At 41.9% G+C, this 125,682-nt stretch overlaps 2 protein-coding genes across 10 annotated transcripts; both read right to left on the reverse strand.

Annotated features, from left to right (window-relative positions):
• Positions 1–1,034: 1,034 nt before the first annotated feature.
• On the reverse strand, positions 1,035–59,992 carry cntn3a.1 (contactin 3a, tandem duplicate 1). 2 transcript variants are annotated; one of them, XM_037481058.2, is made up of 23 exons: positions 59,482–59,992; positions 53,380–53,523; positions 45,470–45,602; positions 42,133–42,308; positions 35,175–35,270; positions 28,020–28,223; positions 27,215–27,317; positions 26,793–26,977; positions 23,758–23,897; positions 20,042–20,171; positions 19,145–19,295; positions 14,227–14,354; positions 12,187–12,362; positions 9,624–9,741; positions 8,757–8,915; positions 8,406–8,555; positions 7,864–7,934; positions 7,373–7,607; positions 6,676–6,791; positions 6,254–6,440; positions 5,468–5,580; positions 4,173–4,341; positions 1,035–2,478 (listed from the first exon to the last, which is right to left on the reverse strand). In XM_037481058.2, exons 2-23 carry the CDS (start codon positions 53,432–53,434, stop codon positions 2,387–2,389), a joined length of 3,087 nt encoding a protein of 1,028 aa, XP_037336955.1. In that variant the 5' UTR covers positions 53,435–53,523; positions 59,482–59,992; the 3' UTR covers positions 1,035–2,386. The 2 variants fall into 2 exon arrangements, with proteins under 2 accessions (XP_037336955.1, XP_037336954.1); XM_037481057.2 differs by having other exon boundaries at positions 20,042–20,174.
• A 38,273-nt stretch (positions 59,993–98,265) lies between these two features.
• Positions 98,266–125,450, reverse strand: LOC119203346 (neural cell adhesion molecule L1-like protein). 8 transcript variants are annotated; one of them, XM_062564092.1, is made up of 30 exons: positions 125,194–125,450; positions 123,278–123,447; positions 122,608–122,716; positions 122,326–122,504; positions 122,066–122,188; positions 120,575–120,745; positions 120,359–120,397; positions 120,093–120,204; positions 119,809–119,990; positions 119,550–119,684; positions 119,128–119,268; positions 117,639–117,750; positions 116,978–117,141; positions 116,553–116,718; positions 115,953–116,077; positions 115,666–115,770; positions 114,408–114,605; positions 114,057–114,127; positions 113,735–113,957; positions 112,729–112,844; positions 112,036–112,240; positions 111,489–111,611; positions 109,629–109,814; positions 105,029–105,067; positions 104,076–104,189; positions 103,638–103,799; positions 103,115–103,300; positions 101,994–102,066; positions 101,743–101,812; positions 98,661–98,783 (listed from the first exon to the last, which is right to left on the reverse strand). In XM_062564092.1, the coding sequence occupies exons 2-29, from the start codon at positions 123,357–123,359 to the stop codon at positions 101,743–101,745; spliced, it is 3,711 nt and encodes a 1,236-aa protein (XP_062420076.1). In that variant the 5' UTR covers positions 123,360–123,447; positions 125,194–125,450; the 3' UTR covers positions 98,661–98,783. The 8 variants fall into 8 exon arrangements, with proteins under 8 accessions (XP_062420070.1, XP_062420074.1, XP_062420071.1 ...); XM_062564094.1 differs by having other exon boundaries at positions 103,169–103,300; positions 125,194–125,448; XM_062564086.1 differs by lacking the exon at positions 101,743–101,812 and having other exon boundaries at positions 98,266–98,783; positions 125,194–125,446.
• Positions 125,451–125,682: the final 232 nt, after the last annotated feature.

Genomic DNA, 125,682 nt, shown 5'->3' on the forward strand with positions numbered 1-125,682 from the left:
TATACCTTTCTTTTGACATTTCTTTATTTTTCTCATTAAACAAATGACAGGGCTTTCAATCACAGCTAGCATGAGGTCATCTTCTCTCCTATTGGTTGATCGATAGAGTGCATAGATTGTACATTCTAGCTGGCTAACGCTGCCTCACCTCACGGGTTGGTCTTGTATTCTCCGACCAGCACAGGTATGATGATAAGCTGAACTGCTTCACAAACCATTGTTGGTCTCCTCCTCGATGTTGAGCTTGATCAAAGTTTGAAATTCCCTAATAGTTTCTCAGAGATATTCTCTCCAAGGATTTTTTGAGACCATTGTGTTTGGACCGAGAGCCTTTTAAAGAGGTCAGGGGGCTTTTCTCTCCTGGAAGACAAAGGTTTTTGGAAATATAGTATATAATGAGATTTGCGGGTTCAATATGTCACAATACGTTTTAAAAAGTCTGATTTTAGTAGATGGTGGAAGGTCAAAAGAGGTCATAGTAAAATATGTCCAAATATCTTAGTTTAGTATGTTGAAAAAGTGAAATGAAAACATAATATATCAAAGACATTCATTAAAAAAGTTATTGTTTGTATGTTTAAAATAATGAGAAGTCATAGCAAAGTATTAGGAAAATTATAAAAATGTCACACTATGTAAACATTTTATTATTATAATAATATAGCAAAAGGTTTTGGTATTTCTTGCTAAAAATGTCATTAACAAATATCATAGTATGGTATATCCATAATATAACCAGACCCTGTGGTTATTCTAAGGGTTTCAATTGTGTAGAAGTTGCAGTAAGTTTAAATTCAATAATAAAAGCTAAATAACTAGTTTACATGTTCATTCATGTTCATTTTCAGCACCAACCTTTTTTACTCTTCTAAAGTATTATCCGTCACCACTAATTCTCTAAATAATCTTACCTCAAAGTCCACTGACTGGCATTGTGTTAAGATCAAACTCCATCTGCTAAGTAAGACCAAAAAAGTCGCCACAGCCTTTCGGTTTTCTTGTGGCTTCTTCTGACAGCAAATAAAGGAATGAGGAAAATGGCATTATGTTTATTAAAAGCAGCTTGATCCATTCAGACACCCTAAGCAACGTAGGTACGTACACTGACCAATCTCATGCCAAACAGCAGCTAAACAGTATCTCACTGGTAAAATACCATCCCTACTTTGTAATAAGCTACGTAAGAAAAGTCAGTTATCACTGCCACTTGTACTGTATTACAATGCGCATCATGATGACTTAGGAAAAAGGCATGTTGTTTCTGAGCCCAAAATGCCCATAAATACGATCTAAAAAGTAACAAAAGCACTGAAAACTCAACATAGCAAATAGTAAGTCAGTTTTTCATAAAGTATATCATGAGTGAGCCAAAATACAATGCAAAAATAAACAGAGGAAGAAAATAAATTAAACTCTCTTGAATTATAATGATGTGGATAATAATCATAAGGCTCATTTGGGACCTGAGGATTTCATACATACGTGTACAACAATGTGGCTCGAAATGCTCAGCGTGACGGACTTATCATGGATGAGCGAGGAAGGTAAGACATCAATTAATCAACACAAGGCTGCTGTTTACAATGGAAGCCATTTTGGGAGTGTAGGCGCAGCATTTTCTCACAATGATACAACAGGTGGCATCGATCCAAGTTGGCTTCAATACCTTTGGTTACAGTTTCAGTTTCACGGCAACTCTGAAGTTCCAATGTAATGTGGTAGAACACAAAAGCACGAATACAATCCAGGTAGAGTTACAAAGGTCCCAAATTCTGATTTGTCATCAAATAATGAGGCTTAGCCCCCTGTATTTGGCAGGGATTGGTAACAGTTGGTTATCTTGCTTGGACAGATCAGGACGCTCTCAAAGACTACAGTCTACAGAGAGCTGGGACGTTGCTTCTTCCATTGCTGGTCTTAAACCGAGCATGAATACAACTTCACTCACATAGATGTGAGCTACGTAAGGTCTCGTCCCACCTCAGCTTTAGATCCAATCCAAGCGTCCAAGAAAGGTCCAGAGGTACAAACGATATCTGCTCAAAAGAACCTGCACAGTAAAAAAAAAAACACGTTCACATCCTATTGTGCTCCACACACAACGCCTGGGCCTCCAAGGTTAAAACCGTATGAGAAACATCTTCAAAGAAACCGCAGTCAAGTCACGGTGTCCTTTCACTGCCATAAAAGCAACTTCTGAAAGCGGCAGCTCCTTTCAACAGCTCAGAGAGGTGGAGGGAAGGATTCTTCCTCACAAAGAGATCTTTGTAGAAAAAAACAGGAAAGACCGTAGGACGGGGAAGGGAGCAGGTGGAAAGTCTCCAACCTGCTGTTTTGCCTCTTACTGCAGTGAGCAGCTGTGGTGCCTGGTGGATGCAGATGTTTGTCATAGTGCAGTCCTTGCTGTGAGGATTAACGCTGCAAGGTTGACCAAGGGATACGCAGAAGACTCTGGGGCTGCTCCGGTGGCTACGGGGCCTGGAATACAACAAACACATCAAAATGTCTTGTGTTTGCTAATCTGGTGTGCTAATGTTGCTCTTTAAACATGGATTTGCTGTGAACTCTTCTTGTGAAGGTCTCAGTAATTATCACAGTAAGAGAAATGCAGCAAGCTAAACAAAAAATGTATTCAGTGACATAGACTTTGGTATTTTGTGAGTACACACATATGCCAATAGATGGCACTGGTGCGCCACACTCGATGATGGCTCCCGGAGCAATGGCTGTAGAAATGTGCATCGGGCAAAGCATCAGACATACACTCACCGGCCACTTTATTAGGTACACCTGTCCAACTGCTCGTTAACACTTAATTTCTAAGCAGCCAATCACATGGCGGCAACTCAGTGCATTTAGGCATGTAGACATTGTCAAGACAATCTCCTGCAGTTCAAACCGAGCATCAGTATGGGGAAGAAAGGTGATTTGAGTGACTTTGAACGTGGCATGATTGTTGGTGCCAGAAGGGCTGGTCTGAGTATTTCAGAAACTGCTAATCTACTGGGATTTTCACGCACAACCATCTCTAGGGTTTACAGAGAATGGTCCGAAAAAGAAAAAACATCCAGTGAGCGGCAGTTCTGTGGGCGGAAATGCCTTGTTGATGCCAGAGGTCAGAGGAGAATGGCCAGACTGGTTCGAGCTGATAGAAGGGCAACAGTGACTCAAATAACCACCCGTTACAACCAAGGTGGGCATAAGAGCAGCTCTGAACGCACAGTACGTCCAACTTTGAGGCAGATGGGCTACAGCAGCAGAAGACCACACCGGGTGCCACTCCTTTCAGCTAAGAACAGGAAACTGAGGCTACAATTTGCACAAGCTCATCGAAATTGGACAATAGAAGATTGGAAAAACGTTGCCTGGTCTGATGAGTCTCGATTTCTGCTGCGACATTCGGATGGTAGGGTCAGAATTTGGCGTCTACAACATGAAAGCATGGATCCATCCTGCCTTGTATCAACGGTTCAGGCTGGTGGTGGTGGTGTCATGGTGTGGGGAATATTTTCTTGGCACTCTTTGGGCCCCTTGGTACCAATTGAGCATCGTTGCAACGCCACAGCCTACCTGAGTATTGTTGCTGACCATGTCCATCCCTTTATGACCACAATGTACCCAACTTCTGATGGCTACTTTCAGCAGGATAATGCGCCATGTCATAAAGCTGGAATCATCTCAGACTGGTTTCTTGAACATGACAATGAGTTGGCTGTACTCAAATGGCCTCCACAATCACCAGATCTCAATCCAATAGAGCATCTTTGGGATGTGGTGGAACGGGAGATTCGCATCATGGATGTGCAGCCGACAAATCTGCGGCAACTGTGTGATGCCATCATGTCAATATGGACCAAACTCCCTGAGGAATGCTTCCAGCACCTTGTTGAATCTATGCCACGAAGAATTGAGGCAGTTCTGAAGGCAAAAGGGGGTCCAACCCGTTACTAGCATGGGGTACCTAATAAAGTGGCCGGTGAGTGTAGATTGTCAGTTAGTAGACAAGAGGCTGTTACTTTACCGCGGAGACATCTGCAATAAACAAAACGTTCATACTAAAAACACAAGTTTACCAGAGTTGGCAGTTAGATCTCTCATGAAAACTCACTCTGAGGTCTAACGCACGGACACAGCGATCATTGTCATGTTTCATGTCAGAGCGATTTCCCAACCTGCTATCTTGGGGATGGTGATCTGGCGGCTGCTGCTGCCTTCACCTCCCTCGCTGAAAGGTTTGATCTGGATTACGTAGTCCTGGTTGACCGGTAGTGACAACTCCAATGAGGTGGTGTTGGTCTCCACCACACTGGGAAAACTGTGTTTGTCCTGGCTGTACATCACCTGCAGGAGGCAGAGAGGCACAGATGAGGGCAGTATGAGGCACGGCATGAAAGCACTCCAGCTACGATGAATCACACGGGGGGGGGGGGGTCTCGGTGTCCTTGTTGATGCACTGACAAGAACATCTAAGTTCTAGCTTGTGTTTCTTTTAGACAGCTCCCTGAGATGTAACGTGCTACTACTGAAACCAACCAGATGAATCTTACTGTAGACAGCTGCACGTGGCTGTGATGGACCACCAGCGCGGAGGGTGCAGCAGAGATAAAGGGAATGTGAAGGTGCATCAATCCAGTCAGCTGCAGAGGAACTCACCCACTTCACTGTACACTAAGCCCCATTCTCAGGAGACCCCTTCATGTAGCAAGATAATATATATTCTTTATTTACTCGTTATTTACTCTTTATTCTGCATATCTAGATAATAACAACCTCAACATCTTAGTTTGAAATGCTCAACCCGTGAGCCTGCAAATTTATGTCTGAACTTTTATTTTTAATGACATGCTAAATAGCCCTTTGGGATAATTCATAACCTTTAAATGCAATTTCTAAAGCGATCCTTCAATATGTGTAATGCTACTGCTGATACTGCCATGCCAAGTCAAATGTTGAAATCTTTGCACGTCAGTCAATCTACTGGTAACATGTATGCAGAACATTTCCTGCAGTATCTCATACAATCACACAAATTGTGGCTCTTCTGTCTGTCGCTGAAATCCACTGGAAGGAAATAATAGGATACGGGCACTGTGGTCGTAAAGAGATTATTATTCTAGGAGAGTAGGCAATTTGTGGAGATCTTCGAAATGAAATGAATACGCAGGGACACATCACACCATCTCAACAGACTTTGTTGTAAAACAATTGGGGGGCCCACTGCACGTTTAAATGAAACCGTTATCTTTACGGTGAGAAGGTTAGGCGCCTCCTTACTTGACAGCAAAATGGTATTTCTACATGAGCGCAGTTAAGAATGGCAGTGGAAAATAAAATAGTTGACTGATATTTAAATGATTTGACGGGTCATCGTCTGATATGTTACAGTCTATAACACCGATTCACCCGCCGGAGAGAGTTGAGTTGAAGCACTCTTGAGTGGAGGGGTGTAAAACTCTCCACTCCTCACCTTGTACCCTGTGACTTCTGACTCGTTCTCCAGAGCGTGCACTTGGTCCCACTTCAGGATAACCTTGGAGTTGGAAGTGTTCCACATAATTTTGACCGGGGCTTGACTGGGCGCTGGAGGAGGACAGAGGGAAGGGAGTAAAACAACAAGCCCCCCGTCGGAAAACAGTTAAGCCCAGAATCAACTCAGCATGAAGGGATTTTCTCATTATCAGTTCGTCCTCCCACTGTTAGTAGTGAGCAGTGACTCACTAACAATACGTGAGTGGGAGCGTGTGAAAGGAGTTAGTTCTGGAGAGTGAAAAGGAGACAAGTGTGAAACAAATAATATTCTAATATAATATCATCCAGCTATTTGAACACAATGCATGTGTACTCATCTGTCAGACCCTGTGGAAAGGAAAGAGTGGGAAATATAAAGAGGAGTCAACTAATGTTTATATAGCAAACCTCTCGATAGGAAGAGAGGGCAATTTAGTCATTTAAGTGCTTATATCATAGACATGCTATTTCTATCAAATGACAGGTGAGTGCTACACGACGTACCTCAGCTTCACACTATTGTTTGTAAAATGTGCGGGGAGGGATAAAAAGGGGGGGCGACATGTAGCAACAGTCCCTCGTCCCCAATTACGGGGATCTTGTGTATTGCCTCTTGCCTGCTTTCACTCTAATTGGTGAAAACCGTATTGCTGAAATGAAGTATGTACCAGACGGACCACAGGAAAAAAGAAAAAAAACATAAAGCACAAAAAGTCGGTCCCCACACTGTGCCGAGTGCCCTTACGTGGTTTCTTGGTTGTGACGTTGACTATGATGCTCTGAGGACCCACTCCAGCGCTGTTATAGGCCCGCAGGGACATGTAATACGTGCTGCTGCCCTCCAGATCCCTGAGCAGCACGGACGTTTTGTTCCCCACTGTCCTAATCACAGTGGCTGTGTCCTGCTTCTTCTTCTCACCCCAGTACTGCAACTAAAACCACACAACCATACACAGATTATAGTGGGCATCAGATATGTTACTCAATACAACCTGTAACTGCACTCCCCCCCCGTAGGCGCAAATCCCGGGGGGCTTCGCCCTGCTCTGTGGTCGACTTAATGCTCAAACATAGAGGAGATGTTTGTATTGTTATCCAAGATTGGCCACTAGCCGTTGGCAGTGTCCACTACATTTATACGATTGTGTGGGCGTGTGCTGGTTTGACCTCATAGCCCAGGATGCGTCTCCGGTTGTTGCTCCAGGCCAGTGGCTTCCAGGTGACCTCTGCCTCGGACGCAGATACACTCTTCGCCCTCAGCCTCGCTGGAGCTCTGCTGGGCTCTGAAAGGCACACAGGACGGTCAGGATAAAGGACTCAAGATTCACTACCCCCACAAGGAATGACTTATTGAATAAACTGTAGCTCTATTCAATCTATCAATATCGCTCGGTGAGGAGGAATTAGTGTTACAACTTAATTAAGTATTAAGTATAGGAAAGTCCACTGAATGCAACATCACAGCCACTAAAGGCCTAGGTAAATATTTCTCTGTACAAATTCCTGAACAAATGTGCATCCAACTTCAAGTTGAGAAAAGCCTCTTTTGTTGTGAGCCAGCCTCTAAACTATTGAATCTACTTCATCAGACTTGGGTGGGTGTTGTTTGATTAGATTCGATTCAAGGTTAGTTAGTAACTATAAGAGAACTATCTTTTCTTCATTTGAGTCCAGCCAACGTCTTACTAGTGAAAAGAGCTCAAAGAAAAACATGAGGTAACCCCAACTTTGGCAGAAATGTGTGGGACCACATCTACAATCACATGAGACTATATGAGAACATATTTTATTCTGATTCAGTTCATTTAAAATAAAGTAAAATAAAGGTCAAAATCTGTTTGTAGTAGTTTGTAATAGAACACACCTTCCTCCGCTGAGTAGATAGTGGTCACTGGACTAAAAGGGCCTTCTCCCTTGTTGTTGTAAACCCCGACTTTGACTTGGTAAGGGGAAAAGGGAGGGATGCTCTCATTCTTGAAGACATATCTGGAGGAGTCGGGAGACGTGACAGCCGCCTGCATCCAGCCCTGCGCCGCAAGTGGGCGGAAAGCCACCACGTAGCCGAAGCCCGGACCACTCTGCTGCTCCTCTGGAACAGGCTAAGGAGGTATGAGTCAGAGGGATGACTCAAGATGACTGACCTTACAGATATTAACATTAATACCTAAATGAAATGCAGCTATGCACGCATCAGTGCAGGAATACTGCTGAGGGTGCTACTGTGCTCGCAAGCCTTAGATGGAAAAAGAAAATAATGTCTGTAGGTTTTCATTTCACAAATTAAGATAAGAAATACATATGTACATTAAGTCCATTATCGTAATGTTAAAAACGTGTGTGTTTTTGTGTGTCTACCTCCCAAGTGATGACAAGCTCTGAATGTCCCCCACCGCCGCCATTCACCCTGGACGGAGCCGCCCTGGGAACTAACAGGTCAAACACAATGTTAGGAGGAACAATCTGGATATTCAATTACCTGCAATTAGAAACCACAAGATCAGTAATATGCTGCTCCCTATTTAATAACATGAGTTAGAGATATTGAGCGTGTATATTTTTAAACCTTCCCTATTTTTTATTATGAAGTAATATATTAATATACTGTAAGTTTTTATATTTTCCTATATTAGTGTTTTGTGTACTTGTCTATGCATCTGTATGTTGGTGCATACGCCTGCAGTTATGTATAAAAACATTCAGTATTGTTACTAATTCATAAGTTGTAAATTGAGAGGCAGATAAAATACGTTGGGCACAAAATAATATCTTGTGTGCTAGAAATACAAGTAATTTTTTCTTTCTTTTTGTTTAACTGGATTTGGATCTTGGTTCGTTCTTAACTAAAGAAATTCTATCCATTAGTATTTCGGCAGCAGAGGAAATGTAAGGATACGTACGCATTTCTTTGGTGCGGGCCTTTTTGGAGGGTTTGCTGGGTTCTCCTGTTCCGATGCTGTTTGTTGCCAGGACTCTGAATTCGTACTCCACCCATGGACTCAAGTCAATGACAGAGGATGACAGCTGCTTCCCCCCGAGCAGCTCAGGTACTGAGAGATCACAGAAAGAACCTCGCATCAAATCATGAAAGATCTGCCTCTGAAAGTATGCCAAGCTGACGATGTGTTATTTACTGTCACTTCATGTGTGCTGCTTGAAAAGGATACCAGTCACATCCAGTTCCCTCTTTTTGATCTAATAACTTCACATTCACTCAACCTACAGTGGGACTGTCAGATGAAACCGCCTACCGGTGGTAACGGCTTGCCACCCGAGGGAGAAGGGCGTTCTGGCCTGGATGGCGTAGCTGTGGATGGGGCTGTGACTGTCCACGCCGGGTCCCCAGGACAGAGATGCTGTGGTCTCTGTCATCTCAGTCACCTGACAGTCAACGGGAGGCCCCGGAGGACCTGGGAGAAAATGAGTCAATATGTACTTTCGAGACTAATGAGGGCAAGAGGCAGAATGGGCCGAGTACAAGGACGGCTGTGAGTTTGATATGAACAATCCAAACCTTCATTTTTTTACAGCAGTTCATTGTAATACAATTAAATTAATCAAAAAAAGTTCATAACATGCCCTGTAACAGGAGTTGTCCACATGGCTTATTGCAAACTTAATCAGGATTTTTAGGATGTGAAGAAAGAAAACAACCAAACACAATTTACTGTTACAAAAAAACTATTCTCTAGTCTTGTTATATATTTTAATCTTTATAATGTTTTATGTATTAAAAACACTCTGAGAATAATGTAAGAGAAAACCTTAAAATCACAATTCCTGAACATTTGTAAAGAATGAGTTTATTAGTGATTGTGTTTTTGTGGGCTATTACTGTGCATCTGCAGACTTTGTTCACATTGTTTTGTTCACTTTGCCAATAACGGTGTTGGGTAGCAATGGAACTTGCTTTTAAGCGTTGATATTTGCTATAACAGATAGTGATTTCTTAGGTGGCAGAGGGTTTGCCGTAGAAATGGCTTTGCAAAACGAGCTACAGTGGCGATGATGTATTTAAACTCCTTTCTGTGCCATGACTCCCTAACGCAGAAAAACAAATGAGGCTTTAAGGTTTGACTCTTTTTTTTAAGATGTTTATGTTTGGAGGACATCTTTACCTCTGACAACCACATCAGTGGCAATGGATACACTGTCCACCTTGGTTTGAACAGCACACGTATATTTCCCAGCATGCCTCAGTTGTATATTCCGGATCATGATGTCGCCAGCCGAGCGCTGTCAGTGTCCGAGAAAAGACAAAAGATGGAAGAAAGTGAGAGTAGAAAAACAGTGAAATGTTGCAAAATGAACTAAAAGTACTGCAGAAACAAAGACAATGTCACAGTGATTTCTTTTGGCATTCAAAATATTACATTAAGGAAGAGAAAAGCAAAACCATCTAAAGGCGCACCAAGTGACCGAGTGAAGGTTTTTGTGGTCATTCACAAGGACAGCTTTTTGTGGGAAATTAAAAAGCTCTTCTATCTTCTTTCAGCTGTATCCCTTTTATTCCTTCTGATTCAATTGAATCTACAGAAAACCATTCAATGCCAAACAAATTATTAGCTTTGAACTTTAAAATATAGAGCTAATGATACATTGATGGCTTATCTATGAAAGAAAGGTACTGCAAAACAATATGAGACTCGATAATTACTTTGATGTATAATCAGATACATTTTATATAGAGAAAAATGTGGTAGCTGCAGGTCTTTCCCTCTTTGAAACTCCCTGCCATCATTAAAATAATATAACTAGCGATGGAGCAGGTCACAGCTCTCCACTATGGCCAACTTTATATAAAGCATAAAGAAATGACCTCTAAGCCTGCTTATTAAATCAAGTGAGACTGTACGAAGTCCTGCAAAATAGACTAATGTGTGGCTTCTGGACCCAGAATAAAGAGGTAGAAAAATGTGTTCTCCTTCTACTGCAGGTATAGTCTGCAAGGCAGTGCTATTGCTTTATGTTAATGCTGACGTGTCGTATTTGGTTGGATGGGAAAATTACACAGATATACGGCAACATTCAGTTCTCTTAATATTTCCCACTCAACACTGAACTTGCTGACTGGGCGTCACTGGGTTTGCCAATGCGTCTCTCAGTTTCACCTCCCTTTTATCCGATGTAATATAATTCACATCAGACAAAATGTTATTAGGTTCTTATTTCTGCTGTAATGTATATTTCAGTTAGTTCTATACTGTTGTTCTTAAAAGTGGAAACTGTGAGTTCCAGCCCTGATTCTGGCAGAAAGCTCCCCAGCCGGCAAGGAGCAGATCTCTATTTGTAGCTGCACAATGCTGCGGGCATTTCTTTTCATATTGTTCAACACTTGCAGAATACAGTATACTCTCTAGCAAACTGAGGTTGTCGCAGGGTTTTGTCATTGTTTTAATAGTAAAAATGACATAAGCCACTCGTGTATAATTGTTCCAAATCGGTTTTGATTTCTAAACCATCACGTTTTTATATTTGTATTTGTATGGTGTGATGTTTACTAAAGTTCTAAAATTACAATATTAAAAGGTATACTTGTAATCACTCAGCTTCTTAAAATTGAGATTATTTGTGTTGGATAGAGAAGGAATATTTCATCTCTACTTGCAGCGGGTCTCTTGACATTTACAAAAGTGTTATAAATGGTGCAAAAAGTCAACACTAAGATTCATACATTTAGGGAGCATGCACTTAGATCTAACATTCACTCCACTTACATATAAGCCAATGACTCACCGCTGTTGGATGTTCTTTAATCTCTTTGAGTTCACAGCGGACTCTATTTACAGTGAAAGTATTGTATACACTGCTTCCATTAAAGAAATACTTGAACAATTTCTCACCAAACTCCACATGTCGCCGTGGGTTTGAAGCAAAGGAGTCAAGACCACGGCTGAATGCAATTATGAAGCTCTCATTGTTGCTATCGTGCCGAATGCAAAAAAACAGGAGGTGATAAAGAAGCAGAGACCTCATAATTGCTTTTACTAATTAAAAGAAAAGAACATTTGCTGTTTGATAATCAAATGTAATGCATGGCTGGGCATTGCACAATGAACTGTTGGTTCCTGCTTTCCTCAGTAGTGGAAGTGTTTTTTAACAAGCAAACCAGGCAAACGGAGACTTCTGGCTCATTCAAAAAGCCAAATCTCCTCTGTACGATCCATCTTGAACTAGGGTTCGTGATCAAAAAGCCGGGTCTGACCCATTGAATGACTTTGCAACAACCGCAGAAGTCATTAATAACATATCCGATATTTTTCCACAGGAAACACTATTTTAGATCCAACGTGCTTACATACAGTCTAGGAAAGAAAAATCATACTGTACTACTCTACTACTCTTAGAAAAGTTGAGTTTTTAAGGAAAAATTATTATTAATTGTAAACATTATATAAATTTATCTGCACTTTTTAAAACAAAGAGAAAGGGAAAACTTTGGATTGGTTGTTATTCATAAGTCCATATTGAATAGTTTTACTACTGTGGCCCACTTAAGATGGCCCTGGGCTGTATTTGGCCAGAAAGATTGTTAAGAGGTTAAACAAGAATGTGTTTTTTTTTTCATCTCATAAATAAATCTTATTTGGAAAACACAAGAAACTTGAGCTGGAAAAAATATTCTTTAGTTCTGCCATAATGAAGAACTCTTCTTCAACACAAAGACAATACTGCACTTACGCCACCGATTTTTTCGAAATAGGCCCAGTGGCTTCCAAAGTGGATGAGCTGCTCGTTGAAGAACCAGGTAAATTTGAGGTCCAGCGAGGTGTCGTGAGAGACCTGGCACGGCAGCACGATGCTCTCCCCCACCGTCACGTCCAGATGACCTGCTGGACTGGTGATCACCGTTGCATCTGTAAAAAGAGATGTCGAAAGGTGGCCATGTAAACAGTGTCCAGACTGTGTAGTATTACACAATTGCAATAACTGCAATAACATGCTACACTCAAAAGGAAATCTGCCCTTTGTCAAATCCTGTCCTGGATGTTAAAATAAACAAAATAAATTTAATCTGAGTCCACCAGTGATCTTATATTGCATCTCATTCTTTGAGTTTAATAAATCATGGTATGATGTGACATATAACTGCACAACATGATAAAAAAATAAACAAATAAGAGGAAAAACTCGACCATTACGGCTATAATTTGCCTTGGAGACAGAAAAGCCATCCTGGTTCATCCTCAGCGTGGTGCGCATCAACATAATCTTGGCTCTATGTCTCATTCACCAGCAGTGTAGTACACAGAGTTTAGCGCAGGCTGAGAGCCCCAAACACTAGTTTGCCGTGAATTATGCATGCACGTCATAAGCAACTAATGGACAGGGAAGCCAATGCAGCATGTCAGAGGGAGGTCTATATTCAGCTCTGTCAAAACAGGCCAGCCTGTTTAGGAGAACCGACCGGTCATGGCAGTGCATTCCAGGTGAGTCTTAGGCAAGTTTGGCACCAGATGCAACATGGGCGAGGGGGGGGTGGGGTAAAACTTTCTGCTTCCGATTGCTCAGCTGTCACGCTCATCTCCTGTTATGACTGGAGGGAAAAATCACAAATTGGCTCCCTCATTCCCTTCGGTGTATTCCGGACATGAGCATGGTTTAAATTGTATGGATAAATGCAGGATTTTAATGTTTCCAATTCTATTAGCATTGGAAATGCCAGTGTTGTTGTGGCCTTATACCTGAAATAAATTATATATTTGACTTAAATTAAATTTGAAAAGTAAATGTACAAAAGATTTAATTGACATTCAATGTTTGATTAAAAATCAACTGCTTTATGTAACATGTCATTTTTTATTTCAAAAGCCTTCCTGCTCCCTGCTTATGAAAGTCACACGTTGCTATTAGTGTGGGGCTGTTTGATACACGGATGTGTAGGTGGTAATTATCAACTTTGTCCAATACTAATAACAGACACACATACAACAATGCACAACACTGTATAAATGTACAGCAGTAAAGCCTCTTTAGCTAAACTGTGCTTCTATTGCAAACCAATTTGCAATTCAAAAAACTTGTGACGATGAATTACCAAAAGGTGGTTTTAATAGAACGCTGCTGTTGACTCTGCTCTTTAGAAAGACCCAGAAAAGTGCACTGCTCTGCAGAAGCATGTTATTTTAATGGATTGAAACCTTAAACAAACCGAGCATAGCTGCGAGCCACTGTCCAAAAAATATGAATTAACCATAAAGGTGTGTGTCTGGCTTCCTCCAGCCACGGCCAATCAACTAATTGGACTGTATATCTGCCAGGTAAGAAGGGGGTAGCCTTCATAGCAACACTGCTTCACCGTGTTTGTTCATCAGTTGTGCAGTGACGCTTAGTGTTGCCTAATCTTGAACGCAGCGCCGGTCGGACTGCTGCATCTTTAGTTCTGTGCCCCTCCAAAACACTGACGGATGTAAATGATGTGTTGTTTTATCTGGAGGGCTGGGTAATAGATATACATTTTACAATATACAACAACCAATCCCATTCCTCACAGACATGGCAAAGAGCTAGCTGTTAATGTTTAACACATTACATGTTTGGTGTGGATGTAATTGTATTTTTTTTTATCATTTTCCTCTATCCTCTAAGAATAAGCATTATAGAAGAAGACTGACTCGATAAAAATTGTTGCTGTATAATACACTGTGTAGTGTAGGAGCAGTTTTTACCAAGGAAACAGCTATTAGGGATATCATTTGATGTCAAAATCATCACATTTACCTTTAACTACAAGGGTACCAGCACTGCTCGCTACTCCAAACTGGTTTCTGGCTACACATGTGTAGAGTCCAGCATCCACTTTAGTAACGTTGGAAATCCGCAGGCTGCCGTTATCCAACACAGTGACCCTGTGGGTGAAGAAAAACAAGAATACATATTACAGTATTAGACCAACCGAGTGCACTAGTGTCTTTTGAGATATTCAAAATGCTTTGAACATCTATTCTAAATGAGAGTCCACTGCTTTAAAGCATGAGGAGAAAGTCAGTGTGAAATAGTTACAGTTTGATTTTTCAGCACTAGTTGAAAAGCACAGTGCGGGTTCACTTCATGGGAGGAAGGTGTCTTTTTGAGTTCAAAGGGATGTCGCGATGGATTCTTAACTAAACTTACTTGTTATAAATCTACATGTTTGAAAGTATTGCTTTAGGAGACATGAATATAACTAGAATGCAGTTTAAACATTTCAACTCTTTTATCTAAAAACTGGTTGTCACACATCCGTACAGCTGATCTGGGTTTCCCACATATGGTGATAGTTTTGACACTTTACCCTAAATACATCGTTAGGAAATGAAGCATCTCAGGCTAAAAACTCTAAACATTTAACACAGTTGTAGCTCAAAATAAGACAATTACATGAACGGGAGAAAAAGAAAACAAGGTGCAAACAACAACAACATGCCCAACTACGAAGATCCAACACAAACAGTTAGTGGATTTAATCCAGTAGAATCTTGCAGTAAAATTATCCAGTACAATCTTGTCAGTAAAATTTCAGAGGAACAAACTCGACTAACCTTGTTCCCAAATATAAAAGATCAGATCAGCAAAAAGGCACCACTTAAATAGTGTGTGTTCATACTTTCAGTTTTCCGTGTTTACATTTCATTAAAGGATTTCATCTCAGAGAAACAATCAATTTTTTGTACAGAGTGTAAAAAAAACACATGCACAAAGAACACGTTAAAAATGCATGACATTATTTTTGCACCTTCTTCGGCACAATTCGAGTCAAGGATTGAGCATGAAAGAAAGAAATCACTTAAGTGAAAGTTGTTTGGCGAGATCCAACCACCCAGTTTATAAAAGTGAATTGAATGGCAGGGTCGTAGATAAATGTGGCGGCAAAAAAAAAAAAATAAAGTGTTTGATTTATTCTATTTACTGTAATAAGACAATAGCATTCCCTCTCTTAAGTGAAAAAACGGTCGTTAAACACTAAAGGCTGCTCAGATTAATAGCTAAAAGGATTTATTCAAGCAACAAATCCATTAACTTTATTGTTCCATCAAGCAACAATCAGATATAAATAATATTAGTGTAATGAAATGTATCACAAAATGATTCATCTTGATCATGATACCTGCTCCTGTTAGATCCTTTTGTCTTCCTCGTTATCAAAGTATTTCTAGTAGTTTAGAAAACACATGTTCTTTATCTTTTGTCTCTGTAATTGCTGGAAGAAATCAATCTCATCCCTTTAAACTTTTGCCTACATCCGAGTATCTCATCCTGCTTTTCGGCATCCCGGGTACTTACTCCTGGCTTTGTGGTGGCAGTAATAATTGTTTTTCCCCTATGTTGTTAACTTGTTAAAGTTAACCGTCCCCTAAATCCCTAGATCCCCTAAATACGTTTAGTTCAGGTGCAAAATATCAAAACCTGTAAACATTAAAGAATAAAAATCGATTTGACTTCAGTACAAGCTTAAGTGTACGTTCATCAGTGCCTTAACAACAAATTGAAACCAACCCCCCTTGTTGATTATCACTGAATATCAGTCATACATCTCTAGAAGACAGAACAAGAGAGGCAGGAGAAGCCGTAGTTGTTACGGAGCTCATCCTTCAGTGGTCACAATGAAGTCCTAAAGCAGCTCTGAGCCCTCACCAGAGGTGGCATGCGTGCAGCAAAGTCCCAGCAGGGATCGTGGAATATCACAGTGTTCAAAATGAATGCCCTGGAGCTGACAGGACAGCCACTGCTTGTTGAGCTGATAATTAATTTGGCCTTGGTTTATCTAAGTTATTACAAACCAGCAGTAGGCATTAAGCCTCATGTGCATATATATTTCATGATGGCAAACAGTTGTTAGAGACTTGCATTGAGATGCCATTGTTTAACAGATAAAGGATCAATACCATGTGATTTCTATCTTCACGGTTATTAAAATAAACTACTACATTTTATGCGTGTGGAAGGAATGAGTTAATTACTTTTTGGTGGACGCAAAGCACAAAGAGCTTTGCCTCTTCTACAAAGTCGAGCCATGGTAAAAACTATATTTACAGTTAATTTCTTTGCACAGAATTGTCATTCCATCTGGTCGAAATTTCGTCCGACCATCTTTTACACCTCCTGTAAATCGTTGCTGTACAGAACATGTTCCTGACCACATTGAACTCCTAAGAAATAATTACCTCCTTGATAAATGCTTTGCCCTGCAAATCCTCACTAAAAGATCCCATCTCATCTTCCTCAAGAGCACTTTAATGAAATGGGGTTTAGCCGCTGTTTCTAACATCACTGGTTTGAAAGGAGAACTTGAATCCTTTTTCTTGAAAATCCCTTAATGGCCACCCATGGACCTCCCAAAATGATCAGAAAGGACCTACATTGCCTCAAAGCTGAAAGAATGAACTCCCCCGTGGAGCCGGGGGGCATATTCTCCTAACTGAACTGAGGGCCATCCTTTGTAATGGGCTCTAAAAAAAGAGTTATGCATATAAGATGTCACGGGGATAGGACTTGCTATTAAACTGTGCATTGGCATGTCAGGCTTCCTCCAAAGCAAAGCAAAAAGGGGACAAAGCAAGATTCAGGTTTGAACTAGACTTTGTTGCATTTCAATGGTCAATGGTCGCCCTGGAGCAATTAGGATATTGGGGAAATTTGTGGGGTACATTAAACCTGATGAGTGTGATATAGTAAACTAGCACTTTACCTCAGCGTTATTGGTCAGTGTTAAAGTGAGTTGTAGCTGTAATCTAAAAGTCTTCTCTGCCTCCCTGTGGTCTAACAAAAAACGAGGCCAGGCTGTAAAAGAAAAAACATTATTTTAAGCAACATATCCAGGAAGCTCATGCCGTTTCAGGAGCCAGATTATAAAGGGATTCACATGATGAAGCAATACATATTGTTTAGTGTAACACTCTTAAACCCAGTAGTACTATCTAAAGGTAATATTCCTAAGAGATATCTTCTATATGCGTTTTGTAATTGCTGGCATCGGTTAGCGCGGTGAAATTAAATTAGGGTATGAGCTTCATCGTTAACCTTATAGCTCCCTACGCAAGTGCACAGTCACCCTTTTATGAAGCAATCTTGTTACACATGCCTGGGACGTGAGCTGAGGCATGATTTCATTAACTAATCAGATCCTGCTTTGTTCTTAGTTGATTTGTTCTCCCCTGCTCCAGATCCTTGAAAACATTATCCCTGGAAGATTAGAAGGAATTAGGGGCATTTTAGTTGAGCCAGTGGGAAGGATTAGTGTTGTCCCGTCATTTTAATAGCATTGGTAGCGGCCCCATTTCGATATGGACGAAGGTAAATGCTAACGGGCAGGGAACAGGGAAATAGGTTTGTGAGAGAAGCTGCAATAATTTCTAACATTGTGTACGCGGCTCACCCACTTCGGGGTTAGGGCTGTAACGCTAAATCTCAAATGGGATATATTCCACCTTTATGAGCGCAATTGATTGCACTGGGGTTTCCTTTCAATGCTTAAGAGGATGATACATCTGAACCATGAGCGCAACATTTAGCAGCCGCTTGCAATACAGTCTTAAAAATAAAAAAAACATCTCTCTGAGGTCACAAAATAGTCCTGGCCTTGTATCTTTACTAACAATAAGGATGCACATTTAGTTTCCAAAGGACATGCTGTCTGAGAGGGGGGGGTTGAGACAAAACTAAAGCTACACTAGATCACCTCATGTGCCCGTAGAGGAGGGGGGGGGGGGGGGGGGGGATGCATCAATGAGTGCTTTGTGAAGACAAAGCAGAGTTAAATACAATGACGGATTACCAAAACACACCACAAAATGAGAACTACAAATATAGAATTTGCAAATGTAGAATTTAATTTTAGACATGGAGACACAGAGGAGCCTATTTCCTGTAATTGATTCATTTGTGCATTTCAAGCTGAGCAAACATATATGTTCAATGCACGTCTACTGATGCTATATATACGCCGGACATGTCTGATGCCTGACTGAAGTATGATTCCTGATCAATCACTGACACCATACAGGTGCTTTGACCAGCATTGTACCCCGAGAAAGGGGGCGAGAGTGCTCCTTGTCTGATTGACATGTGTTTTTCCTCTGCAGCACACAGAGGTAGGCCACTGCAGCCATGTGCACCTAAACCAGATTTCTAAATAAACCTGGCGTCCGGCTCGTTCCCCTGGTGTCCCCACTGCCATCACACGAGAACGTATGTTCATCAGCGGCCAGTCATTGATTGGTCCCTTTGGGGATTTCACCTGCTTCTACCTCGTCTCAATGGTGGCCAGGATTAGTGTCTGCCTTGTGCTCTAATGACCCTCCAGGCCCTACACGTTGCTAATGAGCCGATGGATCAGCGCATTGATCCAAGAGTCGATGTCTACGAAGGCCCAATTACCTCAAGTAAACAGTGCCGCTACCAGCTCTGAGCACAGCCAGGACGGAAAAGGACAATGTAGTTAAGGGGAAGCAATGTAGATAGCGGGAGGAAAGTGGCGGAGTGTGGAACGTGTTATGAAATTCAAATTGTATTGTGTCACATTGTGATTCTGTTCTTTGCAGTTTGGCGCCATGAATACAAAGTAAGGAGAGAAAAAAAATAACAAGTAAAGCAGACACAACTAAACCAATGTGGTGGCACACACACTTTGCCCTTACTGCTCTAAACAAAGAGATAGTACCTGTGGCTCTCTCTCAGGGATTCTTTCCCTTTCCTCCAAGAAATGACACCCCGAGGAGACATCCTGGGCCTGCATTCGATGAGAACGTCGCCACCCTGTCGGGCCAGAGTTTGGGCCTTCAACAGGGTCCGGGAGAAGTCTGGAGCAATGGCTGATAGGAAGAGTGGAAAGAGATGAATGTCAGCACAGTGAGGGAAAAACAAAGCTAAGGCTTTAAGTTTCTGTCGGGCGAGACAGAGGAGCAAAGAGGCTGCAGCTGCAGACATTAGCCTGGAAGAGCTTCCTAAAAACATGCAGGTCACTCCATCCATTAGGCAGGTCGGCTCTCACATACTTTTCTTTGCACACACGCATACATCAACAAAGGATTTCAGGAGAAAAACACGGTACATCATTTTATTTGAAAGACAACGGTTTATTTTCAATCACATGAATTTTCCTTAGCAGGACATTATGCATTAAGAATTTAGACGTGAGGCTTCAAGGCAGAAATGAGAGAATGTAAAACAAGACGGAGGCTTTGTTGTTGCTCCTCAAGGCCTTAATTACTAAGGCGCCGCCGTCTGGAGCTGCTTTGTATGCGTACCGACTCAGCAGAAAGCTCTTTAAAGTGAACAGAGCCCGGCGCCCGTGACATGGCCCAGGACCTGCATTCAAGTCCACGGCAATACACGGCAACACGAAGCCGGATACATACGTCATCTTACACACATGGCTTCTCACAATTACTTCGTGACACTGAGTGTGGAACGCCAGTGTTTTTCCTCTAACGACATCTGACTCAACTCACAACTCTTCCTGCACAGAGAGTTGTTGTGTCCTCATCTTACCTGTACCTGTACTACATGGGGATGTGAATGAATCTAAAAAAATGTAAAGGCGCTTGCTTGGTCTTACCTATTACTCGGAGCTCAGCGTTGGTGAAGATTCGGCCGTGCTTGTTCTCCGCCACACACTGGTACATACCGATGTCAGCCAGATTCAAGCTACTGATGGTCAGCACTCCATTATTCGCCTGAACCCTGTCCTGCTGAGGACACATCAACACACATCACACACACACACACAAAGAGAGACACACATTTAGCAGCACGATTAAAAGTGGAGTCTGCTGTGCTAACCTGTCAACAAACACTAAACAGGCTTAGACAAGCTGAAGAGTCAGCAGGACCCTTGAGTGGTTGTTACCAAGTATAGCCCAAGGTTTACGTCCAATACGAAAGAGGAACACGCATCTACACACACACACACACACACACAATATTTTGTGACGAATGACATAAAAATCAGTTCTATGTATAATGTGTTTGTGAAAAACGCCTATTTGTACATGAACCAAACATAGAGTGTTACGCCCTCCTCTAAAGTGAGGATACCGTAACTCGCCGTCACACGTGAGCTGGTCACAGGGAGGGTGAGGTGAAAATAAAAACAGTGGGCGCACAATCAGGACAACCAAAAACACCGTACCGTTCAAACCAGGTTTATTGGGCCTATAATACGGTAGTGGGGGAAAAGGGGCTGAGCGGAACCAAAGCAAAGAAATGAATGAAAAAGACCCCTAACCTAAAAAAATTAAAACATACACACACCCCCTCCCACCAACAGGCCGAGGCACGTAACATAGAGCAACTAGCAATAGTTTGGAGTCCACCTGGCTTCAACTTTTATCCTATTATACCTTAGAAAGCCATCACCAGATAGACGGCAAATGTGTCTTTCTGTTGCTGCGCAGGTACAGAGGATGAAAAATCCCTGTGGTTCTGTCACAGCAGTAATCCACCTGACATGCAGTCCTTGGATCCATTGCAATCGTAACAAAAAATGATTAGTTGAGCAGAGATTTATCATCTTCTTTGGAAAATGTAAGATCAAATCCTCAGAGTCTGTATTCAAACTGCATGTTAACAGATTAAAGTATCCAGCTTTGGATTCCCACGAGCCACGGTGGCCTCAGAAAGTGCCGTGTGAGAGACCTCAGGGGATGAGCCTTTTGCAAAGCCAACATTCACTAAAAGGACTGACAACTGCTCTCATAACATTTTCATTAAATAAACAGATCTTGTGATATACAAGATCATATAAATTCCACAAGCCAGTTATCTGTACTTAAATCTAGGAAATCTAGAAATGAAACACTCATTATAATGAAATAAACAGTTAGATGTTGAGATTTCTTACTTATAAACAATTTCATCTTGACTTTGAAAACTTACTTATCGGCTGGAAGGAAAGCTGATAAACACTGCAATTAGCGATATGACGACATCATATACCAGGTGTAATATGAGAATGCTGGACTAAAAAACCTTCGATGTGCATAATTAGGGCTAAGAATAGACATGTTAAGCACCACAATGCCAGCTGCGTTCATTCTGAGAAATGACCTGATCTAATTCAAGCTTTAGCCACACTTTTTCTCTCATCAGGGGGGTTGATAATTGAAACACTGCTAATTTTGTGTGGTCTTAATAGCCCCGCAGTGACTAGACGTAACCCCCTCTGCTTAACATAGCACTAAGACATGATCAAACTGTGGCTGAAATTTAAACCTCGGAGGAAGTAGTTAAGAATAAGCTGCAGCAAGCTGCTCGGTTTCACTCGATCCACCAAGTCTGAAGGAATTTTAGGTGGAAGAGAAAAAAGAATATCCAGCAAGAGCAAGAGTTTGTTTGAAAAGGAATACATGGACTAACAAAAAATACAAATAATAATTCGACCCGAAACAAAATACTTTTCTCTCCACTGCTTCTTTTGACCTTTACAAGGATTGGCACTACTTTCTGCTCCCTTTTATAGTTGTGTCAATTTAAGTGTGGCAGCACTCATTGTTCTTGCCCTTGATCTTTTCCATTGAGTGTAGCCAGACCTTTTAATGTCACTGACAAAGTAGTCCAGAGGGTCCTGTCGCCAGTCTGTGTGTCGCCTGGAATCATTACAGCACTGCCACTTGAAAAGACAAGGACTGTCCCTTAACATCAGTCAGAGACACTGCTGAGGATCTTCAAATAGGGCTCTCTCTGAGGCCCAAAGACACGATGGACACATGGCTGACCGGGTGCCAAACTAATCGCCAGAGGGGGTCCTGTGTGAGCATATATGTATGCAGTAGTTTCCAAGTGGAACACCAGAAGTCCCTGGGTTTTCACTCCATGCCTATTGTGTTCAATGGGATGATGGAGAAGAAGACAGAAAGAGACGTAGGGACTTTGAATAAATAATGGATGTTCCTTTTTAGGGCCCAGGGGGGGGGGTGGGGAGATGAAAGAGATCAGTGTAAGTGCATGGGTTGTCCCACTACTCTATTCAGCACCCAGTGCCCTGTCAAAAGACCCTCACAGACTCAGTGGCGGCACTATCACAATCTCTTTATTACCAGAGAGAAAACTGAGACATTTTGTCTGCTTTATGGCATCATTAATTATTCTGGAAGTTTCTCTGATACCAGTGCTGTTTCAAGTTGAGCTGTGAAAAGGCAAATCATTTCTCTCTGACGTTTGAGGTGAAAAAATTTCAAAAACACACAGTTGTATGAGACTGACAGGCGAGCGGGTGGTAGAGTGGAAAAACACAAGCGTGAGTAGGTCCTTGTTTCACCGATGTGACCTTTTGAAGTGACAGTCCTCCTCTGCGCCATTTAACTCCCTTTGAGGTGGCCCAAAATGAGTTGGAGAGAGGAAAAACAAAACTCTTTTTTGAAAGGGAAGGTAAGAAAGAGAAAGAGATGGGATAAAGAGAAGGAGGACTGATCCATTCTAATGAGGAATAACACATGGCCCCCTTGGCCTTTCTCTCTTTCTCCCTCTTTCTCTCTACATCGCTGACCTTTGGGTTTAGAAATTGATTTAGTGTTGCCGCTGTTGAGGGTGGCATTTTGAAAATGGTAACACCCCACCTCATTAATATAGCCACATGTACAGAGAAAATGTTACCTTGGCCAAAAGCCAAAGGAATTTTTACAACGTTATCTACAAATCCATGCACAGGTGGAGTGAAACATCGAGGAAGTGACCGTTGTCACTCAACGGCCACAAACGACAGAGAGTTGCTGCATGTACGGGATTTGAAGGGAGAACTACTTCTGTGCCATGATGGCAAAGCGCAAAACTGTGCAATCTCCTGTACTGTGTGAATCTCGATTCAGCTCTTTAAATTTAAGTGCGTCAAATTTCAAATACCATCAAAGCTTTCAATTCAACAGAACAGAAAAAGAAACTCGGTTTCCCCCTTGAAAAATGCTCCAATGCTCTGGTTTTGGGCTTATTGCCCAATCCAGACACTGAAAATATCAGATCCACAAGAGCCGTTCATTTTAGGAAAGACGTATGGTCACTTTAGCAGCACAATAACAGAAAACAAGGCAATTGGCCCAAATGTGAAATGCATTTTGGATGATAAGGCACTTCACCCTCCCCAGAGAGAAAATTGAGAAAAGCAGAAAGAAAGGATGAATTAAGTGTTAAATTGTTGAGCCTCTTTGCTAAACAGGGCTATATAATTATCAACTAATATTGATAATTGGTTAACAATACAATATAAGTAAGGCTCATTCTCTTTGCGTGATTTATATTTGAGTTGTTGTCATTAAAAGAGAAAAGAGAAACATGACTAACCTCCATGGGGTCCAGAGGCTCTCCGTTCTTCATCCAGCGGTAAGAGGGTTTGGGCTTGGCGTTGGCTTTGCATTCCCACACCAGAGTATCATCAATAGTCTTCTGAACATCTTGAGGCTTCTCAGTCAGGTTAGGTGCAGCTGTGAGGTCACATGCCACACAGTGTAAATGAACACTTCATTGCTACACCTATGCTTGAGTATTTCTGGTATGCAGCAGTTTAAGAATAAATCAATAAAGCAACCAAGCGGGCGATTAGTTCATTAAAGAGGCATCCAGGGGGAAAAGTCATAAATCCACTTCCAATTAACCCAAAGCTCACCTTCAGTTGAAAAATATATAAATTAAAACAGTTGTGAAAATTGAACATGTGGAAAGATCAATAGGTTAGTTGAAATCCTTCACTGTAAGGTTAAATGCATGTATAAATCTAGTGAGTCTACTGCAATTATCCTTAAAAATTACATTGATGAAGATTCTTTTGACGAGGATCTTTTTTACATTTTACAAGAGTTTGTTTGCATGTAATATATGCAATACATACAACTAAAGGGTTGTATTGATTTAGCAGTGCTGTAAATAACATATTATATTTTAATTTATGTCTATTGAAACATCTGAAATCGATAGATTTCATGTTACTTATGCTGGTGATCATGTGGCGACAGAGTCAGAAGATTTATGACCCTTGTGAATGATACATATAAATACAGGATGCTTTGCCAGGGTAAAGGGGAATGAGGAGGTTTCCCTGTGTTGCTTTCATAATAATAATTATTTTTATTATGCAAAAACATGTTTTCTTCTCATCTCTCTCCAGTTATAAAATAGCTAAGTTACAGCTGTAAACAGTATTTTTGGTATATTCAACGTTAGGGACTTTTTAGCAGGGAAAATACTGACCGACAATAGGGGGCATGGGGGTTGTTCTTAAACGTGGTTTGAAAGGGGCATCTAATACTTAAAAGTTATGTTAAGCACAACATAAAACATAAAAGTTTGGATTTATAGAATCCAACTTAACGGTAGGAATTGTACACTTGTGCCAAAAACACGGTAGCCTTAGTTTTAAATCTACATTATAATACTGATAGAAATTTACGTCCCTTTGTTGAGATTTCTTACTGATAAACAATTTATCTTGATTAAAAAAAAAAAACTGTTGGTATAATACTGTTAATTTATTAAAAAGAAAAATGTCCATTTTCATATAGTTTTTTTTCATAGTTCCTGGTTGTATTCTGGAGCTGGATAGGTTTTTTGCTGTGAACCAGCTGGGCTCGAACGCACCAAACCAAGGTCAGACCCAACCTGCCCCACATAAAGGCAACTTTAGTCATGTGTCCGGGGCATGTCACAGATTAACTCAAATTGAGAACAGCAAAGATATCGATCGTAAACTCCTGGCTTCTATTTTTGGTGTGGCTCATGACAAGATGTATTGTGTATATATAATACTCCAAACTTGAGCACCTTGAGCACTGAGGGCTCTTCCTGAAAGTTCTTCAAGGTTTGCCAGCAATTTCTTTGTCATTTTGCACACAAACATAGTATTTGAATAATAAAAGCTGACATAGTGTTTGGCCGTCTCATGTGAAAAGTGAGATAACATTTTGTCCAAAAACCCCACATAATACGTTTGGAAATGAGCAAGCTGTACTGAATTGAAAATACACCAATACACAGAAACAAGCACTATTGTGCATGACACCCAGTTAACAATATTACAAATGAGACTGTCAGAGATAACATAATGGAAGGGAAGACATGATGCAAGCGGCTTCTATACAAAGTCAATCTGATCATGTCCAAACTCATTCAAAGGCAGTCATCTGCTAAACCATGATCTAATTTCATAAATCCCCTGGAACTACAGAAGGACAATTAAGTGGGAAATCGAAAAAGAGGCCACCCCTTATTGTTCCTGTGCCCGCATTGGTTGGGTGTCGCAAACACCACATCCCCGTATTGATTCTCCTTTTCTTCTATAGAGTTGATGGATGTCCCACCAAGCTCTTGTCTATGGGAGTTTAAAATGAGATTACAGATTTTTATCACCTGGCGCCGGGCCAATCTGCGAGGCTTTGCGATAAGACAGGCCTTAAATCATACAAGGAGAAACATGACTTGCACACAAGTACAGCAAAGAAAATGTGCAGATGCAATGCAACACGGTACCAAAACAGAGATAGTACAGGTTGTTGAAAAAGTAAATGCCATTTTCATTTTTTTTAGGGCCTCTAAAGTCAGCCAGTTGTGTGACACTACACTTTTCTATTAATACGCATTTCCTTTTAAAGCAAAACATGATTTATTCTGAGCCCACCTACAGGTACCCGGGGCATTTCATCTTACCCACAGGTGCCGCAGAAAACTTTATACTACCGCATTATCATATCAAAGGCACCCTTCTTCACAGGAAAGAAAAATCCGTATTTGATGGTTTCACTCAAACACATCCCTACAGGGGTTTATGGGCAGACATCATCACTGCAACATAATGGAGGGAGAAATCATAAAAATCCTTCATCAAGAGCCATTAAAAGCTTTCTCAGAATATGGACGGTAAGTCCAGTGTTGGTGAGGGGGGGGGGGGGGGAAATCACCTCTCCTCTCCTCTGAAAGGTGGTATAAATCTGTGTGCACAACAGGCTTGTGTTTGTCACTAGCACAATAAAGAGCCTGTCAGAAATTAACTACTGGCAATGGTTTAATTTATTACCACAATCCACAATATGATGCGGTTATATATGGGTCCTAATAAAAGCTACAGATTGCATGACAACAAGAAAAAGTTTTTTGTGAGACTCACACCAAAGCTACACTATAATTCTGCAAGGTTTTCAATCACACTCAGTTGCAGTGAAATTTTGGGGGTATGAATCAAAAGATTGAGTAAAAGTCTATAAATGCACATGATATGTTGGGAAGATGACTGAGAGGTTGAAGGCCTAAGATATTATTTATTTCCAAGACGAGGGCTGTGAAGTTAAATCAATTTTAGATAAAGGACAGCAAATCCTCCTCCTACTCACCGTAGAAAGAAAGCTTTCCTTTTGCAGAGTTTCTTCCTCTACTGTTTTCAGCCACACATTCATAGACTCCCGCATCCTCCTGCTGGAAGTAAGGGATTTCTAATACTCCGCTGGCTTTATTTATGTCCACCTTCCTGCCAAAAGAGGCCCCGTCCGCTCTTCTCCAGCTGATGGTTGGCACTGGACTAAAGGCACATAAATGTAACACACAGCAACAGGCCACAACATTAAAAATGCTTCTAGAGATAGTTGTCTAAAAATGTCTGTGTATTCTTGGTGTACAGCACACGAAGAAATCATTAAAATGCTAAATCTTTTACTCTCAATATGACTTCTGAGGGTCCTCACACATTAGCATGCATTGTAGAACGATAAAGTAAACAAAAACAGGTTGTGGTATAATGACACACAGTGGGACATACTTTCCAAGTGCAAAACATTCCAGTTTGACAGTTGAGCTCTTAGAAACAGGAACAACTTCAGGGAACTGCACTTCGATCTTTGGCTCGTATTCACCCATCACACCTGCAGTTACAAATAAAAACAGAAATAATGATATGCATGTCTGAAAAGAATTAGCTCAGCTCGAGGCTTTGAGATGCTCACAAACAAACATAGTTTGGGTTACTCATGACTGTCATAGCATAATATGAGCGTAACACAAATTAAAACTCTTTCTTTGGACACTAAGTCCAACGGATCAGGAAAGTGTATCTAATTTGCAGTGGTGACATCTATTGCAATGCTATGCCCTTTGTTATTTTTCTATAAATCCCTCCCCATTCCTAGAATGGTGGTCTACACATCATAATTACAAACCTATCTTGTTTCAAAATAAAAATAATCCAATGAAATGATGCAGTCGCTTCACAAGGTCGACACCTGCCCTCTTTTCCAAACCAGTCTGTCAGATAAAAGTCAACTTGAAAGAAAGCTTTAAAGATGGGATCGTCTTGATTTTATAACAAAGACACTCACTACTCTTTCAGATCTAATGAACAGAACCCCGACATTGTTCCTTTTACTCAACAAGTTGTCCAGCAACCAGCAAAAGCATTTTGCCAGCTAAACCTTTAAACCTTTTGCCGAGCTAAAGCTAATGTAAGCAACCGCGCCAGCAATTTGAAAGCAGTACTGCTTCAAATGAACAGTTAGTAACCAAACAAATGCATCACTCTTTTCCAACTCCTTCCTCTGTGTTTGGCGCGCGTGGTAAAACGTTCATACCGTCAACCCGCAGCACCAGAGGAGTCGGTGGTCCTTGAACACTGCTTTTGGTGACCGTGTTGGTGACTACACACGTGTAGTTGCCCACATCAGAGGTTTCCACTTTGGCGATGTAGAGGTTGCCTGTCTTCTGGGACACAAAGCGGCGCGTGTCCTGGATGACAAACGACGGGTACTCATTGAAGATCCACGTGAAGGTAAGTTCTGAGGAGAAAGTCAGAGGCGGATGGCACACGTTTAAAATACACAGTGAATTTGTGTGTCATCTATACCCGTCTAAAGATAACGTCCACCGCATCAGTAGTCGCATCACTCCGGTGCCCTGAAGGATAAAGCAATTAGTGGATTGGACTCAGGGCCAAGCTTCCATGATTAAAAACACAATGTATAATTGAAGAGCAATTACTCTTACTCACTGTCAGATTGATGTCCTTAATATGATAAAAGTTTAACAGGCTCACTATGTTGAAGTGATGAACCGATTAAGTACAGAGTACTTATTTACTCTCACTGCAGGGATGCTGACGTATTTGTGAGATGCGGAGTGTGTTGGTGAACACTTAAGAAGGAAATAAATGCGTAATCAAAGAAAAACACCAGGCTGTCTTCAATAGTTGTGACACAATGCAGCATTATGCAGCAATTACACTGCAACCATCACTAACATGATGCATCTACAATTATTTTTTTACATTTTTCGTTGCTATGGTGATAACTTTGTAGTTGTAAGCAGAGTGATGTATAATCAAAATATCTGAATCATATTTCATCAAAGGCTGTGGTTGAGCAGAGCGTTATATGTGTACTAAAGAAACTCAACCAGCGTAAATTAAACTTTACCTTGCTGTAAATGTATTACCATTGGCCATTAAATAATGCCCTGTTTCATCTACTTTATTCAGAACAGAAACTGTAGTTGTACATAAGAACGAGCATATCTCTTTGAGACTGTCATGTAGCATCAGAGGACCTCAAATCAACGAGAAACTATACGATGCACCATAGAATCAATGTATTACAAATCATGTCATTCAGTATGGTTCCACCTGGTCAATCAATCAACATCCTTGATAACAAACTTCCGGCAAAGACTCACAGTACTACAAATGTAATGCAGTCAGAGAGTCTTTGTACTGACAACAAGCTGCATTTTTTGAAAATGAATGATGATGTTTTGACGTATTGACACAAGGATAGATTGCTCTGGACCATATTGTATCCCTGTCCCAAAAGCAATCTTGGCCGTTGGTAAAAACTTGTTTAAGTGATGACTCAGCACCCCAGTAGAGGGAATAATTGGGACACGAGTTGGACACTCATCTACTGACTCAGAGTACTTCACTTGTGCTCTTTAGGGGGCAAGAGACTGTATGGGCTTTGACATAATCGCAACATGCCACAGATTTGCGTGATACAAATGGTTAAAAATCCTCTTTTTCACCAAGTACAAGTACAGAGTGGGTGTTTGTATGTGGGTTGGGCTGGTAGAGGTGACCTTGTGATCGTCCCAAGAACGCGACATGAAATTGAAACACACTGTGTAATAACATCTGCCAGTCTGTTTTGTGCCAATGTTGTTTTTTTGCTCTCCAATGCGGCCCATTTTGAAATTTCTAATGTAGAACTCCTTCAAAATTGAATGAATGAGTTCTTGGTTTATTGCATTAGCCATTTTACAAATTTAAAAAAAGAAAGAAATTCATTAATTTGTTGCTTTCTGAGGTTTCTTGACAGAACCAGTGTCGCAGTCATCAGTCCCCGTTTTATGCTTAACTTTCAACAGATTTAGAGTGCTATTGATCTTTTACTCAAATAGTCTGCAATGAGGCAAATATGATGCTTTCCGAAAAGCTCCCTTTAATGAGGTGAACATTCTGATATGAGACAGGCTTTGAAGTCCGTCCTAGCCACCGTCATTTGTATCAACCCTAACTTCTTGGTTTGATTAGACCCAGAGAGAGAACAGCAGTAATATCCCCTCTGATAAATTATATATCCTAGCCGGCTCTCATCCTCACAAGGTCATGCACATCCAATGTGTGTTTATGAAACAATATCTTCCAAAAGGGCCACGGCACGACAAACCGAAACAACAGCAAATAAGAGATTACTGATTGGTTAGTTAAAGATGCATGATGTGAAACAGGAAGCAGGAAATGGGAAGTTGAAAGTACCAATGGTTGTATCGGATGATTTGACTTGATTTGATGGGCGGTAATGGAATAATGCAATCATGACTGACAGTGACTGGCAGATTTTCATCGTGGTTCCATTTAGCCTTTGTATAATGAACAGGCAGCATCAATTTCCCCTTAATGATCGTAGGGAAGAGGGAAGAGAAATACAACATGACAGGCCAAGGACATACTGAATCCTGAGTCGCTTTTTGTTCAAGTGTGTATGGTCTCAAAAAATAATTTATTTATTTGAAAGTCTTACTGGCAAGTCTGCTCCCTAGACAGCAACAACCATTAACCAGGGCTACCTATCTGTATTCATAACACACAACACGTTCACTCTATAAAATGGCCTAGGTCACGCACATTGGAAAAATCCCTGCAAGCTAAATGTGTTACCGGCCAGTGAGCAGCCTTTGTTTTGAGGTACATGCTCTGCAAGTAGAGAACAAGTGATTTCAGCCTTGAGTAAAGCTAAAAGGCCAGTTTCCATTAGTGAAAGGAGGTCAGATGCATTAGGTCCTGGACTAACAACTGCCATTCAGACCCTCCCAAAGCAGATCGTGACACAGACTGACATCTAATGCAAATACACAACGTTTCAGTGAAACAGCCACACTGCAGCTCCTCTTGGCACACACCAAACAGTTTCAAAGCATCCTGGCTGCACCCAACTACTTCCTGCTGCTGTCTTGAGGGTTTTGAGGCATCGTTAAAATGAAATAATGGCCTGCTGAATCATGCATGGGATACTGATATCTGTTAAATGTGAGATGAGGCCGATCCTTGGCAAAGGCAGCGTGAGACTGAACACGAATTTTACCACACTTTACTCCATGGGAGCAATTATTTTGCAATTTGCTTACATAGGAAATGGCTCATTGCATGCAGCGTGCAGAGTCTCCAGAGAAGAGCTGCAATCCACAAGAAGGAACTGAGGGGTGCTCTGTATAAACAAAGGGAGTTTGTACAGTACTGGTCGCTCAGACAAAACTATAAACGCTGAATGTGGGTTTTTTTTTGTTATTAGTAAAGCAGCAGGGGAGCACTAACCTAGTTTGAAAGATTAGCAATTAATCAAAGAACTGTTGACACTAATAGTATTGATAATCTATATCTAAGTATCTTTTCCTTACATGGTGTGGTTTCAGAGGTCTTGAAATGTTTTAATTCACAATGCACATTTAGTAGTCCTGTTGTCTATTAACTAACTTTTTAATTAGACAGTATATTCAAATAAATGTATTTTTGAATCATCAGCTTGACTTTGCCAGAAGCCAGATCTAAAATGTAATTCCAAAAACCTTTTAATGGTCTTTTGCAACTACCAGTTCCTGTAAAAAGACAGAAGCATGAATCTGGCTTGCTCATGAAACTTCTAATTTGGGTTAAAAACTAGTCTTATTGTACAGTCTCGCATGCAGACTGCACCTATTTCCCTGCACTCTTTTAATTGAGGATTATTTTAAGAGCTACATTATGTCTTTGAGAAAGAGGGTCAAGCCAAATCATTTGTCACATTTTCACTGTAAAGACCTAATGACTTACAGTTTTATCGCAAGTTAGTTGGCTTGTAGCATTATTGATGGTTTCTGTTGAGTTTTCCACTGTACGGTTTTGTTAGAATGTGTAAATATAGCTTCTTCAGTCATGGTTGCTGCCTCCTACTGCACAGTAGCCTCACAATAAGACTCACTTGAAATTCAGACCCGCTGGTCGGGCCTGTCAGTGTGGAGTTTGCATATTCTCCCCGTGTTAGCGGAGGTTTCTCCAGGTTCTCCGGCTCGCTCCCACAGTCCATCGCTATGCAGGCTATGTGAATTGATGATTGCAGACTGCCCTTGGTGTGAATGCGAGGGTGGCTGGTTGTCTCTATGCGTTGGATGTGATGTGTGTGCACGCTGTCTTCGGCCAATGTCAGCCAAGATCATCTCAAAATCATGGTGGCAAAACAATTGACAGTTCTACAGATTTTACATTAGTAACGATGGCGTTATCATACCATTTAAAGAGCAAGTAAAGGCTTCGTATGAGAGTCAGTGGGAGTGACTGATATGGGCCAGGTGCAATGTATACGTGTTGGTTACTGACAAAAAACCCTCCAGTATTTTAGTCCCAAACGATCAGTGTCATGTTGGAGGGAGGTCCAAAGGGAGTTTCTGGTATAAATAAAAAGTAGCCCCCATTTTCAGAACAAATGACAGACAAGATGAATTATTGAAAGGAAATATTGAATGAGTCTATCATCATTTCCCCAGACCCAGATAACATATGTAGCTCCAATGATTTAGTCAAATTCTCACCCAAACACTCTGGTATACATCTAAATAAACATCTGTGGAGTTTGATGTTGTCAAAATTGCAACGAGAGCAAAGCAGCAGGATTACAATTAGATGCACCTGAATGTGTTTATAAAGAGATTTTCTACATTTGTAATGCCAATATAAATGAAATAGTGTTTACATCCCTGAAAAAAAGATAGAAACTCCTTGTGGTTGAAACATCTGTTAGTTGAAAGGTCAAACAATACATTTCATTGCCAATGCCAGAGAAAAGAGGACCTGTGCCATTCCTAACATACAAAATGTGTGAAAGAAACATGAAGAAGATTCACATGATTCAAGGAGCTACGGTTCAAAGGTTTTATGCTTCTCACAGGAATGAAGCTCCCACCTAGCTACTGGTAACATGAACAAAATGAGATCCATCATCAGTTGTACTTCTATGCTATAAAATAAAGGTGTGATTTTTACTCATCCGAGCCGCAGTCCTCCTGAATAATTTTTGAGGTTTGGAAATGTGAGAGTCTCTTGGCCCAGTTCTTCAATTCAATGTGTTATACCTGCGCCATAAATACTGGATATATGTTGTTAGAATTGTCATCATGTCTGGTTCTGACACAATAGGAATCAGAAAATAACAAATCTATGTATTTTTTGCCCAGAATTTAAACAATTACCAGCAGTAGATATTGAAAAGTCAACCTTGTCCTACACCTTTGATTCCACTTTGCTTGACATGCTCTACTTTGCTTGTAGGTTAGGTATTATATATATTTATATGTAACATACTATGTGCTTTTGTATCAATACAAATTGCCCAGAACCTTTTGGAACATATAATGTTTCCAAGGAGAAGTCAGTGGACGTTGAATCATTTCTGCACTCAGAATGTTGGCCAGAGAGCACCGTACTCAATGCAGTCACGTAAAGAGAGCAATCTTCCTTCTCCAAATTATGAACATTAGTCGGGTGCGTGCAGGATTGCCTTCACAACAAACGAGTTTCCCCCCCCAAAAAATGAGATGGAATTTAGTGCATGCCACTTTGCAACGACTGAACCTGTGATGTTTCCCTACAAATAATGAAATGTGAACTGAATGGAAACAATTTTTGGAAACCGTCATGATTCTGCTACTACAGCCAAACACTTCTGTCAATGCTGCTGTTTTGTTGTTAGCTGGCTGGAGTGCGCGTTGGCATTTGCAAACCTTCCGCCAGGGAATGTGACTAACAAAAGTAACCATTAGGCCTACACTACAAGGTCGCCAAAGTAAGCATGTGGCTCCTTGTCCCACCTCTTCTTTGTCACATCAAGGTGAGATGTCTCATTATAGTACACAACAAAGTACTGCAAGTGAATATGATAAAAACGTGCAAAGGTAAACCCTATAAGTTTCCCTAAATGACACCAGCAACAGCAAAAGCTTTAAGGGGTTGTTTATCAGTTTGTATAGTTTAAGGCACATCTTTATTGGGATGAGGAACATGCAAAGATCAACATCACCGCTTTAACTGTGTGATACATTTAAAAAGATCATAGAACAAACATGTATGTGTCTTTACTATGTAAAGACAAAATGAAGTAATGTCTACTTCTAGAATGAAGTCGCTCACCCTCGGTTTGTGTTTTTAACCAAGCTTCTATGTGTTTTTTGAGTGCACGTGAGCCCCATTAGAGGCCCTACCAGCTCGCTAAGTGCCGCCATTCTGCACTGCACTCGTATGGCGGTTACCATCCTGAATACGGACGTATAAAAATAACTGACTGCCGTGTTGGACAGAACTGCTGTTCATTAAGGTTGCTCAGTAGCAAACCATCAAACACAAAAAGTTTGACTTGTAAGTTTTATATTTAGAAAAATTAACATGGATATAGTAGTATAGCGTTAGCCCTGTTAGCTTCCCCAATACTCATCATGGTTGTTGTTTAATTTAAGAGATTTTCAAAAATACATTTAAACTATACAATTTAAATACAAATTAAACTTTGTTCCAAGATAATATTGAATGGTTCTCGAGCTTCTTATATTATAGAAATAATAGTAACCACAGCGAAATGATCAAAGTAGTCACCTGTACATATCACTATGTTGAGTTACTTAATTTAAACATCCCATAAGAGATTGCTACAAAATATATATGAGTCACTGCTTTTTGGACTAAGCCAGTATGAAACACTATCACCAACTATATTTAGAAATAATTGCTGAACTCAACCCACAATCCGAATTTCACAGTAGCGGAGAATTTCATTCATCCTTGCTGGCTGGTAGGATAAAGCCCCATCTCCAGACCTCTGCGTGGGAGTTAATAGCAGTGGGCGCTAACTCCCAATGTTAATGTCATGGATGCAAAGGGCTAATTTGAAGCGCACCAAGCACCTTCAGAGAGAAGCTCTATTACTCAGCCTGGCAGGACCCCAGCTGCAGACAGCCTTTCCAGTCTGCATGCCAAAGTTTTTCCTCGCCCCATTGAAAATCAGGCTGACAGGTCAGAGAGTCCCAGAGTAAAAATGACTCACACCACTGAGCCCGACAAACACAAACGAACAACCAGAAGATCCGACCCGGACTGTGTCCAGATTAACAGTAGATCAGTCCTCAGTCATGAGCAGCAGGGCCCTAATGTGTAAGGTAGGAAATAAAAATGAAATTCTTGACATGATGGAAGCTCTTTAAAGATAAGGCTGTCTTACCTCCGGAGTGCTGTGGTGGGCCGCACAGTAGTACCACTCCTTGGCCTTCACGAACTCTCACTGGACTTCTTCTCTGTGTCTTGAAGTTCTCCAGATCTGTTGACCAAGACACAAAAGCAATAGAGCAAAATATCATAACAGGCTCTCCGTTGGGCGTACCTGGAAAACGTCCAGTGGGAGGCCCCCAGGAGGCCACAAGCACTCAAGGCAATGCCAAATTACTAAAAGTAAAAAAAGCACTACAGGTCACATCTATGGCCGCTGAAAAACGTCTTACCTGGTCAGCACACAGCTACAGACCAACCAGTTCAACAGGGACGTATGATGCAGAACTTTGCATATTTCAATAGCAAACGCTATATGTCTGCACAAATGCAGACAAAGTGCTGTAAAGAGCCAAACACTTCTGACTGGACCAGAGAGCAATTCCTCAAGTATAAGTCACACATGAGTGAATTTAATTGGAACTGCGAATTGTTATCACTTTCGGTGTTTCATCCACTGCACACAGACCAGTAACAATTAAATGACTAAGACTGAAACATCATTTTATGGAGACCAATTACTTGTTGACAACCGACTGAGGAAAAGCTAAGAGATACAGCAAACCTTGAACCGTCTGCCTATTCTTGCCTGCTGGGGTTCTTGGAGATATTGCATGCAGCACAGCAAAATATGTGGCCGCCATTTAATGACATAATCAGGACGGAATTCAAAAACAGGGAGAAAGAATGCAAAACTCACACCTCCTGTGTACGAGCACAGCAGGACGAGCCGCCGCATAATAGATACAGAGCGTGATCTTTGCAGACCTTCTGAGTAATTGAAAACTGCCCCCGGCAGAACAGCATGTACTTTATCGGAATTGAAAGCTGTTCACAAACGATTCAGCAAAAGCGTATACTTTTATTAAATTAACAATTAGATCATTAAGTTCTTTTAATATTTGGTGCGGACAGATTGTGCGGAAGCTTCTGTGGCCAGTTCTAAATTCACGGCTGATCCGTGGATAACGGCAGCACAAAGCCTCTCAGCGCGTGAACAGATTGAGCACAGTTAGGGTCCCTCCGGACCAGTAACCCATCTTGACTGTAGATGCTTCAGATAAACTCCAAAGTGAAAGTGAGTCATTTATTATTTACTCATTTAATATTCATTTATAAAAAATAAAAAAGTCAATTCAAAATCGAATGCTTGGTATGTGGGTTATGTTAGTAAAAGCCAAATATCTCAGATTTTCATGAATTAATAACATTAGCAATTTTACCAATTAAATTCATTTTCTTTTCCTTTTTAAACTCACAGTAATTGAATCTTGCAAACCTCAAACTGAAATTTAAAAAAGCTGATAATATGCAGCCCCAAGGCCATTACTTGCAGATATTAACAACCAGCAAAAGAATCCCACAGCGGCAGAAGGAACATTTTTCTTTTGAATGATTCAAACATTTAAATTGAATCTTATGTTATCAAGTGACAAACCAAGTGAATGAAAACGTTGTACTAGCTGGCTGCTATTCGAATGCTTTGTGATGATTATTTAGTGGGTCATTGTTGTGGTGCTGACCCCTGTCCTATAGGAGCAGGTTGAAAACTACTGAGAAACATTCAGCAGTAAAATAGTTCCATAGTACTGGTTATGTTATTACCTAATAATTATTAAGTTATTTCAGTTAATATAATTATATATAATTCATTAAATGTCATGTCAATTAGTCAATTATTATGAAAAAAAGTCTGGAGTTAAGTCAGAACGACCCGTCCTTTGGGGAGCCTGAATATCTGTAAATGTAACAGCAATCCATTCAATAGTTGAACAGCCCAAAGGAATCTTTGAATTCTTTTTACCTTTAGCTCCATTTTTCATTGCCTTGACATGTGATAACATATTAAACTCTAGTTGCTCTGGCAGGGCCACTAACTGCTGAGTCAGACGGGATGTCTCAGCGGATGCAGTAACACAGCCTCTGAATGGTCTGGATGTCGTGAATGGTTTGGTTTTAGTTTATATTCTGCACCCTGTTGTCATCTGAACGCTGATACAAAATTACACACCGGGTCGTTTGTGGTTTCAGATTTGCCGCAAATACTGTTGAATTTTGTGTTTACACTGTGTGTGGTTGCTTATGAATAAAATGGTGTGTCCTCAGGCTTCAAGAGGTTATGGATTTTATTAGAAATGTAAATGTGTTAAATTAACAAGAAAAAGCAACAAAAAAGTGTAAAATATGCATACATACATTCCAATTCCTGAACCACACCACTGGTAGTGGAAGATTGGAAACCACGTAAAACATACCTATTTTTTCAGATTTGAAAAAAAATGAACAACCTGAGATGAAACTGTCTTCTCTGATTTAACTGCTTGTACAATTACCATTTAGCAACTACTCTTATTCACTCTTTACCACTAAGTGAAAAAGCTTACATGAGCCATCTGCTGCGAACAAACATCTGTGTGTGTCTGTGTGTGTGTGCCTGTTTGCATGGTTGCTGTAGGAAGCACAACATTCGGTTAAACAAGCTGTATTCAAACCAAATATTCTACCAGAAATACAGATATTAGGGGCCTTTAACTCACCGTGCCCGGTCCATCAGGAGGCACAACATACATTACCAGGTTTAAATCCTTTCTAAAAATCCTTCCTTTCGAAATCATAAGGAAATAGTTGCTGAACTCACACGGAGAGCGAAGCTCTCCTGATCAATATTCCTTTGGAGTATGGTGGAGCACAAATGAGTTCGACACACTAAAAGCCAACAATGCCTGACAACCCAAGCTGTTCTGCACCCCGTGGATCATCTTATCAAGCCCATCACGGCTCTGCCCCTCTATGGGCTTCTCCACGCCAGGGTCCAGGCTATTTTGAGTGCTTTTAGATCCATGAAATTGGATGTGAATTTGCATTTTTGTGCTAGCTTCATCAATGTGAACCATTGTAATGAATGAGGGGTGATTGGAGAGGAGAAAAATGGAAGCCATTCTGTTAGAATGTGGGCTCAAGGGAAATTGTAATATGCTTTAGATTTGTCACATAAGCATTGTACAAAAGGCTTAAAAAGTGTTTCTTCTCTACCTCCATTCGGAGCTTATTCCGTATTTATGGCGCGAGCTGCTCAGTTTGTACAGTAATATACACAAAGCTAAATCATAGTCTTGAATAACAGATCCTTAGGCTTTCACCCATAGAATGGAATATGTTTATTTTAGATCAATTCAAAATAGCTGGACGAGGGTGTCTCTGTCACGCCTGTAATAAAACCAGATATGAATCTGGTCATCGGTTTCGAATGCATTTTGTGATTTAGTAGAAATGCAACCAACTGAGGGCTCGAGATGAAATATCAGGATATTATTAAAAAAGAGAATCATATTTTTATTTTAAAGTATTGGATTGGAAGGCCAACTCAAATTGCCTAACAGTAATGAATAAAACGAAATTGCATCAAAATAGAAAAAAAACAGGAAAAACCGTGGCGATGAAGGACTCAAAAGAGCAACCTCCCTTTTCTTACCAGACCACAGGTGTTGCTTTTTGAAACACCCAAGGCTGTCTCTGAGTTGGCACTAGTCGCTGCGCTCAGACAGCCACCTTCCACCGAGAGAAAATGGGAAAAGCCTTGGACACAACTTGAGTGGGATGCATTTATGGATTTTTCATCTTATTTCATAACAAACTACTTTTCCCAAATTACTTAAAAAGAGACAAAAGTGAATATGAATCACTGTAAAACTGAGGATTAAAAAAATGCTAAAGGTGTGGGCATGATGTGGTGTTCTGCCATCTGCTAAGGACATCCCTGTCCAACTTATTTACAGCAGCTCTATCTCGCTAAAACCATATTCAATGTTGGAATTTAAATCACAGTCAAATGGTTTTTATTTGTGTGAGTGTTTTTGGATTTAATGTCGCTGTACTGGAAAGCTATTTATGCAACACACAGCAAGGTTTGATAAAAACCTTTTCTAAGACTGAACTCCCAGAAATTACATTGCAATATAGATTATTTGCCAGTTTTGTGGCTACGTAAGCAGTTGTCTACTTTTCAAAGCACAGCTTAACCTCTTGCATTGTATACCTGGTGCACATTTACAGTGGAATGATTTTGGAAGAATTCTTGCAATGTAGTATCCAGTCTTTTCTTGATTACTGTAAAACTGTTACTGGGGACAAAATTACTGGGGACATGCAAAAAGTAAAGTCCCCAAATAGCTCAATAACTTGGCGTAGGTTGTAAAAATTCATCAATGTTTGCTAGTTTTCCCTCATGCAGAGAACAGTGAGTGGCACATGACATTTGAGGAGTGATAAACATCAAAGGGGCCTAATTCTTCCACAGCAATACTGCTGATGTCTCCTGACAATTACAACACAGTTGTGAAGTGCTTCATTCAGAATATGCCCACTGCCACTCTCCCTAAAAGAGGATTTGAAATTCAGCACCTAGCATACAGATGTTACTTTTCCTTCCTCAGATGTTCCCCAGCTCAAAACGCGCTCAATTGTTGCGCGAGGCAAAAGCAACGCGTAAAGAGCACAGACCTGAGAGAAATTACAGTGGTAAGAAGTAAAAAAGATGATAGAAATCTTGCAAAGTAATTACACAGATAAGGCAGTTAGGTTAGAATAGAGCCAATAAGAAAGAAAATGCAAATACTGTGCAATTATTGGACTGAATTTGATATGTGAAATCATGAGAACCGAGATACAAGGGAGTCACATGCATTGCTTTCATAAATAGAGCTATTTCACCCTTCATTAAACACGTTGTTATCCGTGTGCCTTTATAAGCAGCACGTTATTCAGGCTGTAGATTGTTCCCTCTTCAGGTCAGGCATCAAATGCATTTTGCCTATATTGCTGGCCTTGGGATCTGTTATATAATGTTGCATCTTGTGTCAGGGAAAATCCTTACCCTTACACCAAAAATACCCCTTGGGGATTAAGAAAATCAATCTGGCTCGATAACCAACTAGATTATTCCTTCCAGCACTTCCAGCAGGCAAGCAGAACCTTTTAAACATTTAAGTCTGTATTGTCAACAGGATCCGGACCCTTTATACTTTTAGCTTTAAACTCCTACCAGATGGCAACAGACACTGTTATATCATCCATCCTCCAGAGGATTAAACATTTAGGCTACGCACTATACAAATCTGGTGATTTGCGACATCATTTGTTTGTGCAAATCTTACAGACATTGATCTTGTTCGTTGAGACATTGATCTTGTTTGTAAGTGAAGAAATGTCCAAATACAGATAACACTTTTGACGAGGTTATAATCGTGGTGTTTGATAATGAGCAGGCTGCAATTTTTTTTGCATTATTGCCCAATAGCCTTGGCTCTAGACTATCAGACATGATGTCCCTCTCCACATGATTGTTGAACCTTGTTTTTTCTTCATTAAGTGGCCTTTGCTTTGGTTTGCGTCTCATAGAGTGAGATGTTTGAAAGAGCATACTGAGCTACTCAAGAGTCTGTTACAATTACAGAGTCTCATAACCGGCTGCTCCTCCATGAATTTTTTCCCTTGACCTAATACCCACTCAATCATCGAGCAGACTTAATTAAGTTAAACAAAGGGCAATAAATAAGAGGTACGACACATCAGCAATGATATTTGTCTTCATCTGTTGACAAAAGCAGCGAGTCCCGGGTCAAGCCGAGGCAATGGATGAGCGTAATCACGATGACACACAGTTCAGGTGAGGCCTCGCAAATCGAAACGTGAATATGAGCAACAGCTTCCTGGTAACTCGGGGCCCCGATTTACACCATATATCGAAGATTTAGTGCTGCTTTGTGAAAAAAAGAAGCACCATATCGCAGCAAGATGGATACCTCTGTGCGCCTCCCTGCCAAGGATCATCTCTGCGTCTGCTATGGCAGAGAAACAGATATCAGAATTCAATCTAGCTGCACCATCTGTTCACAGATATCAGGGCTGTCATTTGATATGGGCTGCCCATCAAGAGTGGAGGCCTCAAGTTCACCTTGCCATCAGAGAGGCCTGAGACTCTTATAAAATGTGATGGATGAAGGCGGTAAAGCATCAACTATACTGGTCTGTCAAGGCCCACCACACAATCATCACAGGGGTGTGAGGAGTTTAATATAATAAACACCAGCACTGGAGCTTTAATCAGGGTTAAAGAATAAAAGCATAACAGGAACATGGCCGGTAAAGTGGTGTTTTCTCATTAGTAACTCTAACAGAATCAGCCTGCTGTAACAGGCTCTAGTTGTTGTTATTTTTGTTAGAGAAGATCCAGTCTGACAACAAACAATATTCAAAGAATCCTACTGGGTCATTATACTTTCAGTGAATCACAACTTCTGATGTTTAATGAAATTTCTACTTTCCAAGGCAAACAAAGACTGAACCGATCCCCAAGGAGCCGTAGTTGAATTGAGGTGAACTAAACTGAACTGAAAATAACACAAATTGCACAAGACAATCAAACAGAACTATTATGTTGTTGTACTTTTTTCTTTTTGTAGAAAAGACGCATTACCACTTTGGCAATGTGAGAAATTGTCAATGCCCTTGAGGGGCCCTTAATTAGTCTTAAGAGGAATCATTACATTTTTTGGTTTTTAAGATTTAGGGCAAATATTATATTTTAAATATAGTATGAAGATCAAATAAGTAAATACATACAGACAATGTGATCAATGACTCTTGAAAGCTCCAGGTTTTCTTCACCTTGTTTTGTTGTGGTGGTTTTATTTAAATGAATGTCTCCTTTCACATATAAACATATACTTTGTGTACGTAGCACAGAGAGAACTACGGCCTGCAATGATGTAACACGTAAAGTAATAAATACAACTCAAAGTAAAATATCAGCTGCTTTAACGTTGAGGGTGGCCTGTTGCAATTGCACCGCAGGGCCTCAGACTGAATATTCAGAGAGGGATCTGTGGTGACTTTGTGAGATAACATGGACTTACATGCAATGTGCAGGCTGGCCTCCCTGCTGACGATGGTGCCGAAGGAGTTGGAAGCCAGGCACTGGTAGATGCCAACATCCTCCTCTTTGTTCAGATGGCTGATGTGTAAGTTTCCTCCGGAGAGAGAGTAACGCGACCCTGGTCTGGGCAGGATGAAGGAGCCATTGAGCTTCCACCTGTGAATGTAAGCATGAGACAAACAACGAAAATGACTTCATACACAGAGAGACGATGCCATGTAGTTACTCTTACCTATTGTTGCTGTTTGTTCAGACTAACCGACGCTGATGCAAAAAAGTCCAATCAATGTCAACTAAAGAAATCCCAGTAGCCTGAACTGGAACAAAAAAGCTTTATTCTAGATAGCTGACAGAAATTACACAGTTGTGTTTTGCAGAAAAAACCAAATTAATATAACTAAAGCCTTAAAAGGGTAAGCAATAAGCAACAGTCATTTGTTTCGGGCTTTTTCTCCCTTCAAACAAATCTCTCACTCACCAATCAAATGCTCTCCATTCCTTTGTCTTTCCACAATGTTTGTCCATCAACGACTCCACGAGTGAGGCTTTTTCACCATGAATCCTCCCCTCCAATCATAGTGATTATCAGACTGGGGGGCCAAGCACCAGGGGCCATATTCATCCAACTCTGTGCAGATTAACCACTAAAACTGTGCGCACAAACATATTCTTTTCATCAGATACATGAAGCTGCTTCTGCATTATAAATCTCAATCATTGCAGAGGCGGGTGCACTTGCACATAATTTCCATATTGATAATTAGACCTGTCGATGACAAATATGGCAAAGAAAGCCATTAAACCGACTGTGTCGCATTGATGGGTTTCCTCAATAGCTTATTACACAACGCTGTGGCTTTTTGTAGTGTTAAACCTGCTTGTTCTTCACATTTATGCAACTTATTACTGTAGTGAATTCTCATTATATGTCTAGGATGATCATTCATTCATTATTAGCACTCATATTAAAACACATTTTAAAATTGAGGATAAAATTAAACGACCACGATGGCTCAATCAGGGAATTTGTTCAATTTTTTCAGACAACATAAAAATGAGTACACGGCTCTGCAATGATATTCATCTCCTACTTATCAAAACGCCCACTGCTATCGCAGCTAAATATTTTCGGTGCCTAATCTGAAGTACGTAAGAAAAGGCTTGTTTTTTTGTTGTGTACGTATTGTTATACGTCATAGTAGGACGCATTGCAAGCCATCAGTTTCTAACTATATTTGTGTGGCTTTATTTAAGAGATTTAATGTTGGTAATTTAGCATGATTATACGTATGTTATGGTCTCAGAAAACCTGCTGAGTTGTTGACCAATTCACCCAAATGCAGTATGTGATGCTTGATTGCAAGATTACAACAACAACAAAAAAATTAAACCTGTTTTTTTTTTTATTGTGTGTTTTATTTTCCAGGGAATTCTCACTTTCAGTCTCAAACCAACTCAGTTAATACTAACAAAGACAAAAAAGAGAAGATATATTTGCAAAAGAAGACTCAAGAAAAAGCTTTTCATCGAAGGGAATAAGGCACACAGCAAGTGGAATGTTAGCTCCTTGGTCTCAATTAGACTTAGAAAATGGAGGCTTGTGGTTGCTATTTCTGACCTTCTTCCTCCTTCTTCAGCTGGATGGATTAAGACAAAGACAGCGGCAGGCAGGGTTGAAGGGAGGGAATGGAGGGACATATGCAGCAGAGCGGTGCTCAACGGCAGATTGGCTGATTAGATTGAGTTAGTGATTTGGTGTTGCAGCTGGAACTGCTCCAAGAGCTCCAGATGAGACAAATCAAGGGTGTGTGGTGACAACTTGGAGTGGGGGCTTTACATAGTAGCAGTCATTGGGTAGTCTTGGGCAAATTAAATTGTCCTTTGCAACCCTGAAATAGATCTGCCTTCATACACTGCAGTGAAGAGTCACTCAGCATGTGGTGTCCTGCTGCTGAACCTCTCAAATACCCTGAACTCATTTCCAAATCGGGCAAAAGTAACCCTTAGTTAGCAAAATGACAGCCCTACGATGTGCTGACTGAACCTTCAACAGAGCAACATGTCGATCTGAAAACCAGGCCCATCATTAAAAGGGATAAAAGTATGATATCGTAACAGCTTGTGATTAATCAGAGAACTACTTCTTGATGGGTTAGATCTATTGGCACAGTTTGTGGCACGTGCAGTAATGAAAAAGGTCATTAAAGTCTAATTTGATTTGATACGGAGTCGGACATGCTCTCAGAATTTGAAGTCAGAAGGGCTAAAGAACTTGCAAATATGACCTTGTGAACCGTTTTTTATTCAAAAGTAGGACTCTCCGGATGGTTAAATAGCGGCAGATTGCGTAATAAGTAGTCCAGTCGATCCCTGTAATAAGATCTTGAACATTCGTTTCAATTTGTGCCCATTAGGCATTACACCAAGGATGTTCAAGCTACATTACCGGCTGCATGTGCTCATATTATGAAGGATCGTTTCGACCTATTACACATTAAATGCTCGGCTTTGCGATTTGCATTTAATTACTCTGACAGGAGTACAACAGATATGTGGCCTCATTTGATTATAAATGAATAGCTTATGCGCTTGATACACTTTAAAGCAAATCATTGTTTGTCATTTGTTTTCATTTGTTATCATTTTAGCAGCAGAGGAACTGGGTACCAACTTGTTCCTAAAACGAATATCGCTGAACCTCAAGCAGAATGGCCGTCATCCGGTTCTCTGCACCTCAGTCCGTGAAGTGATGTGAGCCATGTGTAGTGATAACCTCCAAACCAGATGCCCTTTGGCAATTTGGGGGCAGCCGTGGGCAGTGATGCTGCATACCAAATGTAACAGTAGCTGTCCCGAGGCTGTGATATTGTGGGGCATCGTCTGCCACATCATTTCTGGTGTGTGAAACGCACTCCACTGGTCGCTTTCCTCCACCCACTCGATCTCTGTCACGATAGCGGCTGAGTTTTGGTGCATGATTCTCTTGGGTCACTTGATCTTTCCAACGGCCAGTGATACTGATGACAGGAAGCTCTAGAAGGGAATTCTAAAGCGGATCAATGTCTCCCCCGCCAAGGCGAGTGTACAATAGAGCAGCAGCTGAGGCCAATCAATTTATCATTCTCAGATTAACCATGACTGACAGGGACGGCGAGTTCTGCAGGCAGCGAGCAGCAGCGAGCCATAAGGTCCACAAATCAACAGTTTTCCCAGGGCAACGATTCAGATCTCCCTCATTTTTTTTGTAAAAATCCTGCATTTGAAACTTCGGAGAGTAAGAACACCTGTGTGCAAAAAGCAATGGCGGGAGGGGTTACCTGTAGAAGGGCGGTGGGTGTCCCTGGGCCTCACAGCTAAACACCACCTCTCTGCGATTCTCACCAGCATGAAGGGGAAAGACCACACTGCCGGGTTGTTTGTTGAACACAGGCCTCAGCAAGACTTCGCTTCCTGGGTGGAGAACAACCAAAGTACCTCAGCTTTGAGGTTCCACGGTGAGCGTGAAAAAACACATTTTACATTTTTCTGCAGGCAAGTAGATATTGCAGGCTAAGACAGGAAGGAAACGAGTGAAAAAATAGAGCAGCAGAAGAAAAGGTTGGTTCCATGTGAGCAAAGCCTGTGAGCGTTTCTCATATTAGCTGTAAAAAGCTGTGAGATCCCCCAAGATCTGCATAATCAGCTGGTAACCTTCATAAAACTTTAATGCAAACATCTGAAAGTACAGACTTGTCAAAGGCCCACTGCGCTGCCACCACGCTTCAGCACAATTTCATTTAAGCTCTTCAAACGTATCACCGCCTTCCCAGGGGATGTCAGCCAACAGAAAATTTGAAATAAAATTTCGCAACAATCGCTGAGAGTAATATGGTGTCATTTGAGCCATCCGCATGGTGCCCTGTGCCCCGCAGATAGGGAAAAAAGCCAATCATTTCCAAAATTGGAGGAAAAATATTTGAGATCCAAACTGTTTTGTATTCCGCTTCCTCAGAGCAAAGAACGAACTATAAAACTTCATCCAGACCACCTCTTAGTATATCTACACGCACGTCACTTTCCATGCCGTGCTGCAATAAAATACTCTCACAATAATTTCTAATGTGTTGTGATTATCAATATAAATCATTCTCAATAATTTGGAGTATTTACCACTATTATTATACAGTGCAATACAGCAGATCCCAGCACATTATAAGAATGTTCATAATGCATTTCAAATGTACGTGTCATAGTTTGCAGTTTTTCAATAAATCAACAGTGGAGCTCTCAAGTACATTTTGAATGACACTTATAACACAGTATTTCTACATTTATGTCATGTGTGTAGAGGTTAAAAAGATCGTTATTTGTCATCTTGTGGTATTCTGTGGTATACTTTTTAATAATGCTACATAACATTGTCTTTGTTAGAATGGAAACAGCAAAGCTAGACGCATGTCTAGTGTGACATTTGTTTCCTTGTTAATTACCAATGCACAAGTACGAAAACGTGTAGTGAAAGCTCAGCCCTTGGCCACAGTGACACATAGGGTAGACAACTCTTCACAGGAGTAAACATTTCTTTCTGAGAGGGAAGAAAATTAATTTGAATTTGCCAGATTAATTTGCATTTTCATAATGACAAATAAGTGGGAAGATTCTGTAGAAAGGGTTGCTAATTTATTTGAGAGGCAGGTATCCTTTTCAAGTCTCTGGCGCCATGGCAGTACAAGTTTATTCTCAAGACTCAAAATAACTCTGTGAGAGGGTGTTTGACAAGGGACTTGGTACGCTGATTGTTCCTCTCCACAAGGATAAACCTCAGAAAGTTACACAGAATAAAAGGCCAACTAATTATAATCTATGTTAGATGAAGCGTGTCCCTTGAAGCAGCTTTTCAGAGATGATTGATTACCAGAAGACACCTCTTCCATACTCAAACACACATCTTCTAAACATGAGATGGATTGCTGTGCGCTATTACATTGATAAATGAATCCAGTTATTAAGTCACAACCATTTGCATTCTGCATATATTTTTTTAATATATGAATACAGCTGCAAGCCCCCAAACATGATCCATCCCTTTAGTTATTCTCCTTTAGTCCCATCAATTCAAAGTTACAATCTATTTTTTTGGATGAAGTTCAACCCCGGGGTATATATATGTGTACAGATTAACTTTTGAATAGAGTTCATAGAGTTCAATAGGTTCATTTTGAATAGAGTGCAGATCCCCGCCAGGTGTGTGTGCAGCACTATGTGTCCATATGTGCAGTAGCGGCGCACTCAGCTCCCACTACTAGGGGGTCATGGGTCAGTTAATAGGTTGGAGTGATAAGGAACAATGCAATCAATGGCATTATTTAACAGGCTATGAAAGGTGAGCCGAGAAAGCGTCAGTCTACCCAACAACTAGAGGTCCGTGAGCATGCGGCCATAACTGGCCATTCAAAATATTACGCAGCTACCGCAGCTCAATGCAAGAATAACTGAGGACAGACACAGAAGATTGCACACAACCCCCAAAGGCATAACCTCTCCCCAGGCTGCAATACAAATGTGATCAACATAGATATTCGGTTGCATCCTAAACTCCTGGTTATGCCTGCACTGAACTGACCCGATGTTCAGTAGCACCATGGCAACGGTTAGCCTATAATAATGGTGACTAAATACGAGAATTATGAAGCGTGATGAGCTCCGGCGGCTGTGCCTCCAGGGGCTCAGCTCAAACTGATGCAAACTCTCTGAAACTCTTCTGTTGCCTTCATACGAGGGCATAGAAGATGCAGTAGTAAAAGGATGAATCATTTTCTAGCCTGCTATCTGGTAATCAAACACAGAGGTGTTACACACAAGTTCTACAGGGCTGTAACATTGAGGCGTGTTTCCTTTTTTACGGGAAGATCTCATTTTGGTGCCATATATTAGTTAGCTTTACCACACTGTAGGTGCATGCGGAAAAGAAATCTGGTAAACGTTAAAATGTTGAATTATCCTGTAAACGCCTATCGATCAACCCAATAAAGAAATATCCCAAACGGATGGCAGATCCAACACATAAAAAAAGCACCATTAGAGAGGAATACTGATCAAGGATGCTTACAGAAAGTTGACTGCACGATACCGCAGGACAGAGATGGAAGTCACTACAGAAGGGTCTTTAAATAAAAGTGGGCCGCCCACACTCATATCTATCACCTGCAGCCAGATGCAGCCGTTTTTTGAAGGCTCTTCAGACAACACAAGACTCAGCATCGAAGCATAAGTGCAAGGCAGAGGGAGCTGTTTAGGAGGCTGAAATAAAAACTAATCTCAAATTCAATAGTAGCTGACAGCAAATGAATTCCTCCAGCTTACCTCAGCATGAATAAACAGGCACATGGGGAGTCGGCTGTGGGGGAGGCATTGGTCGTTTGTGAGGTCCCAAATCCATTCGTTTCAGCTCAGGGTTTTATGCATCAAATAAAAAAAAGCCAATCTTGCTTTTTAAAGCATCTTTCCCCTCTGTCCAGGCCGATAAGGTGCACCTTAAAGGTCTCTCATTCAGGGCCGTCAAATGTTGCTACAGAGCAAAAGCTGCGTTAGGGTTGTTGTGAGCAAAGTATGGATTTAATAACGCCGATCCGAATATATGAAATAAGTGTTGAACTTATTTTTTTTTGGTTCTTTGCACTTGAAATACAGCAAAATGTAACTATATGTAATAAAGCCCTTAATAATAAAAATCTGTAAAATCTGTAAAAAGGGAAAATTTCAATTGGAGATGAACGTTTGTGCAATCCCAGTTAAATGGTGGTGAGAAGATATATTAAAACATAAAAAATAAATAGCAACAAGAAATGTCACAAAAAAAGTTGCACGCCATTCTTCAGTGCTGTGACTGTGAGCAATAGGGTGTATTGTACTGCAGACTTTTGTAAATGAAATCAATTACATTTTCAGCGACAGGAGAGGAATGCGGCCATCACATTCCCAAACAATATCCTACTGTGTCACCTCATTCTGGAGCTAATCAAAGCCAGCGCATCTGAAATTCAATAACACCCTTACATCAAAGTTATTCAATGCCATTCTTACTGTGGAAACGCAGAATGGATGAGGTTCAACTCCATTCGTGGGAGAGGCAAATTAAAGTTATTTCTTATTGTTGTTCTTTCAGCTGAATGTCTACATAAACCCAGAAACATATTGCTTCTTAATGCCATTTGTCATTTAATTTCAGAAATAATAATAATGCTATTGTTTCCTCCTCTCGATTGGTTAGAAGGTTATTTGCCACTTACCTACCACTATGGTCTGCACTAATGGAAACATTCATCATGCTTTAAAACTGTGCCATATTTTACACCGTAGTAGCTTACAAAATGCTTGATTTGACCTTTAGTGGTTCCTTTTTCAAAATGGTGTTGGAATTTTCAATTATTATGACAATTATTCTCAAAATGTATCAATTGGTATAAAATGTTGGAAAATAGTGAAAAATGTCCATCTTCCATTTCAAAGTCTTTAAATATAGAGTTAAATAGAGAAAAGGAGTACATCTCCATTACTGAGAGACTGAAAAAAAGCTTATTTTTTCCAATTTGGCATTTAATTTAGCTTAACAATGAATAAAAAGTAGTTGACACCTACTTTCAGGTCAATATAAATAATGACAAGAGCATAATTACTGGGTGCCTGTGTCCTTGTCACGAATGCAGCTGGAGCAGGTGCAGTGAGGACTCAGGCGCAGAGTTTCTCGATCCAAAGTGCCCTTTATTCTCAAACTCAAGACGTGCTCCAACGACGAGGGACATATAGACAATGACGCGACAGGGGACAACAGGCACACAGGGCTTAAATACACAAGGGAGGTGCAGGTGATTGGACACAGGTGGAGACAATCACGCAATCACGTGAGGGAGGGCGGGGAACCCAACAACCCCCGGCCGCCCAGGGGACCCCAAGGGTCGGCGGCACGGTGTCGGGTCCCTCCGGCCGGGATGCCACGGCGCCCAGACTTCAGGGTCTCGGGGGGCCGGCCGCTACGGCGACCGGGCTTCAGGGTCTCGGGGGGCCGGCCGCTACGGCGACCGGGCTTCAGGGTCTCGGGGGGCGCCGGGCGGTGCGGCTCCGGCGTCGTGGTGGCGGGGGGCGCCGGGCGGTGCGGCTCCGGCGTCGTCGTGGCGGGGGGCGCCGGGCGGTGCGGCTCCGGCGTCGTCGTGGCGGGGGGCGCCGAGCTGTGCGGCTGCGGCGTCGTCGTCGTGGCGAGGATCACCGGGCTGAGCCCTGACCCCAATCCCCCTCCAAGGACCGGATTCCAGACGGTCCCCAGAGGGTGAGAAGGGGGGGTCATGGTCAGGCGCCGCGGGGCCGGGACCGGGGGCGTGGTTCTCGGGGCAGGAACGGGCGCTGACGGGGTTCTCGGGGCAGGAACGGGCGCTGACGGGGTTCTCGGGGCAGGAACGGGCTCTGACGGGGTTCTCGGGGCAGGAACGGGCTCTGACGGGGTTCTCGGGGCAGGTACGGGCGCTGACGGGGTTCTCGGGGCAGGAACGGGCGCTGACGAGCGTCTCGGCGCAGGTACGGGCGCTGACGGGCGTCTCGGCGCAGGAACGGGCGCTGACGGGCGTCTCGGCGCAGGAACGGGCGCTGACGGGCGTCTCGGCGCAGGAACGGGCGCTGACGGGCGTCTCGGCGCAGGAACGGGCGCTGACGGGCGTCTCGGCGCAGGAACGGGCGCTGACGGGCGTCTCGGCGCAGGAACGGGCGCTGACGGGCGTCTGGGGGCCGGGACGGGCGGAGACGAGACTCTGGTGGCCGGGAGAGGCGGAGGCGAGGCTCTGGGTTCCGGAACGGGTGGAGGCGAGACTCTGGGGGCCGGGACAGGAGCCGGGACTGGGGGGTTCAAGGTCTCCTCCCCCCCCGGGCTCCCTTTCCTCGGATTGAGGAGGTCTCGAAGCTCGAGGCACATTTTCCTGTAGCCTCTGGGCCCGAGAACAACGTCCGTCTTGCGCTGCCAGAATGGACTTCCCACGTCCAAATAGTCGGGGCCCTGACCGCTCCAAAACTCTGCTGAGTCCTCCTTGGGTCGCGTCATTCTGTCACGAATGCAGCTGGAGCAGTGAGGACTCAGGCGCAGAGATTCTCGATCCAAAGTGCTCTTTATTCTCAAACTCAAGACGTGCTCCAACGACGAGGGACATATAGACAATGACGCGACAGGGGACAACAGGCACACAGGGCTTAAATACACAAGGGAGGTGCAGGTGATTGGACACAGGTGGAGACAATCACGCAATCACAAGACAAGGCAGGAAGTGAAGTTAACCCAGGACCACAAGAGACATGAAACTTCAAACTAAAACAGGAAGCGAAGCCAAACCGTGACAGTCCTGCATTACAAGATAATACAGTTAAAATGTTCACAATAATCACAGCTCACAGCACTGCCTCAGGCTATTGGGATGTATCATGACACCAACACTGTTTGTACTGCTGTTTAATTAATAGTGATGGAGAAAATACACAATGCAGATGAATTATTATGGACCTATAATTAACAGACTACACGAACACATGTGGGATGATTCTTCAACCCTGGATGAAGCAAAAGTACAGCCAGCTATGGGAGGGAGATTCACTGGGGAATATCCCTCATCTCTGCTGCTACAGAACTTCAAAGATGCAATAAAAGTCAATGTTTTGAACTCCAGTCGTCTGGGATGCACACAGAGCAAAGTAAAAGTTGTTCCAGGAGATTCAAACCAGAAGCAGCCCAGTATTTATTTAGTGGGAACAGCGGCTGTGTCATCTGAAAGGATAGGTTCACATTTATGGAAGTCATTCCTAAAGCTGTACTTGATGTACTCGTCCTCATGTTCAAACTTGCTAAACGGTCCCTGAATTTGACCCTTTCAACGCAGAAAGCTTAAAAGCAGAGTTTTTTTTTCTGTCAGACGGAGAATGTCGACCCCATCCTGCTTCTGTGTGACGCTTGGCTTGGCCCCATTGCTATCCCACACAACCAATGCCTACTGAAAAGTCGGGACGACTAGAAGCACCCATCTTCCTTCCTCTCTTTCCTCAGCAATGCAGGTCTGAATACTAAAACGCTTATAAAGAACACAGAGGCTTTGGAGCTCGACCGTTGTATTGCGCCATACTTGTCTTGCCGGCAGAGCATATGTAATGTAACCCCTTACTGAATATTAATGCTAAGTTACTCTCTCATACGGACTGTGAGCGTGAGCCTGAAGAGCGAGGCAAGGGCCGTGCAACACATTCGCTTTTCAGAAACCGTTTAACCTCCGCTCCTTTGTTAAGCGCTAATTTCCATAAATAAATAGGGTTTCAAGAGAAAGTTTTGCAGCTGGGATTAATGGTACAAAATGCACACTTCAAGTGTGTCCTTGAAGCTGTGTGTCGGGGTAACTCAGTCAGGTTAATAGTGGGACATTCTCTTGTCCGTACATTCAACAGGAAGCTCACACTGGACATAATTGCAAAGTGAGACGCAGTTCCCTGAGGAAAGGCTCGTTAGACGTCCACTGATGTGTATTGGATTTTGTGATAAGTGATGCTAATTACCATGTCCGTCCGACGTGCTGCTGTGCGTTTGAAGAGAGACACACATGCACAAAAGCATTTTTGGCGGTTTCAAGTAAGCACAGACACACACACACACACACACAGACCGACATGCAAGCACACTAATTATTTTGGGTCGCAGCAACTAGGAGGGGCTGACAATTTGGAGCAAGGAAACATGAAAGATTATTAATTTCTCAAGATGCTGCGCTCAGGCGACAAAGCCTGTGTCAGACTCTGACTTTCTACAACTGACAACTGCCGTTTGACCCTGAATCTGTTGCGAGGGAGGGAAATAAGGTCTCATTAAAAGCAAGATCAATGACACGATTTCTGCACCACTGCTAGTGCAATCTCAATTAGAGCTACAATTGAGGGTCTCTTTGAAATAAATGACTACACATTCAACTGCTAGATAGGGAGTGTCTTTCAGAAATAGAAACCTGGCTTAATCTTCTTCCAACAGGATGCATTGCAGCTGAAAAGAAAAATAGAAATAGCTGCTAGGCAGAAACGAAGGAATGTTAATCTGCTGCTTTGAGCTGACAACAGGGTGAACCCGTTTTTTTACATGCACATTTTTATTGGGATATAATTTAGGTGGTGTCTATAAATAACAATTACTAACCCGTAAGGCAAATAACATGAAGAAGTGCATTTTTGGAAGGCTTACCTGCCAAACACTCCACCCATGACAGCAGAAGTATAAGTTTCCATAGCAACTCCATTTTAATAGTCTCAGGTCAATACAGGCTCACATCAAATCACAGGTGTGGAGAATCCTGGCTTCGTCTTCTCCAGCGCGTTCACCGTTCTCCTGTTGAATGAAAAGAAACGCAGGGAGAAGCCATTAGACACAGCAGTTGTGAACAGGAATTTTCCAAGTTTGCTGCTTGAAGTATATAAAACACAAGGGAAAAAAAAGAAAAAGAAGAAAAGGTTTAGTTTCATGACGTCTTTACGAACACTTTTTAGGTCAGCGGGATTTTTCAATTGCGGGTACAATCCATAATTGTGAGAATAATCAAGTAGCCGCTCTGTCCCCCGCAAACATAAAATGATTTGTCCAAGCAAAGCACTTACAAAACACTTTCACAGCAGTGCTTACTTAACTGTGCTTAACATTGCATAATAGGGATCATGTCTGCAAGAGAAACATAAAGGGATTGCTTGTACTTAAACCTGCTGAGAAAAACAAAACAAAAAAGCAAGCTGGTTGTCAGACACTTCCCTGGCTTGTAATAAAGCACTGTCCTGGCTCCTCGAATCCATCTGAGCTGGAGGGATTATGTGTTTCTGACATGAAGAGATGACTGTAGGCTGGGCAAACCCATTTTCTGTCCCCCGGGAAACTCACACAATTGATTTTCCCAAGGACTAAAGTGTAATTTATCCCTGCTGAGACTCAAATGATGGCCCGAAAAAAAGTTTTGAAATGATAATGAGACGGACTACTCTCGATAAACACTGATGTATTTATTTGTCTCGGTACTCTGACGCCCCAGACATGTTGATAGCTACGATCCTTTCTGGTAAAGCAGCCGGTGATATGATAGTGCTGGTCATGGAGTGAGACAGGATGAAGAGAGGGAATTAGCCATCGTCTGTGCTCAAGTGGACTCTGGTACATTTAACCGACTGATGGCACCGTTTCCTCTGACTACACACCGCAGCGTGCTGAGATTAATGAGGAGGAAATTACTAACAACGTACAGTACAGTCTTTCAAAAGGCAAAACAAGCAGAGACAACTGAGAGATTACTCTTTCATAGTTTTCCAGTTATCTTGACGCCTCTTATCTTTACGCCACTGAAAAAGTATGACAGCGCATACTGATGCTTATGTGAATATATCAACTGCGTTCCTGGCACTTCTCTGCCTGCTGCTTGCAATAAACATTGGAAGGAAACACCTTTCCTCAATAAATCTCATCATGGAGATTGGCTTTCGAATGTCATCTCAGTTACCAACTTATCCGTCAGTTATTAGGATGCAAATGTCTTGAGTAAACGCTTCAATAATAAATAACAGTGTATCTTCAAATCCCTTCTCGTGCTCCTGGATATTTTTGGAGGGCTCCTCCTTTCAGAAAATCATTTTGAGGGATGAGCCGAATAAATTACTACGCAAAATGACTAATCGAAGAAAAAAAAGATGGGCCTGGAAATTCAAAGACGGTTTATATTCCAAACTCACACACATAATATGTTATTTATAGGTATAGGTATATATCTGAGGCACTCTGGTTTTAAGTAAAAATCCTTTGTTGATGATACATGTATTACCAAAACATAGTTAATTCCACATCATCAACACTGACTTTCTTCACCCGGTACATCACTGCACATTTATTTGAACATAATTGCTCCGTCAACGTTATTGTCTGACTATCGGGGACCACCAGGACATGTGAACCACTGAGACACGTTGTTTTTTCAAAGCAGGTATCTGTTGGCCTGTAAGAGCCGGCTCTTGATCTCTATTGCCCCCCCCCCCCCCCCCCCAAGAAACAACGCCCCAGACGACAGGTTCGTACGGGATGAAAGGCCGCACTCCGCTGATGGCAGGGGTAGCCGTATTTTGACTTCCTCTTCAGTACAAATGAATTACCACTTTGACCGTGAGTGTTAGTGACGAGGCCAATGACTTACTTTCAACCCAAATTGATTCCTTATTTGTTTGCTGTATGAGATGAAAGTTAATGGCAGAGAGAGCGTTCAAACTTTGCCTTTCAAGATCCACTCTCTTTCATGTCTGGAAAAAGTCTGCATTTGAAAGAAATAGAATAAGATCAAGGCTGAAATGACAGTTCTTTCCTAAACATTTCCTATCCCAATTTGCACAAATTCAGCTGCATTAATATGTGACACCACATTGGGGAATCCAGCCTCTCATTTCACAAAATACATCACAATGCAATAAATGGACTTTCTTCGGTGCAATGATTTAACCACTGCGTGACGGGCATGCTGCGGACAGCATTATCCCCGTCAAGTATCGCCTACCTATGAAAGTGACATTTCAGCTCAATTACTTCCATAAGCTTCTGGAGGAAATATGAATGTGATTTGCCGAATTCAAAAGCAAGCCAGAGTGATTAGCGTGGGGAGATAAAAACATTGCAGTTAGAAGCAAGTCATGACGATGAGCCGATGCATCGTTTCAGGTGCTGCTCACACGTTTCATCTCCGACTTCACCATCAGTGGATGAAACTTCACACAAACATCATTACGTAAAATGACCAAATGTCACGATATCAGAATAACCAACATCCCAGATGACTGCTAAACCTATATGAAGACATCAATATTACAGCACTATTTTTTGTGATGATGAATTGATAATAAAGTTAATCATCAAGGGGTCAAAATGCCATGCATTCTCTCATTCAAGCTTTAGATAAGATGAGATAATTCTTCATTAGTCCCCCAGAAGGGAAATTGACACGATCTACAGCAGCTTGGTTGAAGTGCATGTTAAATGTGAGGAAGGCTTCCTACACCATTTTCAGAGATTTCAAAATCAAAAATATATTGATTAGTCCTGGTTCATTCCGTGTGTTAATTGAACTTAATCTAAATTACATCAGATCAATATCACGTATTGAAAGAGAGCTTGAATATAGAAAATGATTTGACTTTTGAGGAAAATGCCATTTGAGTGAGACAAATCTCCTGTGAATTTCAGTGTTGTCATAGTGACACCACTCGTCCCTTTTGTTCTCTTGATAAGTGGTTGATTGTAGCTCATTCAGCCAGACAAGCTAACAGTGATGTCCGCTGATTCAACCACCCTCACTATACCTGATCTCTTCGCTGCCATCAATTTTTCAGAGCTCCAAAATGTATTATTAGAGGGGTACTGCAGGTCCCTTTAGTTGAAGACTCCAGGTAGAAACTCACACTAAAATACATGAGCACCGCACGCACTCACACCCACCCACCCGAGCTCTGAATCATGAATGAGACCAGACTCTCATACTCTGCAGGAACGAGACAAGACCAGGAAAAATAGCATACAATGCTGCATCTTTAATCACCTGAGCTGTGACTTCACTTGATCTGCAGACACCAGCTCGATCAGTGCTTTGCATGCGAGGCTCCTCTCACGGCTCCGAGTCCCTCCAGTTATTTAAAATGTATTTTTTGCTGCTGCTCAAGTTCTCTACTCGCAGTAGTAGAGAACGTGAAATTCCTTCCTGATCCTGGACACTGTCTTCATTCACTGCACACAAGACTGGAAGATTTTATTAAGCAGCCTTTGCGAGGAGTGTTGTAGATAATATTATTCAGTCCCAAATCAATCAATCAATCAATAAAATAGGCACATTCTATTCATTTATAAGTGATTTTTCTCTCACGTTATATCTGTTGAACCAAAAGCAGCTTCCTGCTGAATGTTTACAAGAAACAGATAGTACTTCCAAAGGTATTTGAAATGTGCTTACTTATTCTTAATGCAAAACTCCAAAATTCCCTCTGCCTCTGTAGCGCTCATCAAGAATCTCCGCACAAATAAACCGATGAGCTCAAAGCTCTCTTGAACCTCGCATGCGTGCCGACCCACGCAAATCTCGCACACCCCGGGAATCAAGTCGGCGCCAACGCCTTCCCTCGCCAAGATCTACCTCAAATAGTGACACAAGACAAAGAGACTAATGGTGTTTTGATCTGAGCACACAAGCCGCAGGCACGACATAACACATGCCAGCTACTCCATTTTCTCCAGACCCCACCAGGGGGGCTCGCCCCACTCTCCCCTAGCTGAGCGCCCACCTGCACACATGCAGTTTTAATGGTCGATGTATGGTCGATTTGCCCCCCCCCCCCCCCCCTCTTTAAAGATCTGTGCACCTTGATTCAGTTTCTGAACATCATTGATTCAAGTTGTATTTATTGAAGGGTTAAACCTCGAGCAATGCACTTATTGTAAATACCCTAACTGAGTGAGTGGCCTGGATTCAAATCACTCTAATCAGGCACCTGCAGCAAACATGGGTATAAATCGTCTTACAAGTGATGCAACCTCTGACTGAAAGTGGTTGACGATTCCAGTACACCTGCATTTGCTACGGTACTCATTAAGAATCCCATTAGGATTCGAGAGCCTTGCAAATGAATAGTTCCCACACAGGTTGAGGTCTGAGAAGCTATTGTGATCCCATGACCAAGAAAAATCTGTTATTATCGAGTGGAACGTGAGAAATCCACTTGAAGCCAAATGGGAGAATGCTGATAACACTGGAAACCTCCAGCTTTAATGTCCATCAACACCAAAATTGGAAAAATGAGAAAGTTTGTCCTTTGTGTTCTGTCAGAAAAACATAACATTACTGGAGGCATATAACAAATATACACATTTTGTGAGGAAATGCGTTTTTCTGGGATTTGCATATTTCTCGTCCAGCAGAAATTAATGTTTGTTGATGGTTTTATTTTAAGCGAAGAGGTAAACAATGGGTTCAGTTTTGTGTTGCTGCTGTTCCACTTACTTATTGTATACTATTACTTTATATTCTGCGAAATAGTCTAAACCTGCCTTCACCTATTAGAATGCACACCCTTTTCCCTGGATTAACCTCCGTCAGTCTATGTGTTGTGTGTCCACTTTGTATGCAGACCGGGCTCCGCTCACTGGGGTACTATGAACTCCACGTTCCACCTTCATCCTCTTTCCGAGCCGGTGACATCATTGGAAACGTGTCAGGCCATAAGCACAGTTCCCCGAGGAGACCTTGTAGTAGATCTACTATTCCAACCACTTGCATATTAAAAGGCAAAAAGAGTAACTACACTCCAGAGTGGCGTTGGTTGAGGGAATTCAACCGCAGCTTTCGGGTATAAACGGTTTGCAGGGCACATCCAGCTGGCATTATGTCAACACGACACAACAGAATAGTGCTCACAACACCTGATACTTATCTGATAATCAAAGGGGGGGACTGATGCAGACTGCAACACATTTTGGAACAGGGAGGAGGAACTTGTCAGAAGGACCCCCTCCTGAGCCACCTCTAATTTGCTTAATAGCAGAATCATAATGTGCAAGGCAGCTCCCTCTCAAACATACGGACACTTGATTGCGAGAGGAGTTATTTTCCACCGAGTCCCGCGCTAAAGGTCTTCAGACAATCTGAACTGCAATCAGGCTCGTAGCCGGATGCAATCAAAGAAAGGAAAAGATGATGAGAGTGGACCGAGTCCAATCCTCTGTGGGTCGCCGACAGCGAATGAGTCCTGCCAGAGTTTTTAAGTTATGAAGAAAGAATGGGCTGATTTGTGTCTTCTACCAACATGAAATGCAGGGTATGAAGGATGAAGGATGGTCCTTGCAATTAGAGGACACAGAGAATGTTATTTCTAATGAGCTGTGTGGAAATGATATCGCTATGGCAAATCTGTGAGGCTTCTAATTGGCAGTAGGGCACATAGGATATGCCCTAACATGCAATTTCACAGTCAATAGTGGGCAGCACACACACACAACACAGCATGTCCGGGATGTGTGAAATAAAATTAAAATAATTAGCGCAGTCTGGAAAACCCAGGACATAACCGTCCGTGTGCTGATTTGTCTCAGTCAATTTAAAATGTAAATAGAACGTTGCTTGTTTATCTTCGACGCCAGAAGCGGAAGTTTCTGGCCAACTGGGGGGGGTTCAGAGCAGCCCGATAATTGAATGGATGGAAAATACGCAAACAGGAAAATAGAGTTTCCGCAAACAACAACAACAAAAAACAAAAAATAAAAACACAAATAGTTGCACCTCTTTACCTGAGTGTGCTGCGTTCCCTGCGGTGTAGTTTGCTGTTTAGCCCCGTCTCGGACATCCATGTTACAGCGCGCATCGATTCACCGAGTCCAGGGCGGCGGCGAAGTTCGTCCTTTCAAAGTGCAGATAATGAGCTCTCGGAAGAAAACTGCGACCCCGAACTCTCCTCCACCAGCCCGCTCGCCTCCTCGGGGGGGAAGCTAACCCGCAAACACTGGCGTTCACTCTTTTTCTTTCTTCTTCTCCTTTCTTCTAGAGTCCCGGGTAATTGCGGCTCGCTCCTCGGCTCTTCATCCAGGTCTGAACGCAGCTGAGCCGCGCGCGCCGTCCGACGTGCGAAGGTTTTTTATTTTTTTTTTATTTTTTATTTTTTTTTACATCACTGAGTCTGAATCCCTTCTTTTTTTAGGGGCGGTTGATTCGGGTCCATTTGACGGCGGAGTTCAGTGTGCGCGTCGGGCTGGTTCACAGAGCACGGAGACTGCGTTCGCCTGCGCGGAGGCGTGGGAAGGGGGGTGGCGCGCTGGGGGGGGGGGCGCGTGGGGGCATCACGGGCGGGTAATCAGGGCGGCGGGTAGGCTACCGCATGGGGACTGCGGGTTCACGGCACGTGCTCCACCGCGTCCCATCCAGACTAATGCATCTTCACCGGATCCTAGTATTTGTTGTTGTTGATGTTTTTTTTATTGTCTTTCAAAGGATTTAAAAAATAAGCATTCAACATATTTCTGTTCCTTCCATTATTGAGTGAATTTTACCTGAAGTAGCAAAAAACAATGTTTTCAATATGCTGCAAGGCCCCACACTGAAAATATAAGTAATTAAAAGATTTTGCCTCCACGCCCAGAGTCCACACAGTTGTTTTCACTTAGGCCTCTGCAAACTATTGTAGAGGTGATTGACATTTACATTGACATTACTGTTGCACGTCTGAAACCCATTTGATCGGTATAGTAACTGTACAGCTGTCCAGCAAATCCCGTAGAGTTAATATATAATGGGACCTATAACATGTTACTCATACTTATTCAGTGAGTCAACAAATATAAACTACCATCCATGGACAAAAGTGGATAAAAAAACTAAAACTGCAACAATATGAATCATCATCACAGAGGTAATCATAGCCACACAGTAATGTCAAATCCTTACATATGCACCATATTATAGCAAACAAGTTAAGGTGTTTTGTTACTTTAGTTACACAACAGAACTTTCTTTACATATGGGTGAATGTTGAGGCATTTTTTTATATCATGTCCCACTTCCATTCAACAAAGCTGCCACCTCATGGAGTTTAAACAGTCACGACTGCTTATACATACCTTTGGCTCATTATCCACTACTAATGTTCAATGGGATTTAGGAGAATCTACTTTGGTTTGAGCCAAAGGGATGGTGATAATTACAACAGAAATCCCTGAATGCCCCGCTGAGCCTTGGCAAGGCAAAGGAACACAAAAAAAGAAAGAGTATTTGGATTAACCAACTGAATATAAAATAAGTATAGTCGCTCAAATACAAAGTTAATATTGACACATCGAAGTGCCAAAGAACACTTAATACTATAGCCATCCAAAGTACAAATAACTGCCCCTGGGTTGAATAGTTTATGAATTCTTTAACGCTTAAGACTTGAGGGAAATTATTATTTCACTCTCATGATTTCAACCAAGAGAAAAACGAACAGAATTTTACCTCATGCAGCTTTACTCATTTGCTTCTCGCTCGGCAGAGAACGCTCCCCTTTGCGACAATGAGCTTTTCATTGTTTTTTTGGAAGATGTCATTTAAATACGTGAATTACGCTTGTCCTGAGGCTGCAAATGAGATGTAGAAATGAGCAACTTATCAACGCCGCCAGGAGTCACAAGGACCAGCGTTTCTGTCTGAGAGCAGGCGAGGGGAGATTATTCCCTGCAGGGGTGTCACTCTGCCACCCACTCGCTTAAACACAGCTATGCCAATGATCTTCAATAATACCTTGTCTTAAATCTCAAACTTTTGCTTTGACTTGTTTATGTCATGCTGTTAATATCAAGCGCCTTTGCATCCGACTCTGGGGAAGGCTTAAGTTACTTAGATCTATATTCTAAATTAAAGACATAAAGGTATGAGAGAAATATTATTCTTAATTTATCCATCTTTTAATAATATTTTAAACTATACAATGGTTTACTTGGTACTTGTGAGAATGGACTGAGGTGAAGGGGGTGACCTGAACGTTGTGTTGTTCGGTCAATATATATGTTTCAGGGGCAATGCGCCTCCATCACAAAATTAAAGATAATGTAATATGTAATAGTGTAGAAACTAGAGCAGTGCAGACATAACAGGCTACGACATGCATCGGGCAGAACAAACTACAGTAACAGAACATTTATAACACTTAGGCGTAAAATAAATGAATAAACATCACAATGTAAAATAGCCACACTGCTTTTATGCCCAATTGACAACAAGCCAATCCTTAAGACCATGTTTGTATATTTTGAATGTTCTTTTGTGCTGTCTTCACTCTAAGAGTTTTACGTATGTTGAATTTTTTTTTTTTTTTAAACAGACAAAGAAGAAATTTGGTGAGGTTCTTGCAAACCCAGGTGTGATGTTTGGGCGTAAATTCAGTGAGGAAGGCAAGCTGAGCAATTCTGTGCATTCCGCAGGTTTCCGCCTCTCTCGCATGTCAGCTGACTGAGGGGGGGGGGGGTTTCGCTTAGAAATAGCCAACCAGACGCTGGCACCGTTTCCGTATACTAATCACGTCGCTGCTGTCAAACTTTAAAAACGGTTCTCCTCTGTGTTGCTGTCAGTCGTCATTTCAGCGTGCACCAGATGCAACCCTCCACCTCCCCAGACACCTCCAATCAGCAGAATAACCCGGCGTATCATAGGATTGCAGCAAGCCGTATTCTCCACCACCACCAGTGCCTGGACTCCGAGTGGGATATGCCTTATCCGATCTCGGCATCCAGGCCCCTAGTTTATCCTGCGGCAGGATGGAGTCCAAGCTCCAAAGACTTTTTAATGCATGTTTTTATCAATTATAGTTAAATCCTAGAGGTCTCTATGGATTGAAGTGGTGTTTAGTGCGGATATTGCAGAGATTGTGACTTGTTTTTTTTGTTTATGGAGAATATAAATATTTTTTAACGCTGTGCTGTCGGCTTGTGGCCAGCTGGTTAAGCCGTGGGTCAGATGGGGCGTCCTCCCTCTCCGTGTCTTTGCATGGCTTCATTCACTTGTAATCAGATGAAGGTCAGACAGCAGCTCAGTAGCCTGCTCAGCAATGCAGACGGCTCACTGGAGCTAATCCTTAGGACAGGGGGATGTGGCGTGAAACCAGCCGTTGATCCCTGTGGTGAATATACTTTTCTGACCTCCAAAACGCGACCCGGATGACATTAAGATCGTCTCGGCTGCAGTGGGCATGACATACACTACTTGATCTTTCATTTTAACTTTTGATTTACCATTTTTTATGCTCATTTAATGCTGCTGATGATAACCAAACCGTGCACCCTGATAAGCACAAGCTATTTCATGGAACATAGATTGAAACCGTGACTTTGGTTTCGGCCTCACTTGGTTTAAGCTATTTATGTAAATATATAGATGAAAAACAAACATGAGATTGAGATTCCCCTTTTGGACTAAACCAGTAATTCCAATGATTAAAGTGATGTTGGATTCCTGTCTAACAAATTTGTCCAACGCAAGAAAAAATGAGACGACACAGTCAAATTGAAAGTGCGCTTCAATGCCATGTTTTATGGCTGACATTAAAATGAATTCTTGTAATGGACTAAGGAGCTGTGGCAGTAATATGTTAACATCCACAATACCCATTTAATATCAAAGTAGGGCAAGCATGTCACCGAGGTGTTGGTGCTGAAATTATTTGTCAAGTAATTGATTAGTTGCTCGTTCCATCTTCTGAAATGGGTTTACTTGCCTCTAGATAGCAGTTTTATAGCATTGTAAATTTGGTGCCTCGGGGTTTGGGCTGCTGGTTGCACCGTATAAGTAATCTAAAGACATCATCTTGGGCACTTGGGAGTATGTGATAACCTTTTTTTCTCTGTTTGTTGACATTTTATAGACTCACTTATTAGTAAATGAATCAACAATAGCAATCCAGTAATCATTAGTTACAGTTAAATCATTCTCTTCTGCAGAGTTTGCACCCAATGTGTTCATCTCAAGGGTGCTGAGTGACAGATGTCAGGAGCTGAAGCTCACAAGCCAAGTGTTGCTTGATGGACGTTGGGACAAACAATCATAGATGTTCTGTGCGTGTAGCACTTGTGTTTGAAGAGTGGGATTTGAAAGCAGCGCAGAGGTGATGAGAATGTAAGAATATAAAGCACAAAGACTACATTTTACTTCTGTTAGTTTGAAACCTTTTGCAACACCGGGGCTCCACGGACAAATTATCTGTGTAGCAGATATCTCAGAGAAAATCAAGAGGTTTTTCCCACAAGCCTTCACTTGCTGCACACTAATTACGGTCCAGCCAAAGCATTTAACCTTGAGCCAATCTGTCTTCTCACTTAGAAATGCTGAGTTCTTCAACCATGAAATGGAGGTACTTGTCCCTCTGAAAGGTGGTTACCACCCAGACGACTTCAAGTTAAATCAATTATTGCCATTGTTGAAGTCCTCATTATCAGAACGTTGTTATTTCAATCTACTTTTAAAGTGAAGTGTGACAACGGATGCCCCAACAATTTAAAACACACTGGACACAGAACACGTGGGTGTTATTAAAAGTAATTTGTCAAACACATCTCGATCCAAAGTACTTGCACTGCCAGTAAATCTAATTATAAGTGTGGGTATGATCCAGTGCTTATGTACCCAGCTGTCTCAATGCAACCAGAGAGCAACGTTAAGGGGGATGAAGGAATGTGGCAAATCACCCACTGAACGTAACATAATCAAAGCAAAACCCAATGGAAAAAAATTCTTCTGAATGTTGATTTTGTGTGTGTGTGTGTGTGTGTGTGTTTGCACCGACACAAATTTACATTTTTCCCGAAACATGTCCCACTTCTCAAAGAGAATCTGAAATACACCCAAAAAAGATGTACCGTATTTTCGCGACTATAAGGCGCACTTAAAATCCTTTTTTTTCTAAAAAAACGGCGCATGCGCCTTGTAATCCGGAGCGCCGTATATATGGATCAATTGGTTGATCCATACTGGTTAACGAGGATCCATTGGAGGGAAAGTCTGGTGCCAGCAGCCGCTGTAATTCCAGCTCCAACAGCGTATTGTAACGGACTGTGTTTTCATGTTCTGGAGCGGCATTGCACTTTACAGAGTTTTGGGATGGTCAGTGAAGGGCGCACAATGTGACGTCACTCATCTTAGTGCCACCTATGGGGACGCGGGAATTGTTGTTGTTTTGGAGAGCGATGGTGTGTTTTTGTTCGGCGTAGGCTACGGCCGACAGTAGCCTGTTTCTCCACAATAAAACCAGAAGATAAGCACATTGTCCAGAGATTCATTAGCGAGAGTCGCTACAGTACATTAAAGCTCGTAGTTGGATGTCGGGATCGCGCTGACGGTCCGCCGCGAGGCGCCACCGTCTGTTCCAGCGCTGCCTCTCGGTGCAAGATGCACCAAAGCATTTGCCAAGAATGTTTTCATTAATCAAGAACGAAAGAGATATTGTTAATATCCACATTAACGTTTGAACAACGTTACCATGGGAGTGAAGAGTTTTCAGAACGCTTAATAACGTTTGATTTAGCACAGCCCGATCTAGTGGATGCATAACGCAGCCCCAGTCAAACGTTTTACTGCAGTTACTTCTATGCGCCTTGTGATCCGGTGCGCTCTATATATGAAAATAGTTCTAAAATTGGCGATTTATTGAAGGTGCGCCTTGTAATTCAGTGCGCCGTATAGTCGCGAATATACGGTATATGATATACTGTAAGTCACTATCGTATTTAAGAAATATTCCAGATTTGAAGTGACAGATACTTTTCGATTCTTCAAGAACAAACTGAAAGTGACAAAATAACCGCTTTTGTTTTGCATTAAAATGGGAAGATGTTGTATGAGTGTGTGTGTGTGTGTTGCACAGTGTGCAAATCTGTGCGTAAATGCACGTCTTTGAGATGTTTCACTGATTTATACAGTATATGAGAAATGTATGGGAGAATTGCTTTCATTCTATTATTTTTGATTTTTCATATATTGAGGTGGATGTATGTCAATCTTTAAAAGCATATAAAAGCCACGGGTTTGTGGCAAATGCTGTTAGCGAGATGAATGGTCTATTCATCTATTTAGCTAGAACTCAATGAGCCTGGACAAATCAAAAAATACATTATTCTACTGCTTTTCATCAGATTCCTCATGTAGGAGCTTGAAAATATGTTATTATCTGAGTGAAATGCAAATTGAAATATGCGTGATGCCACTTACATTCAGTGAAAAATAATCAATGAATATGTGGACAAAATGTGCGTATGTATTTTCAACTGCATATGTGTGTGTGTCTGACTGAAAGTATCTGTTGGAAATGAATCATGTGAAAATCATGTTATGCCAGTGATTTCCTGTCCGCTTTTTCTCTTGTCCACATTTAGTCATGTACTATTTACCATTTTGATAAGATTATATATACAACGCTTATAATTACACATTAGCAAAACAGAGAGTGCTTCAGGCCACCCACAAGATAGGCCCTTTGTTTCCATCTCAAACAGGTACACATTACCATCAGAGGCTGTATTGTACCTGCTCCAACAGGCGAGGCAGGGGATGCCAAACACGGGGAATTGCAGCACTTGTGCTCTGAGATTTAGGGAGATGATTTAGGGAGTGATATGCTTAAGCTTTCATATTCTTTGTCTCCAGCACAACTTTGCAGTGGCAGCGATTGTGTCTCTCCTGTCTAATGAATAATGCACACTAAGACATCCTGAGTTATCCAAAACCAAGTCCCTCTTATCCCTGTTTGAGAGCATTGATTTCCGAGCTCTCACCAGCATCTGCAGAGGCTCAAAGGCTGTGCCTGTGTGTGGCAGGGGGATAAAAGAATAACAACAAGGCAAGCCTCAAGCTTGTAGTGCACTCGTGGATACTCTGGAGTTCACTACCTGGTGCTCAGATGAAAGCAGAGGCCACGTCATCACGGTGCTTATGATATTCATAATTAGACATCCAGTTGAACCTGATCTGTGGAGACTCTGTCAACTTTGCTGTGATCACCTACAAAACAAGTAGCTGACATTTGGTCCTGATGAGGCTTACCCCATTTCAAGGCGAGGGCTTGCAGTAAATCCCTTGTAATTATGTACTGGCAGTAGGAGAGAGCTTTTAATGAGCTGTGGACGAGGATGCTGAAACAGCTTCTGTATTACAGCTGAACCAAACAATTCTCATTTTTCACAATCGGTAACACCACTCAACCAAGAGGTATTATTGCATGCAACATCTATTCCAATCATAGCAGCATGTTAGTGAAGATGAGGGCAGCAGCTTTTGCGGCCCTCATCTCACTAACATGCTATTTGCAAAATATTAAAATGAATGAAACAATACATATTCACACAGACATTTGTTTTAGATCATTAAGTAATACAGGGTGCATGCAGTTTATCTTATTCTGGTACACTTAGCAGGGGCAGCATGCATATTTTCCAGTTTAAATGTTGCATGACAAATTATTGGGTCCAACAGTGTGTAAAGAGATACGACAGGTGTATAACTATGGTCATTCCTCACTACAGTCTCGCGTCCTTTGCTAAAGAACAGGCTTTAGTTGCTAGATACAGCATCTCTACGGAAGGAAGAAGAAAGACTTTTCAAAAAAGAAGAACGATATTATATACAACGGTTTTAGAACTCAAGGTCTTTCTACTGTCACCATCCCTCCCATATTTAACAATTTCAGATTAAATCAATATTAATCTTCTGCTGACCAAAAGGGACTTCTCTCTTATTTAAATAAACCAATTCATTTTGATAAGGAGACAGACTATTTGGATAAGCGCGGCGCGCAAATCAGTACGAGATACTCTCTTGGAGATTGTCTATTTTCTTGGTTTTCTTGATTGCTTAGCAAAGGACTTAGGGCACTGGAAAGTATGTTTAGTGGAGTTTCATCAGCACTGTGGACAATTGGATTCAGCCAGGCTTGCATAATACTCAAATAACTCAAATATGGTGCACCAGTGGAAAGTATATGGTGTAATCTCACCTCTCATAATATAGGAATTAGAGAAGGGAACGCCCCATTTGATCCAACTGAAGGGAACATTTTTCAATGTGTTCCCGAAATGCATAGAAATCAATAATTAATCTGCACCAAATGTTGGAAAATGCACAACATACTAAAAGCAAGACTGTCAATGGAATGACAAATCTTTTAGAATTGATTATAAATACACTTTCTAAAAGTGCTGCTGTTGCATAGAGTGGACTTTAGAATGTCACAGCTTCTGTTTAAAGTGGAACCCAAAAACCTCAAGGGGCCAGATGTGTTTACCCTTGACACTCACCGGATTCTCCATTGTCGATTGATGAAAAGGCATTTGCGGCGGATAAGAAATACGTTTCGTGGCTAGAACAAAGCATCATTGTTGCAGACATTGAGACTTGCTTTCTTGTTGAAGGTGACCTCGGCATTACACAGAACAATACGTTTGCGTGACATTGCGGCTGCTGTGGTGGCTGCTCGATGGTAATTCATGCCTGCGTTGTACAATGTCTTGTCTGACTAAAAAGGGTGTGTGTGTGTGCGTGAGAGTGTGTTCACAGTCTGAGGGATATGTCTTATGCTTGTTCTAATAGGCTTTGCTCCAGTGAGTGCTGGGCTTACAGGTGTACTGCCTTCAATACACACACACACACACACACACACACACATATACTCATGCAGGGAAACATTACATTGCAGGAGTTATCTCACCTTTCTACGTTCCATGCCACTAAGTTTGTCCCTACCTTTAATGGGAAGACGTTTTCGCATTACTAATCCGCTATACTTTTTTTTCCCAATGCAGTTACTTTTTTAGGAATTATGGAAAAATGTTGTGATTTTACTAAAGTGATGCCGCTGATCACATTTTCGATCATTTAAAAAGGCCAATATGCTGAATTTGAAAAAAAGCCCAAATGAGCTCCTACAAGTCTAAAGACACACCCAGACATTTCTAATGGTTACCACTGGCCCATTTAAATCTGCATTGACACTGGACAAAGGCCGCGTTAGCCTTTGCTATTGCTACGTGTCATCTCTGGTACTGAGCGCATGAAAATTTGGCCACCGACTGGGACACCTGGCTATCCACCTGTCACAAATGTGTCACACACCTTTTGGACTTGTTTACTGAGAGGACACATGATCCCCGAGCACAGAGGCAGCTCCGCCCTGCAGGGGCTCCTATCTCTGACAACAGGTTCATCTGTTCCTCATGATTGCTTCCAGAAAGGAACAAAGTAGTTAAAACCTCAGCATAAGCGAGGTTTCGCTTTGCCCAAATAGAGTTTTCAATTTTCTTGTGGTTCTTTAAAGATTTGGTTTAGTTTGGCATCCAATGATGTTATGATAATAACTGAATGTCTAAGTTCCACATGTTTTTGATGACTTAATTGGTAAAAAGGATTGTGGTGCCAACAATCCCAGAATTCCTTCAAAGAAAGGGCCCACTGTGAGACGGACAGCCGGCCTCACAGTTGGTCACTGCATCCTCTTGCCAAGGTTGGGAAAGGTCAAAGTCACCACATGCCTCCTTTATGCATATTAAATGCATAAACAAAAAGAAGAGGAAGGATCTGCTGTAGTTTTACTCGTTTTTGAGACTCAATATAAATAAAATGAATGTCCGGAATTTGAGCAGCATTAACGTTGATGTCAGAAATATGCGTGTAGCAAGGTGTTCGAAATTTTCGAGGAAACAATAGTTATAGCATAGAAAAACCACCGGCCCATGACAAATTCACATAAGACTTGAAACAGTCTGCAGGAGCTCAGCTCTGTCCCGATGAACACTTAAGCCCCCAACAGACTCTATGACAGCATGTCGCTAATAGACCACGGATTAATATTTCATGCATATTAGGGCCCTTCAATTATAAAGTGTCTGTAAATTACATTAAGCAGAACAAAAATAAATGAGAACCTTTTGAATTTTTCGGAACTTAGTCACACACATACTGTACACACATAGTTTGTAAATACTCTGGTTATGTCCATGCATCAACATTATTTTAGAATATGTAAACATTTTATTATAATTATAATAATAAGAAAAAAGCAGTTCATCCACTGATTTTTCAAATCACCAAAAATGCTGAGACCAGATTCGTACCAGATGAATAAGCAGAAGCTCCACAAGGTGTTGCAAATCACTCCACAAAATGTATTGCTTATTCACTAAATTGTCTTTTCTGCTGACAGCAAGTGTCCCCTATACAAAGTTCAGCAAGACATGCCAATTCCCTATTGAAAAACATGTGCCATTCAACAATATGTATCCATTCCTCAAATTAGCCTACTTTATGTAGAGCATTCAGCAACATCTCGAGACTACCAATCCCCCCCATTCATCTTAATTTATCAGGTATTTTGGCATCAATGCCTGTAAATATTTAAAAAAATGATCTCGGTAAAATCACTTCAATTGCGATTAGTCGAGCAGGGATCACCGGAGCCCGACACACTTTAACCAAAAACCAATGCTATTTCCAGCTAATGCAGGCTATTCTAAAAAAGGAGAGGGGACAGGGAAGGGAATCCAGTTATTCAAACTGCGAGCTTGCAAATACGGGTCAGCACATAGATCCACTCAGGAGAAGAGCCCCCCGCAGGCTACAGCATGCAGCTAAAGGTGGAGAGCTCATTGGGGATCATTATAATGCTGTTTGTCACTGCCAATGATTCTGCTTGAGTAGAGAACAAAAGGGGCTTAGTACCCAATGGAGCAGAAGAACGGCTGAGAGAGAGGTGGGGGTGATGGTAGGGGAGCCAGGGGGGGGGGTTGACGAGATAGAGTGGTTACACCGAGCCGGCCAACGCTCACTGGGAAGTGTGATTGTGTGGTGGGAGAAGGAATGTATTGGGCCACTTACAGCTCTGCTGATGACCTCATTATGTGAACATCAGCTACTGGTTTAATGGTTCGAATTAAGCAGATGTGTTGTTTGTGTTTTGCGTAGTGCAGTGGTTGGACACCCAAGTGGTGTTGTGGCATACTGGTTGTCACTGGCATGGATTTGTGTTGCGTTGCCGGAAAATGTCAGATGCATCCTATTATGTTTCCTGTTCGGCTGCAGCCGCAACGTAACCATAGGTCACACTGCAGCGCGGACAAAAGGCCGTGGCTGGACTTTGATTGAGTGATCATCCCAATGACCTCACTTTTTGACCCCATTCAGTCCTATCAAGTGTTAGCTAACCCTACTAGAACGGATAGCCCCAAGGCATTGTTGTGGGTCAACGGCTTGACCCAACAATATCATAGTGGATAATACTTTTTCTGACCCATTGGAAGTCCTCGGACCACAGGTTAGACCTCACCCCTAAACATGAAATAACTGACGGCAAAACAACGAGCTCAAAGATGCTTTGAATCACAGTGAACCCGAGGGGGGGCTGCATGTTACAGCAGGTTTACTACGAACAACCCCCATTCACATTGACCTTTGGTAAATTACAAAAAATAAAAAATAGACTGCAGTTGAAGTTTTCTGCAAAAAAGTGTCTTCACATGAGTTTCAAATCATCTGACATGTAAAGCTTCGTGAAATATGCTCTCGAACAGAAGTGAGAGGAAAATTTCCCTTGCGTGTCAGTGTAACTGCCCCAGTAGCCGGTCACCAATTTCAAAGAGGGAAAATTGGATAACTGATTTCATGTTTTCAGTGTGAAAAAGCAGAATGACTTGTGGAATATGATTGGGATGTTGGTGAGAACACGGTGATTGGAGGTCTGTTGTGTCAGCTACCTGGATTGGTTGGGCTTGAGGGTAGACACGTGCAGAAAGAGAGTAGGATCAAACACCTGCTGATAAAAACCCGACAGAAGGTTGTGGAGAAGCTCCCTTCAGAGGTTAGGGAGTAGGATATGTGTGTGTGTGTGTGTGTGTTTTGTGCAAAAAACTGTGCGCTTATGTGTGGGCCTGTTAATCATCATCACACCTCACCAGCTGCTTTGGTGTCATTCAGGTTTACTTGTCTCCCAAATCTCGACACAACAGCTCTATCGGTCTCCAAATGGTGAGCTGTTGGACAGATGTGGACAGATGCTTTACTGTTTGCCACAGATTGACCAGCGTGCTCTTGAAAATGACTTTACAGAGTGGTCGCTTGTTTCCATCTGCTCCTCTCTGCGGTTAAAACCACTAAAGCAAGGATACTGTGGAATTTGTTTTTAATTTACATCTGTTCTTCTGCAAGCAGTAGTTGTGTAAATGAGGTGAAGCTCTCTTGTTAAACTGAAATAAGTTATTCTGGGACCTTTGTCTTTCTCCACACTGACCTTAATCAAGAATAATTTAGCTGAACAATCGTCATGTGTAAAACTGGTAGACAGTAGATTACACTGTGTTCTTGCAGATAAAGACAACAGCTTCTTCTAAACAGACTAGGATTCACCACAAATGTTCTCGAATTATCTTGACCAGATGAAACAACATTCTTACAGCCATATTATGAAAACACTGTTAGCTAGCAAAGTTGGTTGTTTCTTGTTTTCACAATTAAAATTTCAGCAATTGGCTATTAATTAAAAATCTGTCAATTTTTATTGTATAATAATTCAACATTAATGTGATTAAGATGATAATGGATGACGTATAGTTTCATAATGTAGTGTTAATTGCCAGTTTATTAATATTTTATACAGAATTTGAATGTGTTTGTGAATTTGAATGTGTTAATACCTTTGCTGCACATGTAAACTAACATTCTCAGGTTATCCTGTCAGCTGAAAATGTCCTGGTATAATACTCGGTACTTATCAATTGTCCTATTTACCCTTAAAAGCATGAGGTGAAAAATGCTGACGCGCTAAGCCAAAATGACAGCAGCCCACAAAGCTATAACGGACCCCAGGAAGAATAGTCTCCACTACAGTGTAGACTATTGGGGATCCTTAATAAACATAAACATACACGTCGGACAACTAGTAATGTTTTATTGTTCCATGTCTGGAGGCCAAGCTAACACTGGGTTTATATTTTTTCAGACATTAGTTTCACTAGAGATCCCTTCGATTGGATTGTTGAGGCCACTTCTTCAGAGAACCCACTTGAGCTGCATGAAAAAACAAATGAATTATCCATACAGTGTGACCATTTCTAAAGATGCCAAATTACGCCCTGTATTGGGGAATGACCAATCTAAAATGTGTGTGATTATTGACAATGATTAATGTTCATTTTAGAAAATGTTACCTACCAATATTTTTTAAATATCTGTATGTGGAAATCTAAATATTAGACATATTAGACAGACTGAGGGACTTCAATTACATGATGATACAGTTGACAGTCTTACTAATCCTTCTACCACCTTGACTTTCACACCCTTTTTTTCCACTGCACCACGAACATCACACCTTTCCTACTTGGCTTTGACAACAGCTGCTGCACATAAATAACTAATCTAAAACAGCTGCATATTTAAAGTGGTACGATCATACTGCACATGTTGCTTGTTTTTTTTCGAACCCAGCTAGGAATACTAAATGCCGAATTGCTCCACACATGCGCAGCGAGTTTCTAAGGGTCCTCTTGGTCCGTTAAAGGTGGGATTTATCAAAGTCACAGCCACTGAGCAGCCACACCGCTCTGTCACCATCCCTATAACTGAATGCTGATACTCCAGCAAATTCATTTAAACACAGATATATACAGTATGTTGAACAAATGTTTAAGATGTTAGAAGAAGAAAAAGTAGCATTGAGTTAACTTTGAGACATATTTAGCTTTTTATGTATATGTTGTATAGTTATTCATTTATACAAAACTGGCATCCGCCCGTACCAACAATCTTCCAGGAACCTGCAATCATCTGTATTAAACTTCTAAAACAAATAGCCATATTGCCACAGTTTAAACATTTTCATCAATTTGCATTGACTAACAGGTTGGTGAAAACTGAACAGTTTTTTTTATTCAGATATTTAAGTTCCAACCAAAATATCTGAGGACATTACTAAAACCTTAGTTGTATCAGCTTCACACTCTTAAATGTCAAACTTCTGCATTTTGCTGTAAACAGACAATAAACTGACACCGTACAGCTGTTTGTGCCCTCACATCTGCATTGCATGGCCACCTACACGCTACATCTCTGCATGGCTCTTGGATCCCTGCGTGACGCGATGCACCAGAGCCTGCTCCACGTAGGTTTCAGTGCACTCCCAGCACGCAGCCCTGGTGGTGCTGGGAAGCCTCATGATGTGTGTCAGGTTCCTGACGCGTCGCTTTGATACCGATAGACCCTCGTGAGGGGCACCGGAGGAACCCTCCTGCAACACACAACAAACAAACCAGGCTAAAGCATCTCAAATGACAGAAGTGACACAATGAGGACAATCAGAGCACGTGTCTCACAGCTGAACCACTGAGTGCCGTCTGTGTCCATGAGACATGGTCGGAAGGTTAAAATTTCATCCAATCATCTTCTCTACTTTGTTCTTCTTGTAAGCAAAACAAAGTGTATTGACAGAATCCAGGCTTGGATATTTATATCAAATTAAATTAAAGTGAAATTGAACCTTGGTGGATAATCACAACCCTGACCTCCTCCGGGGACAATTAAATGACCATTTATGTGGATAATGGCTACATTAAGGTGCTGCCTCAGCGCTCCTGTCTGCTGTTGTGGAATTGGATTCCTAAACACTCCAAACATTCGAGTCTATGATGTCAGATGTCCACAGCACCTGTGTGTCCATATCATACCAACCTCTTCCAAGAGTTTAAGAAGTATACAGTAGGTTGTAGTTGTACACACAGGATAATTGTTAGGCAGCAAAGCGTTACATTAAAACCAATGCCATTGAGTAGGTTTAAGCTTTATTTCTTTTTATGATTTTTAATATGTCGACACAATTAAATTTATACTCTCAGCAGAGCTTTCAAAGGTTAAAATATTAAAGTGCATAAGGGCAACAACGTATGAATAGAACAACTAGGCCTTTATTAAAATGTATGGAGTAAAAATTACCCTTAGCTGAGAAAAGATTATGGGATCAGGTCATACATTAGCAGCAGCAATTGTTAAACAGACAGTCTTCTCCCACACAGCCTTCCTATCATCCCAATCCACTCGCCAACTCAGGCCTCCTCGCTCACGTTACACTGGGCCAGAAGATAGTGACGGTCTACCTTTTAACTTGAATATTCAAGCGAAATGGGCAATCTGTTTTTTATTTAAAGGATTATTCTAAACAATGGGAAAACATACGATAATACGTTTCAGGTTAAATGAATTAACATAATCAAAATCCTTTTGAAAAACCTTGTTTTTGCAGAGCTTTAATGGTTTAACTGGCCACCTTGCTGCTGCAGTGTAAATGTGTGCCCTAGTGTGTGGTAACAGGGTAACCTTTAACACAATGCTTTTTGAAAATAAAAGATAAAAAGTCTCAACATTCTCTGATTTCCACTGTCTTCCACTGGCTCAATGCAAAAATGAGTACTGTACATTTTGTCATTTTAATATTTTACAATTCTGAGACAAATGTGTGGACATATCTGAAATATCATGAAAAATGTTCCATTATAAATTAAAGTGCAAGATAGTAAATATTGAGAGAATCTTTTTTGAATTACAAATCGAATGAAATAATTCAATACGCGAAGTTCAAGTATCTCTTGAAAGTAAAAATTTCCAGTCATGTTCTGAGCTATTGTAAAAAGGACGAGGCTGGATCTGGCAGTTGTATGCTACTCCACTGACTTGACTAGCCTGAATAGCTCCTTTTACACATATCCACCCCGGCAGCAAGCAGTGAGTGAAGTAGAATTTTAAGAGGCAGAGCAGCCGATGGAAATCCTCTCTGTTTCGGGTTAAAGCTCGAGAAGGCGGCATTTCATGTGGAGTTGCAGGAGGGCGGAGGGGCAGCACGAGTGTGAAAGTTAAGTTGTCAGGGGGGGGGTGGGGACAACAATTGTTAAGGACAGTGGAGGCGCAGAAGATAAGAAGCACAACAAAAAGCGCCTGGTGTTTGCCCGGCATGCCTCGCACCATGATGCATTGTGGTTTCTCTATATTTTATTAGTGCGAGCAGAGGTAAGGCAGCACAGTGGGGGGGGGGCTGAAATAGAGCTACATCCGTTTGTGGGGTTGGCACCTGAAAATAACCCTTTTCTCGCTGTATTGACATCTGTGATTTGATCATGAAACAATCCCAGGGCTGCACCCAAAAAACACCCTTGAGCTCCAACATAACATTCATGCTGCCTATTCATATCCCCTCAGAACATGTATATTTTTGATTTAGTACCCATCTCAAACTAATCTTTATCCGCAACTGCAATCATTAGAACATCGAACTGAGCCCACATGAGACCACTTGATTGGATTGAAGTGGCGATGTCAGTTTTTGTTTCAAGGCAGGATGTCTTGACTTTGCGTACGGCAAATTGATGTGAGGAATGGCGGAGGCAGGGGGGCAGTGGTGGAGGGGTATCCCGATGCATACTAAAGTGCCAGTGAGTGCACTGGAATCTATTATTTATCTCCCCTACCCACCATCAAACCCGTAATGACCTGGTTTAATTCACTGGGCAAACAGGCTTACAGAAGTCATGTATCAATAAATGTTAATTATCCTGGCTCCTGGCCGCGTCCACGAGGGCCCCAGTGCTGCAGTCCTCGTCTGATTGCTCCAACATGGAATCCAATATGTTAGATGTCAAAGCCACATCAAATGAGGAATGGGGTGTGTGTTGTCAGGACAATTTAGTCCACCCTCTCTAGTCCTTGGATTAGACTAATGGAGCAAGCCCTTTATTGCTACAGCAAATGCTGGCCCGTCTGGATTCTCATTGACAAAGGCTTTCGATGTGAATTATTGATCAGGTACCTTGAATACCAAACCACGAAACCAGGAATTACTGATGAAAGGGTACCAAATGTTTTCAATTTAAATTTCGTTTTCAGAAAAGATTTATTTGCCGGATTTATTTGCAGTGAAATTAGGAATTATATCTTAAATGAGCAGTGTGTGGGATTTTGTGCTGTGTAGTGGTGAGATTGCAGACTGCATCCAACTGAGTACCCCTCTACTCAGGCTTCCTTCTGCAAGCGTTTAAAAGGTGCAATGGCCCTCAGGAGGCGTGAAAAGATAAATGTCTCTCTCTAAAGCCAATTTAATTTCTGCAAAGAAACACCTTTAAACCTTTTTTAAAGTAGTATGCTGATCTATGTCCTAAAAAACAGTGGAGTACAATACTGCTCATGAGAATACTTATATGAATCTGTGTCTTTTAGCCTTCTCCTCTGCCAGCATGAAATAACGAGCGGCTGACTGTTCTACAGCCACAGCAAAAAAACAAGCTGCTACAGATCCTCTAAACTCACTTTTGACGAAGAAGCAGAAAGCAAGAACACAAAATCACCCATTTCCACTAAAATGTTAAAATAATTATTTTTTGGTTCAATTTTGTGTCTCATTGAGAATTAAGTAATTTGACGTCTTTCACATCTTAATCGAGTAGAGAATCACTCGTTGGTTTCCCTCCCAGAAAGAGATGAAACAATAACCATGTGTGAAAAACATAAATCTCACTCGCAGCAGTCCACAGAGAGAACCGCTCTAGTCTGTAGAAGAATTACAGCTCAGGCACCCACATATCACATGCCTACGATTTATTCAGCTACATGTCATTTATTTCAAAAAGAACAATGCCGTCTGCCATTTTTCTCACATTTTGGGTGAGGACTGAATGTAGCGAAGCGTCACCTCTGAGCCAGAATGTGATAAATCTTCTCCCACTTCGTCTCTGTCAGATTGAGTCAGCGAGGGTGGCTGTGAGAAAAAACAAAAACAATCTTTGGGATTAAGAATTACCTTAGAAAGAATAGCACATCCTTTTGAAGTGTTTTTCCACTGAGCAACACAGTTTAAGATCTCTTTCTGTTCCTCTGTCTCTCTCTCTCTCTCACACACACACACACGCACACACTTATGTTTTGGTTCATCTGGTCGTTGCTCTGGTGCATGTTTCCAGTTCAAGTGCAGTTCATTCCCCTCACCCTTCCCTGGGGTTCATTCAGTGAGGGACGCATCACATTATTAACGGACAACAAATGAAAAATAGTAGAAGATTTGAACCATCACCTTTTGTTGTAAGATGAATCTTTTCACTTCAAGGGTTAATTAGAAAAGAATTAATTATTTTACTGACTGTAAAATAGCATTTGTGTTTGCTAAATAAATAAATGGATAAATGTCACTGATGTCATCAGTTGGGGCTGAAGAGCATGACGGGCTCTTCTGTATTCCACCACTCATCTTGGTTAGAGGCTACAATAACCACTGCAAGCGGCGCTGAGTTGCATTGTGGGTAATGTAGAAGAATAAAAATAGCCGTATTAATACATGGCAATATCTGTAGTTGCTGCATCCGCTTGGATTTTTCGACAGCCCATCACGAGACAATGTTATACTGTTGTACTGTGATGCTACATCAGTAGAATACTCTTAAGTAGGGCCAGGGCTCGGCAATTACAACACTCACAGTCTATAATGAAATGCTGTCTGACCGGGTCAGAACGCGGTAGGCGATGGACCCGGTCTGGCACTTAGTGTTTGTGTTGGGTGAGGATTGTGAGGTGTGAATAATCCATTATGGACCTAATTATTATGGGGACACAAGGTTGGTTTGGAGCCGCTATCTGCAGTTGATAAAAGTCAAACTCTTTGTTATTTTGTCCTCCTCCTGTCTTTCTGTCAGTAGCGCTGCAGTCTAGCCGTCCTTGCTTTGGTGAAAAACACATCTGAGTTCACCCTATAACTGGTCACCAGATTAAAGTGAGGTGAAACAAACTCACACATGTGACATCAAGTCAAATGCCCATTATCCTCAATTAAATGTAAACCAGCAGTGACCATACAAAAAGAAGCATTTTTACAACAACTCCAGCACAGTTACAGAGTATATGTTTTTTTTTTTTTTTTATGGAGGATATCTCATTTGATGTATAATGATATCAAAATCATTTTGACTGTGTTTTCTGAAAACAAGCCAAAGCAAACAAGGGGAGGGCGGTAGAAGAGGAGGTGCGGGTAATTTCAGTGGCCACCTGTGGATGCTGCACAGTGTTCACACTGGCTTGTCACTGTTGTTGCATTATGTGTGCGTGTGTGTGTGTTGTATAACAGAGAGAAAGGGACAAGGGGAGACAAAATGTGCCCCTCTAGCCTTTGCAATTATCTGCCAATTTTCTCTCCGTCAGTTGCCTTTATCATCCCTTTCAGATCTCACCGAGGGGTCGTAGACCATCACTCTGTGGCACCTCCATCTCTCAATGTTTGCCGGATGAAATGTAGAAGTCCTCCTTTTGCCCTCTGCCCGCCAGCTCTCCCCTTATTTGTTTCCTTGTAACAGGAGACATTTGGAGATAAGGATAATTATCAATCAGCCATCTCAGCATCTATTTATGCAGCCACGGAATAGGAGGGAGTGGATCAGTTTTACTTTCTGACACCGACTCAAGATGGCGAGACAGATTGTCTCTTTTTTTCTCCACAGTTCTCCTCCATATTCACTTGCCGGCACTTTTGCCATTAGGACCAAGGAGAAACCAACAATTCCGTTAAGAAAAGCATGTGATGGCTAATCGAATGTGGTGCATAATATTCCTTGTGATTGCCTGCAAATAGCTAAGTTGCAATTTGCATCCACATCTGTTCGAAATGCTCTAATAATTTACAAATTTTTATCCCCACACTCTGACAAAACATGAATACACAAGTACAACAAATGCGCAACTTAGGGTAAGAATGGAGGACGAGAAAGTCTTAATTGTCTGACAATCCTCATTTTAAAATGTCACAAGTTTAGTGCACACAAAACATTTCTGTCGACCAAAGGGGACGTGACATAATTAGAAAATATGTTCAAGCTCAGGAAAACATGATTGAGCTAAGATGCCTCTAGAGGTTTTAGCTTCACTTGTTTTCCAAGACACGGTTGGGCAAATGTCTTTTAAGCAGCGGTTTACTTTTAGCTTTTTCCCCTTTCAGAAACATTATTCTTCTTAGCTTCAAGTCAGGCAAGCAGTGGTTTTCTTAGTAACACACATTGACATGCCAGTTAGGTCAGCTTTGCCATGTGGTCAACCAAACAGGAAAGAACAATTTAATTTAACAGTATCCATTCTGACTATTCATTTAAATATATACAGTCATCACATTCACATTGTCAGGGGATAACGCCTGCCATCTAATTACACCGTATCGAGAAAAACATATTCAAAGGAAGTCTCAATTTAACAATTGTGTTTGCACATTGTGTTGCTTGGCATTATGTCCTCCATGATCTTCTGACTTTCAAATACAAGTTGAATGCTGGAATAGCCAGGTTTCAGTCAAAGGGATTATTAAAAGACTCGCTGCCTTTCTGGTAGAAATGTCTGCTTCTGCACCGAGAAAAGCCAGCGGGGGTTTTGACAGTTTGGATTAGATTGAATTGGTGTAGTCCATGCAGAGGGGTGTTATTATTACAGCCAAATGTTAGAGCCACATCCACCTACTGACTGTCAAGTCTGGGTGACAAATTCCAGACGGCAGAATTCCGGGTTTCATTTATTGTTGTTGTTGAAGCTAGACAACTTTATTTAGCCTTAACTTCTGTAAGACACCAATTTATATTTGTGTATAATTGTTGCTTTTAATCCATCAAAAAAATCTTCTGACTTTTGTCACGTGAACCTAAATTCTGAGCATCTGTTTGAACCCAATGCTGTAATCTGCCATGGGGCTGCACCATGTAGATCTTTGTTGCCTCCACTTAGTCATTGCCATCTGTTTTTCTATCTGGAACCCCATTTCCCCAAAGAAAAGCTGTTGAACATTATCTCGCCTATTGTTAGCACGGCTAATATCAACTGGTGTTGACATTCCCTTCTCTCATTACACTGTTATCGGCCCGGCAACCTTTGAATTAATTAGTTGCCGCAAGTCAATTAGCTGCAAACGCTCCCTGCCTGTCAAAAACACCCTTCAAACTTCCAAATAATGACTTAAGGGTAGAGCTTTATTGCCCACTGTGTCCAAATCATTTACCTTTTGCTGAACCTGTATTCTTATTTTATTTTTATGAAATACTTTCCAATGATTTCAACAGAATTGGGATAGGTTAGAAACCAGTATGCTCCCAGTTGATTCAGCCTCACCATGCAATTTGCATGTGCAATGTAGTTTCCTGTTCTGATAAATGCGCACATGGTTTTGGAGAAAGCCGCTGCTGTGAACTCACCTCTTCACCCGCAGTGCATTTTCTCTCAGAAGACTCCTCAGGGTTCCCGCTGTGTTCTCAGGCACTCGTATAAAAGAAGTTGCACGGCAATTACTCAATTTATCTGCTGCTGAAAAAAGATTCAGGGACTTTTATTCCGGCGCACTATGCTTTAAGCTGTTTACAACATCTTCAAAAAACTGTTGGAAAGGTTTCCAGTGGGAAACAGCATCGTTCAGACATATAACCGTGTCAAGGACATGTTTCCTTTGTGGTTGAATTTTTTATCCCACACAGTTTTTCATCCCAAATATGGACTTAATCATGTACACCAACTGGGCCCCTTGTTAAAGACAGTATTATGAGTTGACTTCTGTGCACTTTGACCTTGACCCTGTAAGTAATTAGCGATCAGTTAAAAAAAAATCTCTTTGCTGTTGAGGAGGGAAAAAAAACACACCGACTAAGTCTCAATCCGAGATAGTTTCTTGAGGATTTTTTAGGGGCACCGAGGGACTGAGTTTCAAGTCATGCTTGCAATGAATTGTTCTGGATGTTACAGTCAGTGAGAACACGCCTCGACTGCAAAGAGCTGGATGAGGAATGGAGCTGTTTCACCTAGAACAGCATAAAACAACGGTTTATTAGATCACCACCGCTTTCACAGCGGGATTTATGATTCTTTTAACCTGTCTCTCCAAAAGGCTGCGCTGTCTGAAGCCCGGACATTGTAAAAGCACATTACACTCCTTTCAGATTCTCTCAGGTTGGGAAGAACACAGATAAAAAAAAGTATATTCACACTATACAGCAGTCTACCATTGGACTCGTATTGGTGAATAATCTTTTGGGAATGTAACTTGAATGTGTTCATTATCAGTTTTATTGTCAGTAAAATATGTATGTTAGTATATTTTAATGTCAATAATAATTTCTGAGCTGCCCGGCTACATGTTGACTCTCTCTCAGTTTTTTTCTCTTTTAGTGCAGTGCAAATAAACATAACGTGTTCAATTAGACTCCATTTAGCTTTAGTTTCCAGTCCACTTCATGAATTAAGATAAAAACAGAAATTTATCAAATTGAATGTGTTTGTTTAATTTATTAGTCCCTGCTTAACACTGTTTTCTTCCTCTTTCTCAAATGTGAGGGGTTGCTGTTTTTCCTTGTAAATACTGTTCATAATTTTAGTTTACTTGTATGTAAATTAGGTCAGGTGCAATGTGGAGGTGTCCCTTGGTGCAGTATTTAATTCTGATGAGCATCTCCCGCTATTCATAAGTTGTACAAACCAAATAATGCAATCTTTGAAAATGCTGATTACTTTATTGTTAAAAGTTTTTTCTGCTTTGAGTGCTTTTACATTTGATCCTAGGGCTTTTTTTATTATCTTCACAGGCTCTTTTCATTGCATTTTTACATTACAGTATACTAATTTTATTTAGGAAAAGAATGTGAACCTTTAATGGTCTTAATTGTAGAAATATGAAGCAACATCCAATACTTTGCTTCTTAAGTAATTTTAATACATGTAATTTTTGTCCGCTGTATTTACATTCCCCTTAGTGGAATCTGAGGCAATATTGAGTGCATTGTAATTGCATTATAACATATTATTTTAGACATTCTGTTCTTAGTTAAATTGGTTGTATTTTCAGGGTTGTTATTTTTGTTTGTTCTCCTCATGCAAAGGACTTTGAATTACCTCTAAGGTGCTCCCCAAATAAAACTGCCTTCCCATGTCGTTTACATAGTTTATCGCTTGGGCCCCACTTAGACCTGACATAAACAACCATCTTAGGAAATCCAATCTTAGAGGGCAGCTCTAAATACATGTGTGAATGCATCCAAGACGCACTGTGATCCGATCCCTCTGAGTAAGGTACAGGTATAGAGTGATAATTTGTGATGCTGCAGGATGCTGCATGTGTGTAGACTGCGATGTGCTCTGAGGCATATTTGTAATTTTGGGCCGTACAATATAAGATGAATTGAATTGTGTAAGCCCTATTCACAGCAGCCATTTAGACATGCTTTTGCAGGGTAAACACAGGCGTAAATGATCAACTGTATTATGGTCCCACTCTATTCAGTGTGTCTCAGTCATTCCACAGAGCCTGCATGCACCAATAGGAACATTGGCCCACACAAATGGAACAAGGCCATTATCAAGGTTATTAATTACACTGGTGTTTATCCTGCAATGACAAATCAAAATGGCTGCTGTGGAAAGACCCTATTCCATATGTGTATGGTTTGGTGCTTGGCAGAAGTAAGCTTTCCAACTACAGTAGACTTGCCTTTGTGCATGCATTTCTCGAGCTCACAACTCATGCTGCTTTTAATCGAATACATTGTCATTTGAAATTCACATCCATTCCCTTCCCACTCCGCCAGGTGCTATCTAAATGGCTCCTTTGTATAAACAGCAAATCTTTATCCTGGAATATAGATCAAAACAGGGAGAATGCAAACGCACGCTGATGAAAAAATGGCACAGGAAAAGAGATGGATTTAGTCATGAATTTGAATAAGTGTGGAGGGAAATGGCACAGGCTAATAACAGGGATAAATCATATCTTTCTCGCAGCTTGGGGCTGCGGCATGTCGATCCTTCTGTGTCGTTAGTCATCCACTCTCAAAGACCTGACAAACATACAAATGCATAAAGTGGCTTGGATTTATAAGCAGACTGGGTACAGGCGTTTTGCTCATATCACAATACCCGTTTTGTTTGTATTTAGTTCTGTTTTCTCTTTTCCGTTGTTAGCTCTCATGTGTTAGTAATTGCTGCGGAGCAAAATGGAATACTCATAATAAATAAAAATGTATTCAAGAAAAATACGTTTTTCTCTTATTCATGAGAACTGCTATTCTTGTGAGAGAAAAAAAGACAAAGCCTCCCCACTCCCGCACCCCCCCCCCCCACTAATCCGAAGCAATATTACCAAATAAGGGTGTCAAAAACAAGAGTAAGGGAAAACACATAATAGCATCCTACTGTAGGATTTCTTCACGCTGCAAAGTCAGATGCTACGTAGGTCAATACTATCTCCTATTAATTTTGCATGGCTAGGGATTCAGAGGTAGCAAATTTCGCAGCTTATCATTACAAAGATTGTGTTTCCAGCCGAGGAGTTAGCAGGATCACAATAGCTCTGAAGAGACGTGATCTCCTCTGGGGTAAACTGAGGTTAATAATGATAAAATGCTGCGGCTTTCTTGTGTCTGAGGGTCAGACTTTGTGTTCCCAACGTGGTGAGGATCCGCTAAACAGATTCATGAGCCAGATGAAAGTTGATTGATCTATGCGGGTGTACAGCCAATACTGAGGACTGTGTGCTGATACGGGAAAACAAATTGCTGCAACATCCTGGGATGTTATCTATCAGGCCTCTATGTGATTTCTCACTCTGAAGCCCATGATGCAGCTGGCTTGACTCACTGTCGGAGAAATCTCAGACAGTCAAGGTTTCCTTGCTGAGGATAGCAAGAGATGTGTTCTAGCACGGTGTATATCTGGGAGTATACATACATGGCTGGTATTATCACAGCTAATTAACTTAGTGTCATCCTACACCACATCAAGATGACATGCTGTATCTGTGAAGTATCAACATTATTTGAGCCCGTTTAAATTGCCGCTGAGAGTCAAAACCTAATTAATGTGCAGCAGCTTAACGTGAGCAGCGGATGCAGCTATTCATCAGATATTTAGCTATTCTCTATTATATGACCTCAAAGCATATAAATCAGAACTAAGCCTGGATATTTTTTGGAATTACTGTGACTGCAACAGTGAAGTAAGTGAATTCGGTCTGTAGAGTTAATGTGGCATCATCAATTAACAAAAAATATTAAGACAGTGCCGTCCATGAAACAGTAGGAATTGCAGATACAATGTGCACGCAACAAGGAGTTAAATGACACATTTTTGCCCAACACCTTTAAAAATCATATGTGTCTGTGAGTTCTGCACGGCCTAAAAAGAAATGTCAAACCACATTGATGGGGAGTGAGACAAATAACAAAGATCAGGCACAAACGTGGCACAAACCTTCAACAAGCGAGTGTGATGAGATGCATCTTCAGGATGATCTTTGAGCCGCCACGCATTCAAAAAGACAAAAGACAGACTTTGAGTCACGCACACACGCTGACATCCACAGTTTCCACAGCAACACATCTTCCGAGTTTGTGACAAAAATATCATTTTTTATTGGAGCAGGGGGGTAATAAAATAAAAGTAGCCTTTCGGAACCAAAAAAGTGCTGTACCTCGTAAACCAAACCATTCAGGTATATAATATGATAATAAATATTTCATTCTCCTTTATTAGCTAATTTGCGCTCCTGGCTTAAACTTTCAAACTCCGTGTAGGGCCAAAGAAAGTGATGCCCCACAAGTTTGGCATACCAAAAAGAAACAAATGAACCTCATCAGTGGAACTTCGAGGTGCTTCAAGAGTGGACGCTGTGTTTCCACTGTGCTCGGGATCACATCTGTTATCTTCAAAACGTGTGCATTGCGAGTCAGGGACGAAACTACGTGCCATCTAACAAACACCGATCAGGCTCTCCATACGTCCTTCCCAAGCGGCCACTCGTTTGCTTCCACTGCACAAATATATGTGTGGTGTGATTGGCAGAAACTGTTATCATGAATAAATGCTGGATGGCTTGGTGCCTTTGGACAGATCCAAGCGATTTGCTTCCAGTTGTTGGACTCAGCTGACGGGCCTGTTTGCTGTATCGCTTCATAGACACCATGTAGATAAGAACAAAATGTCACAACCACTTCTGCGTCTCCATGTGGTGCATATTGAAAAAGCATGTGAAGATGTAAAGCAGGTGCAGTGTGAATAGGCTGATGTGAGGCAGGTGGGAAAGAAGAGTGACAAAGTGTGATGAATCCTCTGCAGTGATGTTTGATTAAACAAATGAGGCGAATAAGACTGCAAACAGACCGCCTGTTCTTGTCCAAGCTGCTCTCCCCTCGTGAATTTCAATGAGAAGGGTTATTTCATCGTTGAAGATTGAATGCGGGGCCTGTCCCTCTGCCCGATGATGGCGCCCTGTTTGTCTTCATGTGGAGATGGAGGTATGTTTACGCTTACAGCTACAGAGCCGCAGCATCACACCCAGCCCCCTGACACAGACGGAGGCAGAAAGGACAAAGAGAGCGAGAGGAAGACTTAGAAATAGAAGGACAGAAGGCTTGAGTTATATTCGTAAGCAATGCCTGTAGCAGGGGCACATTGACACAAATAAACACGGGCACAAACACGCAGAGACAACCAAGTGCCTGTTAAGGTAAACCACAGTTTTGGGGCCATGCACCTCTCGTGAAGCCATCTCAGTGGACACGGCATGCAGGAGTCATCGCCGGCTGCCATGGTTGGTTACCGTAATGAATTTAAGGGCCCGGACACACAGGCTACCGCGAAAAATAGCCCTCAACTGCTCACCAGACAACCACACGGACCGCTGTCCTCGCCAGATGAACGCGAAACAAGTCAGGTTCGTGTGTTTGGCGTTCAAAGATCTCTCCCCAATAATTCTGATATGTATACATATATATTGAAACATATATATTGTGGATGCTCAAATTGACATATTATTGATTAAATATAGCCTCCACAGGACATGCCTCCAATTGCCCAGACAATGCTTTGTTCAAAATGTAAATAATCACGGATCTATCACATTAATGCATGCTTGAAATTACAGTTGCTCTGTTATATCAGGTATCCTCTCTCTGCCCATAATTCATCAGTCTAAAGAGTGGGATGTCACAAAGAGGACGTCGATAATAGATTTCTGCTTTGTCACCCTTTGGGAAAGGTCCCCCTATCTGTGGTTGCACTGCAGAAATTGCACACTCCAGCAATACCACAATGCAAGGTTTAGAAATAATGCCTTTTGAAAAGCCTGAAATAACACCTCAGAATAAATACTGACTGCTCCTGCAGGTCATTTCCTCTCCATTCAACCAACCTCTTTGCTATGTTTACGAAAGATCGATCATCCAGAGACTTTTCTCCAGGTAATTCCACAACTTCCCGCAGGATATTTTCCATATATATAATTTACTACTGAGGGCGGACTAAGAGCAAATAGAAAAAATGGGAGGTTGGCAGCCAACTTTAGTTGCATTCCATAATTTGTAAATTGTAAATAGAGCAACTGAAAAAGATTACATTACAGCTTATAGCAGGGACTCTTCTCACTGCTTTGTCTTTTTAATCTTTTACTTGCACAAGTGAAAAAGAGTATACTTAGTTATGGCTGAATGATAACATTTTACTTTCATCTTCGATACAATTTCCCTTTACATATTTATAATACGTTGCTTCTCTTCCCTTTGATATTAGCAAACATATAAATATATCACACAAATCTTAGTCTTCCACCTAGAGTTTTAGTTTTATATGTTTAGTACAATAATCTGATTTAGAAAGACTCTAACTCTTGAATAATGTGTCAATCATGTGTTGCCATTAATATTTATCATTTAGAAATGACTGCTCTGAATAATTAGTTGTCACTGTGTGTGCAGGACTTCATGCTCATTGTATCGAAAGCAGTGAGGAAAATATAATGTTGTCGAAGGCCCCGGAAAGTTTGCTCTCTACCCTGAATAACAGAAAAGATGGCACCACAGCACAGTTCAACACATTTCTCTGTGATAGCGTCCGGCTTTTATGACCCGCTGGGTTCGTTTCGGATTAGACTTCATTCTGTAGTTGGAGGCTTTCCAAAAACATCGAGCTGCCTACTGCCTGCTGAGAGAGAAACACACCCTCCTCAAATATCAGATAATAGAAATGACAATAAGATTCTGCATTTTCATTCATAGTCTTCACTACCGTCCTCACGTTGCTGGGAAAAAGCAAACCAACAAGCCTCACCAGCCCTCCAGGTCTAGTGGAATACTGGTGATGTAAGGCAGCTGGTAATTCATTAGATTTAATAGGATACTACATTGCAGTTGTACCTCAAGACAACTATTTATTTCAGGCTTTGATAAGTCATAAAATGTACTCCCCGTGAATTCCACTAGGAGTGTTATGCAGCAAAAAGAGGCTCCTGTGCAATACACAGTACTGTTGTACAATACATCAAATATACTGCACAATAAAACAAAATTGGTCCTTCAATATATTTTGCAAACTGGGCTTATTTCTCTGTCTCAGCGCTTGGTGAGCAAAGCCACCTCTCGTTCCTTACAGCGCTCAGCAGCAGACAGGAGTAAATTGGTCTCGGAGGGCAAAAGCGGCATTAATGCATTGTAACAAAAAAAGTAAATGTACAGTGAAGTTTCTTTCCAAAGACAGGACCGTGTGGAGGTGCTACTAGCAACGGAAACATTTCAACATGAACCCTCCTTTTCCTGGAGCTTTGCTTGAATTATCAACATCCTATTAGAAAATGTATGTGTCAACCAATGCAGAGCTTTACAAACAGTTTGTGTACAGTTTATTATATACACGCATCTGTCTTCTTAAGGGCCGTTTTTCTGCGTGCCAGTGAAGGGAGAGCAAATGATTGACTGACTGAATATTGCCGTCCCGCGGGCATGCAAATGTGTCCATCTACGTACGGGGAGTGACATATAGAAAAGACTCACACCCCGCCTTCTACAGAGCGGAATTAGGCTCCATCACAGCTGAATAAGTATGATGGGAAAGGACGGGGAGAGGGTTTCTAGTAATCGTGCATGTCAGGAGAGATTTCTCTCAGGCTGAAAATGTGCGTGAGTTAAAAAGAAAAGGTGATGTGCGAACAAACGAGCTAGGCAGGACTTGATGGATTCCAGAGGAGGATGACTGACCGCTAATTGAGGAAAAGGCGCCCCTGCTTCGTCTGACTACATGTCGCCAAGACAATGGAGGGCAAATTAGGTTTCTTGAAGTCATGCGGGTGATATAAGGTGTGATGGAGTATAATGGAGGCGAATGAAATGAGGTGATTTAGACCGAGAGATGCAGAGGACACAGCCCCTTAGCGACGCCTGCAACCACTGGAGTATGAAAAGTTACAAGAACTTAGGCATTATGAGCCCCGACAACTCCAACTCTGTGTACCTAACTTGTTACGGTGGATTGTAGAGATGTCGGACCGAACAGTACAGGTAAAGTTGGACATCAAGGGCAGTTTCCCCAAGTTCAATGTCAACAGTGCTGGATGAGCCATGAATGTGTCACTGAATGTGTGTGTGTTTGTTCTTTCCATAAGTGTGCGGTGCATATTAAAGTCAAGTCGAGTTTGTTTCTCGAACACCAAAATGTCTCAGTGGGCTTTATGGGTTCAAATGGCAACAGATCCTGACACACAAAAAGAAAAACTCAACAGAATCAGATCAGAAAAAAATAAAGAAGCCTCAGGAAAATAAATGATGAAAGACAGAAATTGACAAAAAAAAACTAATAGTGCTGTGGACACAAACAAAGACAGCAGCAAAAACATCAACAAAGTAGACGACACAGACAGATGGACAAAACGATGTATACTTCCAGCCGGATGCAATGCGTTGTCGACCTCATTCTGCTTCAGGTTGAACTATTCTGCACATTAATAATTAAAGCATGATAGACATTGTGTCCAGCCTCTCGGTCCCAGCGCGACCAGTCCGACTTCACTCCAGAACCAGAACGCACAAGTTAACGCTGCAATGTTAATTTGATTTCCATCATTTAAATAAAATGTATGGCCTGGTCAGGTTGCTCCCTAAATCCAAAACTAAAAGCAACAGAAATAACGAATGACTTTTTAAGTGAGGAATAGAGGAAACAATATTTTTTTGGTCCACAGTTTTCTATCTTCATAAGCCAAAAACAATGGTAGCAACAGCAAGTTTCTTTTATTTAATTGTTTCGGTGGAAACTATAGTAAGCTTTTGCTAATTGGTTAATCAAAACATACTGATATTAATTATTTAGATAATCTACAACTGTAATAGAACACTTTGTCCCCCCGTCTTGTATCTTCCAGATTCCATCTTTGAATCCAAACCCAATTGTAATAACTGTATTATTTATTTGAGAGGTAATTTAGTGAGACCATCTTTCATTGGAATCTTGTCGAGCTGCAGTACAAAATCGGACCAAGGCCTTAAAGTGGTGGTGTGGGAGGAGGGGGGGCGGGGACTAATTGCCCCTCTCCTACCTCCCAACCCCTCTGACTAGCACCACGCTCGTCTTCAAACTCAATCACCATTTTGATCTAAACTACACACCTGACCTGAATATGTCTGGCAAAGTACTCAAAACTGCTTCCGTTATTGTGTCTGGAGGAGCACTTTCAGCCGTGATTAAATACGCACACATCGATTTAGACGGTAAAAACCAGGCGAGCCACACACTGTCGCAGCTGTAAATCTTTGACCACATGTAGCAGCATGACAGCATAATTTCACAGAGAACTCAACCTAAGAACCTCGTGCAAAAACGTCCATGCTGTTGTACTGCAGCACAAAATTGTTAAGGCTAGTGATGACCTTATCGGCGTGGGCTATTAAGAGATACAAGTATTTGAACTGTGCCTTCAGGGGACATCATGATCATAATAAAGATAGTCATAAAGAGAGACAGTGAGAGATAGAAACCCCCACTGAACACACAATGCCCGTCTGTGCTCACTGCTCCAGTATGTGCGTGTGTTCCTCAGCAGTAATGACGCACACCATGCGAGGGGATCGAGTATTTTCATGGTGTAGAGCGAGACAAAGCTATTACTGTAATTAGCCCGTTTTGAGTGCAATTGAAAGAAGCAGATATGCAGGCTTTAATGTAAGTGTTCCACCGGGATTTAAGAGTTGATTGTGTCATTACGTCTGACCAAATGATGCCTTTTGCACTGGTTGTACTTAACATTTTCATCCATTACTCCCGCTCACCCCTTTGCAAGAAATTGTCACCTAGAAATGGCTATACATTTAAACCTCAGAAAAGCACATTTAGTATTTCCCATGGTTGTAAAAACAGACAACTGAAGAACGGGGAAGAAGTAGAAAGAAGAAACATTAGGAAACAGTCACACTGCAGGGGAAAGCGCTCCAAATCAGACACCGTTTTCCTCAGAAGTCAGAGAATGACCAGTCTGACAACGTTAAGCAACTTTTACCGTTGAATGGATTTCCAAGAAATTAGGGACAAATACCCACGACAGCCAGAATGAGGAGATTTACAAGGTCAGCTAAAACAGAGAAACACACACGATTTGAAATAAGTTATTCTAACCCGTCCGGTTTTTCGAGTTTACTATTTCACACGGCTGCATATGACCGGCATAACACCACATCAACACATTATGCCTCTTACCATTACACTGAGTGCAAAACGTGTTCACACATATGCTGATGTAAACCCGTTACATTTCGCTGTGCATATCTCTGGTAAACAGACATTAAGTTTCACAGCCTGCCGCAGGGTTTTGCTGCAGAGAAAAAAATGAGTTAACCCCTAAACTTCTTAAGAGATACATGGGGAAGGAGTGTTGTACACCATGCAGCTACAAACAGGTGACTATCGCTCTTTCTCAGAAACTGGCAGAAACTTTGTGTGTGTGTGTGTGTGTGTGTGTGTGCCAGGTGCATACACCCAGTTGGGCACAGCAGTATTAATGATGTTCAGCTGTAGCTGTGTTTTGGACACAGAGGTGGCTGCTCACATCTGTCTCTCCAATGTGGCTTTTATCAATCAATCTGGGCTCATTAGTCTAATTGCTCCAACTGAGAAAGCATTTAAAATAGGATCGGTGTATGTTTGATGTGACAAAAATAACTTGGAATTGCTCTATGGAAACATGGCACACTCATTGTCGTCATGAAAAATGATCATTGTGATGAATCACCAGAGATACACTAATGTCCTTCAGAATTACACACTTCCCCATTTGATTGACTTTTTGGAAGTGGGTTATTGCACTGTAGGCGTCCACTCTGACCCACATACATCTATCCTTCATTTTTGCATCATTTTTGCAAAGCTCAGTGAGAACTTTTGGTTTATTTGAAGACATTTGAAGTTGTCCATATCGCTGAGCTTATATGGGTGGTCCGGTTCTGTGTTAAGTTATTTGACATGTACACTAGGATCAAACACCCTAATGCATCTTATGGGGCCCTGTGTGTTATGCAAATGCAGGTGTTTTAAAAAAGGTGCATGAATAATTCAGCACTTGTGCTCCACAAGAAACGCAGAACAAGAACAAATTCATTGAAAAGGAATTGCTTTGGAAAAATAGAATTTGACACTGTGGTGTCTCTCCCCTCTGTTTGATATCTAAGGCTCCTCATCACTCGCTCATTAAAAAACATCCGCAAACTGAAATAACTCATCGTATTAGTTGGGGAAGCAGTGGAGATGCATTCAGTCTGTGTCCACTTCTCTCTTGCTGCCGCCAGCCTTTTGTAGTTTAATAAGACAAAAACTGAATATCAGGGTCATTTTTCAAACTCACTTTGTCTTTTTTTCGGGGGGGGAGGGGGGCAATAGGTTGGCTGTACAATACCGGAGTCTGATTACTGACTACAAAGAAAAAGCAACACATTCTGCGGCACTCTGTCTGCTGAGATTTTCGACCAATTGAAATGTTAATTAAAAAAAAGGTTTTTGATGCACTAAAAGAATCACTGCGTATGAACAGGTGTGATGTTCAAACATGAACAAATACCCATATGCAGGTTAAGGATGCCAATGGATTCCCATGCCTCTGTCGCAGGGAAAAACGTTTGGTGCCAAGTTGTTGCTTTGTCAGCCTGGGCTAAAAAAGGAAGGTAAGAATTATTTCCACCCACACAACACTTACAAGTCTCTAATCTAATCCTGCAGCCATATGAAATGCGTTGCTGGCTCAAACTAAGGATATGTTCACCTGAAAGGGGCCCAGACTGTGTTCCTTAATGGAACGCACACGTCCCAGCGAAACTCCATTTTGTTGATGTGCGTGTTGTCACGTCGTCCACCATCGGCAGAGGCTGCCGTTCACTTACAGGTCGAGTAATGTATGGCAAACGCAGTGCAACGGAACATCCCAGTGTCCACTTTGTCCCGTGCAGATGTCTCTAAAGCGTCCCCCTGATCCCTGACACAGTCAGGCTGACTTTGTAATCATATTACCGATGCATGTCTCATTAGTTTCTGCCATGGCTGAGTGTCCGCGCCTCCTTCTACTCGCCTCGACCCCCCCCCCCCCTCTCCCTCTCTCTCTCTCTCTCTCTCTCTCTCTCTCGGACAGACACACACACACACACACACACACACACACATGCACAAATGTCCGACCAATTGCTGGCTGGCATTACAGAGCGTCTGGACTTGCATCTAAAGCAGTTTACCCTCTATAAGGGTTCTCTGTATGCAGAACCATCCCATTCCATTTCCATCCGAGTGAGACAAATTCCATTTTAACAGAAGGTGAGTGCAACACCATGTTGGGATGAGAAAAGAATGAGCAGGATCCAGTGCATGCTGAGACCTGAAATTAGAAGGGAGGGATTCTGAGTGTTTCTGTGGCTCGTGGAACTTTGACTTCAGATACTCGTTAGAATTCGATTTATTCTAGATTTGAACCCAATAGAAAGTTACAGCTAAGGAAGATTTAGTGAAAGACGCTAAATGCATTTAAGACTTTTCCTTGTTTCTCTTGAATGTGTGTCTTGACTTTGATGTCTCACTCAATGGTCTTTTTCTCATTTGTCTGCTTTGGCCTGTAGTAAAAAGGTGAGCCACCAATGACCCCACATCCCCTTTGAAAATTGCAGACAAAAGAGTGAAGGCTGTTTGAGAAATGTGCATTATAAGATATGGCCAATCTGAAAGTGAGACAAGGTCACAGGTCGTCTTTCCGAGTTTCTTCTCTCATTCCTAAATGTTGCTGCTGAAGCACGTTTCAATGAGGAGGCTGCAGTCGGTCGCTTCCTCTTTCCTCCAACCTCCCTTAACCCCTTTCTCGTGTAAAGTGCTCCAAGCTCATTCCTAAAAAGGTTGCCTTGTGTTGCTCTGAATAGGCCTGACAGACTGTTTCACTCCTGATGCGGATTTCTCTGTAAATGCTTTAACTGCATCCCTTCAACCCCCACCAAGAAAAGTCAGGTCTTCAATAGGAACAAAAAACACTTGTCACATTTCCCCTTTCTGTGAACCCAGCGGCTTTCATTATGAATGAGAACTTCGTGCCGTTCTCTATTCGGTCGTTCCAGTCTATCTGCGCTCTACAGTTTTTTTTTTCTTCCGCGTCCTGTCCTCGCCGTGTCATCAGTTGGTTTGATGCAATGCAATGAGTGGCTGCAGCCTATGCTGAACTCACAGCATCTGTCTATTGATTTTCTCCCACCAGGCAATTTCCAGGGTACTTAGCCTAAATATCAGCTCCGATCAAACTGACTCAAAGGGAATGATCCGCTTTGCGCTTGATTCAGAGTTTGTGTGCGAGGGTGCGGCAATGAATCGAGCAAAACGCCACACAACAAACATTGAACATGAGTTCAGGCGACGTAAACAACCCGACCTTTGCTTGCTCCAAAACAGGGCTACAACGAGTTTATTATGAAACAGTCACCTGCATGTCCTCTAAACAGATTTAGCAGAGCAAAAAGAAAAAAAGCTGCTTCTGTGACACTCAAGGGGGTTGTGACCTAAGTAATCTTTGTTGTTGTTTAGAGGTTTTAGCGTTTCATGGAGGAAGCAATTTTAAAACGGATGAGGGCATAATCCCCGACAATATCAGGATTATCTCTTAAAATGACCTTTATCTTGCCATGAGGCATCGAGTGCTTTTCAGCTTCTCTATCCCAATTCCCTTTTGATTACAGCAACAATGCCTATTTATAATCGCCAGGCTATAGACACGCTGTACAGCTGCAAGAGGCTGTGTATTCAAAGGGAAAAATAAGGGCCTCCAAGGTATTTTAGAGATATTCAAAAAGTGACCGAAGTGAGTGGATTTGACCGAGGGGAAGCTGGAATCAAATTAAAAGAGCAATGTTGGATTTAGAAATATGTCTTTTAATACTAGGACTGTGCCTGAGGACATTCCGTAAATGTGTCTTTCAGCCTTTGAAAATGTATGATTAATTCAAATGTTTTGTTTCAGTCACAGTTGTTCAGTTATGGTTTGTTTTGGAATTTTTGAGACAAACCAATTCTGAACCGCTGAGATTCTTTTTTTAATTGAAAGGCACAAAAGTAATGAAGCTCAGAGAATGAAAATCAGAGGGGAAGTTGGGCTGTTATTGAGGCTCTCACCAAATGATGGAAGTGTCGATCATCTACCATCTTTTTAAGTTGGGCTTTTTCTCTCATCAAAGGTGATATGTTTTACCCTCAGAAATCGAAGAAGGGACAGAACACTGCTTTGTTCCAGATAACTGGAGCGATGGGACCTGGAACCAATCATCTGAACTAAGTAATGGGAAAGAGATGGAGCAAAATGTTGACTTTATTTCGTAGCTGAACTTTCTTCCGTGTGACCTTTGTTAAGTAAAATGGTTGAATTGAACAAATCTCAACTTTAGCTACATCCTTGATGAATATTTAAGCTGCATTCATTATGCATATCAGGATTTAATGAATGCATAGCTGAGATACTGAAAATATAGCTTGGAAATCCCAAATGTGTTTGACCTTTGAGAGTATCGAGTTTTATTCAGCCACATTTGTATCATTACAATAATGTGTTGTGCTTGTTTATAATACAATTTTGCTGTATAATTTTGTAAATACCATGAATTTGTTTCACATTTCATGTTCAGCGGACGGACATCTCAACTTTATAATTAACCCATGAGGATGCTTTTCAAATTAGAGGAAAGGAGCAGCAAATAGACGTGTATAAATCAAATTAAATACAAACTGGGAAGTAAATACCAAACTATAATCATTTCCAGATAATAAATAGCCCTGCTGCCTGATGGTTTAAAAGGAATGAGTGATTAAAACTTTGCCCTCCAGCAGAATAAGGTCAGGTGATGAAAACAAACAAATAGAAATCTGATGAATCGCTTTAGGTTCAAAATGGCATCTACCTTTATGAGGCCTTAAGGTGAAAGCTCACTAGTTTGAGTTTTGAAAAGTCCCTTAGATAAATGTTTGATGCCACTAAATGCAGCAATAGTCTTTTATTGGTTAAAAAAAAAGGTACATATTATATTATATATTTAATTTTTCATGTTTGTAAAAAGCCAATTTAAACTTCTAAAATGTGTTTGATATAAAGGTTATTGTCATAATTTTGAATATAATCCACACACTTAATATATTATTATATTATATATCCGCATAATAAAAGGTCAGACACACGTACATGAAATAGACATGGATAACGGATGCTTAAGCATTTATGACTACACGTGCTTTAAGACACGCTGTATATGGAAGTAAATCTGTGCCATCGGGGGTTGAAATAAAAAGTTGATTGAATTTCTAGCACTGAATATTTATGCATTGAAATTATGTACCTGAATGTTTTTCAACATTAAAACACCGCAAAAAAATTCAACCTAAAAAAAAAAAATGTTGAAATATTCGAAATGGAGGCTACAATATTCAACCGCAAAAAATTCAACCTTGGCACACCAATATGCGGAGGCTACAATATTCAACCCAAATAAATTCAACCTTGGCACACCAACATCCGGGACACTAAGGTAGAGCAATCGATTCTAGATTCAAGATCAGTAGCGTGCGTCAAGCTGAAGGAGCGAGCACCCAAAACACCTTCGGCTTCGGATTGTATCCATGTCCAATAATAACGGGACTTTAACTCTTCTTCATGCCATCAGTGTGGCAACGTATGAAGAAATACATAAAAGAACATATAATGTTCACCCTAAACCAAAACGTTTGCTTGCCACTGACGATATACAACTCTATTAAAATATACAAATCAACTGAAATCGATTAAGCTCGGTTGGCCGAGTGGGTAGCACAGCCGCTCTGTGGCGCTACGTTATTTTGCGCGACACGGTTCGAATCCCGGTTGTGGCGGACTTTTAATAAATGTTCTTTTATGTATTTCTTCATACGTGGCAGTGACGTAGTGCTCACTTATACAATCGTAATCGCTGCAATGGATATGGGATGCATTTTTGAACATTTTCAGAACAATATGTTTGCAAATGTGTGACGACTCAAGTGACGGAGGCAGACAACACCTGCCTGCCGGGGGGAAACAAACACGCACCCGTAGCCAAACCAGTAGGTTCAAAAACCAGTAGGCACGTAACACCGGGGGAAAACAAACACGCACCCGTAGCCAAACCAGTAGTTCAAAAACCAGTAGGCACGTAACACCGTCACTGAAAAATGGGTTCTCGTTTCAGACTTTACGAGCAAATACAGGATCCCTTTGAGATAAATTCTAAAGCCTCGCATTAAGACGTACATCCCTTTATGTAAGACTCTGCGCTACTTGCAGGTCGCTGTGTTGTGCCAGATCCTCAATAAAGTTTACCCATGGTCATGAAGACTCATTTAACGTTACGTGGACTTTGAATGTCGCTTAATACCCAACTGAGATCGGCTTGTGCCGCTGTGAAAAAGGATCCTTCCACCGACGCTACTGCGGTTATTCCTGCATGTCCTGTCGGGTTTATGCGTCTGCGCGCTCCGTTAAAGCCGCTGCCGCTGCCCCCCCCCCCCCCCACTACGATACAGCGGCTCATCTGCCTCTTCAAGCGCGTTCCTGGTTTTCAAAACTCCGCCAATCACTCCTAACAGCTTGTCGAAGGATCTCAGCATCATTAAATGAATTCAAAACTAGAAGAAGAGGCGTATTGTGAGCGGCTGTACGCTCTCGTTTAACTTCCGCTTAGTTCATGTCCAACACAGTCTGTTAATGTACAAATGTCAGCTGTCTATTACGGAATCTTACAGACACAAACCACACTGATGACATGAAGAAGAGTTAAAGTCCCGTTATTATTGGACATGGATACAATCCGAAGCCCAAGGTGTTTTGGGTGCTCGCTCCTTTAGCTTGACGCACGCTACTGATCTTGAATCTAGAATCGATTGCTCCTCCTTAGTGTCCCGGATGTTGGTGTGCCAAGGTTGAATTTATTTGGGTTGAATATTGTAGCCTCCGCATATTGGTGTGCCAAGGTTGAATTTTTTGCGGTTGAATATTGTAGCCTCCATTTCGAATATTTCAACATTTTTTTTTTTTAGGTTGAATTTTTTTGCGGTGTTTTAATGTTGAAAAACATTCAGGTACATAATTTCAATGCATAAATATTCAGTGCTAGAAATTCAATCAACTTTTTATTTCAACCCCCGATGGCACAGATTTACTTCCATAGCTGTAGGTGCAAGATGGTGATCAAAATACACAGCCGAAGATTGTGGCCTAAAAGGTACAAAACAAACTTTATTATTATGAAAAGAAATCTTGAGAAACTCAAATGATACAGGTCATTCTCTTACAATATGTACAAAGACAATGTTACAGTGTTTTCCCAACAGGATTTGTGTGCTGCATGTACTCTTTTCTCTCACGGGTCCTGTAAAAAAACGTATGCCCATTGAGTCATTTTCATCCCCCTCATAGATGGCTATTTGTGCTGTATTTAACCCCAGGGAAGCTACATTTTAAAAAGTATCTTGAAAACATTTGAAGTCGGCCTCTTAAACCGGCGCCTGGCTTCATGCGGTGACTGGTCCGGGTTAGGGTTGGGGTTAACCCTGATCCGGCTCGCTAACAGAGCCTCTGTGCGTGAATCCAGAATATTCTCCGATAAATGAACCATCCTCGTTGAATTCTCGTCCCACGTTGGCGTAGTCAACCAAGCTGACGCTCTCCCCCAGTGCTTCATCTCCAGTCAGGGAACCCAAGCTACCGCACTTTAGCGGATTCTCTTCGCTGTCACTGAAACCAACAACAACAACAACAACAGGGTCAGCTGTGCAGTGCATGGGTTCCAACGCAACACCCATGGCAGTGTGAGGCCGACACACTAGCACACAGTAGCACACAGTAGCACACAGTAGCACAAGTAACCACACCGGCACACGCAGCCTGTACAGTACACATGGTTTACCATGTGCTTGGCTGCACTAACACACAAACATGTTCCAAGTCACCAAGCAAATGCTTCTTGTACATCTCTGCGGGAAGGAGGCAGGGGAGGAGGCAGCGGCTGCACAGCAGAAAAGGCAGCACAAAGAGGGCTTGCTACAATCACTTCACTAATTGCTAATTGCCAGGGCTTCAAGACCAAAGGCAATTTCAAATCTCTTTAGAAGCAGCAATGGAAATTGCCAGAGTGCAGGGAGAAAGAAGAAGAGTGGGAGGTGTGTGTGTGTGTGTGCGTGCGTGCGTGTGCGCGTGTGTGTTTCGTGGGGGAGGTGGGGCGCTGAGATTGAGAAAAGGGAAAAGGGGCTAGGGGTGGGGCGTATGCAATCCCAGACAAACAGCCTGTCATTCCTGGTATTCTCAGAGGCCCACACGCAGGCCACGGAGATTAGATGCCAATTTAAGGCCGGGCAACCGGCCAACTCGCAGGTGTCTCACCACGAGACGCAGGGTCACCTCAAAACATTGAGGATATTTTTCCTCCCTGTGCGCTTTTTTCAATTCCCAAACCGTCCAATGTTTGGTAAGGGCTCTCTCTCTCTCTCTCTCAGTTTGGTATTCATAGCATAGAATGTCTGCGTTCACAGGCGGCGCCGTGGAGGCTGGTGTATGATTATATGATTTCATTTGGGCACACTGTAGTATACACCTTTGTCAAATACAACCTCGACATTTTGAGCAGCAGTTGAGAGCAGAGACATGGTTAGAAGCCGAGATTACGTACCGGGTCTCCTTCATAGGGACTTTTAATAACCAATCTTATCTACGCTATTCCGTGATGCCGTTTACCATGCGAGCCTTATCGGGTCTGTATTTCGACTCTTATCAAGCCCTCTTTCTCCGTCGACTCCGGAGCGCCGAAGATAAGTGGCTGCATTGGAATGCCGCGCCCGCCGCAGCCCGCCCACAGTGACTTTGGATGAAGTGATGAAACGAGGCTGAGAGCTGTCGAGCCCCGATCCCGTTCAGCCTGAGTCTCAGCTGTTGCTGAGAAAAGGCTTTCCTTGAGCCTCGCATACAGGTGAGGGGACGGGGCCGCATCACCTGGCAGAACGTAATCAAATTTGTCTTGCCATTGACCCATGCTGACTTAGTTTCAGGGTAGCAGAGAATCATCAGGTGCAAGGAGGATCTTTATTTTCCGTTGCACCTGCAGCTGTGTTTATTTTAGGTGTGATGTAAAACTTCTCCACGTCTGCTCCTTTCTCCCCAACAGCACATGCAAATGGAGGTGAGCGATACGATGAGAAAAAAAGAGTTGCAAATGAAAAAAAAAACAGAAAGAATTGCTGTGCAAAAAACAGCGTCACACTGCTGGATCACAGCCTGTTCCAGCTATGCCAGTCTGCTCTCGCAGTGGACACAGGGGGCAAGACTGCCGAGGGCCGTCTCCAAAGAGAAATTGCCTGAAGCATAATTACCACTTGTCAGCCCTCTGAGCACGTAGCATACCAGTGGGTGGCCTATTGCCGTTAAAGATTCAACGGGCCAAGAGAGCGCTGACTCCAGCTCATAAGGGGGGGGGACAACAACAACACAGGGAGGCTAAGGGCACTCTGGGGGGACAGTCGTTTGGAAGGCCTCATGAAACCAACCAGCCAAACATTTGCATCTTCTGCCTCGTGAGACATAGAGCTTAGGTCAACAACACAATATTTACTTCACTTTTGGCAATGGAGTTTTGTACCACAATAAGACAGAATTATCACATAATAATGGACCAACTTCACTGAGAGTGGATGTGTGATCATTTCGATTCACGCCTGCACTACTTGGTACTTCCTCACGTTTTCGAATCCGTGTTAAACCTTGTAGAAAACTATACTTAAAAACATATTTGAAAGCCATCTTGGCATCTGGACTGCAATCATTTGAACAATGGTATTGATCATATATCATATAATCAACTATTATATAAAAGTCATTTGAAGGCATTGGAAAGTAAAAAAAATGAGTTATGAACAGGGGTGTGTCAACAATGCATTGCGTCTTCAACAGAATTCTAGTCTTGGCGAGAACAATAAAAATGCAATTGGCAGCATTCACGCAGTTATGAGTAATCATGTTCTAAATAATATGATGACGGGCATAATCAAAGCAGACAGAAGAGGCTATTTTAGGGGATTCCTGTTTGGGTGTGCACAAACAGACGTCATTGTCACACAGTTGCTGCAGTGCTGTCAGACAACATGGGATTCAGTCAATTTTCCTAAACTGTCACCGGCCTAACAATGCAAACAATGTAGAATTCAACAGCTTTACAAAGTACAACAGCTGACTGCTTTGGGCTCAAAGGCTCTGTTTTTCCACTCATTTACCATGCTGAGTTTATCCCTTTTTCAATAAGTGCAAGACATTTTCCATATTAGTCCGGATTGACTAAACTTCTAGAATCAATCTGCATGTTTCTAATGATAAATGGGACAGATATTCCAAAGCATACAGGTGGAGATCACAAGGTGAATCAGGGGTTTAAAAGCTAAACGATATCCGTCAAAATGCCTGGTAAGCACGGGCACTTTGCCTAATGTCTGTAGTAAGTAGTAAGCTCAATGTATTGACTTGCTATAATGTATGTATATATATATATATATATATAAAAACACAAACAAACACACACTTACGTACAAATATACATCTACGTATATTTACACCTACCGGACTCACACATAAAAGCACATCATTCTATCTAAAGGGGGGCAAAGCTCAAGAGTTTTTTTACCCGCTACCCCTAACTACACCATGTGATTACCTAGCCAATCAAATGATGACAGCAATGCCTTCTTGGCTGATCCTGGGAAAGATCACGAATGTGTGGTTTGCTTTTGGGATGGGAGAGAAAGCATTACTTAGACACATGATGAATTAGTTTCTCAGGTTTTTGAGGTATGGTTGTTAAATTAATTGCTGCAGCACAATGTATTTGAAGGAAATGAAACATGAAATTTCCTCAGCACACTTTGGCACTGCAGCTCTCCCCTGCAGAGCACGAGCACAGCTCACCTGTATTCACAGAAGGTGTCATCATTCATTGGTTGTGACTCCACAACAGAGTGTAGGTTCTCCCTCTCTTTCACTGCGGAGAAAGGGGCGAGACAGACATTTCAGCACCAATGTCAAAAAACAGCACTTTCATCCATAGAAGTGATCACTTAATGCTTTTACTGTGGGGACATACAGTATGTAATCGTGTAATGTAATTGTTTGCATTGCTTCAAATAAATAACATTTTCCAAAGGGAAATAACCCAAACAGCAGCATCCGCCTTTTGTTGGTTTTAATCAACCACAGTGATCGTCAGTCCAAGAATAAATGCTACAAACTTTTTCATCAGTTGAGTGTAAATGGGAAAAGCTTTTATAAACTAAGTAGGACTATATAAACATTATTTCACACTGAAAGGCTCTCTTCTGTTCATCGGCCTCAAAGTGCTACAAATCTGCTCTTTGTGTAAATAGGCTTTAAAAAATACTTTCTTTCAAGAGAGACAAAAGAGGGGTTTCGTGAAAAGAGCTGGAAGGGCAAAGAGGGGGGATCCAAAGGAGCTGATGAAATATTCAGTGATTCATGTCAAAATGGACTGCAGGCAAAGAGGCGGAGTGGTGGGGAGAAGGTGGCGAAGTGGGTTGAGAGGAAAGAGTGAGAGAGGAGACACTTTGCAGGTTCTGTAGATACCATAGTGACATTGAATTTGGCTCTGATACATGACAGCACCGAGGTGCAGGGGAAAAGCCCAGAAAGTTCTGCACAGGTGAAGGGTTGGGAGGTGTGAAACAAAGCCAGCTGGCTCCCACTCGTCTGGCTTGACGTGGTGTATAATCACACGTAACGGGCAGAGCTAACGGGGCCGCGAGAAATATTTAACAATGCAGGAGGCTTCTCGTGGACAGCGCAGCGGGATTTTGATGACATTTGACGTGGCAGGTGTAGCATGAGTAGTCGATGACACCTTTCCAAACAAGTTAGGGAGGAAGGTGGTGTGTGGGGGGGGGGCAGAGGGGGGAGGTTATAGTTTAGGCACATCATCGTTCTTTCGGTCAAAAGGTCCCCCTTTAAATTTGGGGATTTTTTAAAGATTCAATCATTTTGGTTCAATTCCTGAAGCTGGTCAAAGGGTAACTGACCTTTTTCCATGGGGAACATGTCTTGTCTCTGGGTCGACGAAGGCGGCGGCGTACCTGCATACTTGCCACCTTGGTTTCGCCGCACAAAGCAGGCCATGAGTACGACAAGGGTGAGGAGCGCCACAGCACACATGGTCCCAATGAACCAGCCCTGGGTCAAAAAGTTGCTCCGTTGGACTCCCGTGGCTGTGGACAAAAAAAAAGGAAAGAGACGCGGAACTCAAAAATCTACTATTTACTCGTGGTCTTTTTGAGCATAGCGATCCCCTCCAGCGCTCCACACTCTTTTATCTTTGACTGAAAATGATGGATTCTAGTTTGAGAGGATGTTCTCACGTTGTATTTGACACACATTCCCTTCAGCTATAACACTCCATCTCTTATGACATATTGTTAGATAAGAAAGAACAAATGCACATGCAAAAGATGCAAGAAAATGAAATGAGCTCACACATTGATCACAGTCGATATCATTCGTTAAAGCTCAAATCACTACTCTCTATTCATCGTTTTCTCCTCTCACCTTTGACTCGGGTCTGGATAACATCTTCAAAAATGCTAGCGTTATCGACCAGGCGTTTGGCCATGAGGCGCACGGTGTACACCGTCCCAGGTCTGAGCCCATCAATAACGTGGAAACCTCGAGAAGCATTTACAGCCTCTGATACCAGCCAGTTACCATCACCTGCACAGCCAGGACCAAGAAGTGCACAAGCAGCAAGTCTGTATTAGCAATCATGCTATAGAAAATCAAGACAGGAAAACCTTGGTAATAAATAGTTCTTTTTCGTTATGAAACGTATTTGTTGTTTTAAAAATGAAATCTATTCTAACATATTTTTAGGCATCATCATTGAAAACGTGGAAGTAGCCATGCAGACGCAAGGCTTATTACATATGTTTACATGACATCTTCTCGGCTGCAAACACACATGATGCCACTTACAAATATATAGCTTACGGTTATTCATATAAGCCACATAAAGCTCAGAGTCCTGCTGCTCTGTCTCGGCAATCCAGCTGATTTTGGCAAAGGTGTCACTCACATACGAGCTTATGTTGAACAGCACCGGCACTGGTAAAGAGAGAAGAAATAGGAGGTGGAAAATAAGAAGGAAAGGGACACAGAGACAAGCACGGAGAAAGAGAGAAATAAGGCAGGAAAAGAGGATTAGCAGAAGTGAATAGGTTTCCCTGCTGCACGAGAACACTGCAGGTAGGAGAAACCCTTCAAGAAGACAGTTCAAAAGGCTATACTGGGCCCAGGTAATTGAGTCAAGCTTGATTTTGACTCATAAAGGGTAGATATAGAGATGGTGGGTGGGAGTGACATCTAGTCTTCCCTCACGCTTAAGCAAAACTGGCATTTCCCTGAAGCCTCCCCACCCTGCGCAAATATCAGAATAGATTGAAACGCCGTGTCTCGGATCCATGTGTTAGTTGAAAGTTGAAGGTACATGAAGATGTTCCTTTTGCTCAACATGTGCAAGTGTGAGCTATATACCTAAAGAAGGATGAGTAGAATTGTCTGGGATAGAGATGGGAACGGAGAGAGAGCAATTGTAGCCTGAAATGAGAGAGAAGCCTCAGATGTTAGATTTTCTGTCAGGTTTAATACTCTATATTGCGCAACAAGCAGGCTCTACAGACTACACAAAGTAGTGGAAGTATTCAGGAAAACTGGATTAATGGAACAGTGCAAGTTCAGTGTGACTGATAGTAAACACACCGTTACTGCAGTTGGGTTTGGGTGCACATAAAAAATCGGAATTGCAAATTTAAACTACAATTGTCACATTGGGACTTGGATTCTGAACTGCTAAAAAACTATAAAAAGAACAACACCTACAACCATGTCTATCTCCACTACTTCTATGCTAGCAAGCCGCAGCAGCTGCAGGCATGGATACATACTGCTCTGAACAGGGGCCACAGCTGGAGTCGGGGACAAATCTTCAGAGGAATGAAAAGAAAATGAAATACAGCAGAAGATTATGGACATATATGGAAAGCCAGCTTTAAGGTTTATAGACCAGGCACACAAGCACACACACACACATACACACACACGCAGAGATGCATGTACATCCACCCACACAAATATTTTGGCGTTGCATCCTCACAAACATACCCACACAGGTGGATGCCTGCATGAGTGATCTGTGTTTTAGATTTGGTAGCTTGTAGCTGCACCACCAGAAAGCACCGTGGAGGGGAAAAGCCACACTCTTCTTTCCAATGGCTTACTGCTATTGCTTAAAAATTCCATTGCAGAAATTTCACCATGTTTCTTATAGTTTCCAAATGTGTAATTTAAATGATCACTTTTTAAACCTGTGTCAACTGATACCATTAAATTACCGATGTGTTTTTGGTACACTGTTTTTTGAAGCTCTTGAGTCCAGATAGTTTAACTAAAGAGCTGAAACTCACTATTCAACTTCCAAAGTTCTGAGTTGAACTAAACATTCAGATGATAATTCTCTGTAGTTCCATTACTATGAGCTCATATTCAGTTGTTATCATAAAATATTTGGTTGTAGTGGTTTTAACCCTTTTAGATCAGATCTCCAGTCAGGATTAGGTGTTATCCAGCGGTGCAAAATGCAACACATTGAAAGTTATTTTATTTTCTGCGTTCAATACAGTTCAAACTTGAGTGGTTTATAGTTTAACGTGACAACAAGAAAACTCTTTTTGGATCTGAATAACCCGAACTCATTCAGAGAATACTGAGGTACTCCAGACGTATAAACTGTGTTGGTCATCACACACTGCTGTAGACTATTCCTCTCCCATCGCTGGTTCTGAAGGGACTTCAGTGAAGAGGAATCAGCCTTGGATCAACATGTCTCTCAACCTTTTCAAACATTAAGTTCTTACTATCAGCAGATGTATCTGCGATGACAACATGGGTTTTCAAATTTCTACGCCGTGAAGCAAATAATATAATCACTGAAGGAGCTGGCTATTTCTATCTGACTTAAGAGGTACATTCTTCTCTGTGCTTTTGTCCTGTTCGCAGTCCGCTATAGCTCTGCTCCCGTGTTATCTCATGGGACCTGATGGAGAAAAATAGATTTCTTTTCCCTCTGTCTGCCATGCTTTTTTGCCATGGCTATTAGCTGTTCTCTCCCAGTCTTCCCTGCTCCCTCTTTTCACCGATGCCTCACCCTTTCCTTTACTAGGATTTGTGTCTGTCATTCACCTCAGCCCCGCTTTTCATGACAAGCCTTTCAAAACAAATGAACACGAACACACAAGCCAGTGTTCATGCCATGGGGATAAGCATTAAAAGCTCACTTGGTCACAAAGATGAAATATAAAAGCAGCACTAACTCGAATGCATTAATTTCTTTCACTGTTACTCCATTACTCTCCATCAAAAGTTGAAATTCATGGTGCCCCTGCTCCGTGCTATTGACATCTATACATCTGCACAGGACCATTTTATCTCCCCACCGAGCTTCTACTCAGCCGTATTCACAAACAATGCATCTAATGGCTCTCAGGCTGGACATCCGCCTACAGCATGCCTCGGGGGCAATATCAAAGTCAGAGAGGAATTAATATCTTCATTACAGTAAAGCAGAGATTTTCTCATATTTCTTTGGTCTCAATAAGTAATGGAACTTTAAACATCTTTTTCTAGAAGCCTTCATCACTTTTCATGCTGCAATAAGAAGGGTGTCGTAATCACACGCTAGATGTAGCTGGTATTCAAGATTGTTGAGGGGAGAATTAAGTGTGAACAAAGAGCTTAATTAAAATAGGCAAACACTGCATATCTCTGTTTCATGGAAGATATTAAATGCACACACTAAAGCCATGTATTCAAAAAACTGAATTTTTGGCTTTGGCACCCCCTAGTAGAAAAGCACAAACACTGAAATAAACACATGTTATATATTTACTGGATATGAACCTGATCTGAAACAGATGTAATATGTCAAAGGATGGAAATAAAGTCTTTTGTTATTATATATACACTCATCCATCGTCAAACCGCTTATGCTGCACACAGGGTCGCGGGGGGGGGGGGGGGGGGGGGGCTGGAATCAATCCCAGCCAACTTTGGGCGAGAGACGGGGTGCACCCTGGATCGGTCGCCAGCCAATCGCACTCCCATCCACACACCTCAGGGCAGCGTTCCCAATCAACCATAATCCCCAGAGCATGTCTTTGGACTGTGGCAGGAGGCCGGAGTACCACGCAGGGAGAACATGCAGACTCCCCACAGAAAGGCCGCTGGGGGGAGGTTATAACACAGATTTAGCATGTACTGTTTCAAAACCCTATAGCTAACAAGAACTTTTTAACTTTACCCAAAACTAATCAGAGATGCCAAAGCAGAGGTTGTATTTTCTGAATTTATCAGCTCATTAATTCACTCAGTGAGAGCGGGCCTGTGGCGGAAATGGATGACACCCTGAACAACAACCTGATGAAGACTCAAGGTCATTAGAGGACCGTGTGACAGAACATCCCCATGATTTATCAACTCCATTCGACTGCATGAGAGATCACGTAGAGCCACTGACAGGAAATACAGAGGAGCTGAACTGGAGGTCCATGTTTAATTTATAACAAGCCCAGAACCACTTACAATAAAGCTGTGTACATTATCAGAGAAAAGACTGGACGTTGCACCATGTTGTTTTGTATGATGAATCAGTTGTTAAAACGAATCCCAACCTCAGCCATTCACTTTCCACGGACTGCAAATAGTAAAAAATAGGCAAAACATTCAAAGCAGGGGTTGCAGTGAAACATGAAAATCCCTGCATTCACTCCTTCTAAAAGCCTTCTAAAAAACTTTTGTCCAATTTTGCCGAAAAGCTCTTCAAGGAGGGATTTGATCTCCAAAATGGTCTTTCAAAAATGAATTACTCAACTCAAAGATTTACTTTTTCTTGAATACATATCCAAAAAAAAGTAATTAGTGTGCAGATTTAAGAACCACTGCAGGTCTTGATGAATAGTCAGTTTGTGGATGAAATATTCGTTATAACTTGATCATAATTCATCAATGAGTTTTCTTAAGAAAGAGACAGATTCCTTTGTGCTTTCATTAAACTGCAGGTGTAGAAAACATTGACCAAGAAGGTTTTCAATAATTACAGGCGTACCCTCCCTCTTACACGCTTTTGACAAAATGACCTTTACATCCACAGCTTTCTGAAATGAATCAATGTTGTGGAGACATTCAAATAAAATCACCAAAGATCACCAAATGACAAATTTAACAACTTACAACCACACTGACGTCATTGTTTTTCTGGCAACGTTTTAAATGCATTTTGTGCATGTTTACATCATGACAGCTATTCACGTTGGAGTAATCTTTTTTTCCCATCTTCACAGCTATACAGATGGCCCGTGATTATAGATTTTTAGAAGAGCCAAATTAACAAAGTGCCTTAATCCCACTCCCATCCTGCCTTTCTGCAACCAAAAACCTTCTATGGCTACAAACAAGGCTCCTCGTGACTAACACTATACTCTCTCTAGGAGTCTTGAGTTACCCAGAACGGAGCCTTTTGTCTTTGAATATGAACTAACCTTCATATTGCAGCAATCATCAGTGGCCAAAATAGCATCTTCTCATCTAGTCAAGTGTATGCGTAAGCCAACATCTCAGACAATGTGATGAATACTGCCAGGGTACAAGCACTCCAATACTAGCAAGATGCCAAAAATGGTGATTCATTATTTCATCTCAAGGAGGCCGTTGTGACTTTTCCAATGTCTTTTTAAAAGGGTATTTAGGAGATTAAAATTTGAAGTATTCACGATTCCACTGCTAAACTTCAAAACAAAGCAGAGCCCTCCAGTTTTAGATGTTAAAAAACATTCATAGAAAGCTCTAAATGGTTTAGGACCAGCTTCTACTGCAGACTCCCTGTTTTATGTGACTTCACTTGAATCCTCAGCTGTGAGTTTGTTAGATGTTCTCAAGCACAGTCACATATATCCTGGAGAGGGAGCTTTTAATATGCAAACTATTGGAAGGTATTCAAAAAGGAGTTAGGGAAGCAATCACACGGAACCTTAGTGCCTGATGCTGGGCTCTTGCCATTGCTACATTGTCATCTTACTTTGTAAGTAAGTCTTCATTTGTGAGAAGGCCACAAATTAAATGTCCTATTATCATTTTGAGAAAAAAAAAGAAGGAAAGAATGTGTAACAAATGGAAAGACTAAAACTGTATGATAAATGACCCTTTTACCTCTTTTACACGTGTGGGCATAGCTCCCAAAGCACAGGTCCTGCAATGAGCTTGATAAAGAGTTTTTCCAATGGACCTTTCATTTGTCCTTCATTTGCACAAGTTTGTTTCACCCCCTTTACGTAAAACAAAGGCCCAGATAACCCAGATGGCATCATTAGCACAATTACTCTAAATTACAACTGCTCCCACTTCGTATGAATTATTACACTGTACAGTCAACTGCCATATAGTTTCCTGTATATAAAAAACAACAAGTTAGGTGTTGCGTCTTTGTCCACTCACCTGCTGCAGTAACTGGAGTTCTGCTCTCCTGCGCCAGCGGAGGCCCGCAGCCGGCTCGAGTGCAGGCTCGGAGATGGAAGCGGTAGAGGCTGCCCTCCTCTAGACCCCAAAGCTGCCACTGGGTGGTGTCAGCCCCGGTGATGTTTGTCTCCTGGGAAACAACCACCTCCAGTGTGGTCTCATTAACTATAGAGGAGGGAGAAAGATGTCAGGTCAGTTCCTCAGGCATGAGTGAGCCTACGGCGGAGACGAGCAGTAGGAGTCCTCACCGTTGGCGCACGTTGTATGTTAATGGTGCACAACTGTAATGAGGGTCAATGGTTGAGGGAGGGGGGAGATGAAGAGATGTCATGCTAGCTCAGGCGGAAAGTGAGTATAGCTGATACATGTCTTGACAGGTGAGCTCGGGAGGAATACATTACGAGGAAACGGGAAGGGGAGATGAAAGGCGGAGATAGAGAGCTCAAGAGAGGGTGTGTGGGGGGGGTTAACAAGTGGCAATCAGGGAGAAGAGGAAGGTGGAGGAAAATGCAGGAGGAAGAAAAACCTTAGTATACATAATGAAGGAAAAGCTCAAAGGACTTTGTGTAAAGGGAATGGAAAAATCACAGGAACAGGGGGAAAAAACAAAAAGGCTGTTGGGAGTGTAACAATGAGACTAAAGGAAATAAAATAAACATACGCGGTAGAAGGAAAACAGAGGAGCAGCAATCACACGCAGCGTAGTGTGTCACCACACTTGCATCATAGATCAGGATGCAGTAGGTGTGCAGACGGTAGAAAGCACGTATCCTGAGACGCCCCCCCCCCCACATTGATGCCATCACTGTGCCAACGCAGGTGAGAACCACATATGTGCCCAGCATGTGATGCTGCGTCAGAATATGTCCCGTATTTTTGAGAAAATCTACAATGCTGAATATCTATGTAGTTATTCATAAGTGGTTGCATGACTCAACTGGATGTGTCTGTTGGATAGTATAACAAATAGCACAAAGTCGACGTGAAAACAAACTCGCCTGAATTACATGGTGAAATCAATTCAAGCAAGAATTCTATACCTACAGACTGCAGTGTGTGGAAATATCAGTGTAAAGTCCGACATCTGATACGGAGGGGGGGGGAAGAAAGCAGAAAGGAAAAGGTGGAGCAAGTGTATTGAAGTGCTGGCCAGACTCCGTGGGTTGCTGGTGGAGGCGGCAAAGGGCGCTCTCCGCTTTCACGTTTTACACAAAAGATTTCATAAATGTCAGCCAAAGAGTGTGTAGGCTTTGAAAACAGAGCGAGCAATGAAAGCCCCTCACTCGCTTGTTCACCCTAAATGTTCTCAAGTATAAAGAGGGTTTTCCATTGCGAGATGAATTTCTTCCTAGGGATGAATGCCAAATAAATGAGAATAAGAGGCACAAGCAGCACTGACTTAAATGATCCTTTTGGAAGAGAAAATGCGGTCCAGGAGGGCACCAGATAAGAAACGCAGAGGACAGAATCTGAATTGCGCGGTTGGAGTGTTGCAGACCATTGTGAGGCTTTCAGTGTTAAACAGTGCAACCTAGTGTCTGGCGTGGTAACACAAAAGAGGAGAGCAAAAGGGTAGATTATTGTGTCTTTCAGGTTTATCAAAAGAACACGAGGACGCGACGATAAGCTGCCACATCCCAGATCCACCAGCCCCACCCCTTCCTCCCTCTCTACAGCCTGATCTATTCTCACATGCTCTCACACTTCACCCACGCTGCCGAAAAAGCGCTGCGCTACGGCAAGGAGACATGCATTAATGTAGAACCTCACACAGGGCCAGAGGTCTGCGCCGTGTAAGTCAGTGACTAATTAGTCGAACACCGTCGTGCGTGTACGTACCGAGGTGGTGCTGCAGCAGATAACCAGTGAGGATGCCGTTAGTCTCCAGCGGCGGGGCCCACACCAGCAAAATGGAGTCTTTCTGGGCGTTGGAGGCAGTCAGAATGGGCACTAGCTCAGGAGCTAGGAAATTGGGAGTAATGTTAATGTTTCTACTGTATGCACATGTTTTTCTTATTCATGTGGGGGTGATAAAACATTGCATTGAAGCGCCAGTTTTTTGTCCAAATAACGTAAGCTTTATATCAAGCTGAATATTCATTCTTTTCACAGATGAAAAACAAACTGAATAAATACTTTATTTCAATGTATACATCTTTTATATTGTTTTCCTACAAGTACCGAGTTAGATTTGTTAAATGACCTCTACTCCCTCTTTGAAATCAAAATTCAAAGATGTGTTTTTCGTGTTTATTCATTCCATCTCTTCCATTTAAATTCCTTTTTTTCCTTCTTCTCGTTTCCTGAGTCAATTTCAATGTCCACCATATTACAGCTCTATCTTTCTTCTGTCTTAGTCTACATGTGTGTTATCTGCAAAGCTTACCTCCCTCTGGAGTGTTGAAGGTGACTGGATCACTTTTGGGCCCATTCCCCTTCTTGTTGAAAACATTGACAGTGAGTATGTACTCTGAGAACGGCTCAAGGCCCGGCACCACGGCTAGAGTCCTCTTCCCGGGAAAAGAGAGCATTTTGCGGTCATCTAAAATCTTGTTGGGCTCCAACCAACTTCGTTTCCTCAACCAGTGAACCTGGGAGAGGGAATTGATGGGAAATGGGGATGAAGAACACGTTTGAACAGATTGCACACAGAGGATGGAAGAAAGAGAAAGAGACAGACAGACAGAGAAGGTTGAGGAGCGGCAATTCATTCCTGGCGTTCCTTTTAATGAGGCAGATAGGAGACGCAAGACATCGCATTTGAACTGTGAAGCCGAGACATGAATCTTTTCACTTTAAACAAAAGTAGCTCCTCAGCTTTCAATCACGTTGTCACTGTCTACTCCTCTCAAAACTGAGATGCCTCTGAGTGTACGTGCAGGAATCTCATTGTTGAGGTTGTGTAACGCTGAAGACAGATCAGTGAAAAGAGGTGAAGTCTGCAAGTATCTATTAAATCAGCTCTAGAATAATGATCCCCTCAAGAAAATGTTCTCTGCTGTTTAGAGCCTTGATGTCACTCAACGACTTCCACAAAGTCTGGAAAGATCCGGTTTTCTAAGACCATATTAAAACTTACATTGTAGCCTCCTAGATGACCTCTCACTGTGGCAGGTGGAGCCGGGGTCCAGCTAACTCGCAGGACAGTGGTGTTGATCACCTCCACTGCTATGTCCCGTGGTGCTGCAGTCGGGACTAAACCACACGGAGAGGAAGGTCAGGAATACAGACAAATTGCAAACAACAGGTTGCCTTTGCCGGAACTTTTTAACACTTTCACAAAAACATCCACAGAGGAAGGAAATAAAATGAAAAGAATACTTGTAAGGGAAGAATCCTGTAAGACAAAAACAGCGTAATTTGATAGTCTGAGCTGTTATGTTTTAGGAGGAATTGGTCATGATCACTGCGGGTTGAGCAGTAGATGAAAACAGTGGTAGATCCGCATATATGGGCACGCATACAAACTCAGCTGAACACCAAACTAGGAAGTCTTTTTTTTCTAATTTTCAGTAGTGACAAATGCAACACCAATTATGGAATGACAAGTTTTTTTTTTCTGCTCTACATGCTACTGAAGTAGAGAAGGACAGGACACACTGGAAAGGGAAACGGTCACTGGGCTTCAAAAGGTCTACACCAAGAAGCGTGTGACGTGATGTGTCAAATCTCCCATGGCTTCTGAGACAGAAGGGGAAATTTGACTTACCATCTGCTCTACAATAGGTTGTCTGCCACCTGCTGGGTTTTAGTAAACGATGTTTCTTTCCATTTCAGAGGGGAGGAAGCGTCACGACAGCACAACCACACAGGGTTGAAAAACATGAGGAAAAGGGGGAAAAGGGAAAAAACTTAACCTGACACATTTTTCCGCAGACAATGCCAAAAGATGGCTAAAGACGGGGTAAGATACAATAACACAGTAAGTTAGTTAAGTAAGAAAGACAACAGGAGCATGTGCGAGTTCAGCCTGAAGAGTTTTAATGAAACAGCACAGCTGAAGCAAATAAACATCTATTGGGAATCAAGTATATTTACGACGTGAATGCATGCAGTGTAGAGCGAGTATTAAGTCTGTAACTCACCGTCTTCTCCAGAGTAACCTGTAACGACTTTAGGATCCGGTCCCCAGCCTTGGCTGTTCCTGCTCTGAATTTTGATCTCGAAGGGGATAAAAGTGGACGTGTTCCGCACGACAAAGTGGGGCCTTTTGACCAGATGCTCCGTCCAGACATCTTCCACGCCCAGTTTCCTGTAGCTCACTTTGTACTCAAGGCCCGGGCCGTTATGTTCAATAGGCAACAGTGGCTACAACAGGAAAAAGTACTGATGACTTCAAAATCTGGCTTCCATACTGTATTAGTTTGCAGAGTGCAATCGTACAGATTGATGTGTTCTATCTCTTACCTCCCAGCTAATGTCCAGTTGGTGAGGGAGGTGGCCTAGAATTTTGATGTTTTCAGGATTTTTTTCAGGAGCTTTGAAAAGAAGTATTTTTGAAAAATGGAAATATGTAATAAGAATAATGTATACAGGTGGATCAGCTACAACTAGGCACTAACCATGTGCATGTGCTGGAGCTAATACATCTCAGACCGAAAAATAGCTGCACTGCTAAAAAAACACTGTGTTCAAAGGCCTATTTCTTCACACAGAAACGCTCTGCGTGTTTGAAAAGATTTGTTAAAACTTTTCATGCTTTCACAGTCAACAAATCTCCACAGCAGAACAACGTTAATTAAAGAGAGTGAGCCTCACCAGCAGGAGGTGTTTTATATCGTTCAGTGGGCTCACTGGGGGGTCCGGGTCCAACAACGTTTACAGCATACACTCTGAACTGGTAGTTAAGGTGTCCTTGTAGTGCAACCTCGGTTGTTGCCTGGTTACCGGCAACTTTCTTTAGCTCCTTCCACCTGCCGGGCTCCCATTGGCTTTCCTCATACTCAACAATAAATTCTGTGCTCATGGAGGAGACAAGACAAGGAGACATTCAGTTATCACTGCTGAGAAAGCATGCATTATACCATTATGTGTTTCACTTACTTGATCTAAGTATTGAGGTTAAGGTGTGTTGGTTTTTATTGTATTACTAGGTTGGCTTAATTGCTTCAAGCCTTTCTGTTAAGCTAGGCTCCTTGTTCTAGGCAACATGTTCAGCAACAAATAGCAGACCTGCTGTGGCTTTAAATCAGCAGATGGCAGAGACCAAAAACAGAGCTAAAAGTTGAGTTAAGTGAATATTGGACAGGTTGCCAGAAACAGGATAAAAATAGATAATACCGTTACTGCCCAACTTCCGAATCTGTAAATGAGCAGCCGTTTGCTAATACATTCGCTATGCCAAGTTCTACTTCAAGTTACTCCATGTTAATGTTACAATGTGTAAATTCGTTAGGACACACTACACCAAATTATGAGGATTCATCAGTGTCTGCATTCTAATATAACTACTGTCTCACTCAATCTAATTTCAGGTGCCGCCACAGTTTTGAAAAATGTAATTGCAAATTAATTATATTAAACAAATGTTATAAAACACATACAACCGGTGCTGAGCAAATCTGATCCACATGTATTCCTTAAGAAAGACCTGGCCTTAAAACTGAGATCTGTTGCACCAAGATATTTCCTTAAACAAATCACATTAATGCCTATTTCATCATAACAAAAGATCTTCCTTGGGCACGTCTATTCTAATTTGTGACTGTAGATCACATCCAAGCTAAAAGAAACTACAAGGACACATTTATCATTTGTTCTTAATTCGTATGATCCTAACTTGCAAAAATGAAATGAGTCGCTTTTTGAAGCATACATGAGACACCAGCTTCCAGATCCTGCGGACTTTGCTCCTATTTACAGCCACCACTTGTTAAGGAACTCTAGTTAGTCTGTTAACTCTCACAGGAGGACATTTCAGTGATTTTTGATGTACAATATCTCCTTGAAAATGTGGTATCTCGGTTTATTTGTCACCTCTTCAGACCTCAGACCTCTTTCTGCATTAACTTCCTACCTGTTACAGTACTGTTGTGGTCACTCCCAGGTACCCAAGACAGGCAAATGTTTCTCTGACTCTTCAGTTCCAAAATCTCTAAGTTTTTTGGAGCATCAGGAACGTCTACAACACAGTATGTACAAAACGAAGTGCTGAGTACAAACTGTCAATTTAACACACAAAACATCTGGGGGGCGTAAACATAATAATGACATCCAAAACATTATCCAATCTCCTGATTCGTAAACTTTTTTAATGACTAATGAAATACACTCTCTGCTATATTATGTAGTAATCCATCTTACCCAGTACAGTGAGTAGTGCAGTGGCATTGTCCTCGTCTAGGCTGGTCCTCGCAATGCATGTGTAGCTTCCCTGATCGCTCAGGTTCACACCCATGATCTGTAGCATGCCATTGTCCATAAAGTATCTGTTCGTGTAAGAACAATCGTTAGTACGCAGCTGCGATATTAATCAAATTAGTCAAGTTCTCAGTGGGCAAAGACAGTGCAAAGCTGCACAATTCTCTTGTTAATGTCCTTCTTCTTAATCAGTATCTGGATCAAATGTGTGCAATGACCTGAACATGATGACCTGAATAAACTTTTTGACAGCTGTTACTAAAACTGTGGCTTTTCTTTTTGATAGCGAACCATAATCAGGCACGAAATATATAACATCCTTGGCAGAGGCAATCCGTAAATTCATTAAGCAGACCAAAGACTATCAAAATCCCCTGTTGTTGACCCTCTACTGAGCAGGATAAGGCACAACACTTTAGGGATTTTTCCGGCTTTTTTTTCCTTCACAAGAATTAGCATAAAGATAAAGACAGAACAAAGCCATCTAAAGCAAAATTACACCTGGAAACTAATTGAAACACTATCAAACCACCAGCAGCCTACCTGGAATTTTCCTCAGAGGAAAGTGGGATCTTCTCACCATCCTTCCTCCAAACCACTTCAAAGGCACCAAGCAGGCTTTTATCCACCTCTGCCCGGCACATCAACTGGGCTGTGGTCCCGCTAATGATCCGCATATCCTGAGGCGCATATACAATTTTTGTGGAGTCTAAAGATAAAAAAAAGCAAGGGGCAAAAGAACCGTTTAAAGATAAGATAACAATATTCGTCTCGTTAGGCTGCGGATAGAAAAATAATAACTTGCATACTTTCAATCTATTTGAGTCTAACCGTTTATGTTATGTAACTTTACAACAAGGCTGAAAAAAAAGTAGTATAGTTGCAGATAGAAACGTTTCAAAACAAAGCCAATGTATCCTTTGGACGGACTGGTACTTTAAGAAAGCACAAATCATGTTGTGAGATACCTTTCACATCCAGCACAGCGGTGACGGATGAATTTCCCTCCGTGTTAGAGGCAAAACACAAATATTTCCCGCTGTCGTATTTTTTGGCACTGAAGATTTTTAAAGATCCTCCGACAGCCAAAAATCGTTCCCCCTTGGCGATCTCTAGAGTCTCGTCTTTGGCCCTTGGAGAGAAAGTTTGGGCCAATTAGCCGTGTTAATCAAGCCTATTTCAGTTTCACAATTTTCATTCGAGGTTTACTTGAAGTGACTTCAATCAATTTTTCATTAGAAAAATGTAGAACATCATCTCAAAGAAGTATGCTTGTTTGAAAAATGTCATGACTGCCAGAGATCCTGTTTCCCTTTAGTAGAACTGTAGCAAAGCTACAGTGATGGTTCATAGACTTAGTTAGCCCTTAACAGGCGAGAGTTTTATAATTAAACAGACACAGGTGTCAAAATCTGGAGCAGTGTGGATGAAGAACATGACTCACTGCTGTGATTCATTCCTGTATTTGCTCACATCTGTGAACTGCACAGAACTTACTGATACAGAAATGTGAGCTGAAAGAAGAACACTGAAAAAAGTTCATTTGTCACATGTTGCAATGAGGTGAAACTCCCTACTGACAGCTATCCCCTAAAACCTATACACCTGATGATCCTGATAACCACTTACCAGGAGATGTTGGGTGGTGGAGAGCCGAAAACACTGCAGTTCATGACTATGTCCTCTCCTTGCACCACAGCATACTCTTGAAGGTCTCTTGTCAGTATTCGCGGAGCCATATCTAAGAGGGAGGGGAGATTTCAAATGTCAGGCTATTGCCAGTGAGAATTTTTATCCCATAAGAAATGGGGACGGAAGAGCAGATGACTTACAAAACCCATATCATTCAGATGCAGGCAACACACCTCTTGTAGCACTTCAAGAGATTTAAAATGTCTTATTGAAGCTGAAGTGATACAACCTGATTCATGATCCCATCGACATTTTAAATGTCAAGTGGCCTTGGCTATGCCAAACATGGCTGTAGAGCTAAAGTGTTCAAACTGACGATTAATTGTCAACCATTTTTTTAGACTTTCTTTTTGTTGTAGTCAGGGGAAGGAGAGTTTACGGTTTGGGGTGCTGCGGATCCCGTTGTGGTTTCATGCAGATGACATGGTCCTGATCACATTTTGGGCCTGTGACCTCTAGCTCTAATTGCAGCCGAGTGTGAAGCTTGTCAGGATGACGAAAAGAAGCTCTCGATCTGCCGGTCAATCTTCGTTCCTACCCTCGCCTATGGTCATTAAGGATGGGTCATAACCGAAAGAACTGTAGGTGGCGGGTACATGCGGTCCAAATGGGCTTCCACCGAAGCGTAGCTGGCGTCTCCCTGAGAGATATTCTCTGTGTGGAAAGGAGCCAGCTGAGGCGGTTTGGACGTCTGGTAATGTTCTCCCCAGGGCGCCTCCCTAAAGAGGTTTTCCAGGCACGGACAGTTGGGAAGAGGCTCTGGGAAAGACCCAGGACTAGGGGGAGAGATTACATCTCCAAACGCCTTGGGATCCCCCACACATAGCTGGTAGTACCCGGCTTGAACAAGTTGCCCCCGCAACCCGACCCCGGAGAAGCCGTTGAAGATGAGAGATGACAGAGGTCGTTTTTGCAACAATCCATCAGTTCAATCATCTAAAATTCTTCTAATATTTGCCAGCATTCATTCATAGTTCATTATTAAGGTATTAAATGTACTTGGATTGAACAAGACATTTAAATATGTCAGCTTGCACTAGACAATTGTGATGGCCCTTTTCTTTTTACCACTTTTTCACACTTAAAAGAAAAATGAAATGCTAAATAAATTGTCTGTAATGAGAGCAGGCCAGATAGGTTGAACACTTTTTTTTTTAACACCGCTGGGTTCACAACAAAAAATGCAAGAAACTGCTGTTGGGTATAATAGATGTGTAAAGCACCATGTTAACCATGTATGCCTGCTCTCTAAGCTGCAGGGCTCTTTACCTATTTTAGATAACAGCGCTCTTAATGCACCTCTAAATCTGATGGAACCGTGAAACGCTATTAAGCTAACAACACCACATTTGCCGCCTGATAAAGTAGCCATTATGTTTATGTGGGCGCTGGCTGTGCAAGGTTTAAGTCCTGCTGTAATACTCACTCATGACCATGATGTTTATGTTGGCCAGGATACTGCCATGAGTGTTGGAGGCTTCACACTGGTAGACAGCACTGTCCTGTGCTCCGGCGTTAAGAAGCACCAACGTGTCATCAAAAACTTGCTTGTTGCTCTCGGGGTCATCTGAAAGCAACACACACACACATAACAACGTGATCAGAGTTCTAACGCACGCACATTTTCTTACATGTAGTTATAATCAGTACAGAAATAACTATAACTGGTACCAGTGTATTCAGGTTATATTGTGAAACTGTTCATAACATTCCCTTTCAAGGAATCAAGTCCACCCAATGAGATTTGAAGGCTTGTGGTCAGCTTTCTGTTGTTGGGGGGGGGGGGGGGGGGGGGGGTGTAACTACACGCTGCTCCTTAAAACCACAGCTTGAATTATTCCCCCTCACCTATAAATAAATCCCCGTTCCTCCTCCATGTAATGTCTGGCGGTGGTTTTCCGCTGACCGAGCACTTGATGTGAACATCAGTCCCAATCACAGTCAGCTGGCTTTGAGGAGGCTCCGTCTCCCACTTTGGCGGATCTGATGATTGGATGTTAAGAAGATTGGCTTTAGACCAAAAAAACATAAACACACAAAACAAGTGCCATTCCTCTGTCAACAGCTGGTCGCTTTGAAGCAAAAACGAATAGGTGTTAGTTCCTACCTTCCACTATTACATCAAGGTAGTGGACAACCTCTCCAGCCGAGTTTTGGGCTTTACACATGTATTTCCCACCATCCGACTCATCTATGGACGATATGAACAACAGCTTTCCAAAGTTGTTCAGTTGTGTCCGAAGAGGCAGCTTGTCTCCCATTTTCATCCATTTCACTGTTGGCGTGGGACTACGACAAGAAACAACATGATATGAAACGCAATAGCAGGTAAACGACAACCTATTACTCATATATACAGTTACTCCGCTGATACAGCATGTATATACATACTATCCCTGTGGTATGCACTCAAGCTGCAGATCCTCTCCCTTCAACAGCACCTTCTCTGTCTGAACACCAGAGGGCAGCAACAGGCTGGGGATTCTCGCTGGGGGGGTTTGAGCTGTGATGAAGGCAGTCTTCTTCAGTCAGTTTTAATCAACACAATAGATTATAATTAATCTATTATATATCTAATCTATATCCACCTATGCTGCCTGTTCACATAAGATGCATTTTGATTATTATGTGAAGGAATTGATGTGTCAATCACTTACTGGCATTGCCGGCATCAGCGGACTCGTTGCCAGGTTTCACTGTAAGGAAGAAAAAAAATAATGTGGGAATGATACTGGTATTGGTGGATTTTCCTGGACAAGCTGTGCTTCTTTGTCGTGAGAGGGACGATCATCTCAATAACATTTTCTTTTCACCTCTCTGGGATATTTACTAGAAATCGGGAGTAACAAGTGGTTACGGTTTTGTAAACCTACAGCTCTTGACCACGACAGCCATGTCTGATTTCTGGACGATGGTGCGTATTTTGGAGAAGTGAGCGAAGCAACAGTAGTCCCGACGAGTGTCGTTCTGTATGGCATTGGAGAAGTACAGGTTGCCATCAGTGCCCATGGAAACCCTCTCATCCTGCTCAATGTGCTCGAGAGCTGAAAAAGAGAATATTCATATCAATAACATGTCATCAATGTAGACATGTTGGCTGGTAAGAAATCACAACTTCTTAAATGTCTCCAATAGGTTCACCAGAGGGTCAGCAGCAAAAGTTTAAAAAAATACTTGACCAATTACCTAAGTAGACTCAGGTCTTATGATAACAGATTGGAGTACAGTGTTCCCTAGATGTTAATGGAAATGCCCTGAAAGGTTTCCTTGTATAGAGCCAGTGAACTCCAGAGTGCACTGTGACAGCATGTTTGGTTTCACATGGAGCCATTATTTAAGCAACGGGTCAGCGGCGCTGTGTGTCACTCCTTGGTCATCCCATACACAGTCCTTAACGGTTTCCTTCATCGCCGTAAGTCATTGGTTGTTTAGTCGATGTTCAAGGCATAAATGTTTGGTTCTGATTCGTATCACATGGCACTAAGTCGAGGTGACTGATATTTTTCCTGCTAATGCTTGTGTACTGCGGGCAGAGAAAGCAAAGTTAAGCTGCTACCAAAGACCCACAGAATCACTGTTTTTAGACATCAAATTATCTTGTATCATGCGCTTTTTTTTACTCTTGTGACGATCCTTGGAAAAATAAAGCTAAAGACAAAGATATCAAATTTCATTTAATACAGGAATGCTTTTCAAGTTGTTTTCATTCACTCTGCTCCTCGGCATCATCCACCCAAAGACCTAAAAGGCTGTTTTTCTCTCTGACATGAGTCAGATTTGTTGGATGTAGCTGAGGCACTCTCGGGGGGGTTGGACAGAAAACTCAGCCCCCTTTTGACAAAGCACTACAACCACAACCGAGGTGACTTTGTACACAGTAAATTACTTTTTCTTTGGCAGGGGCGGCATGAAACTTGTGGGCCTCAAGTGTGTACCTTTCCGTGACTGTGTTTTTTATTGTGACTTTCAACTTCCCTGACGGCCAGTAGAAGGGGCGGGACAGCCACAAGCCTCCTCCAGAGCACAACGTGTCACCGGCTCCTTCTTTTCATCTGGGAAATACTTCAGGCGGTCCTTGAAGCTATCCATAATAACCCCACACGAAAACACTGCGCGGCACGCTTCGTCCCCATGACACAAGCGCGATGCCTTAACGTTGCTTTTCCCCCCCCTATACTCCTCCCCCCAGCAACGTCACCAAAGTAAAGCACAACTGAGAGGGACAAAACGGCCTGACTAGCCTTTAGATTTTCAATAGAACTTATATTTCGAGAGCACAGACTGTTTCGGGGGGGGGGGTGGTGAGTCAATCAGCCAACTAGCTAATCCAACATTTACATTACGAGCATGAGTAGATGGCTTACCAGACGACATCCAGTAAATCTGACGTGGGGCCATGCCTTGTGGAGGGTTACACTCAAGGATAATTGGCTCTCCCTCTTTAACAACAATGGGGAAATTGAACTCCTTCGGAAACTTCGGCATACCTAATAAAACAACGTCATACGAAGGGAAAATCACGTCAAGAAAACGTTAAAAGGACATTCACTCATATGGTGACCTTGAAAAGCAACAAGCAGCATTTCCATTGAATACATTCTTTTCTTATCTAAAGGTGACTTACTGGGAACTATTAGTTCAATCTCTGGCGTCATGGCGGTTCCCAGCTTGTTGGAAGCGTGGCATCGGTATTTACCCTGAAACCCGGTAAGATGCTTGTTGTGAAGCACAAAGGTGCCATCTGGGTGGTCTGTCGTGACGTAGGGGGGGACAAAGTCTTCACCATCTTTCGTCCATCTGTATCTGTTGGGGCACAATGTTCAGCAGGTTTCCATCAGGCGATGAAATATTCAGAATGTTTTGCATTTTCCCAGAGTTCATCTTGCATTCAAAATGTTTTACTTACTCTGGTGGTGGGTTGCCCCTGGCCTCACACCTGATAGTAATTGTATTGTCAAAAGGAAGGGCCACAATGGGACCAGATGTGTGAGTTATTATGGTTGGAGGCTGCTCCACTGTAATATGAAGAGCCATAAAAGTGTTAGATATTAACATTAGTGACAAGGTTTCTGTGATAAGATCAAACGGCAAATTAAAAGAAATACAACTGTCCTATATTTTCCCTGCATTTTGCTATTATTTTCCCATAGCCCTACAAGCAGTTGAGAAGTGCTAAAATCAAATAAGGTGCCTGAACTAAAATAGCTCAGCACTTGAGTGCAATGCCTTCATAGCCCTAAACAAAACACCTCTGCTGCAACACTTGTGACTTTAACAATTCAGTACAAAACAATTGAGTTGGTATTTGTTAAGAAGGCTGTTAACCTAATACTCAAGCAGAGTGGGTGGATAAAACAATGGACCGCACTACAGACAAATGTCAAAATACAGAGCCGGATGAACTGAAACATTAATAAAATAAATTAAGATACCAGTTCAACTCATAAATATTTATGAGTTGAAAAAAAAGATTTTGCTTTGCATTTCAATCAAACCTTGCAAATTGACTTCATATTCACTCGAGATTAAGTTTGATTAAGTAAGCATGACCGGAATTGTTATCGTGACATTCCTACCTTCTAGAGGGATGATGAGGCCTGTGGCTGTGGAGGTCAAGGCCAAAAGCAGAACAAGCTGCAGGCTCCCCACCAACCCCATCTCCGTCCTTAATGGAGACGGTGGGGATCAGAGAAAGTGTTGATGGAGATCAATTGGCTGCACTTGAGATTTGTAAGGCACGGAGGACCTAAAAGAATAAAGATGACTATTAAAACATAGTTGAAGGCAACTCATTAAAACTGTTTCTAAATGTGGTGCAAACAATCACACATGAAGAAAACTGGCCACTTGATAATGTTGTTATCAACCAAATACAACCATGAGGAAAATGCTTGACTTTAATTTCACACCATAACAATTTGTCAAAACCATGCATTTTGCAGGCTTTCTCTTGGATAATCCCCAATTAAAAACATTAATGATTCTTTGTGTTCTGTTTTGATGGTTTCTTGCCCCATGCCTCAGGCTAAAAACAATGTTTTGCATGAATTTTTGTAAGTAAATGTCATTTGCTTTAGGGGACTATATTGTAACCTGCATGTAAAATGTCTGAGGCCACTTGATAAAAACAGTTGTCCCTCATTGTAGTGCAGTCAGTTACCCTTTGAACTGTGCAGGCTGGCTGGTGGCATTGCATGGCATGCTCGCAGTACACCCCGACTGGCAGAAAGCTGTTGTCTTTTTACAATTGCTAGATCCAAGACTTTAAATTGGCCTAAGCCTCTCAGTATTTCACGGCTGACTTCTCACAGTGCTGAAACTGTGGTGGCAGCACTGGCAATGCCAAATGGGTTCAGCCTCTAACTAATCCTGCTATCAGGAGAACGAAAGCCCGGGAGCTCCGGCAGTCATACAGTCCGCTGCATGACAATGACTGAGGGCTACTCAGGGTCCTTCTAAGGACACAAAGCTGCCTGCCTCCTTTCTTAGTGAGAAGGGTTAATGGAGGTTAATGGAGTAGATGCAGGGTTAAGCTCCTCGAATTTAGAATCAATTAAACAAATTGAGAGATTGTAGCAGGGTGTTATTTGCAATAAGGACTTTTTTTGCGATTATCTTCTACCGGATTGAATGGTTAACAAAGCCGGTGAGATGTCTGTTTCATTCTCATGTTGTAATAAAGCTGTAAGCCTCTCTCATCTCACTGGTGCTATTGTATAATACAATTCACACAGAGGCACACACACACATGCCCAAATGTGCACTGCCACACATGCACATTAGACACCACCTGCACTACTGTTATAGAAGCATGAGTAAGAAAAAGATTAGAAACCACATCAGTCAGAGTATGTGGAGTCCTTGTTAGGTGTGAGGCCCACAGTCCACCAGTGACTTGAGCGTGACCTTTTATTTGGATTTGTGTTGATCCTGGCAACAACCAAACAGCCAACTTTTATTCATGCACAGCAAATCCACCGCCCGGTGCACGCCCACAGAACCGTGTAAGTGAGGCAGATGAATGCGCTTTATAGGCACGTGGGCATCCGCAAACCTGCCACTTTGATGTCAACTCAACAAACCTGACGGAGTCCACTTCGAAGGCAAAATCTGTAGAGCGTGAAATGGGGTGGAGTTCCTATGTAAACAGACCGTAAAGCATTTGTTTTGGGAGCGCGAGGGATCTATCACCTGAACACATGGCAGATCATAGCCACAAATCCGCAGGGATTGCATTTCCTAAGCCAACAGTTGGCCAGGGCGCTAAGAGTGTGACTACTACATGACTAGGCCTAATCCTTGCCAACACACACTGTAGACTACCACCCCTTCCCTCTCTCTAAACTACAGCTAAGTCGAAACATCCTCAGACCTCAACCAGTACCCCTACAGACTGTGTCGCTGCAGAAATGACACTTTATTCTATTCAAACAGATATACAGTAAATACACAGAGTGACTAATGGCAGCATACTATAGTAACCAATACTTACTGGCTTTTGAGTCATTCTACATTTCAAATCCACCTCAGGCAGAGGCCAAAGTCTGCGGCACAACAAGTCCATAAAAAAAGTTCAGGACAGGACCATCAAGGGATCATTCCGACAACTCTCTCTGAACTAACATCTCTGACATGCCCTTCCTCCTGAACCTCACGTTGTTCCTCTTGTGGTGCACAGACACGCCTCCCTGCCCGCCCCTCCACTCATGCGGCTAAAGGAGCGACCGGAGACTCACTCCAATGACATATGTCACACGAAAAGCCTCTCACTTTGCAAAGAGACCCTCTAAGCCTGTGACAGTGAATGGGGCAAAGCCGGCACTGCGGGGCTACTCAGTGAGCTTTAAAGAAGGGTCGGTGGGGAAGTCCATGCATGTCTCTCCCCCTCTTTCTCTTCCTCTCCTTCTCTCTCTCTCGCTCTCTCTCTCTCTCTCTCTTTGGATCCCTCCATCCAGCCTTGCACAAACTATGTATGCCCATT

Source organism: Pungitius pungitius, chromosome 1 (genome assembly GCF_949316345.1).
Source record: "Pungitius pungitius chromosome 1, fPunPun2.1, whole genome shotgun sequence".
In the NCBI taxonomy this organism is placed as follows: Eukaryota; Metazoa; Chordata; class Actinopteri; order Perciformes; family Gasterosteidae; genus Pungitius; species Pungitius pungitius.

Excerpts from the sequence above, each read along its gene's own strand:
- cntn3a.1 (XM_037481057.2), bottom strand. The coding sequence starts at position 53,434 with ATGGAGTTGCTATGGAAACTTATACTTCTGCTGTCATGGGTGGAGTGT. Across the intron at positions 26,978-27,214 it reads GAATGTTTTGCACTTGGAAA|TCCAGTGCCAACCATCAGCT; the intron begins GTATGTCCCACT and ends ATGTGCCTTTAG. Across the intron at positions 23,898-26,792 it reads AGGAAAGCTTTCTTTCTACG|CTGCACCTAACCTGACTGAG; the intron begins GTGAGTAGGAGG and ends GTGACCTCACAG.
- LOC119203346 (XM_062564086.1), bottom strand. The coding sequence starts at position 123,359 with ATGGGGTTGGTGGGGAGCCTGCAGCTTGTTCTGCTTTTGGCCTTGACC. Across the intron at positions 120,205-120,358 it reads CGCTGATGCCGGCAATGCCA|CTCAAACCCCCCCAGCGAGA; the intron begins GTAAGTGATTGA and ends CCTTCATCACAG. Across the intron at positions 114,606-115,665 it reads CCACAACAGTACTGTAACAG|AATTTATTGTTGAGTATGAG; the intron begins GTAGGAAGTTAA and ends CCATGAGCACAG.